Consider the following 139,869-nt stretch of genomic DNA (forward strand, 5'->3'; position numbering starts at 1 on the left):
CGCCCCACTGCCTCACCGCCGCCTCCTGCGGGGAGCACCGTCCCCGCTGGCGCCCCGCGCCCCCGTCGCTTGTCTCCCCCTTTCCCCTCCGTCCCCTCCCCGCCCCCGTCGCAGCCCGGCCCATGGTACGGCCCGCCGGGGCCGTGCCATCAGGGCAGTGTCGGGGCGCACGTAGGCGGTGCGGGGGGGACGGGCCGGGGAGGCCGGCGGGGGGGTCAGGGTGTCCCCGGCCGCCCCCTCCTCGCTGCCCCTTCTCCCTTTGCTGCATCAAATGTTACCGTGTCACATTATTTTTTTGTGTATTTCCGCCCCGGTTGTTCCTCTCTGGGCTGAGCGTGTGACGAACCCGAGCACCCCTCGCAGTGCCGGGGAGTGGATCTGGTTCCTCGCACCAAAGGGTGTTGCATGGGGTCCCTTGGCCCCGGGAGCCTGCTCCCATCAACTTCCCCAAAAAAAGGGTAAGGGCAGTTGGAGGCTTTCTGGGTACCCTCAGTGTAACCACTCTCACCTTCTCACGCGGAGGGCTCGCTCCTGCCCATCACCCTACAAGCCACAGCCAAGCAAACGGCTGGAACGCTGAAAAATTTAGTGCACCTCAAGGAGGATTTGCCAAGCACCAGAGACAGAGCTTTATGGAGGGGTGCAGCACTATTCTGCAGTGGGAAAATCCTTGTTTGGAGCCCCAGAGACCTAGGCGTCGAGCCTGCAGGCTGGGTGCCATCTGCCCGAAGTCACACACGTCCCCTCCTCAGACATCTGGGGGAGTGGGCCCTTTTGGTGGGACCCGCTTCAATCATACTGCTGATCGTCAGGAAAAAACACTTCAGGTTTTGTGGCCACTGACCAAACAACAGCCATGAGGCTCATCCTTGGTGAATTTATAACGCATGCTGTCCGACAAAAGGCAAGAGCTCTGCATCCCTTGTGAAAACTTCCTTGGCATCAGCTGTCCCGGCTCCAATGGGTGTTTTGCAATCTGGAGTAAGATCTGAAAGCAAAACTCATCGCGGGCTCCCCGATAGCTGGTGGGGATTCCCCGCCAAAGGGACTTCCTTATGAGTGTTGCTGAAGCACTTTACCAGCCATCCATGGCTCTGCTCTCCTGTTGCCGGTAGGGAGGGGGGGTGAGGGGACAGCCCCTCTTCTGCGTGACAGCCCACACAATGACAGGCTGTCTCTGTTGTCATTTTGTGTGCGTGCTATGTGAGGGGTTTTGTTTTCACCCAGTAGCCGTAGGGAAAAAGTCACGTATTTTACATCTTTCCCAGCACAGGGCTGGTGCCCGAGTTGGAGAGAAATCGTCCTTGGAGCACACCAGCCCTTCTGCCCTCCAGGGGTGAGCCAACAACAAAAGAAAGGCATAGCCATGGAAAATACTCTGTTTTGAAATAGGTATTTTTGTGGGGAGTAACATAGCTGGATACTGCCCCAACACCTCCCTACTAGCACTGCTGCTTCTGCCAGCTGCTCTGCAGGGCACGGGACACATGTGCTGATGGCTGCTGTGCTCTGCCAAGTCCCTCGTCTCTTCTTCCAGGCAGTGCCGAACATTTCAGGTTTTATTTAAAAAAAAAGTCCTTCCCCTGGCTGTAGGCACACAGGGAAGGAGTGTGTTTTGAAGCGATGCTTGCACAGCTGGCTGCCTGCACAGCCAAGCCGTGGACGTTGCTCGGACCTCCCGGAGTGCCGTGTTAAGCCATCCAGCGTGGAGCGGGGCCAGCGTGGAGCCAGCCGAGAGCATGGCAGGCGGGAGGATGCGGGATGCGGCGGACGAAGCGCTCGCTTGCAGTCCAAGAGACTGGCGCATCGGGCCCTCGCTCTAGATGTGCCATCGTCCGAGTCTTTAAAAGGAACAGTGAGAACCCCTGGGCTCAGAGGATGATCTGCCATTGCCCTGGCAAGGCCCCGGGCCTGAGAGCTTTGCCACAGTGCTGGTGGGTGCTGTTTGCCCTCAGCCCCCACTCCCCCTCCAGCTCCAAACAAGTTCGTGGCTCAGCCCTTAATCTCTGGGATGAAATGTCCTGCTGACACGGCCGGTGCTGCCCCGGGGAGAGCCCCTGCTTAGCCCAACCGTGCAGCTCTTCCCTTTGTTCCCAGCTGGCTTTCAGTCCCCGCGGCAGTGCCAGAGCCACGATGCGTGCGGTGACAGGGACCTGCATCCGCGGACGGCAGGAGAGCGTCACGGGATGCCCTGGGCACCGGCCTTTTGTGCCCGCCTTGGTGCGGTGCCGGTGCCGTTGTGCTGTCCCACGGGCTCGGGGAGCAAGCCTAAAGGGGGAACATTCCCCCATCCTATCCTTGGAGCTGGCAAACACCGCATCAATTAACACCCAAATAAAAAGTTGCCTCTTCGCAGCGCAGCTCTTGCCTTTTCTAACACGAAGGCTGTGCGTGTTCTCCGGCTGTGGCATCACCAGCGTTTTCACCCCGACCCGTCCCGCTTCGCCCCTCTCACAGGCCCCGAGCGGGCAGGCAGCAGCAGGGCTGGCGCAGGTTTTGCTTCGCTCTGTGTTCTCTGGAAAAGGACCTCGTTTTCTCCCCCGGCCCCCGTCTCATTCCTGACAATGACCCGAGTGTCTGCGAGGACATGCACGTTAGCGCTGGGTCACGTCCGCCTGCGAGCAGAGCCTGGGCTGCGCTCCCCTTGCCGGCTGACAGCCGAGTTCAGCCCGGCGGAGACCCACGGCTGATGGGAACAGGGCGAAACCAGCCCCTCTCCTCTACGTGCGTGCGCTCACCCAGTGCCACGGGAACATTTGGGTCGGGCCCAGCCACGCGTAGTTAGAGGGGGAAAAAAAAACCACCCGCGGTCTGCGCTGTCTTCGAGAGGTATTTAGAACTGATCCGTGTCCTCCCGCACAGCACGGGCCAGACCGGGCAGTGCAAGGATGCTCCCAACCCCGAGAGACGGCCCCAGTCGGAGCGGAGCGGAGCATCCCGCGGGCGCAGCCCCGCCGGCCCCCCGCACGCCTCGCAGCACGGTGGCGTTTGCACCCCGCTTCCCCTCCAAAGCTTGGGGACACTGGGCAGGGACGCCAGGGGAGTCACCTCTGCCAGCCCTCCTTCCATGGGGCAACGGGGAGCGGCCGGAGTGGGACCCGCACTACCCGCGGGGATCAACCAGTGCGGCCCCCCTCGCAGCTCCGCAGTGGTACAGCCCAGTGCGCCCCCCCCTCCCTCGCAATGGTTCAGCCCCGTGGCCGCTCTCCCCCCATCACCAGATGGTTCGGCCCACCCCCCCCCCGCCGCCGCGCGGTGGTTCCGCCCGCTGGCGCCCCGTGACCCGCCAGTGTTTCCACAGCGCTTCCGGGGGAGAGGCGGCCGCGGGGTCCCGGGATGTGACCGAGCGCCGGGGTTGCTGCTTTCGGGAATGTGAGCGCCGGACTGCTCCTCGGTGAGTGCCCGGGGGCGGGCAGGGCGGCTGCCGGGGCCTGCGCGGCCTGCGGCGGGGGCTGGGCCGCGGGAGTTGCGCGGAGTGGCCGCCCCTCCGCTCCTGCGGGGAATTGCCCCGCCACGCTCGGGATCCCTTGTTTGGTGTCGCTCCGATAAACAGCAGCGACAACACAATGTTTATTGGGTTGTTTTCGGGCGGGAGGCGCCGCCGCGGGAGGGCAGCTCCGGGTCAGGCTCTCCCCGGCTGCTCCCGGGATTCCCACGGGAGTCCCCCGCGGGTTGCGGAGGGGCCGGGCGGGCTCGGGGGCGCCTCGGCCCGGGAGCCATCCAGCTGCCTTTGCTGCGCCAGAGGTCTAAATAAATACGCTAAATACATGTGTAAGTGTACTAAAGATAGTAAACAAACCCCCAGATGTTTCCGGTTGTCGTGTCTGCACCTCCCCCAGCCCCCCTTTCCCTTTCCACCCATTCCCGCTGTTTTCAGTGCGCCCATGGGTGTTGGAGAAGTTATCAGCTCTTTCAGCCAGCGGCTGGCAAATAGAAATTATGTTTTTCTTGCAAAAAAAAAATTATCATTTTATCGTGTATTAGCTTATTGCAAGGTTGTGGTTGGTCGTAAAAACTTTGCCCCGAGGGACCTGTGCTTACTGAGAGGTTTCTAAGCTGTGCCACTGGTGTCTCCCTTTGTCTGCCCCACACTCCGTGACAGTGGGGTAGGTGTGATTTTTGTAGTTTTAGCTGCTTGCTTTCCTGTAGGTTTGTTGCCATGTACACGTTCCTGATGTTTTGCAGAGGTGTCTGCTGTGTTATTTCCTTTCTTCTAGGTCAGTGGGTCTTGTTTGTTATGGCCATGCAAAATAAATAATAAAAGTGTGTGAGGTTTTTGTTTGGGTTTTTTGTTTGTTTGGGTTTGTTTTGTTTTGTTTTCCTACAGTCATGCCCATAAATAGTAGGGGAAGCTGTAGTTAAAGATGAGATTGGTGTGAAAGACTGATACTGAAAGGGAATTCACCAGTAAGAGTGACTATTCCTAAGAAAAGAAGCCTGTTAAGAAAGAGGAGGATGTGTGAAGTTGGAGACTGTTTAATTCACAGCTGGAAGCAGAGCCAATGGCTGCAGGGAATTGTAGACTGGGAATTCCATAAACCTTGGCTGCTGCTTTGAATACAGAAATACAAAATGCCTGGCTGCTCCTCTGGGTAAGATGCTGAACTTCAAAAGTGCTTTTGCAAAGCCTGTGTGTTGCTTTGTTTGCATTACAAACTCCCGAAAGAGCTCCTGGTAAAGCTCTGGTGGACAGTTTTCCTCCTGGAATTCAAGGTGGCTAAATTTAGGGCAGGGCTAGAATGGGTGGCAGATAGGCACTTCCTTGCCTACCCCGGGATTATTTGTGCCTTATCTCTTAGGTTCTTAGGTGCTTCAGTCGTTTAAATTGTTGCATGGGCAGTTCTGATTTAAGAGTTAGGGGTTTTTTTTTGTAATTTAAACAGGGATCTAAATTTAGATTTAGAGGACTTTCTTAAAGCTCCCCGTGCATGCTAGATTGGTAGTGTACAGCTCTAGGCTATAGAAGTCTCTTGTTATTCTGAATAATTTTCCTGCCAAGTTGTCTTTATCTTTGGAATGTGGTGGTGGCAGATAGTATTCACACCATATCCAGATGTTTTCCGACTGTGTACAATAATGATTTTTATAACTCTTGTTTTATTTTCTTCAAATGTAGCATATGAAATTGAAAACACACCCAAAGTGCTCTGATGTGAGACATCGGTTTTCCAGAGACAACCAAATTATTTGGTTGAAAAACAAAACCAAGAAAAAACACAACCAAAACCCACCCCCACCCCCACAACAAACCAACAAATAAAGCAGATGTCTCAAAGAGAACTGAAACCTCATAAATTTGAATATTTAGTGGACTAAAGTTTAGTAATAGGTGGTCTCTGGTATATGATGGCTCAGTAACAGCCCATGAAATTAGATCAGCATTCAAAACTGCCCTGTGAGAAAATCCTGTGAGAAACTTTTCTTTGCCTGTGTATAATCCTGAATATTACCCAAGCAGATTAAAGTAAATGCCTTGTTTAGTAGCTCTTCTGTTTCTAAAAACCCAAGAAACTACTGTGAGAAGTTGGTGGAGGAGGAAATCGGTTGGTGCTAGAAGGGAAGGCGCGCGTGGCTGGAAGAGCCACTCGCTGCTGTAGGCAGCTCTGTTGGCTTCATGTCAGATGGGATGGAGCTGGAGTGTCTTTTGCAAGCTGTGTCTCGTCCTGTTGGTTGGAAACCTGCACTTGCCTTCTAGCCAGAACATACCCAAAGTACGTTAAATTACTGATTTGAAATTTATAATTACAATGTAATGCATAAGGATTTTAGTTCAAAAACCTAAATGTTTACTGAAGTGCTTGCTTGATAAACACTTCTTCTGGAGGGAACACTTAATCTTCTCTGTTCTTAAAGCCAACAGAAAGCCCTGTTGCTAATACGGCTTGAAGAAAGCATTTGTAATTGCTCTTTGATTGTACAATTAAACTTACTTAAGGCATCTCTGTGTAAAAACGTAATCTGTTTTAATAGCAAAGCCAGGCTTACTACATATACTGTGGAAGGGACACAGCACTCAGAGCAAACCCGACTTGGTCCTAGTGAGGTTGTGTCTTGGTGAAGGAAAGTTGGGGAAGGAAACCTATGGCTGGGGAAAGCACTGGTGAGGGTGAAGTGATTGAACACCTGCTGTGCACTCATCACTTCTGTTGCTTATTGGTTTATTAAGGTATTCTGAGGTTCTTCTGAATGAGAATTTGAAAGCAGAGGGATGTTAGGGAGGAGGATGGTGTCTGCCTTCAGCCAACCTGGTGTGCAACCTGCAATCCAGATACTGGATATGCTGTGCAAATGGATAATGCACCTGCCTAGGGAGCTGAGGTGGGGTTTGCTATAAGTGTTAGTGGTATTGAAGACAAGGGATCTCTGGCCAGGTTACCCTGCATCTGTGTTCCTGGGTTGCATTCTAAATTCCTTTGAATAGACTTACAAAGTGGGATGCAGAAGAGAGGATCAGTGCATGTGAGAGCTGTTTATAGCTGAAGGCTTGTATGCAGAGTACTGCACACAGGATTTTCCAAGGGACCAAGCAGCTGGGGGTTGGGTACAGCAGTGAGGGCAGGGCTTTGGCACCCCCAAAACTAAAAGCAGCTGTAGTTGCCTGAGCCCAATGGCCTTCAGGGATAACCAGTTGCATTTTAGCAGTCTGGGTTTTTATGTCATAGGAGGACATAATCAAGGTTTGCCTTGGAGGAAAGACTACAGTTTGCTCCTTAACCAAACATCTTGCTTTGCATAATAATAAAAATGCTTCCCATCTATTTTGTATTTGCCAATTCTAGCTCGGGGCTGGGTCGGGGAGGGGGATGTGTAAGAAAAATTCTGATGTGGTAAGTGCTGGAGAAAACTGGGCTTTTGTACAGGTGGTGAGCTCTCTGAAGTGTATCATGAATGTTTTTGTGTTTCACAGTGGTAATTTGTTTGAAATGTCTTCCATAAAAAAAAGAAACAGCTTAGAAATGCTGCTTATTGTTCTTAAAACACAGAAGAAGGAGCTCTCATGTTAGGTGTACAGTCAACTTTGGTTTCCTACTTTTTTTCTTAAGAGCAGCTGCCCAGTTTGGAAAAGTAATATTTGTGATGTGCTTAAAATCTCAAATTCACTTCATCTTGCTTGGTTTCTCCTTGTCTATTTTCAACTACCCACAAACCAGACTTTTTTTACTGACAGGATTTGAAGATGCAATTGTTTGCTGCGATACCAGATTTTCCTTAACTCAGAGTTTTGCCTCTGAGCAAAGTACAAGCTTGCATTTGCAACATAAATATGTCAGTTTAGATTGTCAAGTCACAAGTGCTGATTTGTTTGCCTCTGTGCTTAAAGGATATCTTTCTGGGTTGTAGCAAGGCAAAAATAACATGGGTAGTTGTTTTACCCCACTACAGTGAAGAAATGCAGGCTGTTTGGAAATGTAGATAAGTGTGTGTTGGTCAGAACTGTGGCTTGTAGGAGTTGCTTTTCGAAATATAAAGATCTTCTCCCTGTGCTTACCTGCTTTGCTTTAAGGAAAACTAGAGAGCAGGGAAATGAAGGTCATGGTTGTAGTGAAGTGGAGGCTTATCCACAGTTTTACTCCCGCGGGCCCTGGTTTTGTTTGGCCTTCATGGTCCTCAGTGGCTCAGGAGTGCCATGGCTGGCTGGATGTGGCAGTGACAAGTCAGCAGGAACCCGTTCTATTCCCACAACCTGCCGACGGAGAAGTGGTAAAGGCAGAGGTTCAAAATACACTGCCCTGCCACTGTGCCTGCCACTGCCCTGCTGTGGGGCTGGTGCTGCCAGCCCTCACACCCTTATGTGTCCTGGCTGTCATGTCACCACAGATTTTGCACTGCTGTAGCTAACTGAGCTTTCGAGAGGATGTTACATAACTGAGTTTCAGTTTGAATAATTCATGCATACACACTGCCGAAACTTGAAAAATTCCTAGTGTTTCTTCCTATTTTTTAAGTTGCATGATGAAGTGACTGGATTTTGATGAGTCGGCATGTTTTCAGCTAACATTAATTGTTTTTAAACAGTTTTTTAAACACTCCTGTTACCAGCCACGAATTAAGCTAAAAGTTCAAACCACTATTTAGGCAAGAATCTTACTGAAGTTAGGAGAAATCTTTAAAAGAGCTTGGTTGTGCTAAAACTCGATCTTTTTTCTGTTTTAGTTTTTTTTTGCCCTCTGCGTTGAAGACTCCATTTGTAGTTTAGTCTGGTTTAGCAAAACCTACATTTTTGAGGCTCTTTAATGCAGAGCTGTGCCACGTGGCTCAAAAAGGGAGCGTGCAAGCAAAGGTACGGATCAAGAGCACTTGAATAAAACATAATGTTTTGTTCCAAAAAATCTTTTAATATGCAAGATATGTAGTACGGAGCAGGGAGAGTGGGAGAAGAGCACCTGATTGAAACTTTGTCACACATACAGAAGAATCCATTTTTTTCGTATTGAGATATGATATTTAGCTTTGAGTGTCAATTAATTATATATTTCCGTGACTTGCTTATAGAAGTTTGCAAGAGGTCTGTCTGTCTTAATGCTTTGTAGCATTGTATATTAAAAGCTCTGATTTGATTGTCATTGTGAGTTTGGATCATGCGACATCTCGCAGTATCTGTCAGTTTTACTGCCAGCCTGTGCTGATGCACAGCAATTAATGTGATTGTATTAATATGCGCTAAATCAGGTCTTATCCTTTCCATGGAATAATGGTTGTGAGGTCTGAGGCTTCCCTATTTCATGACAGACCTGTGCAAAGGCCTTTTTTTTTTAAGGACCTAAGCCACATGATCTTCTTTTCAATTGGACAAGATAGAGTATTTTGATTTGAAACACATATTGCCATCCTGTTAGGCCTGGTTCACATGGCCTCTGGTCCATTTCAGTTTTGCATTTTATTTCTAGTCTACAGGATGGTTTTGGAGTTGCGGTTTTTCTATTGCTGTTTTCAGCGAGGAATTCTCATTATACCTTTTTCTGTCATCCAAGAGCCCAAGATAAAGCTGAATCTTTCACCTAAGTTGATTTTCTCAAGCAGCTGGTTTCATCTGCTCCAGTAAGGCTGTGAAACCTCACATAACAATAGCTGCTTACCTGTAGCCACCTCTGAATTGAATCTGGGGAAGCTAATCAATGGTGTGGGGAGGGCAGTGTCCCTTCTGCCATTCACATCTCCACAGATGTGTTGGATGCTCTTTGACAGACTGACGCCTGCCCTGCTTTTGTAGGTGGTGCACTGCCTCACTGAAGTCTGCCTTCTTGCAGGGAGTGGATTTCCAATGTCCTGCCATGGATGATGACAGCCAGGATGAACTGATAAACAAGAATGCTGCTCTAGGAAAGGGCAAAAGGCAGTGTCTTGCACTCCTCAGTGAAACAGGTAAATGTGACTTCTCTGCGTGTGTTTCTGCATAGGTTGGGGAACCTATTGATTTACCCCCAAAAGGGTGGTAAAGTTGTATTTCTGACCATTTATCTCCTTTTTTCCCTGAAAATTTTTTTGTTTTGCTTTGCTTCATAGCTTGTGTGTATCAGACTGCTGACATGCTTCCCTTGAGTTTCTCAAAATGGGCAGCTTTGATACCAATGCAGAAATCTAGGGTCTCACTTCATATGTAATGTCCTGAGCAGGAGTTCTGCTGTGTCCTCCGTTGTTCTGCCTGCCTGCATCAAATAGGTATTTCCTCTCTTCTCTTTTTTTCTTTTTAAGAAAGCAATGGTGGAAATAGCTGTGATTCAGATGATGATACTGGAAGTGAAGAGGAAGATAATGACACTGAGGAAGAAGGAGGTGAGGAGGACAAGGAAGAAAGTGAAGATGAAGAATTAGAAGGTAGGTCTGTTAATGTGTGTTAACAGGCATCTTTTTCATAACTGAGGAAGAGTGAGATAAAAGCTTTTCCTCCAGAAATGAACAATGAAATGTAGATCCACAGATAACAGCTGTGTCAGGCCACATCACAGATGTGATGCAACTGTGTCAGGCCATCCTCCATTAATAAACAAACAAGTAATATTCCCCAATATTCTAAGCTTTTAAAGCATTTGTATATTTGAAGACTATGCACTAAAGTGATGTAGTTGCAGTCATCAGGAGTGAACTCTGCCCGAGCATGAGTTGGGAAAAAAATGTCAAAATTGCAGCAATGGCTCATGCTATTTTTTCACTTATGAAAGCATGTTTGTTAGTTTACTTTGGGCCTCTAAAGTGAATGTTGTGTTGGAGAGTTCTGAAAATAAATTACTGTTGCTCTTATGCCTGGGGAGGAGGGAAGAAGACTTGACTATTTTTTCTTTGAAAAAACAATGTGGATGTTACTCGGATTTGTTAATTTTACTGAAAACATAGTCTGTAGATACATGTACTTCTGACACTGCTGTGCTCAAATTAATATTAGGATAGACAGAAATGGAGGGTTTTTATCAGATCTTAAGCTTGTTGAGAAGTAAGAAGTGCAATTTTCCAAATTACCAGTTAGCCTGATGTGAACACAGATGAAAAAATTGATGCCAGGTGCCAGAAAGCTTTATTAATTCATTTTTCAGAGTATTTTCTGTTATGTCCAAACAGGAAAATTCAGTGGGAAATGCAAAAGACAAGAGCCATATTTTCATTTAAAAAAAAAAAAAAAAAAATCAACAACCCAGCAATAGCCACTTCCCTTCCCCCTCCCCCCCAAAGTGAGTATGGTTTTTTTAGGTAACTTTTTGCTGTTTCTTGAAAATGTCAACTTAATTCACAGGTTTTAGGGAAAGACTAACACAGGTCTTTATATTTTGTACTTAAAACAAAAATACCTTTCAACAATGTGTGCTGAGTGTTTAATTTTACTCAAAACCAGGCTTCTTTAAGTGGTCTCCAAGAGTCGATCCCTTGACTCTCAAAATGGTGATATAGTGGGGAAATCTTGAATTTGTTGTTCTGCAGATCAGTGTATTGCTGGTGCTTGCCCTCTGAAGTTGGGTACATTATAACTTTATTATAAATTTGTTTTAACTTCATTGTTCAGTGGTAGTCTAACATAGCTTACTGTCTTGTTGTTTTGATAATCTGTTGTTTTTCTGCTGTCTGTCCTTTTAATCTCTTGGAAGACTACTCACATTATCAGGCTTTATTTTTCACCAGAGTAATCCATTGTTTTATAGTGAAGGGATTTAGGAAGAAATAAACCAGCAAAAATTATTACCTTAAACTGGGAGGGCTGTGCTTTGCTCTTCCAGCCTCATAAAATAAGCTTACTTGGAATTCTGAGAACTAGTACCTTGTCTTGCCTGCCCTCTCTGCCCTCGTTGCTGAAGCCCTGCAGCACATGCTAGTTGGTTTTTATCTCTCCCATCTTAAGATTGTGAAGATGATGATGAAGAAGAGGAAGAGGAGGAGGAAACTGAGGCCACTGTGGAGGGAATGACTGATTCTTTGAAATTAGAGCCACACTTAAACGGAGCGAACATCTCCTCTGATGAGGATGGTGAAAACTGCCCCATTTGCCTCAACACGTTTAGGGATCAGGCTGTTGGGACTCCTGAGAACTGTTCCCATTACTTCTGCTTGGACTGCATCGTGGAGTGGTCTAAGGTGAGCTGTTCTGTCTGTGATGTCCTGTGGCTTTCTGGAGTGCTCTGCTCTCTCTCTTCTGATCATGTTGTTCTACTGTAATGAGAGCAAAAAAATGTAATATTCATATTTGCTTTAAGCTTTTCTAAACAGACTTGTTCTCTTCTCTGAAGCTGTAATGTCGTAAGCAAGTGTGTTTCTAGGCATTTACAATTCTTTTGCTTTTTCAAGTCAAGACACCAGCAATACTGATTTTCTCTATGCTTTTTTTTTAAATATATATATATTTGTATATATATTTCTCTGTATATCTGTCTTTATCTCTTCTTAAATTCTGTATTGTGACCATTGGATGGGGATCTGTTTTAAACATCTAAACATAAAGAAGATATAATAGAGTATGACAAGCAGCAGCTTGCTCTGAATTCAGTTTTCAGTCTGAGTTCCTTGCCACCTGTGTGGTTCCCACAGTCATAATTCAGGGTGAGAATTACAACAAGACTTACTGTGTGTGCAGCAGTAACAGTGTTAATTAAATAAAAAAAAAAATTCACTCTTATTGAATATATTTGTAAGCCATTTCTACTTGCTCATTTGTCCAAAAGAAAGAAAATGCCTTAAAGCGCAAGTGCTGCTTCAAGCCAATGTTTGGAAGAACTTTGATGTTGCTTTGCAATTGATTAATAATTAAATTGCTTCGGTATAATAAATGCTTCTCTAAAAATGTATGTTTTCTCTGATCCAACAGGCTGTTTGCAAATCAGATAAGTCAGATTTAAGTACTTAATATGTCAAGATCATAGCTGTTAAAATGACTACTACATTAATTTAATGCTTATTTCATTAATAATTTAAGACTTCCTTTTTAGAAATTGAATAAAGAGACGCACTTATTAACTGTATTGGGAATTGTTTGGGTTTTTTTCCTAGAATGCAAACTCCTGTCCAGTGGATCGAATCCTCTTTAAGTACATTAGCATCCGGGCACGTTTTGGTGGTAAAATCTTAAAAAAGGTAAGCTTTCTACTGTGGCAAACAACAAAGCCAATTGCCACAAAATAGTTATTCAGAGGTTTACACCTCTAGCATGTTTATCTGATACTTGGTATCCGGATGAATTATTTCTTTTCTATTTTGCATTTGCCTTTTAAGGAACTGTAAGAATTTTTTTTCCCACTTAACCATGTTTCCTGCAATATCGCGTTGTGGTAGAAAAGGTGTTTCTCACAGCTGCCTCTTTTTCATAATGGACATCTGACTGAAAACTGTCCATGTGTGGACAGGCACGACGGATAAGCCTGCCCACACATGGAAAGTGCCCTGTGTACTGCAAGTGCTATACACGGGGAATAGGAATAATCTGGGTTATACATGATCTCTTCCCTGTGTCTTGCTACCCGCAATGCTGTGTAGCAGTGGGGTTTATAAGGGGGTAGAGGTGCAAGGTAATTGTAGAGCTCCTAAAGGCACTGTTTGGAGAGAGGCACAAGGCAATAGCAGAGCTCTGAGAGGCACTGGTTCTGTGTGCTGGTAGTTGCTCACAAAAGAATATTGAAGAGCTGTCATTGCTCTTTATTGATATCAGAAAGATGTTGGTTTCCAGGGGACTTTTAGGAGTTTCATGCTCTGTTTTCATAAGCTGATGGTTTCTTACATTTTGCATTTTAACAGAAGTGTGCATTTAACATTTAAGTAATATAGAGGTAGCGGTTTGTTCTCTTCTTTTGTCTTGTTTTTGGGTCTTTTGGGGGTTTTTGACTACTTTTGATCTTATTTGTGAATTTTTGTCTTGGCTGTTCTTAAAGTGCAGTTTTCTGTATTTGTTGGTGTCTGACAGTAGACAAGTTAAGGAGATGTTTTCAGGCATTTCATCAGGTCTTAGATGTGTTGAATGAACTAAATGAAGGTTCTGGTATGTAACAGCTCTTTTGTTCTCTTCACTGTTAGATTTTGCTGCAGGTACTCTTAATGTGGTGATGGATTTTTAAAAGTGCCACGTTCTGCATAAAATGTGAATCCCTCTTTTGTTTAGATTCCTGTTGAGAACACGAAAACTCAGGGTAGCGATGGGGAGGATGACCCAACCTTCTGTGAGGTGTGTGGCAGAAGTGACCGCGAGGATCGCCTGCTGCTCTGTGATGGCTGTGATGCAGGGTAAGAAAGGCTGAAGTGAATGGAGCACCTGCAGAGTTGACCAGTGTTTGGTCCACAGACACTATCTGGTCTGTAGGCTGCCCCTTGCTGCTCTCTTCAGGCTCATCTTGCAGCCAGCTGTGCATCCATGTGCTTACGGTGCAGACATCCATCCCCATGATGTGATGGATCCTTTTCTGGTCATGTAGCAACATGTGTGTGGAGAGTCCTGTGCACATCAGTGCAGCAGACCATAGAAACAGGTGACCATACCTTCAAGTGATGAAGGTGTTTGTGCTCATCCCTGCAACATCTGAGTGCATGAAGGGTAAAAAATATACATCCTTTTATGTCTCTGGGAGAGGATGCATGACTGGTCCCAACTGATTGGGCACTAGGGCTGTGCAGGAAAAATGCTTAAGATTCGCAGTTTTTTAAAATGTTTTTCCTTTAGAGCCATAACTCTTAAATTGATTCTCTTACTCTTGCATACTTCTGTCTCTGCCAACATATTTTTTCTCCCTCCTTGATTAATAAAATAAATGTTTAAGTACAGTCATCAAGATATTTGAACACAAGTTTGGACCTACAGTTTTCTGCTAAAATTTAAAGCCCTTGTGATGTTTAATCAGTCTTCCAGCATCGTCAGTTTGCTGTCAAAAGTTACCCATTGAACAAAGAGAGATGCTTGCAATGAATATGTAGAATAATCTTGCAGAAATTTCCTCTAGCGAGCTAACTGGATACCTGATAAGTCTAATTTTGTCTTTATGTTCTGTAGTGTCCATGTACAATGATTCATCTTCTGGAAAATAGACAAAATCAGGAACACTAAATATTGTTAAGAGTGTCATCAGAACACTGAATTTAAAATACTTAATCAAAACCAGTGTTTCATAGGTCTGACCTGAAGCCATGTCTTTAAGTTCTTTCTGAACTTTCATAAGACAATCTCAGCTCAGGGTATTGCTTCAGATTTTCCTTTCTGATCTCTCAACAGTTACTCCAATTTTTTTTATGCATTTTTATTTCTAGTTTGATACAGTTTTTTAATTTTTGTCATATTTTCCTAAAAGTAGTTCTCTATATATGCTTGATTTCTAGAGTTAGCACTTCCAGAGGCACTTCTGGAAAAAGAACTTGCAGTCATTACTGATGCCTTAAATGGCCAGAAAGAACCCTCTAAGACTCTTTTTGAGTATGAGAAAGCAAAAAGCACTCATTTATTTATAGCATGCCGGCTGCATAGGAATCATTTCTGAAGTATGCAGTTACAGAGGTGCTACAGTTTTAGACTATAGTATCTAACATTGCATCATCTGTTACACCTACTTCCCAAAACCGTTTATCCCGTCGTACCACCCTTGTCATACCTCCCAAATTTGAGTTGGTGATCCCAAAGACCCCTTATCTTCATCTTCCTCATCCTGCTCCTTGGTCTTCGGCACAGTAGCACGCCTTCTGGAACAGTTTTAAGGTTTCTGAGTCACTTTGACTCAGTTATATCAAGCAATGTGCCTGTTATGTCTTATTCTAAGAACATTTTATACAGATAAATTATTCTTTACCTTGCTGCAATCTTTGTCTATTGGAATTCTTGACAAGAAATGTTAAACAGCATTTTTAGAATTCTTGTACGAAGGTACTAACAGGCTAAAGGCACTAGCTAGCTATACCAAAAGTGCTAAAAAGCTATACTAAATCTATATAATGTGGATTTTAAGGCATCATTACTAGCTCTTTGTGGCTGAGGTTAAATCTAGAAAAATGGAGAATAGCTTGTTTCAAATCCTGGTTTTGTTCATCTAGATTCTCTGTCTGACCTGACACTGGATTGAAAAGTTCCTCAGTTATTTTTGCCAGCAATTCTAAAGCAAATGGAGTTACTACTTTTAGCTAGACATGGCTTTCTACAGTGTTCAAAGTGTGTGGTATAATGCTGTTACCTTACAAATGTAAGTTATCAAATCTTTTTCCATTGAAACCATTTTCAGATGTCTTGTAACAGCCTAATTTTCTGAACTGTGTAACAACAGCATTAGGATTGGTATGAATACAGAAGTGTGGATGTCTAGTAATTTGAACAAACAGTAGAAAAAGGGTTAGTTGCATTATGGTGTGACACATTAATGTATGACTACATTGAGGTTACCAAGTAGCAAGAAGCGAGTAACAGTGATACAGAGATTGGTGTCAAGAAGTTGAGGAACAGGGCTGCATCCACGACCAAAATTCTTTAATTTCGTAGACCTGTTTTTTCTTAGTTTGTGAAGACTGAGACAGAATGATGAGGCAAAAGTTCCCCAGAAGCATCCATTTCTTCCTGAAAGGTACAAAACGTCCTTTTTGTATCTCAGTTCTTCACTGCTGGTCACAGAGCTCGAGAGATGTGTTGAGGACTTGATGGCCAATATCTCTTGCTTTCTGCATTGCACACAAATAATCCTGGTCAGACCACTTGGACACACAGTGTCTTTGTGTTTGTGGGGGGTGGGTGCAAGACTGCAGTTAAAGGAACCTGAGGGAGTGAGCGTGAGGTGACTTTGCTTCAAGGCTGTTTTTTCAGGTTTTGTTGGGGTTTTTTTTGAAAAACAAGTATCATCCTTCTCCAAGATTTAGCATTGAGTGTGGTTATGATGATTTTCTTTCCCTTATGATGAGGTTCTTTCCCTTTCCAAGGGGCTCTAGATAGCTGTTGCAATAGGTTCTTCAGTGTCCAAAGTTTTAGGGCTGAAAGTCTTTGCTTGTCAAGTGGGTCATAAGTTGACTTCAGAACTCCCAGACATAATTTGAAAAGTATGTAGTGAAGTTCTTGCTACAAGTACTTTTGCTATGACTTTGGCCTGAACATAACAGTATTACTTGTCAGAATACTACTTTGGGGAAGTGATCTCATTCCTGGTAGCTGGCAGTTGGAGAATGAGCTCTCCTTTCCCACAGAAGGAATATACTTTGCTAGTCTAATTTTAAAGTAATGATTTTTTGTGAGCAGCATTTTTCAATTTCATCTTCTTCAATCTCTGAAAGAGTGTAAAATCTCATCTGCTGAAGTATACTCTTTCATGCAAGGAGGACATAGTATTCCATTTTGTATTGACAATTAATATATATATTTTAGTATAAACATAATATTGGCAATTCTGACAGTACAGCTGCAAATTGAGCTTATTGCAACATAGTTGGGAACAGGTTCGAAAGGCATAATCTGAAGTTGGAGTCATGGAAGGAAGGTCGATTAAGGGCTGTAGTCTCATTGCTTCTTTTGTATTGCTGTAAACTGGCATTAGAGGATTAGATAGTTGCTCCTTCCCTTTCCTTACCCTGTGGTCAGACACGGTGTTATCAGGCAGTGAATTTTTCTAAGAGAAGGTGAAACAGAGAGCTTCCCTCTTTTTTCTTTAATTATTTCAGAGTGAAAAACTCTACTACACCAGAAATAACAGTAGTCTTTTCTCTTATAGAACAAGAACAAAGTTGGTCATAAAATTGCTGATTTGAAGCTGAAACTTACTTGAAAGCTGTGGTCTCCCTGTGTTCCTTGCCTAGGGAACTTGGTCTAAGCATTTAGTTTTCATGGGAAGCATCTCATTTACTTGGAAAATCTGTTTTAATTCTTTTTAGCAGTGTAACTTGAACATGAGTTGCTTTAAAAATTCTATACTACTGACACACGTTGCTTTCTCTGAGTTTAAACTGCTGGATTGAAGAAATTGCAGAGCTTCTCTTTAAGTGGTTGGTGTTCAGTCTGACTGCTCAACCTCTTGGGTAGAGAACATTTCAAAGGCCTACCTAGGGGAGTATCATGCTTTCCTCTTTCCCCTTGAGGTTTGGTAAGGACAGTTCCTAGCTGGATGGTGACTGGAAGTCAGTGTGCTTAGTCTGCAGTCCTGGAAGCAGCTTTATGGAGCCAGTGACTGACCAATGTTCTGCCACCTAACCTGTGCAATAACAGAGAAATCCTAATCACCGCTTGTCTTAATCATGTACATGTGGGATGCAGTGCCTTTATTCAGCATAACAGGGCATTGCACTTGACCTGTGCCTTGTCATGCAAAATAAAATGTTCATAAGTACCAGTAATGTGAATGCTGTGTTGGTTCACAGGAAACTGATGTTGTTTCCTGATTGCCTGTTTCCCCAGCACCTCAGTGCTTCTCTTGCCACCATCAGTTTTGGCTCTGCACATTTCTTGCAGCTTGGGTTCAAATGGCAAGCGATTCACCACACAGTGAGGGGAAAATGTTCACTTTTCTAAGATTTTCTAAAGTGATGAAAATACCATCTAGAATTGAAGACCCTTATATAACCAGCAAGTAGCATCTTTTCTCTGGAGGCTGGTGGAAGCAGATGCATAGACTATAGTTTCAAGCTTAAGAAAATGAGTCTGCCTTACGTAGCACATGGATAGAGGTGAAAGGCTCTCTTCTCTTGTTAAGGACCACCTTGTTTGATTTTTTTTTTTTTTCCCCAAGGTATCACATGGAATGCCTTAATCCTCCTCTGAGTGAAGTCCCTGTAGATGAATGGTTCTGTCCAGCCTGTGCCCCCATGGGTGCCAGTGCTGCTGCAGGTAAGGGTTTTGTAGTATCCACTCAAAGTAAATATTTTTCTCCTGAGTTAGAAAATGGGAAGCATGTGCTGTTCTGAAGAGGTGTTTAATGTCCTGGGTTTATCTGTTTTAAACAACTGTTTTGATAAGTGTTCTCTCTTGAACCATAAGAGTTGACCTGAACTCTTGACTGATTAGAGGATCTTGTTTATGAAGATTTTCATCTGCGTTTACAATTTGTGGAGCTGCTTCTTGTAAGCATTCAGAGGCAAGCCCAGCACCTTAATGCAACTGCTTTGTATTACATTGGAAAGAGTTTATCAGTATACTGACCTCAGTTTGCCAAGGTAACGGCAATTTCTGTTACCTAGAAAAGCATCTTACTGTGTAACAGTCTGTACCTGTCTGCTCATTTCGTTTTGAGAGGGTAGTGTCTTCCTTTGGAGGTGATTGGTTTAAGAAAGGGAATAAGGGACAATTCTTTTTTTTTTTTTTGGTCTGAAATTCTTTAAATGTTTTCACATCTAGAAAGACAAGTGACCTCAGCATCTTTTCTTTCAAGATACAGATCATGTCAGTGAAGAAGAGGTGGCTGCTCTCATGGCAGACGTTGTTCCCACCACCAGTCGGCTACGCCCTCATGTCCGGACCCGAGCTATAGCCAGGACTCGGCAGAGCGAGCGTGTCCGGGCAACAGTGAACCGGAACCGGATAACAACGGCACAGCGGATTCAGGTAATCAGGGGTGTTTGCTAGTGAGCATCTGGAAGAACCTTGTGGGAGAGCTGAGATAAATCCCCACCTAAGTAGCTCAGCTGTCTATGTTGACTGTCCGTAGCACAATGGGTAGTAGTTATGGAGTTCTTTTAAACTGAGATGTAGAACATGTGCAAATGGAGTGCAGCACATGGCCAAGACTCTCTATTTTAAATGCTGCGGTAGCTTCCTTTCTTAATCTGTGTTTTTATCACCTCTGGTGTGAGCAAAATTGTATTTTTTTTCCCCAGTGGCTATTAATACCCAGTTTGTGCATCAAATCTGTTTCTTTAGCATGTTTATTTGACAGTTGTGTATTTCTTTATTTGTCCTTCTACTTCTTTTCCCATAGCAGTAGAACTTGTTGACCATCCCTCAGCCCAACGGAAGAGAAAAATTTAGTATTTTCAAGGCTTCTATGAGCTGAAATTCAGCCTCTTGTTGAAGAAAAAAAACCCAGGTGCTAGTGTCCTCAGTAATGGGGCAGCGTGACTTCAGCCACCTTAACAGTACCAGAGAATCTGTGCAAGAAAATATCCCAAATACCTGAGATCCCTCCTTACAGTATTAAGTACAGGTTGAAATAAATGCCATGAACGAAGATCAAACTTGCCTTAAGTTTTTATCATGTTTTTCCCCTGGATTTAAGGAGTTCCCTGAGTGCTCTAGCTGTCATTAAATTCATTATGTCCTGTGTAACGGAGTGATCTTATTTGACTGCCAACTCCCACTGTCTCAAAACCCAGGCCTTTTAATTTTAGCTTTAGAAGAATTAATAAAGTAGAAAATGTCGAGGAATCATGTGATGCATTGTTGTTAAGTAATTATATCTGAGTAATCGGGGCTATATTTTGAAAAAAAATAATGGGAGCAGAGTGTTGTTTGAAGTGAAAGACTATGCAAGGGAACTGCTGGTACTTTTCTTTCTTTCTCTACCTGTTGTTTTAGAAATAGTGTGCAACTGTTTCCTGCAGGTGAGAGAGGTGGTGCCCGGGGACTTTACCATTGCGTAGTAGTGTAAGCCTGGGAACCCAGGACTTAAGAGGCTGTTCCTAGCTCTGCTTCTCAATGTGCAGGGATGATTACAAACAAGAAAGGCACTGTTATTTATTGCCTTTGTCTCTGAATAAAAGTGCATCTTATTTTGGCTCATACCTTGAGTTGACTGAAGCTTAATTCCACTGGGTGAGGGTGTGTAAGCTGTTGTCCTCAAAGCACAGTGAGAAGCCGAGAGCGTGCATCCTTGAGTGTAGAGAGGAAGAGGAATCTGAAACTTGTTGGAGAAACCCCTGCTACTGACAATGAAGTGATATTTTGGCAGGGTGACTCGCCTCTGGACATGTTTCACAAGTCAGTTTGACCTAAAGAATGAGATGTTTAAGACAGTGGATCTGTACTTTGTTGGCTTTTCAGTCTTTGCTCCCCACAGTCTGTGTGACGAGGCAGAGGTTGGTTAGGTGAATCCGAGAAAGTTCTTAGGTGAACTCTTTCACTGAGGAAATGTCAGTCTTGGGGATTGTTCTCATTTAAAGAGTTAGACTAGCCATGACTTGTAATTCTGAAAGAGGCCAAAGAGCAAGGTCATTAATATGTCAGTCAATAGATGAGAAAAGTGACATAATTGCTTAACTGTCAGCTTGGTGATAAGGTAGGGGTTTCCTTATTCGAATCTCAAATCCATTTTTCATCAAATGCTTTTATAAGTAACTTGTTGCTGACCTTTGTATCATGTAACTTCTAATCCCCCACGCAGCACGTGCCAAGGTACCTCATGTCATCTCTTCTGGATGAAACAATTGAGGCAGTTGTAGCAGGCCTAAACACAGCTGTCTACCAGCGTCCTCTTACACCACGGGCTCCGGCTAGGCAGAAAAGAAAAACAGGTAAGGACATTAGGCACCTCAGGAAAGCCCAAATCATACAAAGTACTGTGCATCTGCTGTATGCTGCCACACCTGTGCAGCTAGGGAAGCATCCCACATGCATTTTTGTCTTTTCCTATACCACCACTGCCCAAAAGTGTCTTGTCCTAGTTACAGGGGCTGGGAGCAGTTTGTCGCTATGTGGGTATAACCAAAATTGTGTATTCTACACCCTCTATGTCATTTCTGATGGACTGTTAATAATGAATTATTTGCAGCAGCTGCCCAGGGCACACCTGGCACCTAATGACTCAGCTGTGATAACTCTTCTCCGGGGAGGCATTAGCAGCTTCACACGCAGCCTGAGGGGTTGTCTCTGCTAATGGGCCACAATGGACTGGCATAATAGGCACCTGCAGCGACCTAGACCATCAAAGATTCCAAAACTATCCCATGACTGACAGAGTTAAATCACCCATTGTGAAACTCTCCACCCTGGGGAGGTACTGGACATTCCCACCTAAATTTGAGCATATGTAATCTTGGGGTTTTGGGACTTCTGGTACCACTCGTTGGATCCAGAGAAGGACCAGAACTTTGGCAGGACTGGGACTGCCACTCTTGACAAGACTGCAGTCATTACTTCAACGGAACTGTGACCATTATGCCAACCAACAGGTTTTCCTTTCCTTTTATTTTGCACCCAGGGGGGCCACGTGGTGCTCAGCACAGGGGTTAACGAACACTGTTCTGTTCTTGTCCCAGAATGCTGAGTTATACATCTGTTTTGTGGGTTAAAACCCGGGTTTCTCTGTGTCATTGTATTTATTGTAATCTTTTTAGTAAATTGTAACTCTGACTTGTAACCTCTCTTGAGATGGATTCATTTCTTCAGACGGTTTAGTTTTAAACCAGCACATGTCTTGAAGGTTGTTTTTAAATAAATCCTAATTATGTCACTTAGTCTGCTCTGCTGTTCGTGGTACACTGTATTCTCTTTGAGCTGCTTTGTGTGTCATGGGGGTACGAGAAGGAAAGTACAGGGTAAAATGCAGTGCTAGCACTTAGCCAGATCCTTGGTTTTTGTCCCATCAGGTAGACGGAAGAAAGTAGGAGGCAGAAAAAGAACTCAGACAAAATCTGCTGGAAAGAAGAGTTCGGGGACACAGCTGAAGAGACGCAAGCGTCTGACAAAGAAGAGAAGGGGGAAAAAGACAAGAGTAAGATCACATGTGAGTTTCTGCCAGTCAGTATCACCATAACATGGGATTCAGCTGGAAAAAATGCCATCTTACCATCATAGAAGGCACCTTTCTGTGAGGTGGGAGTACGTGCAGGATGTGTCCAGTGTACTCCAGAAAGATGCTGTACATGGAAATTAATTGCAACTTCCAGGCAGGCCTGCTGGGTTTGCTGACAAATCCTGTTACCTGAGCTGTTGGGATCAGACTGTAAAGCATGTCCTGCAGGCTTTGTGTTCTGCCTTGTCATTCAGATGTGGTGTCTGCTTGGTACTGATGCAAGCTCAGTTAAAATTACCATTACCTACTCTTTTTAATAGGCTATGGATGTTTGTGTCTGTGTTGCTGCAAACCCAGTTAATCAACCATAAGGGCTTTCAAAATTCCTTTCAGTTCTGGGTAATGTTCTCATGTGAATTATACCGAATACTCTGCACCAGCTTGACTTTTGTTATCAGCTACCTTAACTAGAGTTTACCTTCTACAGACACAACTGTCCTCCTTTAATAAGGAACCAGCAGTTTTGAATTGACATTATTAAAGATTTTTAGAAGCTTAATATATCTTGTCACTTAAATCTGATACGTGCAGATCTGTTTGAAGGGACATACAGGCCATAGTTAGAAGTTTAATAAATGCTTTAAAACAAATATAAATAATAAATGCACACCACTTCTCCATCAGTAACCTGATGACTCAGCCTATGAAGAATTTGGGGCTTTAAATGCAAGGTACATACCTGCCCTAACATACAAATAACCCAATCTCTTTATCTGTGCAGGCGAAAAATGAGGTTACTACTCGCTCCCGTATTGCAAGAACTCTTGGTCTTAGTAAACCTGTGCGTGGGGCCTCAATTCCTTCCATGTACAAACCCATGGAGCCCTCACTTGGTCTGATGAGAGCAGATATTGGAGCAGCTTCTCTGTCTGTGTTTGGGGATCCATATGAGTTGGATCCTTATGAAGGGTAAGATATCTCTGGATTATGGTAAGGGACCTGATAATTTCACCAAGTGTTATGTTGTTTGTACGTGTGACTTCATGCAGAGTGTAGATCTCACATCTGAAGGCAGCTTTGGATACACAACTCATCATAACATGTTGGCCTGTTCTTTCTTTCCTTCTGGGTAGAGTTACTGAGCTTTTAAAGAATCAGGTTTCTCTAAAGAGTTCTGCTGAAATAATCAGCCTCATGGAAACCTTTAATAAGATCTTTGGGGTTATTGAAAGGCTAGAATCTGAAAGAGTCTGATCCTGATCCATCACTTTCTATTTATTTATTATAAATGAAGATAGCTAGCATATATGATTCACAATGAAAACTGACTTAATATAGAATTAAATGGACCTGTGAAATCTTCCATGTTTCTCCTTCATCTTCACTCTTCTAGACACTTTAAAATGAGGAGATATCCTACTATGCCATAGTTTGTGTCACTCTTAAACTTTGAATTTTAGGGAGGGGACAGTGAAATTATTGTTGGTGAAATTTAATTTTCCACTGAACAAGTCTTTTTGAACCTTTCATAAAAGGAAATTGTCCATTTAATATTTTAGAAATAAAAATCTACATTTGAGTCTCTGCTGGCTAAATTATGCTATTCTATTTATATAGCCACAGAAAATAAGTACATTGCACAGATATTTTTTCAATGTACCATAATACAACAAGCGATGCTCTCTAACTGTGTCTGTCCTAGTAGTATTATCTACTTCATCAATTTGATGTGAAAAACATTTCCAACAATTTCAGGGTTTGTGTGTGTGTGTTTTACCACAGTAATGAAGAGGTTCCAGCAAATCCAGATTCACCAGTGAGTGCCAAAAGGAGAGTTCTCTCCCAGTCGGCACTGAGGTCTCACCGTCCTGTAGCTAGACCCATTTCTGTGGGACTTCCCAGGTAAAAATCCATTATTATTTTATTCACTTCTATTTTTCTTAGTTGTCTAATGACCCTAATGAAAGACTAAACTGAGTGATCATCCTGATTTAACCCTTTTCTTACCTTTCCTTATCTTTCAAAAAGAGTGTGTGTGTGTGTGTGTACATGCATGCCTGCACAAGTGTAGATAAATAACCACATCAATTTGTGCAAAAATTCTTTTTTTATGTTGAAGGGGACACATTCTTTCATCCTACCTTTAACATTTACACTGAAATTTAAAGTTGGTATTTCCACCCTAATCTGACTCTTCTTGCTTTCTGTTTTGTGTTTGTTTGGTAACTCCATTACTATGTTTTAAATCCCAGTCTCATTAACCTTTAAAAAGCCACTTGCTTCTTTGAGAGGGCCAAGGAATCTAATTGCACATCCAAAGAAGCTGAGGGCTGTACCCACCTCACCCAGTTCCTTTGCCATTTGTTGGAGCTCAGAAAATTGAGAAAAAACTCTTTGTTTGATCCTGCGGTTTACCAGTAGCATTGCTGTCTGACAGATGTCTGTGTGTTACGCACCTGCTGAGGCCAGGGAGCCCTGGGTGCCCCCCACTGGCAGCCACAGGGAATTTTCAGAACTGAGGGGTAAGACAAAGGGAGCCAGGAGCATGACAAGAAGAAAACAAATGAGGAAAATCACTGAGACAGGTACCAACTGCAAAGCTTAGAGAGCTGAAAAGAAATGAAGGGAGCTCAGCTTAAGTGATTAGTGGCATGAGAGGTTTACATGGCTGTCCTCTAGTGCATGTGACTTACAGTGAAGATTGGTTTCTCAGGATTAAGGCAGTGTATTTCTATGATAACTTAGATTTTCTCTACCTTTCCTATCTCAATTCTGAAGGAGGCCTTTCACGACGCTTTCCATGTCCTACGAGTTATTTGAGTAGCATATTGTTTAGAAGGTAGAACTGTTTAGCTGACATTCAGCTTTTCTGAAGGCTTGATTTGCCAGGACTACACTGAATTTCCTGGTCTGGCCTTAGCAGCCAATTCTTGTAGCATTCCCATTTTGTCTTTCTGTTGTATGTTATTACTGGGGTTTTGGTGTACATTACGTTAATAAAGCTTGCTTTGTTGTCATACAGAAATGAAATATAGATCCCTGAAAGAGCTGGGCCTATTGACCCCTTCGGAAGTTTGTTTTTTAGAAAACTCGAACAAAACAAACCCCCAAGTCCCATCAACACAAATGCAAAGAAAGAAAAGCAAAAAAGCCAAATACCAACATCAGAAACACCCAAACTTTTTCAGTCCATATTTCAAGAACCAAGAACTTAGACCGTCTTCATAAGATTGAGTAAAGCATGAAGGGAAGTGTTTGTGCTTTCACATGTGTGGCACCATTGCTGTTGTTTTTCAGTGTAATTTCTTCTATGCCATGCTCTTAGGTACCCTACCTGTGGCACCTTGTGTAGCTTTACTGGTGCTGAACACTGGTTCAAGCTGTGTAATTTTTTTTTTAGATAGGAATGTAGACCTGAGGAATACACTTGTGTTTGTGATTTTGTAGGGGCGAGAGAAGCAGCTAGGATGGAGATACCTCTGAAGTGATGAACAATGGTTTATCCTTCAAAGATGCATACTAAATGCACGGGAAAGTTAATCTTGATACACAGTACAGTGAGCACCATTCTTAAATAAGATTTAAAGCATTTGTTAACAAAAGGTCTCGGGTATGATTACAGGCTTTCGTATCTTGTGGTGGTCTTGTGTGAATTCAATAAAAGCTTCACCTTCTGTTTGTCAGAGAGAGAGATGGGGACTGAATGTGTCTAGTGAAGCCAAAACTAGTAGTGGACTTCCCTGGCTGACCTCTGTTTATGCCCTTGGCTTTGGTTTCTTTTTAATGTAACGTGTGTGTATAGAACAAGTGCTGTAAGAGTAAAGGAAATATAACCCCTCTGAAACATGCAGAAGCAGTGTACCTGCCTTGAGTCCTGATCAAGAAGCAGAAGCTGCTCCTGTGCCTGATCTGTTGGGAAGTATCCTGTCTGGACAGAGCTTTCTCATGATGAGTAGTTCAGATGTGGTCATCAACAGAGATGGTTCACTGACAGCGAAGAAGGCAGGTAAGGACTTGGCACTTCATAGTGCAGTTAGCATCTTTGTTTCATCCACATCTGCCCTGATCCTAGAGGCTGCAATAGCTTCAAACACAGGGATACACTTACTGAGCATTTGAATACATAGGATAGATTCAGTGACTACCAACAGTAATCTGTCTTATAAGGCAGATGCTCTGAAATATTGTTACTTGTCTCTGTTTTAGTTGCAGAGCTGAGATGTTACTGGAGGATTTTGGTTTTAGTACATAGTTTTCTTCTTTTAAAAGAACTGAAAGAACTGGTTTCATGCTTTGTTATAAAAATGTAGGACTGGATAGTCTAGAATTATCTTAGTACCCAGTTTTTCTGGCATGTGTTATGCATTGCTGCCATGCCTGTGATCTGCACTTCAGTTTGAAAAGCAACATGGAGGACCTTGGCAAGAAGTTTCTTTGCAGAAGTAGAACTCTAAATATGTGCTAGGATCTCCAGTTGTGTATTCCCTTGGCGTGGTATTATTTGAAAAGAATCCCTTCAAATTGAAACTTAGAGCTTTGTTTTTAAAATAAGTACCCCATGCGTCCCCTGTTATAGTCAGTTTTTGTCAATCACCAGCTGCAAGATAATAAGCGTTTATCTGGTGATATCTACAAAACAGAATAATTTCTTTTGTAAACATTAGTGTTTACCTCAAAGATGTGGTTGTCTGGCACTATACCATGAGTACCTGAATGAAAGAACTATCGGACTGCCTTATTACTGTGGGGTATGTTAGCAAATCAAAGTGGAACTTAAAATAATGAGCTTAGTATTTCTTTTAACGTTGGCAGAAAATGTCCAGATATCTACTGAAAAGCTTAATTGTCTGTTTGTGTGCTGTAGTTCCGCTTCACAGAAAATCAGCAAGTGACTCGAGAGTGGATGATGGTTCAGGGCATAACACCCACCCAAGTACAGTGCACTCAGGGACCACAGCAAGTAGCTCCATTGCTGGACCTTCCGTTTCCTCGGGGCTGAGTACTCACACCAGACCCTTCTCCTCAAGCTTGTTTTCGTTGCCTTCACCCTCACTGAGCAGGACTGAGTCTGCAGCAAACCCTGCACAGACTGCGTCGGAAAAGGCAACTGTAAAATCAGAATATTCAATGACACCCAGGTCTGTTCAGTCTCAGAATATAGCTACTTTGAGCAGGCATGGCTCCAAGTTAGGTGAAGTGCCCAGATTTAATGGAAGATCTAAAAACTTTTCACCCACTGACTCATCTTCAAAGCCCCTGAGCTGTAACTTGAATTCTGACTCGAAAGCTGTAACTGTGAGGCAGCCATTAAAACCACCTTCCAAGAGAATTGACATCTTTGAGCTTCCCAGGATACCAAAGATTAAAAAAGAAACCAGCAACAAGCAGGTGGAGCCAGAACCCACAGGAAGCCAAAGCTGTGACATCCCCAGCTCCTGTATAACTCAGCTGACTGGTAAAGAGAGCACTAATCAGCCGGGAAAGGGTAGCAAGGTGGAAAGTCAGAAGTCGAATTCCAAGGAACGTCAGCAGCAGACACGTACAAGCGGGGTGTCTTTTTCTGCCAATACTGGTGTGTATAGCAGTTCGTCACTACTGGGCACTTCCAGGGGCAAAGGCCCAGGCTCTTTTGAGAGTTTTAAAATCAATATTCCTGGAAATGCAGGACATCCAAGCAGGCTGTCTAACCCAGGATTTTGTAACACCTTCCGCCCTGTGGATGATGAAGCGCAACAGAAAGAAAGTCCTTCACCTCTTTTCTCAGTTAAGAAAAAGCAGGTCAAAAGTGAAATATATGATCCCTTTGAGCCAACAGGATCAGACTCAAGTTCAGCAAACAGCAGTCCTGAAAGGCTTGGCTCCGGGATCCCACTGACTAATATTACCAGGACTATTTCCATTGACAATCCAAAAGTTCAAACATTTCAAACTGTCCGTCGTTTCACCCCTTACAGGGTAGAAAATATATTTGGATCTGAGGCTGACTCTGATGCACCATCTGGTAATACAGAGTCTCGTGATGATGTGACAGTAGAAAGCAGGATTGTAGAACAGATCTCTGATGCAGAGGAACGAGACAATATGGATGAGGAAGATTTTCTAAGAAGTCCTTGCACTTCATCTGCTGTTAAGCAAATTTCTACTACAGAGTGTCTAAAGGAGGAAAGCAGAGAGGGGCCTAACGTGTTCTTTAATGCTGAAGAATTGATGAGACCTAATATTAACGTGAAACTAGAACCAGATAGTCCCTCAAAGAGTGATGGGCAGCAGAAAGTCCAAAAGGTAGAACAAGCAGAGAGGCGATCACGTTCCAGATCCTGCTCAAACTCCAGCTCCCGAAGCAAGAAGAAGATGAAAAGGAAAAAAGCACTTGTCAAAGAGCGCAAAAGATCGCGTTCAGGGTCTAGGGATAGAGCACACTCAAGGGACCGAAGCTCCAGATCTACCTCTTGGTCAGGTGGAGAAGAGCACGGCAAAACACACACGTTGAAATCCAAGAGGAAGAGGTCTTCTACTGACCGTTCTAGCAGTCGTGAACGATCTAAAAAAAAGAAAATGAAGGATAAAACGAAGGATAAAAAAGCAAAAACTTCTTGGTCTAGGGAGAGAAGGAAATCTAGGTCACGTTCAGGTAGTCCTGGAAGTACTTCTGAGTTTTATGAAAATAGAAAAAAGAAAAGACGGTCTCGATCAAGATCAAGGCGGAGGGACCGTTCCCGGTCAAACAGCACTGAAAGGACTAAAAGGCGGAAGCACAGGAGAGACAAAAGCTATGAGAGGTATGATAAAGACAGTAGTTTGAGGTCAAGGGACAGAAAGAGATCGAGATCCAGATCTCGGGAGAGGAGAAAGTGGAGGTCTCGGTCTCGTTCTGCATCTCGATCTTGGGAGCACAAAAGCAGCAAATCAAAGGAAAAAAGACCACGATCGCGATCACGTTCCAAAGAGAGAAAACACAGATCAAAGGAGACCTCGCTTCCTCCTCCACCAGAAAAAGATCAAAAGCCTCCAGTTGAAAATTTGACCAGGTGTCTGGAGCAACCCCATTCTCTCAAACAAGAGCCAAAGGAGGAGTTAGTGCTAGAAGAGCTTTCCATAACCATCGAACCAAATGTCCAACTTGAGGAAATACAGGCTGAGACTCCAGTTCAGCTGAGAGAGGTCCAAGAAACTATAAAGGTGGAGCCCATCTGTCAGGAAGTGACCAGTGAAACTGCATTCCCTGTGCCAGAGATCACAAACATTTGTGTTCCAATTGGCAACGTGGATTCTTTTGCTGAAACAGAATTATTGAGTAGTACTGATCAAGCAGTGCTCGGTAGCTGTAGCAATACAAACCTAGAGATTACAGTTAAAATTGAAAATACTGCATTATGTCCATCTCTGATGGAACAACCCCCAAAGAAGGAAGTTATCATGCATGTTCCAAATGAGGTTGCACAAATTCAAAGCTCGTCCAAAAGCAAAATTACAGATGGTGTGAGGGAGGTTAAAGAGGAGTGCCTTGTGTTAGATGAGAAAATGAGTAATTTCACTAAGCCTGAACTGGAAGTGGTACCTCAGGGTCCTGTCTTGAAATCAAAAGCACCAGTGAAAAGAGTTACGTGGAATCTTCAAGAGGAAGAAAGCGGCACACTGTCTACTGGAAAAGCTCCAAGTAAGTCTCTTTTGGAAAACAAACAGCAGTTGAAGCAGACTGTTGAAGCAACCCAGGGTTGTAGTGTAACAGCTCTGTCATCTGAGCTGGGGTGATCCTGTGGTTTCCAATCCTGAGAGCTGGCGTTTTGTGCTTGTTGAAATCATGAGGTGAGTTGTGTTAATGAATTGGAGAGGACGTGCTGTCAGCACAGCTCAACCAGCCAGAGGCAGCTTGTTCGGCCATGAAGCGCGTATTGCAGCCCGATCTCTGAACTGGCAGCCCATGTCCCACCTTTTCTGCAGTTAACTAGAATGGCTGTTTTGCCTTCAGAAGTTATAAGTGTGTCTCAGAACCAAGGAGCATGACAAATCTCTGTAGCTCACTCCTGTGAGTACTGCTAAACCAAAGTTGCTAGAAACAGTTTGGCTTGGGACCCTGTGCTATTTGTGTTGACAGAGTTGCCTGTGTGGTTCCCTGGGAGAATGAGAAGTTCTCTATTATCAGAAGCTTTAAAATGTGGATGACTGCTAAACAGAATACTTTTAGAGCGAGTTTTGTTGTTAGATCTTTTTTATTTAAACAATATAATTGGTTTTAAATTCTTTGACACATTATTTTTATTTTGTTCTTAAATATTTCCTTTTTCTTCTCTTGGGGAACCTAGGGATACCATTTTACAAACTTCAGCGAGCAAAAGAAGGGGCCTGGAAAGCAGAGGACTTGAACCAAACGTTAAATCAGGTGCAGTTAAATGAGCCTCCTCCAACCAATTATATGATTCCTGAGCCTATGTTTCCTGATCTAGGTTCCTCTCAGGTTGGTTCCTATTCCAGCACCTAAGTGTCATGGAAGGCATCTCATCTCATCTGTGCCTTCGTTGTGCAACACCCTCCTCTCATGGCAGAGTTTGCCTTCCTCTGCGCGTGGTACATTTCATATAGCCCATACACCTCAGCAATCCTCTAATCATTTAATCTCTCAGGTGGTCCTTACAGTTGAAGAAATGTATTTTCTTTTAATTCTGCTCTATACATGCAGCTTCTGCGTGTAACTTTCAGCAGTAACTTGCAGAAAGATGGTGCTGTTTGAGCAGCTGTGAGTTTCTCCCTGACTGTGATCAGGCTGTAAATATTGGCTTGGTGGCCTTGGTCTGAGCCATCAGTTTGTTCTGTCCACCAGTTAAAAGGTGAAGAGAGGCTGGTGGTAGCTCCTGGTGCTCTGAAAATCCTGATCTGATGTTCTGTCTTGTAAGCACAAGCATTTACAGAGTGGTATCTGTTTCACAGGTGTACTGTCAAAATATCCCTTTGACGCCACCTCTGCCCTCCAGCCTTCCCCCCTACGCCCCGGTCAGCCAGCCCACGGTCCAGTTTATCATGCAGGGAAGTCTTCCAGCGCTTGGCTGCGTGGCAGGACAGAGCCTCACTCCAGAACCAGGCAGCTTGGCTACTGCATCCGAGCCAGGAGTCCAAGCTGCTTCTGTTGGAAATGCAGAAGAAAAGATCAAAGCACCCAAACCTCCAGTGGATAAAATGAAAAATGAGGAAGTGAGTGAATGCCACCAAGTAGCAAATGTGTAACATTAATGAGGTGTTTATTTGAACTTTTTAATTTGGGGGATTTTAAAGCTTTCTCTACTGTAATTTCCCAGCCCTGTTGTCACTGTTGGTTTTGGTGCCTGATGATGCTAACCCAGGAGCAGCAGGCAATCCTTTCCTTGAATTCTTTTGGGATTTATTCCATTTGAGGATTCTTCTTTCTACTGCTTCATCACAAGAAGTTAGAGGGATTAAAGCATCTAAAATACATTCTTAAAGTTCTGAAACCTTCTTGTGTGAGTGCTTGGAAGGTACTTTCCAGAAACCAGAATGTCCAGATGTCTCTAAACACCTGGTTTTTCCTTTCCCCTCCAGCTTTGAAATCAATGTCAGTCCTCATAACAATCTTATAGAGGTAGGACTGTATCTTTTTGTTTATTAGCACTGAAAATGCAGAAATAGTAATATACTTTGGAGATTTTGCAGTGCTAGTCCCTTGCTGCTGAGTTTTGGGTTTGCTGTATGGACAATCTGCTCTAAGCATAGTGGATGCTAACATGAGAACAAAAACTTCTTAGCCCATTATTTTACTTTCTAGTACAAAACCAAACAGTAAGATGCTTTTTCCACTAAGCCTCCATTTATGAGCAGCAGTTTTTATGAACTTGTTTTGATGGCATTTGTAATCATTAATTTATAGGCAACTCTGCAATTTTCAGATTGACTTTAGAGCTGTCTGAAGCTTTATATTCGCAGTCATGATTTGCTGCTTTTATAATCTGATGTCTTTTCATGAACGTATGTTTACTTCAGACCTGTTGCAAGGCAAGGACGAGACCAAAATTAATAAGTAGACATTGTAGTCACCTGCTTAAAACACATTCTTTAAGACGCGGAATAAATGCCACATAAAACAAGGGTTCCTCATAGTGCAAAGTGGTATTTGTTTCAAGACTGCAACTGACAGTAAAGGAAAGCACTTTGAGGTGATTACTTGGATTGTTGAAATTGTGAAATGAGAATTTTCATTGTTAGAGCATTTCTGAGAAAAATACAGTCAGAAGCCATTGCCAAGATAGCACAAAGTAATGAACTTCTCTTTGCTCCGCAGTACATGAAGAAACTTCACATGCAGGAAAGGGCTGTGGAAGAAGTGAAACTTGCCATCAAACCGTTTTACCAGAAGAGGGAGATTACAAAGGAGGAATACAAGAGCATCCTTCGAAAAGCAGTGCAAAAGGTAAGGGCACAAGGGAAAGAAAGTCAAGAGGAGGAGCTGGGCAGGTCATGAAATAAGTGGCAGTACTTTGGATTGCACGTGCCGGTTTTGGCAGTTACATGCCATAACTGAGTAGCAGATTTTTGGACCCTGACTCATACCCTACTGCCCTGTGGTGAAACAAGAACATTGCTAAGCTTGAGCTGCCTGAGGTGAAATATTACATGGTACATGCCTTGGGTGAGAATGGTTGAATCTCTCTCACTAGCAACTTCAGCTAGAATTGTCAACTGTTTCTGATAAAGTGAGAAAATACTTTGTGCATTAGTTCCTTGAGCGTCTGTGGTGTCCCTGAACCTTAAAAGAGGGCTTGGCAGTTTTACTGATACTGACTTCTGTCCCAAATCTTAGTGCTGACCAGATTGTGGCTAAAAAAGACCTGATCAGCAGGTAAATGTTGTCTTGTAAGGGGAAGTAATGCTCTTGCAGTCAAGGCAATTAACTGATACCTTAGCAGACTGTCCTTGCTCTGCATTCTTGCCATCACTGGGAAATTCCATCATAAATCAAAATTCCTGAGATAATGGCTGCAATTTCATATCTTCTACGTGACCCATATGAACCTCATGTTGTTTGTAGGAGAGCTGAGCAACACCCATCGCTGCTGAAGTCACTGTGAACTCCTCTCTGAACATGGATAAAGTTCTTTTTAGGGTTTGTTCTTTCTCCTGTATTTCAAGATAGGCCCTCAAAACTGCCAAATTCTTTCAGTCTGAGCATTGCTTCCTCAAAATTATCAGAAATACGGGATATCAGCACTTCCTTGGTTACCACCTATGGTGTAAAACTGGGTGGATGGGTGGAAAAGCCTGTAGTAAAAATGAATAATTCTGTTTTCAGAGATGCCTCTGTATTCAGTTGGTGCTCAGAAGATAAGCACTGGGCCATTTCTGGAATGCTTGAAGTAAAATATTCCTCTTACCTTTGTTTTCTTAATGTACACTGCTATGAGACTTGAGGGCCTGTGCAGGAATTGGTTCCCTTGGACAGCATCTCAGGTCCTGTCTGTCACTTGCTTCTTGCCTGCCTGAACTGCTGTAATTGACTGAATGCCCTTTAATCCCCTGCAGATCTGCCACAGCAAAAGTGGAGAGATCAACCCTATGAAGGTGGCTAATCTGGTGAAGGCATATGTGGAAAAATACAAACATATGAGGAAACATAAGAAAACTGATAGTGAAGATACACGTGAAGTGGAAAACTGAGAGCAAGCCACAGCCAGCATGATTTGGACTGAACTTATCGTAGCTGTGGACACTAAGGGAATAACAGACTTGCAATTGCATCTCATTGTAAACAAAGTGCAGAGAAACAAGATTATAACAGGACTTACCTATGGAACCTTCTCTTGGATTGTTTCCATATGGGAATGAACTTAGGATTTTTTTTTGATTACCTACAGATGTAGAACTACATAACAATCAAATGCCTCAGACCAGCAGAGTAATTCGAGGGGAAACACAGAAGAGATTAATGTTTGGGACTCCCGGATTGCTACAGTTTTCAGGGTTACTTTGATCACATTTTTGGGCTGTGCACTTGTCTTGCTAAAGTTTGAAACTGGACACCACTTTTCTTACAGTATATTGAAAGCTGTATACTGTTTCCCTTGTGTTTATTTATCAATGGATTGTCTTTAGAAATTTCTGATTTAATACTTGAAATATTGTATTTTTAGCCTGTTGGATGGTGAGCGAAGCTTTAGTCGCTCTGGCAGGTGGGGATTGCAGAAATGACCTAACCTTTATAAACTGACTTCAGAAACACTGCTCAAGCTGTGGTGTTTATTTACGTTGGAAGTATCTTGTTAGTGAAAAAAATTAATTTCGGGGTGGGAGATTGTGTTGCACTTGTGTAAATAATGCACTGATGGCTGGTTTCATGTCTGCCTTTCAGGAAACAGTGAAACAAAAAGCAAGCGTCGTGAATTTTCAGTAACAAGCCGGAGGGATAAGGTTGAACTGATGTACAAAGCAGAAATGTGACAGAGTTTATAAAGTTATTTTGAATGGTTTTAGTCCTATAGCAGGTGTCTTTTGTTTGTCTTGCATCTGCCTTTTGCCCTGGCTGATCTGTATAAACCTGCATGCTTGGCTCTTTCATAAGGAATATGGTGTTTCTAGAAGAGAATTGGAGTTGGATTAGTAATTGTCCCTCCTCCTCTGTAGGAGGACTCATTTTCCTATCAAGAACCAAAGAAGTCCAGCAGACATACTGACTTCATCTTGATTTCTTTAACAACGCTCCTTGCCCGCATGTACTGCAGAGCAACAGATCTTTTAAGGGACCATCTGAAAAACGGTCACTTAAAAATATATTCAGCACCTTTAAACCTGACTTGAATCATTCCCCATTTAACCATGTTAGGGAGGAGATGTTTCACAGGGAGGCTGAAGGGAAAACCCGTAAGATACAACTCAGAAACTGGCTTTCCCTTCACAGGAACAGAATGCACGTGGCCTGTTGGACCAGATGGCAACAGCACTTCTTACCTGAGGGCTTTCCTAACCTCTTGGAAACTGCCCTCTTTGAGGACAGTCTTGCTGCTTGTCTTCCATGAGAAGACATTTAGGCTCTCTTGGATGAGTTTTATAAAGCAAATAACGGCAGCTCTTTCCTCCCCCATAGTGAGTTAGGAAAACTCACAAATAGCAAGACCTTTGGTTCCTTGCTGGTGTTCCTGGCGTTTCAGTTACTCTGATTTTGATCGTAAGATTTTTGTCTGCATACTGTAATTTTGTCTGTGGTTCCAAGTAGCTTGTTTGGGGAGTTTATTATTTCAGCAGAACAAGCCTATATACCAGTAGTGTTTGGACTGGCACAATGCTTCACTCCCATCATTCACCATCCTAGAGAAGTGTTTATGGATGAGCCCTGAGCAATTTGGAGTTAATCTTCCTTGGCTCTGTGTGCTTCCTGTGTGGAAGTGCAGCCTGGATGGAATATAAGGAGGTGATAACTTTGGAGTTGCTTTGAAGATTTTTTTGAAAAAGATTCAGTACTGACTGCAGAACAGCTGAAAGAGAAGCTGTAGTTCCCAAGCTAAACTTGTAGCCAGAATACATACCTGGCATATGGGCGTGGGGTTGTAAATACAAACACTGTTGATAGATTTCTTGACAAAATAAAAGTTCAGACACTTCTATGGCACTGTTGGCACAAGAATGAGGGAATGTGATCTAGTTGTGCATACACTTAGGCAGGAAATTGGGCACCTCCCAGTGTATCAGAGGAACAATTCAGGAATAACCTGTCTGCATGAGTGAAAAAGGGTAGGTGGTGTGAAAAAACAAGCCTTGACCAAATAATTGAAACAACTCTACTGTTTACCAGGAAGACAATGTCAGTCTGTTTTGTTCCTCAGACTGTTTCACTTCTTGTTTAATGTTAGCCTTGAATTGGCAGTAAAGATAACAGCCTGTTGCAGGGTGTATTGGGAGTGCCTGTGCTGTAAGACCTCTTAAATTTGTTACCTCTGCATCTGCCACTGCCTTGGAGGAGCACTGAAGCTGAAAACTATACCTTCTGCATGTGCTTTCCACTGAAGTTATATCCACAAGAATACTGGTTCTTTCTGTCTGCCATTAAAAATAAATCCATCAAATTGTAAGCTGCCCCATGGGACAGGCAATGAGAAATATACCTAAAAATGCCTTTTCTGACATGTTCTAGAGAACAGTTTTTCTAGTATAATGCGTATGCTACTTCCTGGCCCTCTTGGATCAGATGCTGCCACCTGTTTAAGGGAAGAAATCTTACTGAACACATGCAGTAATTTGGTAACAGGATAACTTCTTGTTTAGTGTCCCTTCGCTCCTCTGCAACAGGGGTAATGCCAAAAGTTCCTTAAGCAAAGGCAGGGAGGGATGCTGCACTAGGAATTTGACTCGGGAGCTGCTCTGCCACTGTGTTTGTCTTACAGGAGGCCTCCAGAACTGCTTTTGGGACACAGCCCTGGCCCTGCCATCTGGCCAGAGTGTTCAGGTTGTTGAGAGCTGCTCTGAGGTTAGATGGAGAAAGGGAGGGTGGGGTTCCCAGACGGAGCCTGAGGAGGCGGGGAGTGAAACAAAGGGAGTGAAACAAGGGGAGGAAACGAAAGGGGGAACGCCCTGGAGGATCCAGCTGGTGCTGCTGCCGGGCCATGGCCCAGCCCGGAGCCTGTGAGTAGCTGCTTCGGCTCTTCACTGCTCTGGTTCAGAGTGGGGGGAGAGTCCTTTGGCTTGTCCCTGGTGGAGAGACCGGGTGTTTGGGAGAGGGTGAAAGCTTGCCTTCTTGCTGGGCTTGTAGCAGGTTGCGTGTTCAAGTGGATGCTGAGAAATGACGATGAGTCAGTCCTGAGCAGGGTGCATTGCACAAGGGGGTGCCATGTTTGGTGTCACGTGGTGAGGAAGTGAAACAAGGGAGAGGAAAGCAAATATAGCCATGCTTTGTTCTGGTATCGCGTGATCCCCATCCTGCATCCTGCTGGCGTTCTCCTTGCCTGCAAATCTCTCCGCTCTAAACATGCTCTGTTTGGGGATGTTCTCAGCCATCACTGAGTCCCTGCCTGTGTGCCTTGTCCTTTGGGGAATCCTATTGTCACCTGCATTATTCCCCCAGTCTCCCGGGGCTGGAAGCACCTCTGCAGGGAATCACAGCATCATCTGCATCTGGAGTGGGGCAAGGGGAGAGGATGAGATAGAGGAAGTGCCTGAACTCACTAGCCCTGGCTTCAGCACTTCTCCCTAGCTGTGGTCAAGAGCTGAGGGTAGGCTGGGTGAGTTACTTGGAGAGCAGCTGTCCTCCTGACGTCAGCTCTGCCCTGCCAACCTGCTACTGGGATAAGCAAACTGCCAGTTTTGGGGTAGATGCATCTGTGGCTGGAGCTCTTCCAGTGCTCAAAGCATGAGAGCAGATCTGTTAAGGTGATGCTTGGTGTACAGGTCAACATCTGATGGGAACTTTCTTGTTGTGTCTTAGCCCCAACCAAGATCCTTGTACCTCGGCTGCAGTTCCTCTCTTCAGGAGCTGTTCATGCAGCAACTGTGGTTGCACTGTTAAACCAGCTCCGCTGCTTTTCCTTGCTGGCTAAAATGATCCCAAAGTTGTGCAGAGCTCAAGGGAAAAAGTGGTCTGCAATCCAAAGGGTCAAAGTGTCTCTTAACCACCTTCCCTGTCCCCTGTGTCCAGGTCAGGAGCAGGAGGATGGATTGCGTGAAGTGTCTCTCTCCACCCAGAGGCTGCGTGTGCTGCCTTCAGCAGTCCTGAGCAACCCCATGCTGGAGAGCCTTGACGTCGACAGGAACAAGCTCAGGACAGTCACCGGCATTTCTAAGCTTTGCAATCTGAAGAAGCTGATACTGTCCAAAAATGAGATTGTGGACTTTCCCAATGAAATCCAGAGCCTCGTCTGTTTAGAGAGGCTTGAGCTGAATCAGAACCAAATCAGGGTCATCCCAGAGGGGATTTTCTCCCATCTCCCCAGGCTTAAACACTTGCGGCTGAACAACAACCGTCTCTGTGCCCTCCCCAGGGACCTGGCAGCTTGTCAAGGCAGCCTCCAATACCTCAACATCTCCAACAACCATTTCCGGACTTTCCCACTGCCTGTCCTGCAGTTGGCACATTTACAGGAGCTCCATGTGCAGAATAATGCCCTTCGCCAGCTCCCCAAGGAGCTCTTTCAGAGGCAATCCCTGAAAATGTTTAAGGCCAATGGGAACCCCCTCCGGGAGCCACCCAGTGAAGTGTGCGCTGGTGGCATTCAGCAGATACGGAATTACTTCATCCAGCTTCAACACGGTTTGGGGCAGGAGGACAAAAGGGTCAAGACCATGTTCCTGGGGGCTTCACTGGCGGGGAAGTCCACCATCTGCAAAAGCCTGAAGCAAGGGCAATCCAAACTGGTGCCCAAGGAAGAGCGAACAGTTGGGATAGAGATCAGTGAGTTCCAGATCGAGGACTTCACATTTCTCTTCTGGGACTTTGCTGGCCAGCTGGAGTACTACATGACTCACCACGTGTTCATCACCCCACAGGCGCTTGTCATCCTCGTCATTAATCTTCACATGTAAGTGCTCAACTGGTTTGGATTCCAGGTGAGGCAGGGGAGAAAAAAAGGAACTAGGGAAACTTTCTCCTGCACAAATTCACACCATTTCCATTGGACCTTGAGGCCTGGTCTTCTCACCATTGGAGTAGCTAGTTCTCCTCCCTCCCCCTTTTTGCAGATCAGTCTTTTAATTAAGCCACTAGGTCTGTCATCGCCTTGCCAAAAGCCTCTGTTTAGAGGGATTGAATAAGCACTAATTTCATCTGTGACAATTGAATCCTGTCTATATGAATTTGCTCTCTGCCTTGGAAATACCTTTACAATGCCTCTATATCCTGCAGTGTTCCCTGAATGTGAAGGAAGCATCACCGCTTGGGTTTTGTCCCTGTATAGCACAAAAATTTCCCATCCACAGCAGGGGTGGACTCTACACCCCATAGCTTTAACTGGCTTAGCTTAAGGATGGAAAACTGAAGGATGAGCTTGGATACAGCCCATGTCAGCTTCTGAAGTCTGATCTCTTCTCTGGTGAACTCCTGGGACAGCACAGGGTGCATGGTCAGACCTGCACTGGTGAAGTTGTCTGGAGATCCAGAGAGTGAGACGTGAATTTGTGATTTTCTTTCTCTCCCTCCCCAGGTACCAAACTAATGACAACACTTTCAAGGAGCTCGTTGGTTTCTGGATCAACAACCTGTCCATGCGAGTCCCAAACTCAGTGGTGCTTCCTGTGGGAACCCATGTGGACTGCTGCCAGGAGGAGGAGATTGAGGAGAAGAGGCAGGACATCATGGCCAAGATCACAGCCATGCTGGCAGAGAGAAAAAGCAACCTCACTCACTGCATCAACAACCTGGAGGGCAGCGAGGAACCCAAGCTTTACGTAGACCAGTGGGAGAGGCTGAAAGAGATGGAGAGCTGCACATTAACCGTAGGGCTGAGATTATCCTGGTTTCTGGCTGTCTGTGGTCACCTATTGTCTCTGGCAGCCCAGTGTGCTACTGGCAATAGTGACCTGGTGCTAATGCATCAAGCCCCTACTGCAGCTGCTCCCCGGGCTGGGGTGGATGTGGTAACCCCTGGCTGTGACCTGCTGGGTCCTTGTCCCTGCTAGGTGATGGGCATCTCCTCCTGTGGCTTGTAGCAAATGCCTGAGGAGGAGTGTGAGGGGTCATTTACCATCACCAGGTGATTTTCCAGGAACTGCTGCAGAACAAAGGTGTGACCTCCTTGGCATTTGGTCCCTCCTTTACCTCACAAGCTAAAAGACTCCTCTGGATGTGCTTTTGGCAGGTATGTGCTTTCTCTTTTCCAGATCTTAAGCTTAGTTGCTGTCAACTGCACGGATCACTGTGATATCAAAAAGCTCGAGGCCACTATTTTGGAGCACGTGAAGAACGAGGAGCTCTTCCCCGAGGTGGTCCGAGTGCTGCCACCTGTTTACAGGCAGGTGGAAGCTGCCATTGTGGATATCGCACAGAGCGAGGAGATGGCAGATCATGGTGAGTGCCACGTCTTCCTGGGAGGACCTGCTGTCCTGTGCCTGGGACAGGCTCTCTCCAGAGCTTTCCTGAATCTGGAATGGGGTCTCCGGTGCTTGCTGCACCTTCTGGCCCTGCTTGTGTGGCAGTGGGACCGCTGCAGAAGACCTTGCAGCGTTATTGCTGAGCATTAGTTGCTGCTGCCCAGCTCTGTCACTACAAGCATCTGCCCCACCCCCCTCACCCCAGGCAGGTGCCTAGGGAAAAGCATAGGAGAAAGCCAGTTGTGTCTTCACCAGGAGGCTCTGCTAGCTGGCCGTGTTGTCCAGTTTGTTTCTTTCCAGTAACATTGTTCTTTCTCCCCTTTTCACTGTATAAGCAATTAAAAAATCTTGCGGGAACTCCATAGCTTTAATGTTTCTATGTAGTTTCCAAATCTACATCCTGCTAACTTTATTTAATGGCCCCTGCCCCTCCCTAGACGCTTCTCTATGTCTCTTGTCACTTAGCAGGACTAGCAGGCAGTCCCAGCTCCTTGCTTATGTACCTAAAGCAGGTATAAACAGCACCAGCACCCTGTGTCATCTCTGGCTCCCCTGGCCACTGTAGGATTAGAGAATGAGGAGCAAATGCTTTTCTTTTGTGGAGATAAGCCAGGTTTTGTTGCCTGTCTCTGCATGACTGGATGACAATCTGAGGTTTAACTGGCAATCTGAGGTTTTCTGGCTGGAAACAAACCTGCTTTCTCAAACAATGACAGAAATCAGTATTAGCCTCATTTTTCAGATGTGCCAGTAAATCCTGGCTGTTGCCACCGCTGAGTCAAGGCAAGACCATGGTAGCTGCAGGGTGGCAGTGGGACAGCTGAGGATAGGCAAAGCATTTTGGGCCACAGCCACTGAGTGTTGCTCCAATCCCAGCTGCTTCCTCAGGAATGGCATGGGTGATATGGGGTGCTGCTGGCGCTTGTTGGCTCTCTAAAGCATCTGCCTTGGAATGCTGTGTCTGATAGATGCATGCTGAACTCCTGCATCTCTCTTTAGGCATGATGGACCTCCAGTACCTGCTCAGCAAACTCTCCCAGCACAAGCACCTGGCCAACCTGGGCAGAGAGCTTCTCCAGGACATACTGCGGTACCTCCACCGCATCGGGCTTGTCGTGTGGTACGAGGAAATCAAGCAACTGGAAAGCACTGTTTTTCTCCAGCCTACCTTCCTAATAACTATGTTCAAGGTGAGCATGGGCATCAGGACCATCTACTCTGCAGGGCTCAAGCTCTGCAGCTTTGCTGGGCTGCTCTCATTGCCACCTCGTCACTTCTTCTCTTCCCATCCAGCTCCTTGTGAGGTATCGCCTAGTCCAGCAGCTCGAGAGCATCTCTGTGGAGACACTGATTGGGGAACACGCCACCATCAGAGACAGGGCCAACTGGGTGTGGACCTTCAAGTCAAAGGCAATGCTGTGCCACCAGGCTGTGCGTGCTTTGGTGAAGCACCAGCTCTGTTCGGAAGGGATGTGGGATGTCTTTGAGGAAATCATGGGAAACGGGCCTCAGACAGGGAGAGGGAAGCTCTTCAGCCTTCTGGAGCACTTTGAGCTCTGCCTGGAGGTGAGGCATATGGAAGCACTCAACCCACAGGCCAGTGAGTTTGTGCCTGGGAAGCCATGGGAGACAACACGGAGCCAAGGCGAGTCCTGGTACTTGTTCCCAACCTATCTGAACCAAACAGAAGAAGTCTCTGAGGTGTGGGGAGGAGATCACCCCGAGGACCTCCACATCCGTGCCTACTTCTCACCTGAAATACCTGAGAGCTTCTTCCAGAGGTAAGCAGCGGTTTCCAGCCCTTGATGAGGTTGTGTGATTCGGGGTTTGCTCGGTGCAGTGCCAGTATGACTGTCAGCAAGCCCTTGGCTGTTGAGACTTATATCTGCTGAGCCATGAGGCTGGGAGTCAAGATATCAGGGTGGCTTCTCAGCTCTGCCACGCACATGTGGAGTCCTGGATGAGCCATTGCAATGTTCACTGTCTGGATGTGAGCAAGGGCCACGTTCCTGGTTCACCCTTCATCTGGAGTGGTGTTTGGCTAGTCTGTGCCTGTCCAGGTATTCAGAGGTCTCCCAGTCCCACCTAAGGATGTTCCAGTTTCTACATGTCATGGGACTGTACCAATTTTGGGAACATCTCCTGGCCTTGTGGACTTGTTTCCAGAGTTTTACCTGATGGTGGTGTGGTTTAACCCCAACTGGAAACCAAGCACCACAGAGCAACTCGTTCACTTCCCCCTGGTGGGATGGGGGAGAGAATCGAAAGAGTAAACATGAGAAAACTCATGGGTTGAGATAAAGACAGTTTAATAGTTGAAAAAAAATTATAATAGTAACAGTAATAACTATAATAATATTGTAATTAAAAGGAAACCAAAAAACAGAGAAGTAAAACCCAAGAAGAACAAGGGATGCAAAAGAAAAACAATTGCTCAGCACCAACCAAACAATGCCCAGCCTATTCCAAGCAATGGTTTCCCAGCCAGTTTTCCCCCACGTTTATATGAGCATGATGCCATATGGTATGGGATATCCCTTTGGACATTTGGAGTCAGCTGTCCTGGCTGTGTCCCCTCCCAGCTTCTTGTGCACCCCCAGCCTCCTTTCTGGCAGGGCCGCATGAGAACCTGGAAAGTCCTTGACTTGCTGTAAGCCCTGCTCAGCAGCAACTAAAGCATTGGTGTGTTACCCCCATCATTCTCATCCTAAATCCAAAGGACAGCACTGCACCAGCTACTAGAAAGAAAATTAACTTCATCCCAGACAAAACCAGGGCAGATGGCCAACTCTGGAATCATCTCTTGGCTTAAGAAGCTGCTACTGCTGCTTGAGCTTTTGGTAGGGGAGGGTCTTCATTTGGTGTCTGCCTCTGTTTTTACTGAAATTGGGTTCATATTTTCAAGTTCACCTGGTGCCATGCTTTCTCCTGGTGCAACGGATAAGCTAGGAGGAGGCTGGTGAAAGCCATGGGGAATTTCCTCACAGGTTCCTGGTGAAAGCTTGCTCCTTCTACTCCACACACTGGGTGGCCAAGGTGACCTGCCTGCTTGTATGCAATGGCAAACCTCTGCTGATCAAAGAGAATAACCAGAGGGCCTACAGCTACCTGGAGCTCCGGTGCAGAAAGCCAGCAGGAAGGACAGGTAAGATTCCTGATTCATATTTCATGACTCCCAACCTTATGTTTCTCCTTAGCTCCCCCTCTGCCACCTCCAGCCCTCTGGCCAGTGTCCCAAGAAGCCTCTGCCACATGTCCTAGTCCGGCCAGGGCCCACCAGCAGTTCAGTTAAAAATTTCCCCTTTCTCCATCCAATTCTGTTCAGGACTCCTCTGAAGTATCACATGGAAGTGGAAAGTCAAGTTTTCAGTCTTCTCATGGAGCAAATGTGTTATCCTTCCCCATAAAGGCCCCAGCAGAGTACAGTCTCAGGCTGAGTCTTCAAGTGACAAGCAAAAGGGCCATCCGAGTAGGGGAACTCTTCTAACATATCGTTAGAAGGCTATTGTATGAAGGCTATGGGTCTTGGTTAATTTGGGATATGGAGCTGGTCCAACTGTTCTGGCTGTGGTGTGGCGGGCTGGAAGCGATGGGTGCATCACCACAGCATCTCCTGGGGTTGGGGACTGTAAGCAAGTGAGACATTGTCCTTTTGCCTGGAAGGTTTTCAGTTTGCCTGGGACTTCCTTGTGGCAGTTGTGCTCATCATCCAGAAGCTTGCTGAGGAGTGGCCAGGGCTGCACATGTGTGTGAAGACTCCCTGCCGAACAGTGGGCTGTCCCGCGGAGTTCATCTGGCCAGACATGGATGGCACAAGTGCCATGTACGTACACGCTGTGCCACTCCAAGCCAAGGGCAGGACCTGGGTGACCGCTACTGCAATGCTGGTGGGGCTGGTCAGCTGCTAGAGGCCACATGAAATTAGTCGTGAAACTTGACGGGCACTACTTTGCCCTCTTCCTGACGGCAGCAGCTCATGCCCCACATGTTGTTAGCACTTACTGGTGTGGGAAAGTCGATCATGGAAAGAAGGGTGAAGAAGCTGAGACTCTGGGCTTAGGCACATAATATTGACTCTGAACACATGCCCACATGTCCCGTTTCATGAAGAGCTGAAGGTGCTCAGGCCCCCGGGAGGGCAGCAGGTATCCCAGGTCCAATGGTGGGACCTCAGGTCAGGGTGGGAAAAGCAAGCCTCTTCCATTGTCTTGGCATCATCTTCCATGGGGACTGCTGAGGCAGCTCCTGCTCCTTCTTTTTGTGGCTTTTCCCTCCGCAGGACAAGGGAAGATGTTAAAACGTGTGGGACGTGTGGACACCGTTTTGGCACAGAGCTGCTTCTCCCCAAAGGTGAGCCCAAAGGTCCCAAGTTTGTGCTGCAACAGCTCTCAGGGGAAAGAGGGCTGATGGTTTCATGGAGCTGAGGTGCTGAGGGTGTCCTATTCCCACAGTGCCCAGTCAGCTGGAGAAGCCCCCAGCACAACCTCCTGCTCACTATTACGTGACAAGCTATGGGACCACCACCTTTGGGCCCAGCAGCATCCAGGTCACTAGGCAGGTAAGGACACTGCCACCTCCCCTTGCCCAGGGACCAACGGTGATAGCCAGGTTGGTTCTCTCCCCTCGCTCCTGAAATGAGGGGGGTGTGGTTCCTTGGGGCCTGGGGAGGGGACACCCCATCTTCAGGCAGCGCTCTGGTTTCCACACTCCTCCCTGAGATAGCACCACCTCTGTGCCTCAGAGCTCAGGTCTGAGTGCTTCATGTTGCAGTTACTGCCTTATTTTTCCAGAACATCTCCAGGGAATAATTCTAGCCAGTGGGGAGGCACTTGCTGAAGAATTACTTTTGTTTAGCCAAAGCCAAGCTGTCCTCAACATTCTCTGCTTGCAAGTCAAAGTCATGTTTGCAGTCTTAACGCGCGGAAATAAATGAATCGATAAATGCATCCCTTCATGTGTGGGAAGTCACCTCACTCACTAAAAGTTTAGAGGAAGAAGGTGCTGACAAAGGCTCTGATATCAGCCCGCTGCTGCCAGCAGGGACTTTGCTGAGACAAGGCCAGACCCCCGTGGTTTTGGGGTGTACAGGAGGTGTTTCAGACCTATAGTAGGGGCAGACATCCAGGTAACACCAGCAAGAGGGAACTACTTTTCTGTACATATATTTAAACTTGGAAAAATTAAGAAAATAAATCTGTAAATGATCACAACCCACAAAAACATGTTAGCAGCTGACCGAGGAGAAAAGAAACATGTGAGTTCGGGGATTGGCCAGTGAAGCTGTCCCTGAGCTGGGGGTGCCGGTTTGCACAGTGCCCAGTGGTCCTGCTGCCTGTCCCAGGGACCATGTGGTGGTTGGGGGTCAGTCCAGCTGCATGGTGTACTGCTCAATGAGATCGTAGAGACTGAAGGAGTCCGAGAGCTGCAGGCTGATGGTGTGGCTGTCGAGGGATGAGGCTCCCTCCTGCAGCACCTTCTCATAGCAGTACTCACAGAACTTGGGCACCAACTGCAGAAGAAAAATGTCAGGGTTATGGGCAGCTGCCTGATGTGTCTGCAACAGCCTGATGTGGCTGCAGCACCCTGCATAGCCCTGTCTTCCTGGAGCGGAGGGAGGAGGTGTCTGGGGCATTCTTTGTCTCCCCCACCCCAAGGTTCCCATCCCTGGGCTGCCTTCCACAGCATCCCACCCAGACCCCGAGTGTCTTCTGACTCAGGTCCACCGCTGCCCCATGTTTCCCCTGGTCCACAAGGGTTCCCTCCCTGGTCACCCTGCCCCCCCAGTCTCCAAGGGTCCCCCTTCCCTGTCACTCAGTTCCCCTATCTCTCTCAGCCCCACAAGGAGTATCGAGATATCCATCTGCCTCAAATGCAAAGGGCTCCCAGATCCCCATCTCCACTGCCCACAGAGGGTCTCCCTCCTTGGGCACCCAGGCACTCACCTCCCCTGGCCCCTGAGGGTCGCCCTCCCCAGAACCTGAGGAACCTCCATCCCCCGTCCATCATGTAAGAGTCCCCATCCATGAGCACCCAGAAACCCATCTGCCCCAGTCCCCAAGGGTCCCTCCTCAGGCACCCAGATCCTCCTTCTCCCACAGACCTCGAGGGTCCCCCTCCTCAGACACTCAGAGTCCCAGCTCCCCTGGCCCTCATGAGTCTCTCCCCTTCCCTGGGCAGCAGTGGTTGTTGGCTCCTTCACCTTGACCAGGATGAGCTTGGTCTCCTTAGGCTTGGCCTTGGAGAAGGCCTGACCAAAGCAGAGGTAGATGGTGAAGTCAGGGGACCGCTGCCTTTGGCCGTTGCGGAAGTCCCTTAGCTCTGCAAGAGAAGACAGGGATCAGTTTTGGGGTGAGCCTGGGGAACAGAAGGACTGGGAAGATTTGGATGCTTGTAACATCCTGTTTCCCGTGAGCCCCCATCCCCTGGTTCCCGTGAGCCCCAAAACCAGGATGAAGATGAAACAACACATGGGGAACAATGTGACACCCCTACCCACCTGTGCTAAACTCACTGAAGTCAAAAATAGGGGTTTCCTGATCCCGGCAGAGAAGGTTGAATGGGGGGTCCTCGACACCTTCGAGCTGTTGGGACAGGGCCCAGAATACCTTGCACTTCTCCCGGCGGGTGGCAAAGACCTTGTAGGCACGTTGCTCCAGCTGCAGCCCCACCTTGCCCAGCAGCTCCTCGGTGATACGCCACTGCTTTCTATCGGCCATGTTGGCGGGGCTGGGGAAGTGCACCACGTGCCAGGGACCCTGAGCCACCGCTGGGGAGCCACCGAGGGGCTGGTACGTCAGCAGGCAGTGGCTGCCCTGCACGATCTCCCGATGGAACTCCTTTCCCCGGTAGTAGATGGTGACGTCCAGGTTAGAGACGAAGGCATCTGCACCAGGCAGTGATCAGTGGCCGCATCCTCCAAACAGAAATGTTCTCCCTCTCCAAAGTGACCCCCCCCGGCATTATTTACTATTAATAAGTATAATAATTTATAACTACTAATAATTAATAACCCTCACCTGTGTCACCCACCAGCTGCTGTGGCTGTGGCACAGGGCTGGCGGTGGGGACCAAAAACATTGCCTCCCCCGGTGACTGCATGGGGACCACGCCCTCTGTCAGGTGACATGGCAGTGGCACGGCTCCTGCAGCGGGACATGAGCAGCATCGGCATGGGGATTCAGGATGCAGCCGGATGGGGGTTGCTTTGACATGGGGTGCAAGTGGCAGCACCCTGGCCTCTTCCCACCCCATTATGGCATTCCCATGCCCAGGGCTGGATCCTGCCCCACAGCACCCACCTAGCTCCTCTGGTGGCATGAAGTCCAGGGGGCTGTAGGTGCCCAAAGCGGGCTGCTCCACTGTGGGCACCCACTGCTGAAATGGCGTGAGAGGGAAGCAGTTGTTCTGGCTGGGGTCGGCAGGAAGCTGGAGCAGGCTGTCCTGGGGAGGCTGGAGCAGGATGTCCGGGTTGAGGGTGTCCCCTGCAGGGAAATCACCAATGGGGAGGTGCTGGCATCACCTACCCATGGAGCCACCCGCTCTGCATCCTGTGAGCAGGGCTGGTCTCACCTGCGGGCACCCAGGACGGGGTCATGCAGACAGCATCACGGGGGGAGATGTCACACAGCTGCAGCAGCTTCTCCAGTGACATGGGCTGTGTGGGGTCGGTGCTGCCTAGGGGGGAGCACAGCAGGTGGGATGTTTCACAACCGCAAAATGAGCCCCAACTGAGCCTAGCGGGGTGCCCCCTCAAAAAAAAAAATGATTGTGGGACTAACATTTACCTGGGAGAGCAATTTCTGGGGCCATGTCTTGGGGGTGAAGCTCCACCTGTGAAGGGAAGCAGGATGGGATCTTTTTGCTGTGGTTGAGGAGCTCACAGCCTCCCCGTGACCTGCATTTTGGCCAGAAGCTGGGCTGCAGCTTGAGAGCAGCCCAAGGCCATAGAGGTGCAATGCCTGAGCAGTGGCAGTGGGGACCCCACTAGCCTGCTGTGCCCACCCAGCTACCTGCAGCTGCCGTTGTGCTGGCTGCTTGTCCACCGCAGGATCAGGGCTGCTGAAATCTCCCTCCGTACTGTGCTGAAGGGTGGCTGAAAGGAGATCATCAGGAATGGGGCGTCCTGAGATCGCCCACCCCACCCAACATAGCCCCCTCTGGGGGCAGACTCACCTTGGTTAATGGTGAAGACCATGTGTGGGTCTTCGCCACACTTGGAATTGTCCTTCAGCCGTTTGAACATGCCGGTGGTGCTCAGGGCACAGCGGAAGTTGGTCTTCCACTTGACCGGGTCCTCAGACGACTCCTCATACCGCCCACCCACCTTTGCCCAGGCCTGTGGGTGCAAGGAGGTGAGCATGGGGCCTCTGTCTCCATGAGCATGGAGGTTTCAGGGATGACTGGTCTTCCCCTGCCTTCCCAGTTCCCACATCCCACCCACCTTGAAGACATCAACTCGCTGCTGGTCACCACCCTATCCCACCCACCTTGACGGCGTGGTCACTCCAACCCTCCCACCCTGAAGACCTGGAAAGAGCACTGCATATCAGCCCCATCCCGCTCACCTTGAAGACCGTGAGGTTCCTGCTGGTGACCTCAATCCCACCTACCTTGAAGACCTCCAGGTCGCTGCTGGTGATGTCCTTCCTGGCGTTGTGCTTCCAGGGGACGCGGAAGGTGGTGCGCTCGCTGTCGAGCCAGCGCAGCCCGCGGTAGTTCCCGCTGTTGATGGCGTTCAGGAGCCACGGGACGAAACGCAGCCTCTGGGCCTCCCTGCGGGCAGGAGGCCGTCACCGGGGGAATCAGAGCCACCCGGGGACGGCGGCCCGGGGGTCCTGGGGCGCCGCTTACCTCTCGTTCTCCAGCGCTGCCATAGTGCGGGCTCCGCCGAGCTGCTGCGACGGGACGGGCGGCGACCTCGGTGCGGGGGGCGGGCGCTTCCCTCCCGGTCCTTTATCCGCCTACTCCCGTTTTCCTGGAAATCACGTGTCCCTTCCGAAAGTGAAAGTGCCGCCGCTCCCGAGGAGAGGGTATGTGGGGGTGTGCGCGTGTGTGTCCCGCCGCTCCCAGGGGTGCCCGGGAGATGCTCCAGCCCGGCCCCGCCCCCGGAGATGCTGCTGCGCAGCCCCGCGCAACCCCCTCCCCAAACTAATCATATTTAAAATAAATAAACCGGACTTAAAACGTGAGCTTGGGGCAAACAGAGCCCTGGGGCTCAGCCGCACCCGCTCCCGCCGGGGCTTCCCGGGGCGCGCCTGGGCACAGGGCTGGGAATCCCCGGGCGATTTTCCGTTATTTTAACCCTTCTTCTCCCGGGCTGCCTCGGCTGCAGCTAAGGCTGTCAAGAAATAAAACGCAATTAAAGGCCAAGGCCCGGAGGGCAACGCTCGACACTGAAGGAGAGGCGAAACAGCTCATCCATAGCCATGACAGGAGGCAGGTCAGGGGCAGCCCCACCGCCCTCCCGGCTCTTCCCTGACCCCCCTGGAGCTCTGCGGGAAGCAGCAAAAACCACTCAAATCCCCTGAGATGTTTTTCGAGTTCATTACCCAAGGATCAGAGTGGGGGTCAGTGGGGCTGAAACACAGAGTTGCTGCTGCCTCTTTTCCCACTGTGCTGCTTTTGAGGAAATTTCCTCTTCTTTCCAGGAACTTCTCCCTGCTGCTTACAAGGCATTCCTAAATGTTTTTCCAGAACACTGCCTTTTGTTTTCCAGGAAATCTTCAGCTTCCTTCCTAAAAAAACCCCCACTGTTTCCCATGAAATTTCCCAGTCACTTTGAAGGCTATTTCTTCCTTGTTTCCTGGGAAATGTCCTTGTTGCTCTTTAGAGTCCTCCATTGCTTTCCAGGATTTTCCCCTCTGCTTAGAGGATCTCCAGTGCTTTCCTAGGAAATTCCCCCATGAGACTTACTCCCTGGGAAGCAAGAAATTATTTCTGAAGTAATATCATTCTTCCTCTCCCCGGAATTTCCCTTTTGCTTTCCACCAATTTCTCCTTCACTTTCTCAGAAATTTACCCTCTAGGAAATATTAGTTACTTTTCAGGAATTTCCTAGGTATTTGAGGAAATTTCCTCCTTGCTTTCTAGAATTTCTCTCCCTGTCTCTCTATGCTATCCTCCCTATAGAAAGTCCCCCCACTGCTTTCTACAAATTCCTACTTCCCCCTACTGCTCTCAAGAAAATTCCTACATTGTCTTGCAGAAAATTTGCCATTTGTTTTCCAGAATATTTAACTTTCTAGGATGGTTTCCCTTTGCTTTCCAGGAATTCTCCTATCAGTTGCCAGAATTTTCCATTCGCTTCGTAGGAACGTCTCCCCAGGGTTTTAGGAAATTTCCTTGTTGCGTTCCAGGGAATTCCACCAGCCAAAACTGACTCACTCACCTGAACCCAAGACAGGGTTCAAGTACAGCAGCTCCAGCAAAATGTATTTAAGGGCAGTGAACACCATGAAACCCAAACAAACAGGAGCCATGGCAGCCAGGGGCAGGGTGGGAGCAAGGGACAGGGCTGACATGGACAAGGTATGACTGGGAAGGGCCTGGGATGGGTGGAGAGATGCCAGAGGGACCAGCAAGGGCGCACAAGGAGTTGACCCCTCGCTGGCTGACAGCTGCTGCCCCAGGGACAAGTGGCACCTGCAGGGAAGGGAGCAGAGATGTGTTTATTTACTTTTATTCCTCATTATTGCAATCAATACCAACAGGTTTCAGTTAATAGATGATTAATCAGGTTGATGAGAATTCTCCCATTTTAAACTCTATTTTTTTTTGCAAGCAGGACCCTGCCTGCCTGGGGAGCTCCTGTGCAGCCACGGTCACTATCCCCTGCTGCCTCCCCAGTTCCTGCTGACTCAGGGACATGTCCAAGAAGCTAAAAATCAGCCCCATTAGGGTCACTAGCTCCAACATAGGGGAAGAAGAGCTGGTGATTTGAGAAGGAAGAGTCAGTTTTACAAAGAGGTTTTCAAAAGAATCCCAAAGGACAAGGAGAGCTTTCCCTGAACCTCAGCCCTTCACTGCACCAAATTTTCCTCCAAACTTAACCCCACAATCCAAACCTGCACCCCATACACACTCCTGCAGCCACAAGTCACCCTGCTTCAGAGGACAATCCTTGCAGGCAGGAGGGCAGGCTGAAACCCCACTAATTTTATTGGCAAAGTCTCTTTTGAGGACCTTCCTTGTAAATCACAAAGCAGCAAGGAATGGGGCACCTTAAAAAAAAAAAAAAAAATAAATCTTTCTCTTTTAATTCCACCCAAGGAAAATCCAGAGCAAGAGCAGCATCACAGCACCACACACAGAACAGACAACTATCATCATCTTTGCACAGATTCCTTCCCAGATACATGGAGAAGTCATTAAGAAAAATAAAGAAAATTATTCATATATGCATAGTGACAAGTAACAAATCAGCCACAGAACAACTTTCTTGAAGAGAAAAAGGATTCATCACGGAAGAAGGCCCTCAACATACAGGTTTTACAAAAACCTAACCCAAGAACATTGAAACAGAGGTGGTTTCCTTTTAAACATTAAAAACAGGGATTTTTTTTAATTAATTTAAAACACATTTGAAACACAAACACCAAGCAAGCGCCTGGAGAACAAAGCAAAAAGAAGGAATGAAAAGTGAATTCAACCAGTTTAATTTCAACACCAAAGTTGGGTGGATTGCACCAAATGGAATAAATAACGGAGAAGATCACACTGGGTTGGAAGGTCTCACACTTAAGGTCATTTAAACTAGAATTAATTACATAGCCCAAAAGAGTACTGAACGAGGAAGTCCTCTGGCAAGTGATATTAGCTGGGGCAGTGTCCCTTTGATAGAGTGAGCTGTAGGTGTGGATTTGGCCTCTGGCACCCAACAGTGATCACCACCCCAGAAGCCAATGGCATGACGAGTTTTTTGTGATGCAGAGGACTCACCCTGCAGGTAATGCACCTGCAAACAGCTCCTGGATCAGGGTGCGGGAACCTTCCGCCTCCTCTACACTGGCTGACTCCAAACACACCCAAGTTAAACATCAAAACACAACCAGGCTTTGTGTTTTCACCTTGCAAGGTGAGCACACAGGAGCAGCATTTCTAGTGCGGCTCCCTGAGTTTGGGCACCACAGAAATGGAGTAAGTGCCTCCCTTCCCACACCTGGGGTCAGGCTGGAAAAAAATTAGATCAGCTACTCTACACCTGCAGCCACCACTTTATCACCCTGGAGGTGGGCAGGTTGAAGGAATGTAAGTGGTTTCTTGTTTGGTTTTCCCTCCCCACAACCCCACATTAAGAAAAAAAACAAAACAAACCAAGAACAAACAAATAAAAGCCCCCTCCAAAAAACCAAAACCAAACACACCCCACCCCCCCAAAAAAACCCACCCAGAAAACACCCCCAAATGAAAATAACTTGATCCCAAATTCCTCTCCCTTCCCTGCCTGTAGCCAAGCAGGGAAGCACCTTTGGACATTCATGTGATCCCACAGACATGTTCCCTACAGAGCAGACATCTTATCTCTGCACCTCACCAGAATGTGCCTGTGACACCTGGTTAGGAGGGATATCCCTTTTGCTTTAAAACAAAAATAATTACAAAATCAATATTAACAATCAGCATTCATTTAAGTCCAACTCGTTTTTAAAAAGGGAGAAGGGAGGAGTGAAGGTTTCCAGGCCAAGGAATTTGCCAGATCCAGCATCCCCCACACTGTGCCTCCAGCAGCAATAAGATAAGCCCCCTTTGTGCAGTGCCCACTCTTGACCCAAGGTCAGCAGAGCCAAGGAGGTGCTGAGGGGACACAGCTGCCCCTCCAGCTCCTCCTCAGATAGCTGGCAGCTCCAGGAAGAAAGAGGGAATCGGTGGTGGATGAGGGTTCAAGTTATTTCTTTCCCCTCTCTCTTTCTCCCCAGGGCTGAGAGGAGACTTCTGGGTCTGCAAGCCCAGTCTGTGCTTACCAGTGTCCTTAAGAATGACAATTAAAAAAAAAAGAAAGGGAAATTAAAAAAAAAAAGAGAGATGAATAATTAACTATTGTCCGTGGAAGGAGCAGGAGGGAGCAGGTTCCAGACCAAGACAGAGAAGGGACTCTCTCCCTCCCCATGTTTGCTCATCTGGAGACCACATCCCTTCGGCATCCCTGCGCGAACCCTTTGTGCTGTTGCTCTGATATCAGTGGACATGGATGGTGAACACGGGGATGAATTCAGCGCTGCAGAGGGCGGGAGGGCACACCAGCACGCCAGGGCTAGGCCCGGGGCTTGGGGAGCATGTCCAACAGGAACTCCGCGATGCCAATGAAGTAGACAACTTGTGCAATGCCGAAGAGAGGAGCAATGACCAGGGCTCGGCAGTATGCCCCTTTGAAGAAGGCTGTGGGCCCTTCCTTCTGCCAGATCTTCCTGGGGAGAAACAGCAGAGACAGGTAAGTGTCCACCTCACTCCTCCACCATGTCAGGAGAGCTTGTGGCCATGCCCTGGCTTTCTGCCTCCCTCCAGAGGCTAAATCCAGGCAAGAGCTGTCACCTGGCACCGCCCCCACAGCAGATCATCCCCCACATGCTCTGCAAATGGCCATGCAGAAACATGCCCCATCCCTACATCTGACCCAGAAGCAGGAGCATCTGCCTGTGTCTGGAAGTACAGCTAAGATGACCCACTCCAAGCTTACATCAAGAGGTCCCCCCGTACCAAAGTGGGGCCAGCTCCACCCTCAGCATGGGACACAGCCAGATGGCAAGGGATTCTGGCCATGACAGAAATACAGAAGCAGAAAAAGTCCTTTCATGTTTTGAAGCAGCCAGACCACAGTTTAGCACAGGATGCAGCTGGGGACAGCCCACTCTGGCAGTGCTCCTGCAGACACTGTGCAGAGCAGTCCCAGGAGGAATACAAGACTTAATACTGTAGGATTCTCACACAGCGGGGCCTCGGGAGAGACAACCACAGCATTGCCTTCCCTTGCAGAAATAAAATCTCACTGTTATGACTACTGGGGTTTGGACATAAGTATTTAAATATAAATGCTATATTTATCTTGCTCAATATGGGGAGAAGTTCTCTTTTACATAACTATATATATATATGGATATAGATCTATATCTATCTATGCATAGAGATAGATAGATTAATAAAAGCACAGCTTCAGAGGGAACCTGGAACAGAAGCTGCTGGTTGGGTCTAAAAGCTGCACTGCCTGCCTGGCAGCAGGCAGCAGCAGATACCATACACCTGATGTGGTGCCCTCCTTCACAAGGAGTCTTACTTGGTGCAGTCCAGGATTCCCGAGTAGGTGTCTTCATTCACTCCCCTCTGCAAGGACTGCAGCCGCGTTTTGATCACTGGGGAGAAGAAGAGAAGAGACACTGGTGAGCACTGGGAGCGTAGCAGGCAAGGGCCAGCCCAAGAGTAATGTCTTTGAAACACTGTCAAAATGAGATTACCAAGAACACAGACCGCTTTCGTATATTTATCAGCAAGAACGGGGAAAACCCATCCCTTCATAAACAGATAAAAAACCCACACAGCCACCCAAAACCCAACCTCTCCCCTCACTGTGATCCAGGTTTCAAAGGCTGACTTAAGCTTTAAACACTTCCAAATTCAGATATCTTTCTGCAAAGTGGGAACTCCTTTTCAAATGTTCAGCTCCTTCTGGAAGAAGTATCTAAAATATACAATTCTGTTTTTACATTCTTTCACACCTTGGAGCGTGTGCAATGTTGGAGAGAGAGGAGTTACTTCCTGGTGTTCTTCACAGGAGAGAAACCAAGGTGGTATTTAAGGCAGATGCTGTGAGGCAGGAGAAAAGGCCATAGATTTGAGGCTTTCTGTCTTTCTCCATGACCATATGTATGTAAGTGGTCTGCATATTAAAAGCCACATGGAAATGTGGCTTTTCAGGGGCTTGTCTGCAGCCATTCCTGTGAAGAATGACTGAAATGAATGACACCCTCTTTCTGGCATACTTATTGAGTACTGCAAACCTCTGTGCAAGCTGTGGCCAAAACTGTAGCTCAGCTGAAGTCACACCATTTGAGCTGGTGGCAGCTCAGACAGCAGAGGTCCCCTCCTGTGCCTCCCTGTGCCCTCATACTGTGAAGAGGCTGGCAGTCATCCTCCTCCTCACCTAGTCCACTCTGGGCCTCTTACTCCTGTCACTTGGCACCAGGCCACCACCACAGGCTGCTCAGGACTCACCATCACAAGGATTGACAGCCACTGCAGCCGTACTCCCAGCCACACATCCAGAGAGGAAGGACACGTAGAATGGAGCCTTGACATTGGGGTCTTTCTGGCCCAGCTTGTTCAGGTTTGCAAACAGCGGGAAGTAAACAATGGAGAATGGGACATCCCTGCAGTGGGGTGGGAGAAAAGGGAAGAAAGAAGTACAAGGATGAGCCAACTCAGAGAAGGACACCAAGAAAGTGAGCAATGGAGGGGCTGCAAGCATCACACATTGGCAGCACAGCCCTGAGTGCAATGCAGACATCCCAACTCTGCGACTGCAACGCAGACAGGAGGGGAAACTCAGAGGGGTAAAACTGACTGCACAAAGGACAACAGGCCCACGGGAGGCATGCAGCCCTGCAGAATCAATGGGCTCCCCCTTTTTTTCAGCACTCAAACTGAAGACCCCAGCACATGCGGAGGACCATAGTTTTGTCCACCCTACCTTAGCAGTGTGGCTCCCAGGCCCTTGTAGAGTCCCGCGATGCCCTTGCTCCGCAGCAGCTCCCTCGTTATCTGTGTCGCTGTGGTGCGCGTCTCCACCACCGGCTCGGCCGCCCCCGCCGCAGGGGAAGAGGAGAGTTGGGCCTGTGCTGCCATCAGCTTCTTCTGTGCCGCTGGGGAGAAGAGCACAACCACAGGTCTGCAAGTTGCTCAGCAGCATCTCTTGCTGCCTGGTGCCACGGGACAAGGAGGAAAAGGCAGATCTCCAGGTGTGACAAAATATGCATGAAGGCCATAGAAGGCCAGCCAGGTGCCCTGCAAGCTTTTGCTCCCAGACTGCCCATCTCCCTCAGCCTGTCCCAGTATGGCATCTGGTGCTGCCACACCACAGCAATGCTCACCGCACTTTCCCACCAAATGGTTTGCCTGAGCAGGAGCAGCCTGTCACACACATTCCCTGCAGTGCAGAGAACAGAAGCTGCTATGAGTAGGCAGGTGCCAGTCCCTGCTTCCAGCTGTGTCCCTGAGCTGCCTGTACGACAAAGCAAAGATGTTCATAAATTAGAGTAGTTCAACAGCTCTGTTCTTTGTCTCCTTCCCTTGAAAGCAATCATTAACCCGGGGAGTTTCTCAGCCAGATTTATAAACACAACCTGGTTTCTCCCACTTTCCCAACCGATGCAATTCTGCCCTTTGGCCAGAAGATGGAGAACACATCAACCTGTAGGCAATCCTCTGGCTGCCACCGGGACACCACAGCTCTCCTGCCACACAGAGAACAGGCTGTTCACAGCAGCAAAAACCTCTCCTGAACCCTCAAACCATGGCTTAATTCCTTCAAACATTTTAAAATAATACGCACAAAGAGGATAAGGTCTGCATTAAAAACAGTGAAGAGAGGAAAGAAAAAGTAAATCCGCGATTATTCAGGAACGCCACATCCAATGAGAGATTAAAGGGCAAATTGGCCCATTTTCCAGGAAGAGCCACAAACACGGATTCTAACAGTGTCATGCAGGGCTCCTGGGGAGTGAGGCCATCGCCCAGGCTGACCTCTGGAAGAAACTAAGGCAAAAGCAATCAACTCTTTCCCCTAGAGTCTCCGTGCCAGACTGGTCTGCATTCTCACCAGAAACACTCCACATTGTTTCAGCCAAGAGGCTCACACTCCCTCCTGCCTCTGTCTGCCAGCTCCTGCCCACAGTCCCGAGAGCCTGACCCCAAACCTCGTTCAAATCCAGTGCTCTGGGAGAATTTTATTTACTGTTTCAACCGAGACAACTGCTGTTTTTGTCAGGAAGAAAAGAAGACACTCCCAGAGTACAAGGGGAGACAATTCATTTGGAAAGAGCACATCCCCTTGGGAAGCTGTTAGGGAGGTGCTACAGGGGGGTAGAAGGGAGAAAGAACAGACATCAGAAAACATGGAGATGGAGGAAGCACCACAAGGGAAAGGCACTGGAAGATGCTAATCCCTTCTTGGTTGCACAGTATCTAATGAGTTTTAATCACTCACAAGATGACCACCCAGTCATCTCTCCTGTCTCTCTCCATCCACCAGCAGCATTTGCTGTTTCAATTGCCAAGCCTATTGCTTTGAGCAAAAAAACCATCACCTTTTGTAACTGCAAGGGCCTCTGCAAAGCCAGCTGAGAGAAGTGTGGGGGGAAAGGAAGCTGGGAAGAAGAGGAGAAACTTCTGCTACAGTCTGAGATATCTCTGACATGGGAGAGCAGGGGGAAGGAAAAAGGTTTTCTCCAGTCATTCTCTCACCTCCACCTTGACAACCCAGTCCCAGCCCTTTCTCCCCTCCCTGCTCAGTGCACAGGGAAGAAAAGTCCACATACCAATACGTCCTGCATCCTGCAGCTGGATTTTGAGCATCTCCATGGGAGTGGTGACAATCACCTGGCAGGTACCTGCGCCGCAGCCTGCCAGCATCTCCTTCATCAGTGTCAGTTTTTTCCTGCTCAAAGAAAAGAGTGGTCAGAGGAGGTGGCCTGGAGTAACACTGGGGCAGCTGGTACAAGGCTCAGGGCACATCTCTGACCCTGGAGGTTACAGGAAAGGCAGCCCAGGAGACAGGGCTTGGCTTGACAATTCAGCACAGCCCAGGCTTGGCATCTCTGCTGGCATCACCAGACCTGGAGAATAGACTCCTTTGGTCCCAGAAATAGACCATTCAGAGGAAGCCACAAGCCCAGTCAGAACAGCCCCAGATGGGAGCACACAACCCTCTCCATCCACAGACAGAGTGCTTCAGCTCCCTTACAACACGATGTTGCCCCTGGGCGGGGCACAGCTTTCAGAAAGGGTATCAACTTCAGGGGGCACCAGAGGACCCGAGCATTAAGGCTGATAAGTGGCTTTCCTTCTGCCAGCCTAGTCCTTTAAACACTGTCAACAAACAGAGACCACAGAGCAAGGAGCAAGGGGGGAAAACAACACTTACTGCTTTCAAGTTCTCCAAGAAAAGCAAAATAAGTAAACAGCAAACATGAATCAGGGAGGCAGCTCCTCTGTGGTTATGAGCTGCTTCATCTCACTAGCCTTTTCAAAACTGTAAAAGTAGCCTTTGCACTAAACTTCCTGAGAGACAAGGGGGTGGGATGGACCCCCATCACTTTGTACGTCCTCTGCACTAGAGAGTAGGGATTATCAGTGGCATATTCTTGCCTAACAAAATGCAGCATTTCATTGTTCCCTGCGTTCCAAAGCCATGAAATAGCCCAGCTAAGACTAAAAAGAGGAACTCAGGATGCAAAAGCTCATGAAGCCTCAATTTTCAGAAACTGATGTGGTTTTGCCCTGTAAAAAACCTCACGCCTTGGCACCAGAAAACACTGACTTGATTAAAAAGTACATCTGACATTCTCTTCTCTAAAAAGGGGGAAAAAGAGGCATATATGAATCACACAGCCAAAGGGAAACAGCCTCATCTTTTTTCTGTTTTAAATGCAAGTACTATTTTTGCCTCCCACAGCCCTGCTCCTGCACCAATACCTCATCTTAACCTGCTCAGGGCGAGTCCCCACACAATGGCAAAAGCAGTCCCACAATGATATGCCCTATTCCCTTGCAAAACCAAGGCACACTCCCGTGCCAGGGGTTTCACATGCACACACACTGAGCACAACATGGTGCAGTGGGCCAGCAAAGCAGCTTCAGTGCCAACCCTTCAGGAAAGGGAGGGCAGATGTGCTGTAATCCTGCTGAGCCACCACGTCAACTGGGCCAGTTTCTCCACCTCTCATCTTCTCCAGGGAGGATATCAGAGCAGGGGATTAGAGGCACAGAGCCACAACAGAGATTACCAGCAACTAAATATAGAGCTCTCCTATGAGGCTGAACGGAGAAATATTTCGCAGTCTCTCCTTTCCAAATTCCCCCATAGATGAGAAGCTGCAAAGAACAATCCCTCCCACCGAGTTACCCACATGGGTGCTGAAGTGTGCACAGCAAGCTTTCCTGGAGGCACAGAGGTACCAGGGTGTGCCAATCCAGGGGTCCCCACTGCTACTGCCACCTGGAGGTGGCCAACTTGTGCCTTTTGGTCAGCCTGAAGCACAGAAGCAGTCTCTGCATGGCTCAATGCAGTTGGCAGCAAGGCTGCACAGTCCCTAGCATGGCCATGGGAGGAAGCAAACCACTGGCTGTCAGTCTCCCTCTACAGCACAGCAGAGGATCTCCCACTTTAGCAAGAGCCCTGGAGCATCCTTGGAGTACATTTCTTCTGGCTTTCATCCAGGGTGACTGCTTTGATACCCAGTTCAAAAGATTGGGAAGACTTGGCCTGCTTGTTCATCTGTGGACCATTATCCCAGCCAAGAAAAGTCAGCCTGGCTTGATTGAACTCCATGGAGCTATGCCAGTGTGACCCAGAGAAGGATCATACATGTGGGTTTATTTTAGAGATGTCAAACAGGTATATCAAAAGCACCTAGAACAATGCCTTTCAGCTTTTGGTTGGCATATTCTGGGAACTGGGGAGAGTCCAAGAAAAATATAGCCTAAGATAAGCAAATCTTTTGACGGGAGGTTTAAAATTTGCCATACAGGGGGTCAAATTCCCTTTGCAAAACCTCACCAGTCTGCACATAAAAGGAGTTTGAAAATGGTTCATGTCTAGACAACAAAGGGGTTTAAATATTTAAGGCACCACAGGCCTTATCCTCAGTGGTTTAAAAAACTGGCACACCTCGACTAACTTCAAAAGTTGCAACATCAGCAAGGATCTGGCCCTACAAATGCAGAAATCATCTTTTATCACAGCAAGAGGGTGTTAAATATAAAATACACATAATAGCCCCAAACTCTGCACTGGCAGAAATCAGTCATTCCACTTTTTTAACTGAAATACAAGTAATTTGTGACAAATCAACAATGACAAATGGGAAGGGGAGGGGATTCATGCTTGATCCAAATTAAGAGTTTCAAACTAGAGCTGAAAAATAAAGTCAAAACCAGGAACTAGAGGTTTATGGAGGACTTTTCCAGAGCAACACATCAGTCCAAAGTTAGGATCTCTGACAGCACTGGTATATTGATGTCACATGGGAGCAGAGTAGTATTTTTTTCAAGTTTCTGAAAAATCTTGACCATATGCAAAGTTTACTCTGCTTGGGCAGGGACCAAAAAGAGTCATTCTGGAATAAGGACGATAAAATTTCCGGACACAAAATCTCTGACCTAAGGAAACATCCATACAAAGCCATCCATTTTCATTTCCTACCCCTGTGTCCCCTGGTTGGAAATCACTTCCCTCACTCATGAAATAACTTCTGCTTCTGGTCTGCCAGCCCAACAGACTGTAGAATGTTCCCAAAGAGTTTCAAACCAGACAGAGTCAGTTTCTTTCAAACAATTTAAATAGTGGGTATTTCATATGGATTAGGGGACCAACACACAGGAGGCATCCTTCAAAGGGAGGGCACCCTGTCTGCCACAGCCCCTTGGGGACACGCTCACAAAATACCAGTCATTCCCTTTAAGCCACCCCCGATCTTCCAAGGGGGAACAACAAGCCGCTGCAACCACACTTCAGAAAGCTGGAGCTATGATGCTGGGAAATGTAAAAGCAAGGAAGTTTCCATTACAAGCTCCCTCTCACTTCTGATGCCAGCTCAAAAATACCTCAGACAAGCAAAATGAAGCACTGATGTGGGGCAGATACACCTCAAAGTAGCATTGCCAGATAAAATGTTGCTGTGGTAGTCATTATTCCAGATATGTGCAGGAGCTCTGGGTTGTGTGTTTGAACTAAGTCAAGAGAAGGCTGACTCTCTGCCTGCATCAGGTTTGCCCTGGCAGGAGATCCCAAGTGGTTTTTTCCAATATGAATGTCTGTGGAAGTGAACAATGGAACATGACTGGGCATGTTGAACACAGCCCTCATTTTGTCCCAAGACGTGCTTGGAATGGTGACAACGGCAGTGCTCCTCTCCTGGGTGCATTCTGTGATGAAACAGCCCATGTCTAGTTCCCTCCAGATTAACAGTTAAAAGTGCATTTACTTTTTGGCTGACCTTTGATGTCAACAGCTTCAACCCACTGTAATTCCCCAAGTCTCTGTATGCTAAATAAAAGAGCCCTCCCCAAACAGCTATCCCTGAATAGGCACAGGGAGATTATCAGTTCTTAACTGTCTCTTTCTCCCTCACCTACAAGTCTCAGTGAGTTGGATGAGGGTTACCTACATTAAAGAAGTGTCTGAGCATCCAATGGATAACTGCAGGAGAGGCTGCCTTGGCCCACAAGGGTAGAGAAAGACCAAAGCACAGTGTGTGCAGGGTGATTCAGCAGCTCAGCAGCAGGACTAGCAGCAGCATCCCTCCTTTCTAAATCAAGAGCCCCACTTTACAGCCTGTCTGTGAGTATTCTACAGCTCATGAATCAACCAGGTCATGCAATGGATACTTAAACAGGCGCCACAGAAGAGATGGTCTGAGTATTTTAGAAGACCCTGAAAGAAGAGCAGATGAAGGAAAGAGTCCTGGGAAGACATATCAGCTGGGAAGGCAATGGAAAACAAGCTTTGGTCTCCACACCCGCATAGGACTGAAGGAAAAGCACCTTGCTCGTCTCAGAATTACAGCTGGCTATTTCTCGTCCCTGAGCAAAGACACAAGGCAAGGGGAAGCAAAAAGGAAGACAATTTGCTGGCATCAGCAAAGGCAGAATTAATTTAGTCGTGATGGTCTTCCGAGGGATCCGAGCTGCTAAGACAGCAGATTGCCAGCTTTTGCTTCAGAACTGCAAACAAAATAAAGGTCAAGACTAAAGAGGACAGGAGAAGTAAGGGAATCTTGGAGAAGAGCAACAGGAAACTCATCCAGGGACACTAAAGAGTTTTTATGAGCAACAAATTGCTTATGTAAGAAGGCATGAAACACTTCTTACTGTAACCAAGTCAGAATATTTCACCAAGAACCTGAAAAATGAACAAAACTTGGCAAACACATGCCAAACAAAACAGCTGTCTGGCACTCAACACTTTGGAGATAAACATGAAACCTTGTAGGACACTTTAAAGAGACTGATTTTTATTAAGTGTTTAACACCCAGATTCAAAGAGGACATAAAACATAGGCACTACTTACATCAGTCAAAGAGGCCTCGCACACTGGCCACCCAAAAATCAGTGATGTACTTCAAAAGCTGGTGTACTACCGATCTAAATTGCTTCCTCAGCTTCATACCCAAGAGTTTCACACTCGAGTGCTTCACTTAGCCCCTTCTCATGTCCTGTGCTCAAGACAGTGAAGCCACTACTATTTTAACAGTAGCTGTGAGATTATGAGTCTCTCAACACATCCAGCTTCAGAGAGCCACAGGAAAAAAAAATCCCACCTGTTTCCAGCAGGCTGAAGACTAGAAGTTTCCCCTCTCTCACACATCCTGCCTTCCTCAGCCACAGGGGGACTCTTCCCTACAGAGTGCCACAAGGACCTGCCTGAAGACTCTCCTGTGGGTCACCTTTTCTTCTTCTTCCCCTGGGAACTGTTGAGGATCTTAGGTCAAAATTATCATAGAAAAATGTTTGACCCTTATTGCCTCTCTCAGTCATAGTTATGGGGTGCCCTTCAGGTTTTTCAGTATCTTTGTTTCCCTCCTTTCCTCCCTGGCATAGCAAGTGTGTTCTAGGCACCCACACAACTCACTCTGGCCTCCCTTGCTCCTAAATGACCAGGACATCTTGGGAGGACCAATTTGGTTTTGTTTCCTCATGAAACAAGAAGCTGTAGCTGTAGGTTCTCATAATGAGATCAAAATAGAAACTGGGAAAGAAGGGGAAAACAAGTCCCTCAGCCTGTGAGCACACAACCTTTCTGCACCAAAGGGAGGGGAAAAGCACTGAGCTAGTCCTAGGGTGGAGAGAGCTGCAGGAACAGACATCTCCAGACACAAGGAGATAGATGCACCAACAAGGGCAGGAGGTCCCACAAGAGGATCTGCTGTCCCAATACTCTATGTCCAGCAGCATCCAAGAACACAGCTAGGGAAAAGGGAGTCTAGCACAAACCCGCAATAACAACATCCCCAAAATATTCTTCCAGCAATTTGTAGCCAGGAGCTTCCTACATCACAGGTGCTGTTTTCAGTCTGGCCTTTCAAAAATAGGCTTTATGCCACTTTTTTATCCTAGCAGTTTAAAAGCAATTTCAACACTAAGTTTTTCAAAGGATAAAAATAAATAAATCCATATACATTGGAAGTCATTTTGTAACTTGAGAGTACTTAGAGTCATGTTGGACTTGCCACACTGTATCTGGTCCACACATGCTTCTTCCACTTGCACATGGAGGTGTATTTTAATAGCACATATTTTAATTAGCAAATACTGATAGAACATGCACATTTAAAGGATCACCAACTCACACAACATACTTCAAGCAATACAAGTGCTAGATACTTAGCAACAAAAGCATTCAGTATCAAATTAGAAGTCTAGAAGACTTTTGCAGCTTTGAGTCAGAAAAGCACTAGAGCATCCTTTGGGACAGAAACATCCAAAGGGAGAAACCTGCAGACTGCAAACAGCTTGCAAGAGCAAGGAAAGCCCTTGGGGTCACATAGCTTTGTGACTCAATAAAACAGCCCCTTGCAATCACTCCTATTTGCTGCATGTGCTACACATGGGAAAAGACCTCGTGAACTGCCAAAGGCAAAGTACATGCACTGCCTGCAGCATGGTCAGGCACAACTCCTCCAGCAGGTTACATACTCCATCCCCAGGCCTTGGATTTCCTTAACACAGAGGAAAGGGACCCCATGGTAAGCAGCTGCTCTGCAATTTCTAAGGGCCCTCAGCATCACTGGTAATGTCATGGCCTTATCCATCACCCTCTACCCCCTGTGCACTAAGATGACAATGCACTGGAACTTCCATGTTCATAGCCTATACCAGCCACAGACAAAAACTACTCTTGTCCCCTAACTGTGGCCCAACCTCTGTTTTCTCTAAAGGAAGTAAAAACACTCTGTGTTGAGACAAAAGCCTCGCCACTCCCCAAGTAGTGCCCCAGGTCATGGTAGTACCAGTCCCAGCCATACATATGATTTAGGAGAACAGGGTGTCTTACTCTTGGAAAAACTCTCTAGCTCCTTTATTCTGAATCAAGTGCAGCCCATCATCCACATCATGTGTGGACCAGCCAAGAACCCAAAAGTGAAACTGAAAGAGGTCTGCTTGTGGAAACAGCTGCATCCCATTTAACCAAAGTCCTGCTCTAAGCTAGACCCATCACTGAGGCAGACACACACACTTGTCCTCTGAGGAAGTCTTTACCTCTCACGGGGCAGGACATCGACTGACAGGCATGTCACATTTTAATGGCTGAAACATCACAGCAGTGATGGCTCTCACAGAATGCCAAATATGTTGCAATGCCAATCTGATTTCTTCCATGGGCCATTCTCTTAGTGGTAGTACAAGACGTGGTAGCTTGGCACCCCTTGTCCTGCCTGTACAACCCACTAAGCTCCCTCTTGGTAGGTGGTGGTAGAGCTGTGCTGCTGTCTACTGCAGTACACCAAGGTGCCCCCTGCTGTCTGCTGCACGGATCAGACCCACCGCTTGGCAGGGGTGAGGAGCCATGAGGACATCATCACCTCCCACTGTCTGAGCACAGCACAGAAGAGACACTATTTGAAGAGACAGAAAATCACAAAGAGCTGCGAGCCGATGAGTCATATAGACATATGTTAGCTGATACTTTAAAAGACTCCAGAACAAAAAAAAACAGGCACATGAAAAAAACAGATCTTCAACCTGTGTCAGTCCACGATCTCCACTGAAGCTGTTGAGCCACTGATCTGCAGCAGCCAAGACTGATGTGGTATGTTTTGGGAAGTTGTTAAGCCAAGTAATCATGCCAGAGCTTTGCATTTTCAGTGAGGCTCCACCTCATAACTGCTAATGGGAAAAGTTGGGATCATATCCCAAGCAGGCTGTTTTCCAGCTACTGTCACTTGAGGACTGGAGGTAGTGTTCTTCTCTGTCTCTGGAGAAAGGTCTCTGTCTGAAGTGAGATACAAGTGTTCTCCAAATTGCAAGGGAAATATCTTGGTGAAAATGGCATTAAATATTCAGGGCCCAGCCCCTCTCAACTGCTCAGCTTGCATCTTTTACTCATATTCAATTCACATCAACCACCCTTCACTTGCAAGCTGAACAGATAATTTTATTTCTTCAGCATTTATATGCAGGTCAGCGGCTGGGTAATGCTGCAAGTGCCCTTTGTCAATTCAGATTCGCCATCTCTCTAAAACTGTTTTCAAGATAAAAAAGGAGAAAAGGGGGGCTAAGTTTGGGGTCTACAGAACTTGACTTGCCATCTATTTGAGCAAGGAGGAGCATCAAGCATCAGAGCATCCAATAGGATGCTGAGGACAAGGGTCCTCCCAGCAGCTGTTTGAGCAATGATCAGTGCCACTGGGTTCCTCTCAAATATTTACTCTACAAATTCTGGATCTACTAACCTTGGCTTAAGTCTTGGACTATTTTTAGAAGCTTGAATAAAGAGCAGTCATCCAGTGGAGTGCTTTACGGTTCCCATTTTAGACATTACATCCTTAGCCTGAATGTAATCACCAGCTGAGCTGTTCAAGGTCAACTCATATTTCAGCCATTGCACTACCCCATTCCACCTTTGCCCTGATTTCTCAACAGACGTGTTCCAAGAGCCGGTGTCTTTTAAGTTGACTGCAAAAGGTCAACTCCCTACTCACCCGTCTTTGGAGAGGTGATGACGGAAGAAGTCATTGGCTGCCAGTTTGATAGCCTTTTCTGGGGTCACCAGAGTCAGGTTCACTGCAGCCCCTGAGCAAGAAAAAAAGGCCATTGGAGAATGAGAATAAAGAAATTGTTAACTGGGTTTTTCAGGAATGTGTCGTAACTTCTGCTCAAAACCAATGACAGATGAAAGAGAGCTCCCAGTGCACCAAATGGATTAAGAAATAAGAAACAACTCTGAAAATTAATAGGATTTCTGCCTCCCAACACCTTGGCTTTGTGAAAATATCCCCAGATGTATTTCTACTCCATTTGCAATATGTATTTTGTAATTTCTTTAGCTTCACTACTGCCTCCCACCACGCATACATGCATCCTCTTCTCTCATCCAAGGGTGCATTCCTAGAAATTCAGAAGGATACAGATCAATCCTTCAAAGAACGAGTACAAGTTGGATTAATAACTTGTCCCAATTCCTTCGCAAATATTTTGTGATGCTGAGAGGCAAAAGCCTCCCTGCCCTCCCTTCTCACTAGTATCCCTGCTCCCTGCCTCCCCAGAAAACACCAGAGCAGCTTGCTTACCAGGCAGCCCAGAAAAGGCAGAGCCACTAAAAGACCTGGAAGCTGGTTGAAGTCATCTGGTTCATCTGCACTGAAGTCAGCCAGCTCTAGACCCTTAGAATAAAGTGGCTTCCCTTGTGTATCACCACTTGGTGTCACTCCCAGAACAGCCACCGTTTAAGCGGCTTTTGTCCACCACAAACTGCAGCCTGCAGAAATTCCCCTTTGACCTCCATGGCAAGGCTTGCTGGGGGACCTGGGGTGTAAACAAGCCTTGGCTCCCCCCCTGCCCCCCCGTAACCACCCCTTTTGTCAGGAGCAACAAACAGCAAATCCCCGTATTGTGCCTGCCACAATGAAACGTCTGCGTGGCCTGGCCGGCTGCTCTGGGCCATGAACACTGGCATTAGTGCAACACAGTGGCTGGGAGGCAGCTTCCAAGCTGCCCTGGGGAAAATAGGGTGAGGGAAGGGCCAGTCCCTTCCCAGTATACTGGGTTTTGCACTATTACATTAGCACTCCAGAATATTCTCCTCCATTTAAATCTTACGGCTCAAAAAGTCCTCCAGTGGATAACCTCAAGGTCTCCCTGCCTGCACTGAAGCATACGGAGCTCCAAGCCCTTCAATGGAGTTACAGTTGAGACTTGCTAATGGCCTATGAACACCTTTGCAAGAATGAACACAAATATAGGCATTTATGCTTGCAGTTGAGATTTAAACAACTTGTCCCAAAGATTCATTTTTCAAAGAGAACCAGCCAGAGAGTCCTGCACCCCCACCAGGCTCCAAAGAGCTAATGTGGTTCATTTTCAGGACCTTTAAATACAAGTTGACAAGAGCTGTAAGGGCTCAACACACCTGAAGAAAGGCAACTCAATCGGTTCCTCAGGATGGACTCTCCTCTCTCCAAAAATGGAGAGACAAAGGTTTAGGGGGACTTTCCTAAGATTAGGAAGCTAAATCGCAACTGAGACTCCTGGGACCACTACAACTGGGACCAGAACACAAGAATCCTTGGCTCTGCATCCTCTGTTCAGAAGACATATCTCCACCATGCAGGAAATTGCAGCATGAAAAGAGAGAGATTTTGCTGCACGGGGCTGGGCAGCCCAACACATCTTCCCCCTTTCAACTCCCATGTTCAGATTTTGCAGAAAACACAGCATAACGCTACCTTGTAGCAAGCTAAGCCAATGCATTCATTCCACACTGGCCATGACATCCAACAAATGCCATTCTCTTTTACACGAGACTAACTAGCAGGGAGCAGGGCAGCACTCTCACACTCCTGGGTTTTTGCAAACTTTTTAGTGCACCAGTGATTGCACTGCTTCAGCTCGATGTTCTTCCTATACCATCATGTCCCCCCCACCATGGCTCTTGCATGTGAAAAGAAGCCTCACAGACATGACCCTCATGCTCTACCTCCATCTTTTAATGTCAATCATATCAGAATCTACAAAGCAAATCTACAGAGCCTAATTTTTAAGTGGAAGTGGCTATCCATGAAGCGTTTCCTCAAATGCCAAGTTGGAGATAACTTCAGCCCCACTCTCAGTGGCTAGAAAGTACAACACCTGTACACATGCAGCATGAACAACTATTTCCTTGGAAAAACAAGGAGAGAAAGGAAAAAGCATAAACCAGCTACTCTAACACCAGTGCAAAGGGTTCACTGAAAGAAAGAAAAACTCCAAACCATCAAGCAAGAAAGGCACTCAAGAAGTACACTTCCATATGCTGACATCCTCCAGCAACCAGGAGGCTTTCACAGAAATTTCTCCTTCAATTGCAAATAAAGCAGAGGGTAAAAACATGCAATATACAGAAAAAAAAGTTAATGAACCTGGGTTTTCTACTACATCTTTGATATTTTCAGTAAAGCTGCTTAGCAGAGAATGCATAATCCCTGTCCTCAATAATCCATAACAGCTTCAATTCACTGAGGAGGAGAAATTAGATACTTCAGCTGCTGGCTGTATACTTTCCACAGCATTTTCTATCTTTTTACAAAATCTCAAAGCTCTTCAATTATACCCACGCCAATGAGTATTTCCCTAATTAAAGCCAACCTTGGCCTATAGGCAACGCTACATGTACCAGAAGCAAAGACAGACAAACAGCATGGAAAAATAAACAGCAATCATTAAAAACCATTTTGAAAACAAGTAACAAAGAACGAAATCAACTAGGGGCAAAACCAGTTGTTTGCCAACTGAACTTCTAAGTGCTGCCTTCTCACTGAGCTTTGGGTTTTGTTATTAAAACACATTTCTACAGAAGCCCTTACACACCACCAGCAACCTACATAACAGGGGGACTGAGTCATCCCCAGTGCAGCACTGGGACACGTGGGAGATATTATTAGCAGAGGCCAGGGAAGGCTGCCACACGACTGCAGCTAAACTGCAGCTACCCTCCAAATGTCATCAACAGCAGAGGGCACTTCCCCAGCCTGATCTAGGCCTTCAGCTCCTGCCAGCACGGCTAAACAGTTGGTCTTCAAACACCAGTGGGATTACCCAGTGGGACATGTGCTGGGATTTTTAGATGGCTTCTGGATGGACTATAGCAGGGAGCTGAGAGAGCATCTCTCCAAGGTCCCCTACCACTGATGCCCATGGGGTCCAGGAGCCCACAGGCACTATGGATTCATTTGCTCGGCATCACGTCTGAAGGCAGCACACCGTCATTCCCTGAGCACAGACAGGGCTAGACAGCTTTAAGGCACTGCTGCTACCTAGATGTTATGGGAAAAAAACATAAGGGAAAAAACCTCTTCTTCCTACCCCAAACAAATCCAAGAACTTGAGAGAAATGTTGGGATTGTCTTGTACATCACACAGTTTGCTATGGACTACTCATTCAAAGCAAGGACTATCTGCCCACACAAACCCCTTAAGAGGTGTTCTGCAGAAAAGCATCCTGCAAGCTCAAGCCTTTTTCCTGTCCACACTGTGGAGTTTTGAATCGCATATGAAGGAGCCCTGAAGTCACACAGTGGGAATGGCTGTACCCAAACAGACCCCTTCTGTCCTCCAACTGAGGCCAAGTGATCTGCAGGGACAACCGATGTGCTTGTGACTTCTCCATGGGGAACAGCAGCTGCCACTTTAGCATATTAACATATAATCCTCCCAATTTCAGCTTAAAGGCTACAAATAAGAGCTCATGAGTCATTCAGCAAATTCTGCTGGGGAACTGGGACAGATGGAGGGAGCAGGAACCAATCCCACCATCTGATTTCCATATTTCCCTGTCCACAAGGCTGAGACATCTCTTTATCTTCTTTCCAGAAAAGCACTCACACATTCTTCATGAATCTGGGATGTATTTTACCCACCAACCCTCTCCCTGAGAGTGAGGGAAGGGCTGCTAATGTCAGCTCACAGAACTGAGGCACAGGACTCACCTTTGCACCTTGACCATGCCAAAATACTATGAATTTCTGGAAGGAACAGGAGTCATTCAAAAAAGCCCTCTCCAACCAGCTCCCCATTTAATAGTCAGAGGTGAAAAGTAAATTCAAGCCACTATCCAGTCCAGGGAACAGACATAGGGACATGGACCAAGCTGACCAGACTCGTCATAGCTGGACAAAGCAAGAGGTACACAAAATCCTCTGCACCCTTTGAGATTTCTGCTTGGGAGTGACAAGTGGCCTGGTGATGCACATCCCCTCCACCACCCTATGCCTTACAGAACTCAGCTGTCTCTCCCAAAAGCCCTGATGGGTCCTACAGTCTCTCATGTAGGTTCTTCCCTCTGCTGAAGGAAGAACCTACAGCTTCTTCCTTCTGCTCCCCACCAAGCAGCCTGCCACTGCATATTTACAGCCAAAGTTAATGCAGGTTCCATTCCTGGCTAGGAACACAGAAGCAGCCAGCTTCTGGAAAAAGTCAAAGGGGAAGGCATCACTGCTAGCACTGAAGATAGAGCTTGCCAGGGTTCCTCAGGGTTATTTGTCTTGTTGCCTGATCCCAGGAAAGCTCAGGCAAAGCAGCCAATCCATCCTCATCATCCACCACACTCCCCTGAAACGCCCACCAGCAAGCTTGGCAAGAGGTGCTGCCTGAGCAGCCAGTGCCTGCTCCCAGGCCGGCCAGCCACAGTGTCTGTGTTTCCTTAGGAGCTTTGGAAGAAGCAGCAAGAGACGCTACACATGCCAACAGCAAGGCGCCAGCACCTCCGGACTTCCGCTTGGAAAGACAAAGAGCAAGGACTCAATTATAGTAGTACTTTAATCAGGCTTTATCAGTGAATGAGTGCCACAAAGAATGCTATCTGAGCACCTCAGATAAAAACTGCATATGAAGGCAATTGACTATCAGTATATAAAATGAACCAGACCTCAGTGCCAACTAAGCCAGTTGGATTGTGCTGAGAGTCAAGAAGGTACTCCATATTTTCCAAATAAAAGCCAGAATTTGGCCTGCTCTCCTCAAAATCTCCTCAAAAGCTTTAAAAACTTCCACAGATTATGTGTTTAAACTATAAAAGGCATAATATCAGCGAGGAACTCGCTGCTGCAACAGACAGCCTAAGTCAAGGAGACAGGAAATTTCCAGCAGGTCAACTGTCGTGGGGTATCTGTCGTTAGGTTTTGGTCCGTGAAGAAAGAAGACACACACACACACACACACGAAGAAAGATGAGACAAGGGGTGTCTGCTGCCTCAGAGCAGCAGGTAGGTTTTATTGAGCTAGCTGGCCCCTACTTTCTCACACACATAATGTAAATATATTTTTGCAAAAACACTTAGGAATTTAACACTTGCACACAGTCAACAGCTTCGTCCTTGCACTGTTATCCTTTTCTAGCTAACTCCCTAAAACTCAAGGCCGTGTCCATGGGAACATTTAATTAGCCTCACTGTTCTAATGGGAAAGGCCTAACACTATCCAATATTTCAAACTTCTCAAGCTCCAGGGGCTCCAGTCTCTCCAGGGGCTTCGTGGACCTGCCACTTCCCCCCACAGTCAACACACAATGACCTAACAGCTGAAGCTCCACTGTGAGCCAACCTCTGATTTTCTTACCACCTCAAGCTAGTTCTTTTCTGGGGGCAGGTTATTTTTGTTTTAATTGCTGCTTGTCTTAATACTTGAACAAAGCACTTTAGCATGCTTGAGAGACATCAGGCCTGACCATGTTGGTGGTGGGCTTTGACATAAACTCAATCATCAACCGCAAAATAAGATACTTCAAGAGTTGATTTGCTACTGCTCCTCTGGCAAAAGTTACCATGCCCAAGCTGTGAAACAAACACATAGAGTCCTGAAACGAAGTCCAGCAGCTTCACTTAAACTGCTAGTACAGATGACCATCAGTAAATGGTAAGGTTTAACAACACGGGGAGGGCTCAAGCCCTCAATGATGGATAGCTTAGCAGACAACTGCACAGAGTAGGTTATTTTCAGAAACAGCTGCAATGTTCAACCTCTTAGGATACTGCTAGGTTATTGCTTCATATGCCAGAGAACAGAGCTTTTCCTCCCACTTACGCACCAGTGCTTCCAACGCAAAAGCTCTGCTGTGCCTGACTCAGCTTTACTTACCTCTGTACATGCCAAAGTAGCCTTCCGACCGAATTGTTTTAATGAGGCAGTCAGACCTGCAAACAAAACAGAGAGATGAACCGCAGGAGCTCAAAGGTGGGTGAGAACAGAGAAAAACAAAGCAAATTTCTTGGAGTGGTTTCCATTTGCATTCTGTCAGCAAAACCCTGAGCTGAGACGGGAACTGCGTCAGCCTCTGAATGTGCCATTGTTGAGGCCTGAGTCCAATTTCAACCCCTAATTCACAGGGGCTTTGAAACCCCCGGCTCACCCTGCACACGCTGTCTGCTTTCTAGAAACACAAAAGGGAAGAGTGTCACTGCGAGGGCTGTTTATCCAGGGTCCCCTGTGGCAAACGCGCATGAGATACTCTAACAAGCAGATCCCCATGTATGCATTTTTAAATCCAGCTCTGGAAGGGAAATAAGGGGGGCCAAAACCCTCCATGCTGGCTTGTTTGACTTAGTCCATGAAATTTGACACAAGGCACACACACAAACACTAGATGACCTGAGCACTCAGTCATCTGTGGCCTCCCACACAGATTAAAGCATTTACTTTTAACACATCAGGTCCCAGAGCAGGCAGCCAGCACTCAGGCTCTTGCCCTGGGAAGAGCGTGGCAGGGTGCCGTGCTCCAAGGGGAAAACTGGCACCTTCCTTCTTGCAAATATATTTACTGCAAATGGGAAATCTATGCAGAGTGCTGGAATGGCACAAAGGCTTTTGAAGGCACAGACACACACCTAGCAAATCCAAAGGCGCAGTTCAAGAAGGCAGCACAGATCCCCTGGCAGAGTTTCCCTCTCCGAACCACAGATGCACAAAGCCTGGATGTTGGCTGAAGGTGGCTTTAGGGTGTTTGGGAAGGGACAGGTACTTCTATGGCCATAGGGGAAGAGAGAGGTACAAATGCATGCATGTATACATAATTTAAGAACCAAAAGGCTCTTTTAAGCAGTAATAAGGGAAGTGTGGCTGATGAAAACAAGAATTCATTTTTAAGAGATCTGGCAACACAAGGAGTAAACTTCATCTCTGCTCTGTAGTAGTGCTGAGGTGGAAAAGGAGGAAATACACAGTTCCCTTGAGAGTGTTATGTCCCTACCTGGGTCAAGACTGCTCTAGGGTACCCCACATTATTTGTGAAGAGCCCATCCTGCATTGCTACCAGTCACAGCAATGCGTTGCCCCTCTCTGCTGGGACTCTCCACATCCTTTGGGATCCCATCTTTCACACACTCCACCCCAGCTCCTGCAGCTTGCACACACCCATCTCCTTCTTTGGAGCAGCTCCTTCAACACATTTGCAAGCCCCAGAAATCTCAGTGCACCTTTCCATCAAGTTCCATCAAGTTCCATCAAGTTTCCATCAAGTTTCCATCCCTCCCATCAAGTTCTTCCACTGCAGTGCTGGAGACAAGGCATTTTTCCTTGAGCCAGTGGTGCTGCTTTGAACAAGCCGCGGCTGGGAGGGGATTGGGAAGAGCTGTTTCCCATCACACTCATGAAGCCCTGCTGCCTCACCATGTCACTTGCATGTCACTTCCAGCCCCTCGAGCTGCAGCAGAACAAGATGCAGCCAAGGCCATGCCCAGCTCTTTTCTCTTCCTGGAAAAGGGAGCCAATAGCCAACTAAAATGATACATAACATACCTGGGGCAGGACAGCCCAAAATCCCAGCTATCTCCAGCCCTCAGAACTGCTCCAAAGCGTCTTTGGCTCTTTCAAGTGAAAGGTTCCCCTGATGCTAAAGGTCTCCTGAGCTGAGCAGAAGCAAGGCATGCTATCTTAAAGTAAGACAGCAAAATTCTTAATGAACTAGCTGCCGTCCTGGTGTTCAGCAGACACCTTTGAGATCTGGTATTGATGGGTACACAGTACTTTCAGAAAAATAAGCCCCTGTAACTGGGCAGCCTTTGTTAGGAAAGCTCATCCTTTCCCCTTCTTAGAAGGAGCCAGCTCAAATATACGGGGTAAATCCTATGTATTCCTTAACAGCACCTCATCCCACAGCAATTCCTGGCTATGGAGCAGATCTGTGCTCAATTGCTGGAGAATAAAAGCCTCTCTCCTACTGAGCTTCCCTCCAGGGACAAGGCATCCTGGCACGCAGTCCCAAGGGGAGCCTACAAGTTCTCCATCCTGCCCATACTCCTCTTGCTGCCACCTGTAAGATCAGGGGGATAAGTGATCCTCAGGGAGGAGATGCAATCTGCAGCAGGAGCAGAACACAACCAAAAGGAGAGGCAAGGCAAGATGGGAAGTTGCATCCTGCCAACAAGCCTGGGCACACAAACAATGCAGGGAGCAGAGAGCATGGCAACTATCAAGGGAAGCACCAGAGCCTACAGCCTAAGCTCATGCATCATTAAATGTCATCAGTTAGAGCAAGGAGGCACAGAGACTAAAACCATCAACATACAGAGCATTTTCTTCCTATCCCCACTCTGCCTCAAATTCTAAACAAAGTGGAAGGGAGACAGGACAGACCTCATCAGTCCCATCCCAGTCCCTTCTTCCCCCTCAATGACAGCAGTACTTTTGGAAAACTAAGGCCTGTGTCTGGTTCCTAGGATGAAGCATCTTGTGCTGTGTGGTGTGCATTCCCACAGCAGACACACAGCCCTATGAGTCCAACACAAACTCCAGGGGAATTTGGTGGGCTGGATATACTCATGCCTTCTTTTCCTACAGCCTGCAGCACTTGGGTTTTTTTTGGACACAGGACTGCTGGGGTAACCACAGCATGTGTCAACCTGTGATCCTTCAAAAGGTCCGCACACAGCAGTCTAGACTGGGAATGGAAGACTGCTTTGTCTTTTCAAAACTGACACAGCAAAGGAAGGATCTCCAATACCAGAGTGATGGAAATACAAGACAGGCAGAAATTCCCTCATGCGCCTGACTGCGGCTCAGCAGAGAACTGAACGGGACCCCCTGTGGTTTGGTCCTGAGCTCTGACAGCAGTGAACACTCTGCTCCCAAGCAAGGAATTCAAGCAGGTGTGCCCTCTGCAGAGATCTCATCTGCTCAGCTCAGCAGCCTCAATAGCTGCTCTATTTGGATTATCTCCTCAAGCACAGCTTGCTTCAGGATTGTCCCCTGGCTTTCCTGAGGACAGTCCAGTTCCTAGAAATGCTGAACTCACCTGAAAGAGGTAACAAAGAGGAAGGATTCCCTGCCAAAAGCCCCAAGGGATGTTGCCCATGCAGGTGGTACTCACAAGCTGGTGTACATCCGCTGGCCATTCTGCTGGTTCTGCAGGCGAGTTTTTGCCAGGTCAATGGGAAATACACAGGTGACCCCAATCAGCCCAGCTATCCCTCCATTGATCAGCTTGGCAGGTAGACTGTAAGAGGATGAGATAGACAGAAACAGATGTCTTAGCACTGGGTAACACCAGGGAAGGGAAAGAGGAAAGAACTGAGCTCTTTTGCATGACCAGAGTTAATACATCACTGTGAGAAAAGGCTGTCCCTCCCCGGCACGAAGGGAGCTCTGCCCCAAGGCAAAGCTTGGCTCCCGCTGTATAAACAGGGCAGGTGGGGAAAGCAGCACATACCATCAGGAACAACCACTGCTGAGTGGAGTGGAGCCAAACAGCTAGCCCACACACTGCTAAGAGCAAGGAAAAACCCCATTCCCCAGGACCCAAGGGTTTCTGTTGTCCCAACAGGAGAAAAGACAGAGTGTTGGACCATCTACCATGTGGACAGCCTTTAGTTAGGGCCGGATGGCATCTGAGCCAGCAGGTTTACTGACAAATGCTTTCCTGCACCACAATCAGATACGAAGCTAATGAGAGGTTCGTGACATGTCAGCTGCTACCATCATGTGGGAACGAGCCCGGCAGAAGCACCCAGCTGGCAGCCAAGGAGCAGACGGCTGCAACCACGGGAAACTGTTTCCAGACCCACCGCCCAGGGCGAGGGGAACACACACAAAGCAGTAGCCTCGCAAAACCGCTGGACTGGCAGCCTGCACGGCCGCAGATGTGGAGACGTGAGCTCATACCTCTTGGGGAAATCAAAACCTGGCTGGCTGCATGTGCTTCCAAAATGCATGGCTTTTTCCACTCGCCCTTGTGCTCCCACGGGGAATTCTTGCAAGTGGCACTGAGTGAAAGCCAGATCAGCTAAACACGAGTTCCCAGCAAATTCAATTAAGAAAAATGTCCTGCACTTATATGCTCAATAAACCACTGCACGCAGAGACAAAGGAAGCGTGTTTGAGTCAGCTCCCTCCAATAAAGCATAAGATATGGCTCCCTGAACACAGGATGTGTTGGATATTAAACTGAGGGGGCTGACAGCAGTCCTAGGTTGCAGATGACTGAGCCAGCAAGGCCTAGTCCTCCCACAGGGGGAACAGGCATGCTGCCTTTCATGACAGTGATGTGCTGCTCTGGATGGGGGACAGACTGCATTACCCTTTGGAAGCAGCAGTGGTGAAGCTGGCCATGGCATGGTGGGGTGAAGCCTTGCAAACAAGTTACCCCCCAACAGCACTGCAGAGCACTCTGCATCAAGGGGCAATTGCACAGTGGCCATGCTTGAGGAAAAGGCAGGATATGGAGCCTCAAGCTTTCAACTTGAGGTCTCCCTGAGGAAAGCAGACAAAAGAGGGGTGGAAAAAAAAATATAAGTCTTTGTCCACTAGTGCTAAGCTTGACCTTGACACCCCATGAATTTTCTTTCAGCCTCTGCTGTCCTGCAGCCAAAGCTCTTTCCTCCTCAACACCTGCACCAATATAACGCACACTGAGCCCCAGGGCTGGCACAGCTGGAAGAAGAGGTGCCAAGGACAGGCAGACAGATCTGAGCTCAGCCCACAACTCAAAACAAGACAGTGCTGAGATTAAATCAAGCACAGTGTGTTAGGAAAGCAGGCCCAAATCAGTGGATGAGCTCAGTGCAGGGCCAGGTTGCAAGATCTCACCATCTTGAGATTCTGTTGCCTCAGGGATCTTTGCGCCACACTCTGAGAAGGGAATAGATTTGCCTGCAAACTCCTACGCTCAACTTGTTCTCAGGACATGGGACAATTTCAAACAGTAAGCTTCACATCATGGAGCCCTCCTTATTTAACCCACAGTCACCCTGAAAAAGGAGGTTAGAGACCAGATAAAAGCATGTCAGGATAGAGGCACCATTGGGAAGGAAGGTATTTCAAGACAGGATCACCTCAGTCTCCCCAGATTCAGCTCTGAAGTCACTGCTGGCAGGTCACAGAGTGTGAGGCACAACGAGTGCCCCTTTCCATCCTCAGCACTGTCATCACTTCTCTCAGTGTCCCTGAAACACCCAGGGCAGGCCTCTCTCAACCTGTTCTAACAGTGAAATCATCACAGGCTTTATATCAGGTGGGAGTGAGACACAGACACAAAGATCTTACCTGCTGCTACTATAAGTGCAAGAGACTGCCCAGTTTCAGCATAGACCACAGCAATAAAGGGGAATAGTCTGATGCCTGAACAAGCCAAAAATTTAGGCAACGTGCACTGCAGAGGGCCTCTCCCTGTGTCTGTGCAGGAGAAACCCTTGCTCAACAACACTATCACACCTGAATCCAGCTATCCAGGTTCCCCCATGCACACTGCAGAGGAAGACTAGTACGGATGGACTATGGGGCAGTATCTGGTGAGACAATGAGATTACGTTCCACATGCACTGAAATACGATGCCCTTGATCTCACCTTGTACCAAACCTCTGCTGTTGATATTAGTCTTTTGCTATCAATCTTGTTCTACTAAGGAGTGAGAGATGCATGCTGCAAGGAGAGAGGTGTTTGGTAGACACTCTAAGCTTAAACAGATTTCCTTGGCTTGGCTCCCTGTGACTGCCGCAGACATGTGGTCACCTAGACTGGAGATGATCAAATCAGGAGAGATGAGGGATTTGAGGCACAGAGAATAACATGAGAGAAAGGCCACTGCACCTGAATAAAAAGCTTTCTCCCTTGTGACTAAGTCGTCTCACTTTTCACGTCAGCGCTCTCTGCTCTCTCATGGGATAAGAATACACTGTGCTTGGTCTCTCTGTCCTATTTAGCTTCTGAACAGCTACTGCCTCTCACTACCTACGTGTGCAGGGCTTAGTGAAACAGGGACAACACAGGCTAGCATGCAAATAAAGCCATTTGCTCGGTTTAACACAAGAAGGGATAGAAGGGCATCCCAGTTCTCCTCTCCTAGTGCTCCTCCTCAGCCCTTTTAACTAGTCCCAGTAGTTAACAAGCTGCTGTTCACACTGCCAAGAGCACATCGGAGGGGCCAAGAAACATCCGATAGGACGTGTCTCCTCTTCATTTAAAATACCAAGCTTCAAATGGCCACAGACATCTGGTCCTTTTGCTCTGCTGAGGCTATCAGGAACACACACCTGTCAGGCTCCATGGAGGTGAATCTCAGCGTGCCCTTCATGGTGTGCAAGAACATTACCAAGTGCACTCCAAAGGCAGTAGCCAATGACAGGCATACCTAGGCACATGAACACTTCACAATGCTGTCTTACTGTCAGCACAGCTCAGGACTGTTCACATTTGCAGCAGACAGGCATACAGGAAGATATCCTCACCATGGTAAGCATTAAGAAGGGCCAGCCCTCTTGCCTGCAGCATTCAGGCACTGCCAAGTCCTGGCCCTCTGTCACCAGGTTTCATTCACCCACTGACTCTGCCTGCCCTGAGTTGGTAACCTGGAAAAGCAGATGCTAGAAAAGCATCACAAAAAACCCCACAGGAATCCCACAGCATGTAGGAGTCACTTATCCAGGCAAGCACTTATCATAAGCAACAGAAAGTTAAAACTACATGCAAGATTGTGCAGATCCATCTGACACAGCTCTTAGGAAGCTAGAGGGCAAAACTGTCTTTCCCAAAAACACATCCCAATTCATTTCCAGGAAGGACTCAAATCAATCCTTTCCATATGCCAGGACTAATGCTCTAAAGTTCCTGCTGTGCACTTAAGTGTCACTAATCATTGTTGGTTCTTCATGTTCCTGCAATCACTCAAAGCACTGACTGGCTTTAAAAGGGTACAAGGCTGCACAAGGCTACGTGGACTTTGTAATTACAAGTGCTGCATCCTTGGGTGGTCAAGGAGCTGGCTTTGCTCCTTTGATGCCAGCAGCTGAAGTCAGCAGGTCAAGGTGACCTTTGAAAGAGGAAGCAAAAAGGAACACACTTGTGCAGAATATAAAGCAGAGGGCAGAAAGAAAAAGGCAATGAGAAAAAAGAACTGAAGAAAGCAGAGATGTGACATCATGGCAGAGAGAGAAAATAAGAGAAGGCTGAAAAAAAACAGATAAAGAAAGGAGCAGAGAAGAAATCAAAACTGTTTAAAGCTGGAAGAGATGATCAGGTGATTACCTCCAACCTCCTGTGTCAAAAACAGAAATAAGTTTGAAAGACAACCAACAACTCAAAAAATTTTTTAAAAGTTACCTGATCTGTTTATCAGCCATTTAATTCAAACTTGTTCTTGTTAAGAAATGAATCCGTTCCTTCAAATTGTTCTTTTCCAGTCACGTCTTTTTCACTTCAGTTTCTTCCTGGGAAAGGACAGAAAGACACCAAGGACACAAAGTTGAGACATTTACACTCTTCCTGAAGCTCAGGTGCTACTGGGCAGGCTGTAGGGTCAGGCCAGCTGAGGAACAAGTGACTTAAGGGAGCATCTGATCTCCTCAGAGAGGAGACTGAGCTCTAGAGGAAGCCTTACAAATGTGTGTGTGTATATAAATATACAGGGACATATGGAGGGAAGAGATGCCAGAATCATCAGGCTCTAGCAGCACGTGAGGAAGGGCAGCAGCCAGGCAGGGCACAAGCTCTGCCCAGCATCCAGGACAGCAGTGTCTGTCACTTCTCTCAAACTCTAAGGAGCGTTTCGCGCCATACCATATGGATCCCCAAACCACTGCAGGTCCAGCTACCCCAAAACAATCACATGTCATTACAAGACTTGTTCAGCACTTCCCTCCAACACATATGTGCTGTTTCTAATGGACAGTCTTCAAAAAGCTGCACTTCCAGAGGTTACTATCCTTCCTCTACTCCCGAGCCCAAACAGAGAGCCCCTGTTGAGTCTTGTGCCCACATTGTCTTTTAAGAGTGTCTGTCCCTCCTCAAGCTATTGATGTGACTTTGCCCTTTGGCCCACTCCTTTCAGCTCAGCTGTGTTGGCACAGCACTGAAGCTTCAAGACTGCAGGAACCAGCTTTCTCTAAGACTCCTAACTGCTCCTGTTTAATGAGAGCTGGTAGAAGTTGCCACACAAAGAAATCTGGGCACCGGAGAAAATTTCAGAAGCAGCCACAGCTTTCAGCTTTCTGGAGACATCCTTGCCTCCTCACCTCCAGCCTGGGAATCAGATGCCCTATGCTTTCAGCGGGTATATCAGCAGCACTCAGCCAATTTCTTCCCTCTTGCCTTCTACCTGTCACCTCAATGGTGAGCCAGAAGCAGAGGACATACCTTTGCCCATTGCCTCTGGAATGAAATTTGCCCCTTAACTGCAAACTTCCTAAGCCATGCAGAATCTCACATCCAACAAGGTGACACAGGCTGACGTTTCTGCTCTGAAGATACAGCTTGAGTCCCAGAGCATTCCTGAGAATAAGAGGCCTCTGAAAGTGTAAAGAGCTAGTGATTGTGCAAACAAGTACGGGAAGGAGTTCAGCACTGACCTGCTCCCCCTCCCTATGACATCAAATGCCAAGGATAGGACAGTATGAAACCATTTGTACACTCTCACTCTTGGACAACATGAGACTGAAACTGCCTTTTCTGAAGTCCCACGTTCAACTAAAGCTGTGAGAGACCAGCATACGGAGCTCACTAAGGAAATGAGCTCCTCTTCAAAACACTGCACACAAACCTCACCCTCTGCACTACAGTGTTAAATCTTCTGTGACCCCTCTTCAGAGAATTTACCTGATCTCAACTTATCTATGGACACAGACCTTAAAAATCTCCAGATCAGCTAAGTCTGTGCTTTCCGAGTGAAAATCACTTACATCTTTCATGTGCTTTCATATGCACATCCACGAGAGCAGTTTGGTTTAGGTTAATCTAATTTTCTATCAGTTTAACCAGAATAAGATCAAAATATAAAAATATAGGCAGATCAGTTGTTGAAAGCCTGTAACCCTGGCATAAACAAGCCCTGAGCCACAAAAACTCATGACACATGGTAATGTCTACACCCTCAATAGGATATTTGTGTTTATTGAGGCAGCTCTGACAAAATATATGTACTGAGTGGTACTGATAGCCTGCACCAAACTGGGAAAACTTCCCCCTTGTTGCCCCTGCTGCACCCTTTCCTGTAGAGAGGCATTCAGGAAGCCAGGCACCCATCACAAAGGGCATCACTAAGAAAAGACAGCAAGGCTGACAATATTCACCACTGCCAGGTAGCCAAAGAGTGAGAGACCAATATGGACACACAAATGTATCACAGGGCTGTTTCTTACCTGATGACACAAGTAGGGCGATGGAGTCCCTCTGAACCAAGAGGGACTTGGGAGAGCTGAGTTTAGCTCTCTCTTCCCTTTTTTGTCTTGACTTTTGGCTTCAGCTGTCTACCTGCCTAGGAACTACAGAGCCCTTCCCAGCTGTCTGATCCAGCCGGAAAACTGCTCCTGCTTCCCACCAGGGAACAGACACTCCTGCTGCAGCTGCACAGCAAGACAGGGTAAAAACAACCTTCCTGGGTTTAAAACTGGGCAAAGTTACAAGTTTCCTCGGTGCTGGCTGTACAGCCAGCAAATACCAGGACTAGTATCATCTCCCCTAACAAAAGCCACTCAACTCGTGGATGACCAACTGGAAGTGAACAATGTGATCATTTTACAGCAGACACCAGCACTTGATAATTGTTTAAACAGCACCTGGCACAGCAGAGGTCTTTACGTCTGTGGAGAGGGGATTTTAATGAATTAAGGGATTTTAATGCACTGAAGTGGAAAGCTTATTTGAACTCTGTTTGTTTAAACAGAGCTCAAACGAATGACCATTTGCAAAACAAACCCAAAGTCACTGCAAACTTTTATCTGAGCACTTTGCTGTAATCTACAGAACTCCCTAAGTCCTTTAAAAGCTGGTGAATGATGAAGCCCCCAGCACCTTGTCCAGGGAGTTTCTGTAGAGAGCCAGACCCCAGTCGCTTCCAGGGCAAGAAAATAGCTGCTACAGTCCTGCAGTCTAAGAGGTGGAAAACCAGATTGGAAGAGAATGCCAGTGATTTTATAGGACATTTAAAAAACAAATTCAGAACAACTTTATACATTTAACCTAGAAAGAAAAGAGATTAAATAACAACCCAAGTATATCTCCCCAAAACCACAGTGCTTTAAGGAGCCAAAAGCTGCAAATAAAAGCAGGCAAGCATCTGCAGCCAAGCAAGGATGTAGCTCCAAGGCTTCCTATAGGAGCAGCCAAGCAAGGATGTAGCTCCAAGGCTTCCTATAATAGGAGCAGGGTCAGGGAGCAAGGCTTGCATCTTCCTAGGAAATCTCCCACCAGCACCTGCACTGGGGCAGCAGACAAGCCAGCAACACCAAAAAGCTGCTGATGCCTCAGAAAGGCTTTATATGGTTAAACTTCATGGCCAGGTGGACAATGGCACTCACAGTTGGAACTGGGAATCTGCATGGCACAAGGAGCTGAGGAGCTGTGAGGAAAATGGTAGGGGTGGGCAGGGCAAACGAAAGCCACCAGAGTCTCACCTAAAAGCCAAAAAGGCTGAGCAGCCATCACAGAAGGGGGATCCTAAGTTAAACATCCCATAATTAACAGTGAGAACTGCATGGGCGTATTTCCTTCCTAGAGTGCTGTTAACACAGCTAGGCATGGATTAATGCCCCATTACTTGCACACCAGGACATCCCTTTTACATTTATTAAAATGATAGAGCAAATTAGTTTCAGAGCCACACACACACCGCAGCAGAGGGAATCATCTCCGTGCTAGGCAGAGAAGCGGTGCAAACAGCCCAAAGCTCACACTGACACATGTAAATAGCCCAGGAGCCTCCTCAACCCTGCCTCTCCCTTTTCTCACCTCCCAAAAGCCAGCTCCAGACAGTGACAGAGCAGCCAGAGTGGGATACCACAAGGCAACCCTGGCAAACTCTGGATGTATCTGGTCCTCACAGTCTAAGCCACTGGCAAAGCAGTGCTGTTTTTTGCCCCTGCCTTGCCAAACACCACATACACTACTCACACAGTAAGGGTTTCTTGAGGCCAACCTTTGCATCTGCTCTCCTGACCAGCCTGGGACATGGGGTTTAACTCTGAATCTTTGGTTCTCGCCTTATCATGTGAGGGAAAAGTGCTTACCAGAGAATCATAGCCCAGCGTGGGGCATGGAGGGGAACACACAGACCTCATCTTGTCTCGTACCATGTGTCACACTAGTAAGCTTGGACTGGAGATACAGGCACCCAACATCTCCTCAAGCCAAGACATCACAGGAGAAGGAACAGGGTAAGCCTACTCAAACCTCTTTGACCATGTTCACTGCATTTAGTGCCACCACACTGCCCTGTGGATGTGGGTTGCCACCTCTACCCCCAGATGCCACTGCTCTACCCACTCTGACCTGAGTACAGCACTTTCCTTCTCCTACTCTTCCCCTGACAGGCTGCCAGAGCCACTGCTGGCATCCTCCAAGATAGCTACAGACTCCCAGTCCACCAGCTACCCCAGTCCTGCCAGCAGCACCCTGCAGCCCTCCCAGAAGCCAGCTCTTTGCTTCTGCCCTCTGCCAGCCCTCCCATTTCCAAGCTTTCTGCTCCCCAGCAGCTCCACTGCAGGTGAGCACATCCTCTCAGGCGCAGAATGCTGGACACGCCGATTTGTCTGAGCACACACAGGCTGACGTCTTGACAGAACACCTTTAGCAAACGTCAGCGGGTGCTGTGGCTGAAGAAAGCAAACCAGTCTTCTCCCTACACTTAAACGTGTTCCCATCCCTGATTTCATGCCAGCACAAACATTTGTGCAGAGCAGTCAGGCAAGAATGAGATAGAACTGGAGGCCAGCACACACTGGGAGCTGTCACTGAAAGCAAATGTCCAAACTACAACCTTGACTTGAGAATAAATAGCAAAAGGGGAAGCCAGGACTCCCTTCCACATACTTTGATTTGTCTGGAGAGCAGGAAAACTCAGGGACCAGTGAGAGAAGCTGATGTCAAGAAACAGGGCTCAGAGGGTGAGAGGAGGGAGCAAAGCCATGCCAGCATCCACTGTGTCAAGAGGACATAGCCACGCAACTGCTCATAGTCAGAGAAGGTGGGGGAAGCAATCAGCAACAAATACCCACTGGGAGAGGAGAAACTCTCTGGAATCAGCACAACACTTTCCTTCTCAGAGCAAAGGTGCGGACACTCTGCCCAATTTTGCTAATGACTGAAGCAAAGCGGCCATCGCAATGATTAAGGTTTAAAGAGTGCAAAATGAAGCTGCAAATATTTCCTGAGAGAAGCTGCTTTCTAGATGTGTGACAGGAACAGAGCGCACGGAGGAGTCGGTACCAGGAAATCTCACCTGGGGAGAAGCTGTCAACTTGGCTCTATGCTGCTCAGAACATTTTGGGATAAAGAGGTTGGAGGGAATTGGTGTCAGTTCTCTGCAGTTCACTTGCCTTTAGGCACTTGAAAGCAGGCATAAATTTCCTTGCAGGATCAGGCAAGGCATTAGTCCTCAAGAAAACAAAGCAGCTCTCGAACACGAACACGCTGGTGGATGCTCCCCACCCTCACAGCCTGTCCCCTCTCCAGCTGTGCAGGGGCACAGTGCAGCCCCTTTGTACCATTCTGCCACCAGACACAAGCCCTGGGGCTGCAGACGCAAACTCACCTGCCTCACAAACTCACCTGCCTTGTGGTCAGCGCTCAACTGTCCCCATACCACCCTGAGCTTTGAAAGCACCAAGTCCAGCCAGTGGAGTTTTCCCCCTTGCCTCAGATGATAAAAGGCCAAAGTCCCCATGGGGAGGTGCCATGCCAGCCGCCTGCACCATTGGCTGTTCACACCTCTCCCTTCCATGGGAACAGGCTCAGTGGCACAGTGCCCACGCAGCTTGCAAGAAACAGGGATGCCAAGCCCCAGCATGGAGGAAACTCCTTCCTGACAGCCCCCCACAAGAACCCTCAGCTCCCACAGTCCCTTCCATCCTCCACAACCTGTCTTGTGTGGCTTCCCTCCAGTTGTTCAGGATGGGTGTCCCCCCTCCACCCCCTCCTATCGCCATGAAAACAGTCAGGCTGGCACTCTTGCAAAACCGCAGGCAAACTCTGCCCCCATATCCAGCCTCCACTCTCCTTGCATGCTGGGCTCAGTCTGGGGAGCCTTACCTTCTTCATACTGTGAGACCCTGTGAGGAGAGAATACCTCAAACCATCTCCCCCGTGCCACAAAGAAACAGACAAGTTCCCTGGCTGAGGGCATGTTATAGAGATGTTTGGCTTTGCAAACACAGGCGGTGGCAGTACAGATTTACCTGGATGCCCACAGAGGGGAAAAAGAGGAACAAAACTCCTGATCAGCAGTAAAGGCTCCTGAGCCCTCTCTCATCCCAGCTCCATCACTGACTTGCTCTTCACCTTCAGACAGGATTTCCAACCACAGTTGGTAGCCTGAGAAACACCCTGTGCCTATGACTACATTCTGGCTTAGGAAAAAAAACAAGCCTTGAACAAAAATAGTCCAGTGTCTTAGCATACATATTTACCCACCACATCTTTTACCCATGCAAACCAATGTAGTCACCCATAAAGTTGCAAGGAGAGGAGTCACAACAGGACCATGCTAGAATGTCACAGGGGACAATCCTGCAAGCCCCTCAGACTACGGCAATGTCCTGTATTCTGATACTGCAAGAGATCCACACAACAGCAGTCAAGAAGACAAAACTGGCTTTGAAAATGCAGCCACCTTCCTCACTCTCCAAAGAGGGAGAGGGCTCAGCACTCAAGAGCTTCTTTTGAGCTGGCAGAACCAACCCTCCTATCTCAGGGACAAAAGTCCCACTGTGTGCCAGAGGCAGCTCTCTCTCTCTCCAGATTTACCTGCTGCCATCAGTCACCAGATCACCTCAATGCAAAGCAAAAGAGTTACCAAAAACATCAGGCAGACACTCAGTTGCTTCTAGCAACTGTCCCTCTGTCTGCCTGGGCTCAGCCACACTAGGAAAAGCCAACATAGCTGCTGACTCCAAAGCAAGGATTGAAGTGAGTGGAGTGGCAGGTATTACTGGAAAGCAAGAGGACAAAAGAGCAGGGAAGTAGGTGGGGATGCTCTTGCCTCCAGGCAGTAGGAGCAGAAGAAACACACCCAGTTTTCCTACTCCCCTTTTCCTTTGGGCTCTCCATACCGCTGGAAGAATTGCCTGGTCCCCCACTCCCAGTAGAGCATCGTGCAACTTTGGCCTGCTTTGCCGAGAAATGTTTTACAGTAAGTCAAGACAACAAGCACCTGCTGTTGCCTCTGTGAGAGCAAAGACTTGGAGAAAGGCCTCCAAAAAGCACTGTGGGCAGCAAGAGAAGTGCCTTCCTGATCTGGAGAGCTTCTCCAGGCCAAAAAACAGCAACTTGCTTAGATTAGAGCAGAAGCCATTTGCCCTATTACTTCACAAGGGGAGTCCCATGGAGGCCTCTTCTTGCACCAGCATGATCTCTCTCCTAAACGAGTTTCCTACCCCTCAGATCTACTCCAGGACAGCTCAGGAAACAGATACTAGTTTCATAGGTGCTAGCACCAGCTCACACTCCAGTTACCAGGTCACATCCCACTTTGGCTGGGCAGAAAAGTTTGCAAAGGGCAACTGCTCAATGTGAAGCCATCTGCCAAGACAGAAAGACTTGAGAAGCAGGCCTGTGCTGATCTGGAACAAACACCAGGTATACCCTTTGACTTTGTGTGTCTTGAGAAACTGCCCTGGATGGAGAGATGGAAAGCTGACCTCATCTTGAAGCTGAGCTTGGTATCAGTACTGCAGCACACCAAAAGGCCCCGGTGCGTATCTGGGACCTGTTATTTTAGTGGCTGCACTGACCTTCAGTCCTGGATGCAAGGACTGAACTGCAAGATGTGATGAGTAAGAACAGCTGTTAGGTGAAGTGACTCACCCAGGGTTCACGTGAGAAGTCTTGCTATCCAAGATATTGGAGCTGCCAAGTTGAAGGAACTGGAGGGAAGGTTTCAGCAGGACAAATAAGCTTGCAGTCATCTTACTAAGAACACATGGAGTCATTAAAACACTCTCTGAAGGCAGTGCAAGAGAGAGACAAGAGGTCTAAAAGTCATCAAAGAACCCCTGGCAACACTCAGGGGGAGGCAAAGGAAACCCATGGGAGATGTTGGTGCTCTTCCCATTTCAACCTGCCTCCTCTCCAAGTTCTCAAAAAGGCAATTGGGTCTAGTGGATGAGTCTCAAGAGACCTGGCTCCTCTGCGCCACACAAATGCCACATCAAGTATGCTACAGCCCTGCTGCCCTGTCATTCCTCTGAACATTTACAACACAAGTAAATAGCCTCTAAATTTAGGACAACTATTCATGCTCAAAGGCAAACTCAGTCTTGGAGTAGGTGCCAGAAGGCCAAAAACCCTTTCCATTCCTGTTATCATAAAATCTTCAGTGATGCAGTGATAAGAATTCAGGGCATGGCCACAGCAAAAATTCAGGCTCAGCACGTTGCTTGAAAATAGTGGTGAGTTCCAATCTTTGGTCTGTAGAGACCTGCAAGTCCCTCCACCAGTTCAAAGGGATCCGTAAAAAGTACCTACACAAGTAATACATAAAATGATTATTTAAATTAAGATTATAATGAGTGAAGTTATTTTGCATCTGAAGAGCCAACAAGTGGAAGCACAAGATAACTGAGAGATAGGAAAATTGCCTGCACATGATCATGCTGGTGTACAAGCAAGTGCAGCTTGAACATTACTGGACAACATAAGTGGGTTTATTGCCAGCAATGCCCCTTTACAAGTGCCATGTAAAGACACTACATGATTGAGAAATCATGTAGTCACATGTTGAACTGGTGTGATTCTAAATATTTTTAAATCCACCTTCCTCTGGATCTGTTCTCTGTACCAGTTTTTAAGAAATTACAGCTTCAGAGAAATGCAGCATTAGCTGAAGAAAAAGGACAGCTTCACTGAGCACTTGGGAGTCTGGCAGATGGGAGATAGAGCTGGGAGAACAACTAAGAGCTTATATATGGCATTCCTCTTCAATAATCTGTGGTGGTCAAGGCAGAGCCAGCTGACGGTGACAGACAGACCAACCCTTTGATCTGGAAGGACATACCATGGAGAAACTAAATGGTGCAAATCCCTCACTTGGGTGCTCTGCCAAGAGACCAATAGAGTAGAAAAAAGTTCCCTCCTCCCAATTTAAAATTATCACCATGTACAAAACAGTAATTAAAAACAATCAACCAAGAAGCCCAAGGGAAAGCAAGGGTCGGGTTCTAGCTCACTCAGTAGGAATGAGGTAGAGCACTGAGCTGAGGTCCTGAGGCATGAAAGGGACCATTCATTCCCCATCAGCAGCAAAACCAGGGCTCTTGGCTCTCAACTTTCTCCTCTGAAAGAAAGGGGTGCGAGTGGTCTTGTTGGGAGAAATAAGCATCTTTTCAGGCCAAATTGCATCAGTACCTCACCAGAGCAACACAACCAACCATAGAGTTGTTCCTGCTAGATGCCTTGAGGTGTGTAGTCCTGGGATGGTGCCGGCTCACTGTGGCCAAACCCAAGGCTGCCAGAGGGGAAGGACTGACAGCTCAGGTCAGTGTTGTGCCCACTGTGGACTCTGTGCTGAGACCTGGCAGCCCTGCCCTGGGAATCACATGGGGTGTGTAGGATGCATGTGATGCTATTCTAGGCCTTCAAGACACTGATGATGGCCCTAAGTCGAGGAGCTTGGTGGCAGCTGTGTCAACGACCGACATCTATGGATGACCATCACCTTCATGTCACAAGATGAGTATGTTTTTTCTCAGAACACTGCATGCAGCTCTAGAAGACTTTTCTTCTTGAAAGTCCATTGCCCTTCTCTGGACACCAGCACTTCAATGTCCTTCTTTCAGCAAGGGGCCCAAAATTGAACATGGGATTCAAGGTGTGAGCTTAACAGTGCCTAATATAGAGGGAAAATCACTGCCCTGGTCCTGCTGGCCACATATTCCTGATACAGGTCAGGATGCCATTGGCCTTCTTGGCCACCTGTGCACACTGCTGGCTCGTTCAGTCAGCTGTCAACCAGATCCTTTTCCACCAGGCAGCTTTCCAGCCACTCTGCCCCAAGCACTGCATGAGGTTGTTGTGACACAAGTGCAAGACCCAGCACCTTGCCTTGTTGAACCTCATACGGTTGGCATCAGCCCATCAATCCAGCCTGTCCAGATCCCTCTGTAAAGTCTCCAGCAGAACAACACTTCCACCTCTGTCACCTCACAGAGCTGGTTACCCTGAGAATCACCAATCTTTCTGTTAAAGACTGAGACAAAGAAGGCATTAAGTACCTTGGGTTTTTCCTCAGCCTTTGTCACTGTTTCCCCCAGCAAGCAATAAAGGATGGGGATTCTCCTTGGTCTTCTCTTGTTGTTAGTATATTTATAAAAACACTTTTTATTACCTTTCACAGCAATGGCCAGATTGAGTTCTAGCTGAGCTTTTGCCTTTCTAATTTTCTCTCTACATGACCTATTGACACCCTTGTACTCTTCCTGAGTCATCTGTCCCTTCTTCCTGTTGCCGTGGGAGTTAGGTGCTGAAAAAATCTCCCAGAGCAGTTAATTAGGGCTGAGATAAGAAAGGGTTTATTATGCCAAGGCAAAGATGTTACAAGACCCGCGCAGGCCGTGCCTGAGATGTTACATTTTATAACACCATCCATCCAATCCCAGATGTGTCCACCCTGTGGCCTTTACTCTGGACCGCCCCAGGTCCACCCCCTGAAAATGGGTCTGGGGTGCATTTCAGGACCCTCTGTTCATCCCATCTTCATCTTCATCAGAGCACAAAGGGTACATAGTTACCTAATTCTTGACCGTATTCTGTGGTTTAGGCCCTGATATGCTGTTCTGCCAACAATCTAGGCCTTGCCTTGACAAAAGACTAAACATTTCTACTGGGTTCGGGGGTAGGAGTGATATAGGGAGCATAGAATGGGGTGAGAAGGTTAAGCAATGTGTAAACAAGGGTGCTACAGGGAAAGGGATGCTGCTTTTAGAGTCTACTTCCACTACTTATAAAACTTACAAGTATTAGAAAAATAAAAACCATTAGGGGCTTAAGGCATCATTCCAAATGTCATAAACCCTCCTTTTCTTCCTCTGAGTTCCTGCAAAAGCTCCCTGTACAGCCAGGCTGGCTTTCTCCCCTGACAACTTGTCTTTTGACACACAGGGACAGCCTGCTCCTGTGCCTCTAAGATTTCCTTCTTAAAGGATGCTCAGCCTTTCTGGATCCATTTGTTGACCTCCTTTCTTACTTCACCAAGAATTGAAAACACTGTACTTTCATGGTTGCTGTGCCCAAAACAGCCTCTGACCACCACATCTCCCACCAGCCCTTCTCTGTTTGTAAACTGCAGGTCTAGTGGAGCACTACCCCTCACTTACCAGCTGTGTCAGGAAGTTATTTTCCACATACTCCAGGAACTTCCTAGAGTGCCTCCTCTCCACTTGTTGAGCTTCCAGCAGACATCTGGAAAGTTAAAGTCTCCCAGAAGAACAAGGGCTGGCAATTGTGAAACATCAGCCAGCTGCTTATAGAATATTTCATCTGCCTCTTCATCCTGGTTGAGTGGTCTGTAACAGACTCCCACCAGGATGTTGGCCTTGTTAACCTTCCCACGGCACTCAACCTGATCATCACTATCCTTGACCTCTAGACAGTCAAAACACTCCCCAATGTACAGAGCCACTGCCTCTCCTTCCTTGCCTATTCCTTCTGAAGAGCTTATAGCCATCCAATGCAGCACTCCAGTCATGTGAGGCATCCCAAAATGTTTCCATGATGGCAACTACGTCAGAGTTTTCCTGATGCCATACTCCCTCCCAGTTTCTCGTGCACCTCCTCACTGGCAGAGAGTGGGAAATGGAAAAGTCCTCGATTTAGAGTGAGCAGTACTTAGCAGCAACTAAAATATCAGCATGTTATCAACATTATTCTCATACTAAATCCAAACACAGCACTGTACCAGCTACTAGGAAGACAATTAAATCTATGCCAGCTAAAACCAGGACACTGGCTACAAAGCTGCCCTGGAAAAACGCCTCCTATCTTGGTGTGTGCCAAGCAGTTCACAGTTCTGAGTCAGCTACTCTGATCCTTCTTGGAAAGACTCCTTTCCACCAAGCTGAGCAGTTTTCCTTCCTGCCCCTGAAACAAAGGACAAAAAGAGGAGGAAGGGGGAAAAAAATCACCACCTCTGGGTAGCATCTGAGGTACCCCAGAAGCTGTTTATCTTCCCACAGACTTTTTCATGGACACCTCTGCAGATCTTCACCCATCGCAGCTCCTCATCCCACTAAGCACTCACAGAACCTTCACTCAAAAATTGGGCTGTCCTGAGAATGGGCTCTAAGGAAGGACAAATAAATTTATCTGTTTCAACCTGCTGCATACGGACTCATGTGCATCCCCTGTCATCCCACAGTTTCACAGACTTTTATTTTCCCAACAAAAACAAAAAACCTAAACAAACAAAAATTTAAAAATAAAAACAAAAACCCAACCAAACAAACAAAACCCCACAAACCCCCCAAAAACAAACCAAACAAAAAAACCCAAACAAAACCCCAAACCAACCAAGCAAACAAACAACAAAAAAAACATTCAAACCCACAAAACACCTGGTGGCAAGCATTCTGGCAGCTTTCCACTGGACCTAGCCAAGCGCTGTGTGTGGCAAGACCCAGGCCAGTAAAAGGAACAGAGGACCACAGTGCTGCAGAGAATGAAATTGCTTGCAACTATTTTTGTTCTTTCACAAGAACCTTGTTCTTTCACAGTTTCAGATATGAGCAGCGCCAGAATACACTAGCTACTTCCTTGCCCCAGGACTCACTGGGGGGGGAAAAGGGTAGACAATGAAGTAAAATAGTACATAACCTGATTGGAGCAGAGTTCCAAGCACGGGTTGCTGAAGTTTATTTCTGCATATTTCCGCCTCCCAGTCAGTGTTATATTTCGCTGATTCATTCTACAGATCCTTTTCTACAGACAGCACAGAGCATAGGGAACATCCAGGGCTGGCTGTTTAGTAAACCCGCACTGAAAGCTCCCTTCCATCTACTGCTAATTCCCTTCACAGCTCTGCTCGTTAATAAAAATACAACACAATAAAAGAGAACCGCACACATATACACCTTGCCCAGATTTCCTCCATACTGGCTGGTCCTGAGTCACCACCGGTGATTAACTGTTGCTGTGCACTGAGGAGGACACGGTTATTAAATTAATAGGGGCTGCTTAAGCTGGCTACAAATATACATGAGTTCTTTGTGCCTTAGTGAGCTAATAAGGCATGTGCTAATTACATTAATTCAAACAAGCCCAGCATGCCCTGAGGGCAAGTGAGAGAAGGGTGCAGCAAACCCAGGCTCTTTCATAATAGCTGAGAGAGAGTAGAAAGTACTTGCCTTGACACGGCTTTTGGAGAAGCAGCATCAGAGTGCTGTGGCTGGCACCCTATGGGCACGCTCAGCCCAGCTGCTGCCTGGCTAAGGTGCAAAAAGCCCTGCTCGTTCACCCAGCCCTCGGTACAGTGATGGACACAGGATCCTCTCTCCAAAGGTCCAGCCAGCTTTTCTCTTCCTACCTCTGTGGCCCAGAGCACGTCACAAGTCTTGAGATGACACCCTGCTGACACACTGTGAGGCAGAGACCCTGTAGGGAGCCCCTTTCCCACAGGGACCACATGGTACCAGCAGCCACAAGCCACAGAGCAGCACCAAGGGCTCCAAGTCACCCAGCATTCAGCCATGTGCTGCTCCTCACCCAGACTTGTCTCCTCCATGTCCCTGAAGTCAGCCAGGACAGCTCAGCCAGACAGGCAGCATGCAGAGCCTGCAGTGTGAGCTTAACCAAGTTAAGCAACCCCAATATGCTCCCTTAACCTATCTGGCAATGGAGGCAGGCAGGCAGGCCGGCAGGCCAGTGCGTACCTCCCATGTCAAAATAGGAACAGAACCTTCAGAAACAGGACGCTGCAGCAGGGAGAAGCAAAAGAACATCAGGAAAGAGAGACACAATCCCAGCAAGGTTCAGATGCACTCAGAGAGGAGCCTCCCACCTTTCCAGCCCAAGGTTAACCAGATCACTCACTTCTGCCACGCTTGGCGAGGAAGGCTCAGTATCAGCTATGTTCACACTAAGGGTGTCTGCTAGACACTGCCACCACTTCTTACCATGCAAGGGAGGGAGAGGAAGAGGAGAGGAAGTGGGTCATACTTTTTTGCATCTCCAAGGACAGGTGCTCACCGAGTGCTTTCTGAAGCACGTGCTTTTCCTGTGCACGCTAGGGGATTGTGCTGGCGCAAAGAAAAGGCATTGGGGTGTTTTTACCCTCTGTTCTCTTCTTCCTATACCACTTGAGTCTGGCAGTACACAGGGCCATCCCTAGGAGACCTGAAAAGCAACAGTCTTCTCTGGCAGTAAGGACACGATGCTGTATCTCCCCCTCAAAGAGAGAATCTACAATCAGGCACCAGGTGAGACCCAATGCTGTGGAAAGGTAGCACAACACAGTTTGTCCTGCACAAAGAGGCACTGCTACAGGCTCAGTGCAGTCTTGGCAGTGTGTTGGCAGAGAAGGTGCAAATATTCTCATGAAGGGAACAGTACCAGGGAATTTTAGCCCCTGGCAATTGCATCTCTCTTATGACATGTGATTTTCTTTCCCAGAAGAGGCTGTGGTTACTCAACCACTAGCCCAGCATAACATCAGGTTCCCGCCAAAAAAGAAGGGAGCTCTCCCCTCCCTCAGCAAATTGAAGAATTCATTTTGGACCAGGCCCATTCCCAGGTCAATACGTAGCTGCAAACACACAAATGCTTTTGCTGGCACAAGCAGAGAGAAGCAGGAGTGGAAGCAGGGCTGCCCCTCTTGGCAGCAGCCTGTAGCCTGCCTGCTGTGCACATCAGAAAAAAAAAAATCCAAAACAATGAAATAGAAAAAGAATCCTTCCAGGGAAGCCTGGGAGATAAGAGCTTCTGGGCCCTCAACAGAATTTTTTAAAAGACCTAGAAATCCAGAGCCCTGTGGGTCTATGTGTCAACTGATAGCTGTCATTTGGAGTCCCAAAGAGGGACAGCTTGAGCTTGACTGGAACTGGAAAGCATCCATCAAACCCCACATCCTGTCCCTGTAGCAAAGCCACAGTGCCCCAAGAGCCGCCAACATGGGAACCAATGCTAAAATATCTCAGGTTAATCAAAGAGGACCCCAGGGTGTGAAAGGACATAGTCCCTCCTGTGTCACCTTTTAGAGTCAGAAGATGGGCTCCACCTAAAGCAAGGTGACTGAGAAGCATGGAGCAGGAGCCACCACGTAAGCATGTAAGCCTGTACTGGTGTACAGGCTGCTTGCCAGAGCCAAAGGTGTACTTCAGGTGCCTTTTGTACAAGGGACCAGACATAGAGAATTGACAGGATAACAAAAGGACATCTCCCAGCCTGCCAAACACTTTGCAGCAGTAGGCAGAGACCTCTCTGAGGAAGGAAGCTTATCTCATTACTTCTCAGAGCTGAAGGCAGACTTTGACTAATGCTCCCAGTACACTAGAAGAAATGCCACTTAAATGTCATGTTAATCAATATTCCTTGTCTCTCAGCCACAGGATACTGCTGCTGCCAGTCCCTTTGCTGTGGGGGTACGTGAACACAACTGCTCTTTTCCTGCATCACAAACAGCATTTCCCTCCTCCCCACCTCAGCTGTTTGCTTATGCCAAAGCTGTTCAGATCATAGCAAAATGGTTCCTAGCTAAACACACAGCAGCAGCCCCACATGGGTCATGCTGCTCCTAATGAGGTTAGCAGCTCCTCCAGGGAAACTTGTACGAACTCTGTGACAAGTGGAGGAATTGTCAAGGGGACTGCAACCACCGCCTGATGGCTCCAGAGTCTATGGCATAGTCCATTCACTGGCTCCCTGCTCACCCAGAGTGCTCTGAATCAGCAGATTGCAAGGCAGGCAAGGCATTCCCAGCAGGAAGATAACATATTTCAGAGGCTACAGACAAATGAAAACACATGCAGTCCTGCTCACCTAAACAGAGTGCAAGGGGATGGGTAACACAAGAAAGGAAAAAGAGTGAGAGGAAAAGAAATCCTTCTCTAGACATTAAATGTCTTACCTGGCTACTCCGCATGTGCAGTGCAATGCCGCTACCTGCCAGATGTATCCACAAGAATTTACCTGACACATCCTCAGTGAAGCAATTCATCTTGCATTGCTTAAGAATTAGACCTGTCTTCAGAAAGTTTCCAAACAAAAATCATCCCTGAAGGACACCTCACAACTCTGCTCTAACTACCAACCAACATCAAACAGTGAGTGGCAGGAACAGCAGGCAGCAGTAGACACAAGGAGTTGTCGTGCCAGTGAGAAGTGTAGCAGGCACGTTGCCTTGGGAGACTAACAATGGTTTGGCAATGCAGGAATCAGACACACGGTTCTGCTCAAGAGGTCCTTGGACAAGGACTTCTGGGCTTCATTGCACCACCCCTTCAGAGTCAGCTGTGGCTACTGACACGGGAACCTGCCTGCCTCACAGCAGAGCCACTCACAAGGTGAGGCACCACTCTGCTGCTGCCATGGTTGGTGTCAGGACCACAGGTCTAGTCCCATCTGGGGAACCCATGTTCTCCTTCCCCTGCAAGAGCAGTAACCTCATCAGGGGAGAGGAAGAGGGAAGGCTGGCCACAGCAGCCAGCTCTACGGGAGTTCATCAGAGTCCCCAGCCATGACATGGAAACCCTCTCCTATCGCACGTCCTTTCAAGCTGCCAGCCAGCTTGCCAGCTCACATATATGCAGAGATGTGTCCAAACAGCACGTGACCTTTAGCACAGCTGATCCATTTGTTTCCAGCTCCAGACCAGCTCAATTTCCACTGACACAGGTCCCGGTAACTGCACCCTGTGACCTCCCTACAATCTCACCCGTGTGCCAAGCAACACCTCAGAAGCTGCACAGCAGCTCCGCAGCCTCTCTCCGTGAGCTGACCCCATGCCTCTGCAAACTGGCCATCGCCCATCTTCACCAGAGCAGCCTGACAAGCGGGCACAGCTGAACCTCACCACACCAGAGACCTGGCAGAGCCACAGAAACTGAGTCAGCAGTGCGCAGGTGCCTCCCGAGCACATGGATGCTGCGGGAGCAGCCTGCTCAGCTTCCCCAGGAGCGTGCTGGCAGGCTGCACGCTGCACGGCGCACTTGGGCACGCGCCCACACACAGCTCAGCAGCGGCCTGGCATTTCTTCCCCCCTTTCCAAAGTCAAATTCAGACCATCTGTTGAAGTATTTCTGCAACTCATCCCTCTTTCAGGAAGGGCCAGGGGCTGATTTTAGTTGTTTATATAGCGTCTGGCATTTCTGTTGTGCTTATCACTTCAGTATCCAAGCTATTTCCTTCAAGCTCTCCATTAGTTGTGAAGAACCAGAGTGGGGCACTGGTGATTCTACATTGTAAGTTTCTGCAAGAAATAAAAAAACAGCATTAAAAAGACAACAGCTGCTCAGGTCATGCACACATTTAGTTGCTAACAAGACGAGTGGGACAGTTCAGGGGAAGGGGGTCTGGCCATCACAATGAGTTTTATGTCCATTAAAAAAACTACTACCCCTAGAAAACAGCCTTCATAAACAACAGCTACTCCCGAAGGATAAGATGAAACAAGTGCACCTGTTGCCTTACAGAGAAGAGCTCAGCTTACCCAGGGCATGGAAAAGGAAGCTACTACCCCTGTCTTGAAAAAGCCAACACAAATTAAAAAAGGAAATTTAACACCTAGAAGAAGAGGCCATTTACTACATCAGATCATACCTTCTGCAACAGCTGCCATTGCCATTGTGTACAAGTGGCAAAACCCTGGAAGCACTTCTGTCCCCATTTGATTCTAGGGAACAGAGTCAGAGACAGACATTTTATTGCTTATCCCAGGTCAAGCTCTAAATCTGTAGCAAAGGAGAAAGCAATACCCAAATTCACAATTAGCCCCTGACACAGCCTGTCCCTAAAACACAATTACTTCTTTTTTATAAATCCCTACTGCAGAGCAAAGAGTGCAGCACTGAACAGGGCACCAAACATGCTCCCAGCCTGCACATGGCCTTGAAGAAGGTATTTCCAACCCACCACACCTGTCAGGCAACAGGGAACTGCCCTCTGCCAAAGAGAAGATGCGCTGCCCCAGACTAAGCACATCACAAGCTACTGCTTCCTTCCATGTGCTTATCCACACAAAGCCAGCACTCCTCCTGGGTAGGAGCTTCCACACCACACAGTATAGCCCTTGTCAAAGCAAAAGGGCTTCACTGGAAGTTGAATTCAGAAATGTAGGATCAAGCTACTGGACTTCCTTCTGGCTTGATCCAAACCAACTGCTCACTTGCACAGCATCTCTTTCCTACTAAAATAATTTGCTGAAAGTCCCCTATCTTTGTTCTTTAATTAAAATAGAAAAACACATACCTTCTCTCTTCCCAAACACCTCCTCCAAGCCAGTTAGTCACTCAGCGCAGAAGCACCAGTGACCTGTATAAGAGAGGAAGATTTTCTTCTCCTTCCCTCTCCCCACCTTGTCCACAAAGCTCCTCATAGCTGGGACAGCCTTTAAATTGAAAGTATGAGCCCCAGCCATGGAGTCAAACTCCAGGTGGGGCAGGCACAGTCTTCCATGTGACTACAGTCATGTCCAGCTCCTCGAATGCATGCTATTCTGGGAAACTCACAGCTTGGTTAAAACCAGCCTCTCTCCTCCTGCCTCTGGAAAAATGCCTCTGACAGAGGAAAGAAAAAAAATCCAGACAGCTGTCCTGATACATCATACACCAGCATCAGTGCCAAAGGAAGGAGCAGGGCACAGGGAGTTTTGACAAGACATACCCACAAGAGCACTACCAAAATGAGAACAAGAAACAGTGACAAAAAAAAAAAAAAAATAAAATAAGATTGCATTCCTGTGAGCAGCTTACCACAGGCTGCACTAAGTTAAGATCAGTCGAGACCCCACAAATTAAATAAACAGTATCCCATTGCATTTCTTCTGATACAGAACAAGCAGCACTGCCTGGGTGCCTCTCCCTTCCCCAAGGATATAATCTCCATGTAGACAGCCCTCCTAAGACAGCAAGTGTTCAAAGCTTTTATATTTGCAGATGCGTAAGAGGAAACTGCCAGACACAAATCCAAACCACCTAGAGTGACAAGGTCTTTTCACTGGGTTTGTCTGGGGTTTTGCCTTGTTTTCTAGAGCTTTTGTACCTCCTGTTACTTTATTTTCCCAATAACTTGAACTACTAGGCAATCAATACTGCAAGGTTAAAGCAACATCCAAGTTTGGCATTGGACAGCTCAATCCACCTCCTTCTTCCTGCTATCTTTGTGCTGGAAAACAAACAGAAGGGGACAGGAAAAAAAATATTTATCTGCTGTTAGGATTAGCTGGAGCAACACAGCATTAGCTCTAGCAACCCGCCACACTGTTAGCTGGATGTGGCCAAATGACAGTCCCCAGTCCAGTCAGGCACAGCCAGAGCACTCAGCCTTGCCAAAGGAGAATGGCTTCATCAAATCACAGGTACCAGAGAAGCTGAAACACTCTGCCCTGTCAGATCTCAGACACCTCTTTGGCAGAGGAGAAGAGGAGCTTGCAGTCACGTCCTGATGTCTCACTGCAGACACACAAGGCAACCGGCTCCAGCTGGAGTCCACGAAGCCATTTGTGAGGAATGCCACGGTGTTCAACATGTTCAAGAGTAAAAAATAAAAACAATGCACTGCTTTCAATAGGTAGCATCCCTAGCTCCTTTGCCATGATAAGCAATTGACAATTCCAACTCTCCCAGCTTCTAATTGTGCAGATGTTTGGCCACTTCTAAGAAAGCCCAAATATGCAAACACAGGCATCAAAGCAGGCTTTTGCATTTCCTGAAAGCACCATTAAGGATTTAGGTGAATGCATACACAGATGTAAAAGGAATAATTACCAGTCCTTATGTACCTGCAGTAGCAGAAGGCAGGATGCTGTGACCAGGCAACTTCTTCCCCACACGTCCTGTTGCTATCGAAGGAGCAGTGCAGGCATTTGTCCTTACACAGTGTTGCAGAATTAAACACGGGAGTAGAGGCAGCTGGGAGAAAAGCGTGTCCAACTGGAAGCCTAACAGGACATTAACAAACTTGTACATGACAGGCTAAAAAGGCTTTGAGCCCAGGCTCTTCCTGTTGCTCAAGGGCTCCCACATGATGGCTCAAACTCCGCTGGTGCAAACCAAATTTGCTCCACTGCCTCTGCCAGAGCTACATCAAGGGTGAAGGAGCACAGCTCTGAGACACCACTGACCTGCCATAGCTGCATAGAAATTTCATTCTGGGGAAAAACAAAGCAAATAAAAAATAAAAACACCCCATCAACAAAACAACAGGGGAAAAAATCCTGAAAAACGAAGGCCAGGAAGAAGGTAGGCTTAGGAAGAAATGCTTCTCTGTTCTGGAACAGCCTATAAAAGGGGAAACTGCAGAAAAACCCTTCCCAGGACATTAGCACCCTACCATAATACACATGAATTGCAGCACTCAGGATCACAAAGAAATTCATTTGTCCCAGACATTCCAAATCCGGTTTGGTTACACATCGTCTCCCCATCACAGGCTTTCCTAAACACCGGAACAAAAATATTTTGCATTTTTACTCCTCTTTTCCTTTTCCCTTGAGGTCTAGTTCAAAGCTCTTCTGTGTCATTCTGACAGCACAAAGTGATTTTAGGCAGATAAACCCAGCCCATTAAGAGATACACTCTGTGTAGGGCATCTTGCTGGCACTGGAAAGTTGGCAGCGCAGAAGATTTGCAGTTCCCTACCCCCAAGTGAGCCCAAGGATCAAGTGACAAAAGCAAGAACAAGGCAGACCTGCTGCCAGCCAGCACCAGGGGACCTGAGTCCCTCCACAGTTATGTTCAACACTGATAAACTTTTCTTCCCAACACACAAGCCTTGCATCCCCTGGATTTCACAAGGACGTACCATCTTCCAGTAAGTGTGGTGAATCTGGCAATTACCCTCCAAGAGCGCTTTATTTCCACAGTGGGGTGAAAGAGAGTCCAGAGGTTTGCCAACATCTGTAAAACATGTAACCAGCAGCCCAGCAGCAAACCCAAAGCCTGGCCCCTTGGAGAACCGGAGATGGAGACCATGCAGCCTTACACCACACCAAGGCACTCCCTGCTGAAGGAGCAACTCATCAGTCACTCTTACAGCCTCCTGTCTGCAGATTATTCAGATAAAATCAAGAGCGTATTAAGGAAATTTCCATGTCTGACTATCCAGGAGCCACTCCAGGAGTCACACTCCCACCACTCCAGATGGGCCCCAGCAAGGGGCTGCTGGGACTGAAGCCCTTTCACATCTCACGGCTCCAGCGACCTGACAGGTGTCCCACTTGTCTCCCTGCACACTCCCCACTCACACAGTCAGACAAGGTTTCCTTATCAGCTAAGCCCTGGGTTTACCATAGCAGAGTCTCAGATGTCTGGATCCTTAGAGGAATTAAATTGTGGTGCAGCAACACAAAAAAACAGCTCGAGATGGTGCCTCCTGGGAGAGACCCCCAGCAAAGGTTTTTATACTCTTACAGCTCAGACACCCAAACAGTCTGGGGTCTTCCTGCTGTGTCATCAGCTCCTGCTGTGTCTGAATGCCTGGTCACCTGGCCAATGCCAAAGGTCCCTATGCCCTTTGCTGTGCAAAGGGTTGGTATCTGGTTATAGTTCCTTGCCTGGGGCTCCCATCATTTCCCCCCACCATGGGCACAACCTGCAGCTGCACACCCAGCTATCAGCACTAAACATATTCCTCAAGAAGTGCCTAAGACAATTAACTGTTTCCACACCATTGCACACTCTGCAATGAGGGTGTTCCCTAGACTGGGCTTTAGCCGTCGTGGAAAAGCTGTTCTTAGGGGAATCTGTGGAAGTGGACCCCTGGTCAGGGATGCTGGCTCTATACGTACGTTTTACTGTAGCTAAACACAGCACATTTTCCCACCTAAAAACGCTGCTGCCCTTCTCCAGAAAATCACGCCCTCCTACTATTTCACAATTCTCAGAATGACAACAATTATGCAACAACAACTGTATAGGCACATGAAATGTTTACAGCTTCTAAGCAAAACTTTCCCCATTATAACACCCTCATCAGAGCACAGCTCCAAATCCTCATTGCACCCCAGCTTCAAGGCACACCAAACACCAGTTGCTGCATCACAGTGCCTTCACTCCATCACACCTTTGCCCTGCCAGAGACCTACAACACAAAACATGACACACAAGTGAGCAGGGGGCTGTTTCCACATGCACATGCTGCTGTCACCTTGGCCAGCCAGGTTGATATTTCTACCATCTTGCCCACTAACTTAAATACTGGCAGGAAAGGAGGAGTAAATGGCCTTGACAAGCTGTCAGTGATTTCTACTTTTTAGTAACCTAATACAGCACACTACCCCTTCTTAAAATGGCAGCAGGAGGATCTTCTAGGGTTCTGGCATCTTAGTAAGACATTAACAAGATTGCTGGACATCAAACAAGACTGCAGACTTTCCTTCAGAACAGAGCAGGGCTCCAATTTATGACACAGATTTGTTCCCTATTCCAATTCAGCCAGCCATCCTTGTCAACGTTTGCCACCACCCTCAAAATATAACACTCCTTACTATGACAGGCACTCAGGGAACAGATGAGCCCAAGGGCACAGCACCAGAAAAAAACTGCACCTGTGTGAACAAGAAGTAGTAGCACGCAGTTAAAAAATCCTACAGGCAAGACACTCAAAGGGGTAACTCCTCATTATATCCTGGCGTTTATTTTCTGGGGAAGAGGTTAGAGTAACTCCTCCTATTAAAACTAGTCTACATTTTCGTCGTAACAGCCTGCAAAACAAAACACAAGCAGCGGACAAGAAGACAACCACCACCCAGTCCCACAGGATACACTGTTATCAGCCGAGTACCACTATAGTTCAATCGCCTTTTGCGTGCATTTGCCAGAAGCGAGTTCGGAGAGGCAAAGCCACAGTTACTTGCAGTGATCAAAAATCACTGCAGATATCATCCCAACTGCAGCAGCAACGCTACCGAGGTCAGATCCTAACAGCAGCGAGACTCTCAGAGATGAACATACTATGGTAAAAACACTTAGTATTTAACTGTAAATACTTAACAGCTACACGATATTAGGCCCAACAAATATAGCTGGAATCCTGCTCTGACACCTGGCAAAGTGTAGAAACTAAAAGCTGAGAGGCTCTGCAGGAGAGAGGCCTGGGGCATTGGAAAATCCGATTTCCACAACTTTGCCTTCACCCAGCAGGAGCACAGCAGCTGCAGAGGGTGCAGCAAGAGAGGAGAGGATGCTTGGGGTCCAATTCCCGGGGTGACCTTGAGGAAATCCCACAGTCTGTCCGTGTTTCCACTTTCCCCATCCACTGAATGAAGAGCACAATAACCTTGACCTACCTCAAAGAGGCACAGATCTGGCTTAGGAGAGTCTGGAAGGAGCTCAGAGGGGCTTAGATGCAGGACCCTGCCCCGCGACCAGGGCGGCCAGAGAATCCTACGAATCGCCCCAGAAACCAGAAGCCCCGGAGAAATTCTGAAGCCGCTTGCAACACAAAAAGCACTAAAAGCTCCGCGGCACTAAAGGGCTCAGTGGCACCGCACACGTGTCACCCGCAATTTCCCCGGCGCGGGCAGGGAGAGGAAGGCGCGCCGAGGCTGCAGCCCCCGCGCCCCGCAAGGGCAACCCCCGCACCACGGAAAGCGGGGGGCGACCAGCGCCGGGCCCCCAGGGCCGGCAGAGGGACCCCGGCCCCAGGGAGGAGGGGAAGGGCTGGGAAGCCTTAAAACCCCCAGGGTGAGGAGGGGAGGTGGGAGATCGGGGGAGCTCGGAGCTCCCGGAGGAACACAGCGGGCCAGGGCAGCCCGCAGCCCCCGGGGCGAGATGACGGCCCCGCAGGGAGCGGGGGTGCAGGAAGGGCGCCCGGCACAGCCCTGAGGTGAGGGGCCGGGGTGAGCGGCGACGGGGCCAGTACAGCAGGGGCCAGGCCGGGGGGGCAGATTGGCACCCCGGCGGCAGGAGGGGTGCCGGGACGCCCGGCGGCGCTTCCGGAGGGCCGGGGAAAGGCCGTACCCGCACTTACCGGGGCGGCGGCGGCTCCCGCCGGGGCCGGGGACGGTGCGGCGCGGGGTGCGGAGCTCCTGGCGCGGCGCGGCCCGGCCCGGCTCAGCTCTGCCCCCTCCGGCCGCGCTCGGCGCAGGAACAGCCGCCGCCGCCGCCGGTCCCTCCCCGCCGGGGCGGCCGCCGCGTCCCCATGGCAACGCGGCCGGGGCCCGCCGCCGCCTCCCCCGGCCCGGGCCCGGCCTGCCGGGCGTGCCCCGCCGTGCCCGCAGCCCGCACTGCCCTCCGAGCGCCCCCTGCCCACAGGCATCTGGCGAGGCGGCACACGGCGGGACACGGGGCGAGCGACGGTGCGGCGGGGAGAATAAATCTGCCATCTGTACCCGAGGGAATGGCCTGAAGCTGTGTCAGGGGAGGTTTGGGTTAGATATTAGAAAAAAGTTCTTCAGCCGAACAGGCTTCCCAGGGAAGTGGTCACAGCGCCAAGCCTGGATGAGTTCAAGGAGTGTTTGGACAATGCTTTTAGGCACATGGGATTCTTGGGGATGTCCTGTGCAGGGCTAAGAGGTGGACTCAGTGATCCTTGTGGGTCCCTTCCAACTCAGAATATTTTATGATTCTGTCATTCCCTTCAGGATAGCGACCTGGCAGTTGGGTCACCGTGCTGTGCTGCCTGCTGCCCCACAGGACAGCTGACAGGCTAAAGGTGGACATCACTTTTGGGGTTAGCAGGCTCCATCACGGCTTCAGGAGGTTATGGGGCCTGAGTCCTTGCTGGGACAAAACACTCATGGGGACTGTTTCAGCACACCTTGGAAACTAATCACAAAGGCAAGGAAGACAGCAGCTGCCAGACAGATCTCTGTGCCTCTTGGGATGACCAAGTTCTTTGCTGTGAGAGTGGTGAGGTTGCCCAGAAAAGCTGTGGATGTCTCATCCCTGGAAATGTTCCAAGGCCAGGCTGGATGGGGCTCTGAGAAACCTGGTCTGGGGTAAGGTGTCCCTGCATTTGGCAGTGGGGTTGGAGCTAGATGACCTTTAATGTCCCTTCCAACCCAAACCATTCTATGATTCTATGACATCCACAGGTGCAACACCACCAAGGAAAGAGGAAAAGATCTCCAGGGGAATATATTTGTATTATATTACTTACTGCTCACAGACACCCAGCACTTGCCAATAAGAGACACAGTGAGTGTGAAGTTACCGGCTCCGCACCAAGGGCTCACAGGAGCTGGCAGAGCACAAATTCACAGTTATCAGAGATGATCAGAGTGCCTACAAGGATGCTACCAGGAGCATGTAGGGCTAATGAGGACATTGTGTACATAGAGGAAGCGACAATTATGTGGAGTCGTGATGAACAGCCCAGAAACATCACAGTTGTTCACGCACCTGAAAACAAGAGGAGCTTATTATCACAGTCAGGGACCTGGATCCCAAGGTGAGAAAAAGATGTAAACCAGAGGCCAGCAAAGCATGAGAAGCCAAGGCTAATGAATTGGATGTAGCTGAAAAGGGGAGCGGCTTGTGTGCTTTTCAACCTGGACCGGTCAAAGCATGAGAAGGTACAGCACAGGAGGTGGAAAGCTCACTGCATAAGGGTGGTGCCTGACCAAGGAAGGAGACCTGTGCACTGTGGCCATTTTATGGGCATATATTGGATGAGCATCCAGCACAGAAGGAAAATGCAAGTGCTGTGGGCAGAGAGCTGCCAGCATAGTCTGTCCAGCCCACAGTCTTGTCTCCACCATGACCTTGGAAAAGCAAGCAGGGAGGCAAGGGTTGCAGGCAGGCTGCTGTGACAGGCACTGATATGGGGCTCCCCCAGTTTGGGGAAGAGCAAAACAATGTGGGGGAGCTGTGGTCACTCCTTCTCACTCCCCAGCTGCAAAACTCCTTCCCACTCCTTTCCTTGGTGGTGGCACATCCCTGCTCTGCCCTGTTTTGTAAAGGCATCAGTGGGTTTCACTGTGGTATACCAGCTCAGACAAAAGCTGAACTGACCTCAGCAATTTGACTCAGATTTTACTCAGATTTTACTCTTTATCACAGCATGCCATGCCATAGATGTACTGGTAGTACCATCCCCTGGCAAAGAAGAGGTTAACACTGTCCATCTTTGTGCGGTGTCTTAGGAGGACTGCAATCACACGTTTTTATTTTTGGTTCTGCTGCATAAAAACAACTGCTCTTTGTAACCTGCATGGCGCAAAGGACCCATTTCTTCCGGCAGCATTTAAGAGAGGGTATAAAAAAAGGAAGCAGAGGAAGAAAGTTCACATTCAGTGAGTGCCAGGTTGTCAAGGTTTCCTCTGCTTTCAGACACAAATTTTTTCTTCTGACAGACACAAGAGAGATTTAAAACTGTTCGGCACAGAGTGGAGCTTCAAAATCAGCAGTGTCTGTGTCTGATACAAGATGAAGAGCAGAGCTCAGGACCTCCTGTACAAGGCAATTTTGTTGTCATCATGGCATACATGGGGGCATTATATCAAATTTGTGTTTGGCTCATCACAAAGCTCACTCTGTGTGAGTCTCAAAATCCTGTGCTGCTTTCAGTCTGGCTGCCAGAGTGCCCATGGGTTGGTTCAGCCCTGCAAGGACATGGGTCAAGTTCAGTCTGCTGCAAAGAAAGAGGCTTTCATGAGGTTGCATTTTTCAGCTTCCTTCCCCATTTGTATTGTTTTCTGTTTCAATAAATCATGGAGTGCCGGTGAAATCCCCAAGCACCTGATGGGTGCGGTTATTAAACCAACACTTAAAAAAGCCAGATTAGGCAAGCTTGGGCACTGCTCCCTTGGCCTGGTGGCCATATATGTTGTGCCTCTTGGGCCATACATGAGTATCAGAACATTGGTAGACAATTTAGCTGATAAATATTGAAGAGGCAGTAACATAATTAGCACTGGTCAACACTGTTTTCTGGAAAAATCAATCTCAACTGAACCTGATCTCATTCTCCATTGGGACCACAGGATGTGTTGCCAAAGGTAGCGACACAGAGGCACTAGGGGAGACATTCAGCATCTGACTGCTGAGAGTACAGCCAAACAGTATGAATAAAATGAACAGATTAACAGCTAGCCATTGGTTTGGATGCTGGGAATCACCCAGAAACCACTGACCCAGCAGGTCTGGTTTCATTTTCTGTGCAGATACTTGATACTACAGAAGTGAGAGGGGATGTAGATGCATCTGAGGACTGAATGGGATGTGAGAAAAGGACAGCTTTAACCCCATCCTCAGCTCTGTTGCCCCTGAAAGTTCAAGGCTGCAAGACCACGCAGGTGAACCAGCATACATAGTCTGTCCCCTCTGGCCGTTGCTCCTTGGAAACAGCCTGTTCTTCTTAGTAGCTATTTGATTCAAATGCCTTAACAAATAGTAGGAGGAAAGTCCTTGATGCTCAAGGCACACAGGTGTGTGTTAAAAAAAAAAACAAACTAGAATTTTCCTCCCTTTATAGGGGACTTCTAGAGCTGCAGGGTTGACCCTGGAGTGCTAATGGGTAACATGGCATGAACTGGCTTACAAAATGGCCCAGCTCCTGCAACACATCCTGCAGGACTGGCAACCTCCAGTAAACCCCAGCATCTCACCAGTGCCTAGCACTCATGAAGCTCCAGCCTCAGGGCTGCCTGACACCCAGCAGCCCCCGTTCCGCCCACCTGTCCGCAGTGTGTCCCACAGCAGCAGTGCCTCGGCTCCTTTGGCAGCCAACGCAGGCTCCCACACTCAGCACAGAGAGCACAAGGGAAAGCAATGTTATGCCTTGCACGCTTATCTCCTGCAGAAAACAGCAAGGCACTTTTGTTTATTGAGTGCCGATGAATGGTGCTGTCTTGGCTGTGAGATCGGTCTCCAGATCTCACTCTGAGCACAGCTGCTGGCAGGGAGCCCACAGCTGCAGCCACTTATTGGCCCAGGAGCCTTTCAGCAGGGCTTTCCCCCTCTTCCCAGGGAGAAAATGGCCCACAGCATCCCACAATATGCATCTCTCCCTGTGCAGAGGTGGCATTGGATTTATGGGCCACTGCAGGATAGGGAACATCACTCTTTCCCCCTGTGGTGTGTGGCCACATAATGCCAAACAGTGCAGTTTGCTCCAGGACCTTTCAGCGTTCCTCACCCTCCACAGCTCATTCGTTCTTCTGCCCTTTCAGCAGATAACTATGGGAAACCTGGAGCCACATTAGGCTGCTTTGCTGTTTGTTTCTTGGTGGCAGAAAGATGGGATGGGTCCATCCTGCCAGGATGGAGGGGGAAGTGGACACTAAGGACATTGCTATCCTGCCATGGGTGAAACAGCTTGACGTCAGGGAGAGTCAAAGTTTTCCAGGCTTGCCACCTCACAAAGAGCTGCTGCCACCTCCTTCAGAGCCATGTTATTTTGAGACTCCAAAAAGCTGATGGATCCATCTGTGACTGCCTGTGCCCTCCAGCCATCACTGATGCACAGCAGTTGACACAAAATAGTCTGTCTTTGTAGCAAGATTTTCTTTTCCCTGCCCTGACTGCAACCCAGTCATCTGTTGTAAGGGATTTTTGAGAGGGAGACACTGTTTTCTTGCTCCTCTCAATGCACCAGCTTGAAAGCTTTGCCGGGATTGTCACTCAGCCTGATGCTCCTGCAACATATGAAGGATGTGTCAGACCCCAGGAGACAGAAACTTGCAGAGTTGAGAGGGAGCAGCTACAACCAGTGTCACAACCCATGCTTGTTCTCAGCTCTGGCCTTGGGAAGATGCTAAAGAATTATAAGGATTTCCATTTTTCTCCAACCTGGAGGTAAGAAAACAAAAAACATTTTTCCCAAACAACTGCTGCTTCCAGAAGGAATGAAGTCTTCCAAGGACTTGGCTGAAGAAGCAGCAAGGTGAAGATTTATACTTAAACTTAGGTCCTCACCCAGCTAACCTGTTACTACCTCCCTCATCCAGCTTTCCTACTTCTCACTGTAATCTAAAGCTTCTGTCCATTATCTCAACAAGTCATAGTTAGAAGCCTAACCACTCAGTCCCATCAGCCTTCTTCCCACAGTGGGGAGAGATGAGTGCCTCCACAGGGGCTGCAGCGACTGCCTGCATAAGCCTCACTCTCCCCTGAGATTTGCTTTTTCTAAACCTAGTGATGCTAAACACCTCCAGAAGACCAGGTCTGGCCAAACCTGCTCTGGCAGAAGCCTGGCAGAGACAGCGTGGCTGGGACACATCTGGGGTTACTCAGATGTGATCCTGTTCATACCCAAAGTTTTGAGCTCTTGCTGCTGCCTTGGAACTGTCCCACAGCTGCAGCTCTCTGCTGAGACGCAGTGAAAGCAAGACAGAACAGATGTTTTCAAGCTTAGCTTGTACAAGACAGAAATCCTGTCTCTCCCATTGGGCAGTGCTGCCTGGTTTGTTATGGGTCACCGCTGAAATTCTCAATCCAGGAGTGAAGCTCAGCCACAGGGCTCTGAGGAAAGGTTCAAGCAACAGCCACCTCCTCCAACCCTTGCAAGTGTGGTCTTCTCTTATCCACAGGGCTTTGGCAGAAGCAAAATCTGCAGCCATCTTGGTTTTCTAGGGAAAGCAAGTAGATATGTCTGATCTGCCTCCTCTGCCTTTCCTTGTTTCTCCACATGCTCTGTTGCTGCTGTTATTCAGTTGTTATTCAACTTTGGCCTGAGGAAAGCATCCCCAGATCTCTCGCTCCTTCCATGTGGGAATACATTCAGCTTTCCGTATTCATTTGCCTTTTAGAGGATCTTTTTCCCATCAGTTTAATCAATAGGTTTCTGAACACAACATTTATGTTTTGGCCTCAAATATCTCACAGCAAAGAGTTAGCATTTGAATTAGGCACAGTGGGGAAAAAAGTACCCACTTTGACTTATTTGCAGATGATATTGGATTATTTCATTTGGTGCCACCTAGTTGAGAAACAGTGGATGGCATCATCTTTTCACAGTCTTCATCATTTCCCATGAGGTGTAATAGTTTTGCTGTAGAAAATATAAAAAATACTCTGTAGTACTCATCTCTGAGCATCTTTCCTGCCACTTGCACATTTTCCACTTCCACTGTCTCCTGTTTGGAAAAGACAAGGACTGCACCGATGTTCGATGAGCAAACCAAACAGAAGGATCTTAGCCCCAGTCTCCCAAAGCAAACTTCTGCACGGATAGACCTACAGTGAGGTAGGAAGAGTAGAGGCTAAATTTTCCATGGCCACGGTGCCTACCTGGTTTCTATATTTCCCAGTCACCAAGTTCCTTCAGTGTAGCTGAAAACTGGAACAAGTGTCAAATTCTCCTTGTGGATTTTCAAGACACACAGATTTACAGAAAAATGGTACTTTAAGAATCATAGAATCATACAATCGACCGGGTTGGAAAAGACCTCCGAGATCATCAAGTCCAACCCTTGATCCAACACCACTGTGGTTACTAGACCATTGCACTAAGTGCCACATCCAGTCTCATCTTAACAACCTCCAGGGATGGAGAATCCACCACTTCCCTGGGCAGCCCATTCCAATGTCTCATTACTTTCTCTGTAAAAAACATTTTCCTAATATTCAGCCTAAACCTCCCCTGCCAGAGCTTAAGGCCATGCCCTCTTGTCTTGGTGCTGGTTGCCTGGGAGAAGAGACTGATGCCCACCTGGCTACAACCTCCTGTCAGGTAGTTGTAGAGAGTGATGAGGTCTCCCCTGAGCCTCCTCTTCTCCAGGCTAAACAACTCCAGCTCCGTCAGCCTCTCCTCATAGGACTTGTGCTCAAGTCCCTTCACCAGCCTTGTTGCTCTTCTCTGGACCTGCTCCAGCACCTCAATATCCTTCCTGAACTGAGGGGCCCAGAAATGGACACAGTACTCCAAGTGTGGCCTCACTAGCACTGAGTACAGGGGAAGAATCAATTCCCTGGTCCTGCTGACCACACAGTTCCTGGTACAGGCCAGGATGCCATTGGCCTTCTTGGCCAATGTAACATACAGTAAACATACAGTTTATTTCTGTGGGGTTCAGGAAATGGACACACACTTAATTGCAGCGAATGCTGTTTTCTTCATTTTAACAATACCAACTGATAACCACGGTGGGCTCACTTTGAGGCAGCCCTGGGCTGGGGCTCTGATGTACCAGTGTCTGAAAATCAGCCCCATTGCTTTCTCAGTGAAAGCTACTCTTGCTTTAAAGGCTGAAAACATGCAGTGATCCTCCTCTGGAAGGAAAACAGTGAATTTAAGGACCATCAGATTTCCTTTCCCTTTTGCAAAGCAACAGCAGTATGACATTGTCAAGTATGGACACGAGCGTATACTAAATAGCAGAACCTGGAAGTGGAGAGTGGTACATTGGAAACACACTGTTCACCTCCCAGGGCCACTTGGTCAATCTGCTGGAGATCTGCAAGTTTATGAAGTAGAAAAGGGTTTAATTATGAGAGTTGAAGAGCTATAGAAGTTACAGCCAAAAAGAAGAATCCTATCTTAGATGTTCCTCTCCCCAAGCAATTTTTTTGCCTTTTTTTTAAATTTTTTGTAAGTAGGCTTTTCCTGGTAGAAATTTATTTGCCAGAATTTTGGATGCATCAGGATCATGCACATTAAAAACCACAAAATCTGACAGATCATCTGTAGGACACTATAAGGCGTATAATAGGCACCAGGAAAAGCCTACTTACAAACAACTACTCCAGTGTGTGATGAATTCATGAAAGAAGCCAGAAAGGAACACTAGCTTTTGATTTAAAAGATAAGTGCAAGGTTAGTTTTGGGGGTTTTTTGCTACTTCATCTATTGCAACTGTTATCAGCATTTCCTGGCCATAGCAGCTACAGGCTTATGAAGGAGTTACTGTGCCTCAAAGAGATTACTGACAAAGATAACACACCTCAAAATAACATTGACTCTCATCCAGCTCAAATATTTGCTTCCAGGTCAGCTAAAGGAAAGAGCATTGGACAATTGCTCTGATTTCCTGCCAGCACCTCCAGATCCTCAGCTGGGCGCTTGGTGTCACTTCAAGGAGAAAACCAGATGCCAGTAAGGTGGCCAGGCCCAGCGGCTGCCACTCAGCAATGAAAGACTGGAAATAGAAGTACTTGTCTGGGGTAGTTCCTTAACTTTCCTTAAGTTATCAGCTTTTCAAATCCTGAAGAGCCATTTTACTGACGATACTGTTTGATATCTCCTGTTGCCTGGCCTAGTTGCAGCCCATACCACGTGCAACCTAAACACCTGGCAGTAATCTCCCTCTCTCCTGGAACCAATCTATCTGTTACCTGGAAGAGCTGTAGCTCTGCTGATGCCTGGATGAGCCCTTCATAAGAGTCCAGCCTACCCTATCCCTTATTCCAGCATTGCCTAACAAAGCTGTGGCCTGGCCATCACAAATGGAAAGCTAAGTGTAGCCTAGCTTCATCCCGTTGTAGCTGTGGATGCTGCCTTATGCCACCTGTAGACTTCCTTAGCCTATTTTGCCTAGACAAAAGCCTTCTGCACTTTCACCACAGGCCGGGCTCCACCCGAGCCCCAGATATATGCTCAGCTCATGTCCTGAACATTGTGTTTCCCAGCTTAGCCCCGCTGCAGCAAAGCCAAGCTCCAGGGACACCATTAACTCGGCTGCAGTCTGTCCTGCACTTTGCAGCCAGCAGTATCCAAACAGGGGCTCTTCTCCCATTTCTGCACAGCACAGCCAAGCTCACCAGTATCTTTCTGCCAGCAGGATTAAAGGGACCTGTCTCTGTCTAACTTCCTGAGGCATTTATGGATTAGTAGACTGTGATGTGGAACAGTTGAGTGCTTATTTTATTCCCAGTGAGAGCAATACGCCCAAATGCATCTCTCCAAAACTGGAGGAAAGAACAAATAACTCATTGTAATACATCGAAATTACAGACAAGAACATATGACACAGAATACAAGAGAAAAGGTACATTCAAAAGAGAACTGATGACTTGAACCCAACATAAGACTTGAGGGCAGCACCTAAGAAATCAAATCTGAGGAAGTCCCTAGGCCCAAGGTGGCAAATCAAGTCTGTAAGTCATTGTCCAGTGCTCTGGACTGGACACTAAGCACTCTGTGGACTGAGATGTTAGAATGGCCTTAAATTAAAAAAAAAAGCAGAATGATTTTATGCCTCTCTTTAAATAATAGTGACAGCAGGTCTGAAACAGCATCAGGGAAGCCACCAATGATACTTCACAAGGGGAAGAAAACACCAGGATTTCTCCAACCTGCAAGTGCAGGTTGACTTTGGGTGTTGCAACCTGGCATTTTTATATACATTTCTTTTTTCAGACTGCGAACAGCCCTTTAAGTAATGCTTAGAGAGTTATGCTGAATTCAAATCTGTCTTGAAAGAGTTGAATTTACTTAGATGACAGTCGTCTTTCAAAAAGCTTGCATGAAATTTTCCACTGTCATTACTGGGTCACTAACTGAGGGCCATCATGAGACAGGGAACAGGAAGAGAAGGGCACCTCAGTAGTCAACAACCGAGCAGTTAAAAAGCAGTAAATGCTTCCAGCCTTATACAAGATACTCAGACAGAAAAACTGGGAAGTTAGCTCAGCACAATTCATGCCAATTCCACAACAGTGCCTATTTCACAGCTGGTCAGACCAGTTTTTAAAATGCAAATTTAAGTCATGCTTTTCACCAAACTTCAGGAGGGGTCACATCTTCACTACTACACAGTCATATTTCACTGGGAGGATGTGAGGACTATCCCTTTGAAACTGCAAGGGAAATTTTACTTTCACTTATATTAGAGCCTCTCCCAGAACAGGTTACGGATTTTTACCTTTTTTTGGTAAAATGAAACTGGAATTTTGTCAAAGATCAGCACCATGTAAGTCTCATCTAAAAAGCCTGGCAGGTGCAGCAGCCTATTTGTTTCAAAATAGCTTTTGGAGCAAAACTAAAAAACAAGAGCAATTTTCCTAAAAATTTTTATCAAATTGGTCTTTCCCTCTTCCACTTAGGTTTTGTTTTGGACCTAAGGGAACTAGAAGAGATTTGACAGAAAACGGGAAACATTTTCATGGAGAATAGAATTCACATTTTCATGTGAGCAAAACACACCATTAACAGAAATAGCTGAACAGTTCCCAGCACATCACAGGCCTTCATGACTGCACCTCCACTCTCCCAACAAGCACTGGAGCACAAATGGACCCAAATGCTCACATCCAGTGTTTCCAGCAGAACACAGTTACAGGAATAAGTTACAAATAAATACATGTAACATGAATATTAATTAATTAAATACTACACTAGCCAGTACTCAACTGACAGACACTTTAGTCTCTAAATTTCTCCACGTTTCTGAAAGCTAAAGCTCAAGGTCGAGCAGTGGAAGCAGAGAAAACACTCATAAATGTACTCAAAACTTCCCGGGATTGGCAGAAGTGGCATGTGAGTACAGACCCAAGAGAGCTCAGCAGTCTGCTCACGAGTAAATCAATGCCCAGCTCCTGAGGAAGACACTGGCCCTTGAGGTGGGAGCATCCCCAAACACTGTCACTCTGGGTTTGCAGAGGAACCCTGTACGAAACTCATTTTTTCTGCTAGGTGCTACAGCATAGCTATTGCTGAGTCCTCCGTGCTGCTCTCCTGCTCCAAGCCCACGCGGCGGATGGACTCGCTGTATTTCTGTCGTCCCAGATCAATGATGGTTTCAACCTCATCAGCGATGTCCTGGCGGCCGCTCTCTTTCATGGCTGTAATCAGCTTGCTCACACAGTCAGGATCCTCTGAGTTTTGCTGAGCCCATGAGAAAAGCATGCCCAGGATCTGCTTATCAAGGTCGTCTCTGAAGAAAGGAGGAAACACAGAAGTAACCAACACACTCTCCTGATTGGCAACCCAAAGAGACCTGACCTAAGTCCCAGTCCATGACTAGAGCCCCAAAGAAGACATCCAGACGCACAAAACGCTCAGTGGGCCTGCCTCTTCCCCACCCATCTTACAGGAGTTGCAGCTCCTACAACAGCATTTCTCTAAAAAATATTTTCCTAACAAAAATAACAAATTAAGGCATTCTCCTTTTGAATGTAATTTCCCCACATGAATAGTAGAACAAATCTAATTCTCTCCTACTGCTCTGGCTTTTTGGTCAGACTGCATGCCCCATGAGGTAGCACAAGCTCTTTTTGCATACAGATGATATTCACAATTAAAGCCATAGATCATTGCTCATTGTAAGAGATGGAGTCTGGCCAGGAATTCAGATCACAGAACAAAACAGGAATGCAACTCAGCTGAACTACAGAGCTCATCAGGTTTGTTATTTCCCAATTTTGTTTTTCAAACAAAAAGCTTTGTTTTATAATGGCAAGAGACAATAATCAGTTCTCCATTATATAAGGCATTATTTTGAGAAGAACCATTAGTCAACTTGTCTTTTATTCAGTGAAACAATTACAGTGTAAAACCTTTCAACCAGCCAAGCATTAATTTATACTATTACACTGCAGAGAGACAGATACATAGATAGACTGAATGCATCACTGTTGATCACTGTTGTCCTATCTTACCTGTTATTGTGTCCTATGCGCTCAATCTCCTGATAGGTCAAGCCCAGGTTGAGGCCAATGGTCTGCCAGTCAGATCCCACACGCCTGGCAATGCTCAGCAGGTTTGCCTGTGTCAGGTAGCCAGTCTCAGCATTGCCCAGGTTCAAGGGAGGGAAGGAGAAGCCACACAGGGGACCAGGATTCTCATCGCAGCGGCGTTTCAATTGCTGTGTCACAGAGAAGAGAGAGAAAGAACATACTTTCTTCTACAAATTGTTTTCATAGAGGACAGTGTCTGGCCACTCAGTCTCCATACAGAAATTTCCTTCCTCCTACTGGGGAGAAAGGACATTCTCAGGGCTGAAGAGTCAGGCTATAAGAAGTAAGGAGCACTCACACTGGCAATGACCAGCTATGCTCACTACCTCAGAAAAATATCAAATCATAGTTTTCACATAGCTCACACTGGAAATTTCCTTTCCTGTCTTTAAAGAGCAGTTTAAAATGAGCCATGTCTCAAAAGTGTGTTTGCCTCAGCAGTAAGAGGGCACTTAGTCTAGATTTGTAGTTGAGGTTGCATGAGACAGAAACGGATGTGAGATCATGGCACATGATCTGAAGGGAAGCATTCAGCCTACCAAAGTATATATTGTTTTAAGCTTCTCAAAAATCAATTAAATTCCATAAGGAAAAGTTGCCTTTCTCACAATAACACACAGCCTAGACTTTAAAGCTCACACCAGAATACTTACACTTCATGTCTGTATTCAAATCCAGCATAATTACCTCATCCTAATCCTTTCTTTTTTTCCTGCTGCATGAGCTGTGTGACTAAGAAATTTACAGACAAAACAGACACTTCCCTTAATTACAGTGAGCTTCCTTGTGTACTACATCCCTCATTCATTCAAAGGATCCGCCCTCTCTGACCACCCATCCAACAAGCCTGTGCTTGGCAGGCAAGATGACAGGAGAGATGGAGACTACTCCTAGCTATTCGTGTTTCTCGTTTCAGAAGAGCTCACTCACAAGGAGTGGGAAATCACCACGACCTATTTGGGCAGCTATTTCTTGTAGTCACTCATTGCATCCCTTCTCACAGAGGAAAACAAAATTAGCTGAGCGGGAAGGCCATGTTCCTATCCCATCTAGATTGATTTTTCTGTAGAAGACAACTTACAGGTAGTTTGATGGGCAAAGTAGCAAGCCAGAGGGAGTCTGCTCCTTTCCTCCTCCTGCTGGCATCTTCAGGGACGTTCTCTGGAACTGCCCCTCGGTAGAAGGAGACCTTTGCAAACAGAAAGCATGCAGTGAGGCTCTGATTAAAGCACAGTGGCCAAGCCTGTTGGCACCGTGTTTTTTTCTGTTGGAATTCAACATTCTCACCTATCCCTAGCCCACAAATTACGTGCAACTGGGAGGAGCACTGAGGTTCTGCTGTAAAGGCTGGACTTACTGCCAACACCCCAAGAATTAACAGCAGGAATGTAAGTCCTAAGTGATGAGTGATCCTTCCAGACTACACTTCTTGATTATTCAGGGTTTAGTCAGTGAAATCCAAAACCAGAGAAAGAGGGGAGGAAAAGAGTCATGCACAGCACTCAGATTACTGTGAGGAGTATTGTAAAAGCAATGCTGATGAAAGAGGAAACAAAAAGTCCGTGTAACTCATTGCTCACCTGGCCTTTTACAGCTTGGCCTTTCCTGTCCACAGGGGAGGTCACATATACTTCCTTCATGTTCTTCAAGTGGGAATAAAAAATAAATGACAGACATCCATCCACACAGTCAGGGCGATCTGTGCAGAGAAGCAGCAAACAGTCAACTTGTGGAGAAAAGTGTGCAGCTTTTCGAGCCTGGCCAACAGCCCATCCTAAACTAGCAGCCTCCATGCTACTAACTACTCCTTCTGCTCATGGCTGAAAGAATTGCAGCCTTCCCTTCCTCACTGAGTGACAAAGGAAACCAGAAAACACTGACTGTAGAGAAAGCAGGTCCTACAAGTGAAAAAGGAGAATGGACACAAGGCAGAGATAAAGTTCAAGAACGGAAGGCAAAGCAGGATGACACATGGAGTTAAGTCCATCCTTTGTGCTTCCTTCCCATCTCAGTCCATACTATCCCTTGGAGGGCAGAATCAGCTGCAATAGCACCCTTTAATGCACAAAAAAAGGTCACCCATCTCATCACCATTTATACAAGGGTGCAGAGTAGAGCTAAAGGAAAAAAATATAATGAGGTACAACATTCATATATGTAATTAGCTGGAAATTAAGAGTCCAGCCTAAATCAAGATAGAGGGACAGACTCTGGCCTCATGAACTCAACTGAAAGTCCAGTGCACTTTTAAGTTGTGTTTACTTTACACCAATGAAACTGAGCTCCGTGTTCCAGTTTTGCAGAAAATGGCTCATTTTGCAGCTGGAACAGGTCCAGCCACATTGGGACATAAAACACTGTCTTGAGTTTTTGTCCTGCTCCCTCTTTCCTTCTCTTCTAGTGGCTCCAACAGCAGGAATTATCTGTTCTGGATTATTTCAGAAATATCTTCTCAAAAAAACCCCCCAACTTTATATGTGTTCTCAGAAATGGGCAACATTAATTAGATCACCATGGGCATCCCAGTTTGGTGTCTAAGATGCCAGGAAAAGGCCATAGCTGGCTGCAGAAGCAGATCAGTCATAAAATAAACACATTTAGCTATTGCCCTCTGCAGGTTTACAAGAGCATGAGAGGAAATGAAAGTCTCCAAACAGTATTTTCATAGGGAAAAGTAGACACAAAAGATGGGTGACCAGAGAATGTGACAAAATCATGGGTTGGCTGCTGTGAGTAGTGGTCCAACTGGAGACAGAGAGGAATGTCATGGATGAGTACAACCCCCAGCAGAAACATGCCTGGGGCCAGAGAAGCACAAGAGGTAGGGAGCAGCAGAATGAGCCCAGTACTGCCATACCCATATCAATGCTGATGCCTCGCTCAAAAGCTGCGAAAAATTGCTCTCCCTCAAACATCTCCACCATGTCAGATGGCTCCGGTCCTTGATAGCGGTTCTGCAGCCTCTCCAGCACTGGGTCAACCTGACAAGGATGACAACACAGGACACTGTGTTTGGTCTGAAGCACGTCTGTTCCCTGGCCCACGTCCCTACACTCTTGATGTTCCTCTCACTCACCTTTAAGTAGAAAAGACCATTTCACATGAGAAGGATGTAAACAAATGAACAAACACCCTCCCCCTGCTATCCCCGGTACATTCACTACAGACAAAGAAGTGGTGCTCTGAGTTTTGTGCCTTTTGTGCCTCCTCTCAAATAAAAACTGGACAAGTCTATGTGGACTAACAAAGATAGGCAATTCCAAAGATGCCTTTAAAATAAGCATTTTCAGCAATATATCTTTTTTAATGGTCAGTAACCTTCAAAGACAGGGAAGGATTTACTTGCTACCATGTCCCCCTCACAGTATACCATTAAAAGACATTTTCTCTGCAAAAAGACACAGCTCATACAATACACCAGAGCTCATTTTGGCTTTGCAGTCTGTGATCACAGTGGCAGACTTGGGGTGTCGGAGGCAGTGCAAGAGTTAGCTTGGGCCCAAAGTGTCTAGTCTTCCTTCTATTTTTAAAAGTAAACCTCTCTAACCCCATGACCACCCCTAGCAGGAATACAGACACACCCAAAACAGGATCTCACTGTCAGTGTCACTGCTGCCCCCTGTGGAGATAATTTTAGGTCAGAACCCAAGATATAAAGAATCCTTGCATATGCTTGTGCCCATGGGTCATTTCAATATAAAACAAATTAAGAGAAGAAGCAACCAGATCAGCTGGCAGCCTGATAACACAACCCCCACCTCACCGAGCGGCAGTGCCTGTCAAGGTACACGCTCCACAAACACATGCACACTCTTTGCTAACATCTGAAGCAACATTGCTCAGGGCTGATACCCCTAGAGCAGAGGCAGCAGAAGAGAATGCATGAGTGCTTCCCATCTACTTCCCTACAAAGTCAGCCTGATTAGCTCAAACTCATAGCATAAACTAACCTGATGTTGCACTGAAGTAGGTTAAGGAGGGGTCATATGTTCTGTCCACTGCTTGAACTGTAAACAGCAAGGAACATTGGGAAGAGTACCATTTCTAACCACTCCAGATGAAATCAAAGCACTGCTGCTGCCCACACCACTAGCCCAGACAAGTGACGTGTAAGCTTTAACTTTGACTTAAGTTTAAGCCAACATATTTTGCCTCATGTTTGCTGGATGCTAACAGCATATACATGGCCAGTAACTTTGGCTCAGTGGATTTTAGCAGCCCAATCCTCAGGGTAGGAAATCAATGCATGGCATGTGCCACTGCACAGAATGAGGTTTCCTTCTTCCCCCAGCTCCCTGTGAGTCAGTATCACACCAACTGTGTGGTGACAGCACACTCCAGCCATGACTCTGGAGCAGTAAACAGGACCATTTGGTGCCCTGCTGCCCTTATATCCTATAAACAGAGGCCCAGGAAGCTCAGGAGCAAGGCGATGGAATGCCGATCAGACCTTGTGCTTGGGGACACACTGTAGCAGGACTTGCTCGGGGTCCCTCTTCCTCTGCAGCGCAATGAAGTTCACCTGGTACAGACGCAGCCGCTCATAGACCTTCTTGGCAATGCCTTCAATGTAGGTCTTGGTGGTGTACCACAGCCAGTACCTGGCAGACAAGGAATTAAGAAACAGGAGAGATTCTGTCCAGATAGAAACACCAGTGTCATACCCACAAGATTTTAAAATATGATGGGTAGAGACAAAGTGCTAAACTGGGCCTGACTTGCAAAGAGAAAAAGGAACAGATAGGGTTAATGGCATGACTTCTGGTCAGAGTGTGGGAAAAGCAAGGCAGATGAACATCCCATCTTTTCCTCAGGACTAATCCTGCACTTACCAGGAGAAGTGAGTGACTTCAAACATCACATAAATATGAGTGAATTTCAGCACCACCTTACTGGTAATGTCATCCCAGGTTTGGCCCTCCAGGTCACCATGGAGAAGATGCAGCCTTAACTGATCCAAATTTAGCCCTAAAGACAACAACGATCAGGAGATGCTATAAGCAGTAGAAGCCTTTATTCATTGCTTTACAAATCCAGCCATGGGTTTGGGTGATTTACTTTTTAAAAGCATCAAATTAAGGCTCATGACCTTCAACATCCAGGACTTAACTTTGCTCAAAGAAAAGCAGCAATAAAAGGACTATGCTATCCCAATGCTTCAAGGATATTCTGGCAAAATAGGCAGACTTAAAACAGTAGTGTGCCAATTTCCACCAACAGATTCATTTGACAATTCTCAACACCAAAATCTAATTAAGTTCCATCTCTTTCTAATGTACATCCCACAGACTTTCCAATCCTGATGCACTTCAGACATACAAATACCAAGTAGTGTTATAACAAAGACCGTATCACACCCAAAAAAATGTTACTTCTTCAGAAGAAAGCCAGGAAAGATCAAAGAAAGAAGGAATTAGGAGACACATGGTACTTAGCAAACAGAAGAATTCCTGGCACAACTGAGGCTTTTTTACTTCTTTAGCAGTATTGAGAGTGGGATATGGCTTAGCATATCTTCATACAGCTTTAACTGCAGTGGCTCAGCACCTGAGTCATAAGCAAGGAAAAGAGAAGGCAGACCCCTGGAGGCAGCATCTTCATTTCCTGTTTCAAGCTATTCCCAATCATGATTCAAAGCCCTTTCACCAAGCATCTCCTCGGTTGGCAGGAGTGACTCTCTAATCCACCATACTGAAATCAGCAGTCTAAATACACATGCGTTTTGACAGAGAAATCCATTTGCCAAGGCCATTCTCCCAGCTTGTCTCGTCTGTGAAGCCCAGCACTGATCTGATGGATCTGAACTACCTTCAGCTCCCACCACCCTTTATGACCACTCACTCAGCAGATAGACTTTGCTGTTCCTGCAGGAAAAGCAAGCTTTATTATCAACAGGAGAGGCAAACAAAATTCTCAGCTTGCCATTTGTGGTTTTCCACATATGGCATTTCTCTTTGCCAGTTTTAGGAATGAACCAACCTGTGATTCCAGGCGGGAGGGGCAGCTGAATTGTCACTGGATTGAGAAAATCCACCAGGGAGTCCTGGGAGAGGCAGAGCAGGGGACTGGCTCTGCACCCTGCATTGGCTGTGATTTCGTCTATCGCTTCCGCAGGGACATGCAGCACCTGGACACAGCAGACAGCACAGTGAGCAGAGCAGTCAGACACCAAATTCCCACATTGCTCACGCAGCTCCCCCAGCACCCAGCAGGCAAATGCAGCTCTTGCCTCAGGACCCAGTGAGAAGTAGAAGCACAGTGAACTTTGGCTGAAGTCTGGCAACCTGCAAGCTGGGACAGACCAAGATATTACAATAGCATTTAGCACTATCTGGTAACTATAGAGAACAATTAATGTTAGCGGGGTGGCTTCAGAATTAGATCCACATTAGATTTCCCCCCACCCAAGTCTCACTGAGCTGTTTTGCCAAGCTCAGTTTTGCAAGGGAAAAAGAGGCAAAATCTCCTTGTGTTCCCTTTATAGCAGCTACCTGCTGGTCTGCTGGAGACCGCACAGGGCAGCTTGCAGTATGGCCCATTTTGCAGGCAGGGAAGTTAAGAAAGAAGATGATCTGAGATGGGTCAGCCCACGAAGCACCCATGTCAGATAGGAACTACCCTAGGGCAGACATCTCGAGTTCAGTTCCTGTACTTGGCATGGGACAACAGCTGCACCACAGCTTACCAAAGGTTGTTTTTTAAAGCATGCATACCTGCATCTTGACCCTGCGAGGCTCTTCGGTGACTCCAGGAGGAAAGATCACTTTGATGGCTGGTTCCACACTGGAAAAGAGCAATGTCCCCTCTGCTGGCACTTCGCATTCATCTTGCACAGGTCGACCCACAACAAGGAACCAAGAGAAGTGAAGGACACTACAGTGAGCCATCTGTAACAGATGGCAGGGAAGAAAATATATAGGCATATAATTTAATACAATAAAGGCAGGAAAATAAGGACCAGTAACAGCCGAGCAGATGAAAGCACTAGAAGAGGGATGAAGCACGGCAGGCTGCAACTCACCACCTTCAGCAGATACACCTCCATGAGAGAGGAAACCTGGAGCTGAAATCCACTACATTTTATAGCAGCTGGTCAAAATGCAGCTCACGAGATGTTTCAAATGGGCTCACTCTTGGCTGGGCAAAACCAAAGAGCAACAATGTGTGTCACTGGTCATTTCAATCTGCTCACCGTTAATCCTCTCTTCCCCTTCACTCTTGTTCTCAGATCACTCCAGCTCTGCCCACTGAAGGTCCGAACTACCACCTCATGCTCGTGAAGCATTCGAGGCTGGACAAATGGCATCCAGATCTGCACCTCCTGGCAAAAAAGCATTGCTGTGAGACACCAGTAGAAAGGATAAAACCAAGCCCAGCTCTGCTTCCTGTGCAAACAAGAAGGGGGAAGGTGACACACAACCTGTATGCAGGGAGTGCAGGAATCTGCTCTACCATGCAGTCTCTGGGGAGGTGACAGATGTCGGATTTGCTATGGAGTGGGACAGCAGGAAAAGTTCAGCAGCTGCTGGGCAGAAAGGGCAAAGCAACTTCTCCAGTGAGCTGCTTGTTAGCCATGATTGGGCTGGGGGTGTAACTACCTGCCAGCTTGAATGAAAACCACACAATCAGACTTTTATAGAAGGATGCAAACCATTCTCTTTGCAAGCTAAGGCCAGATGCTGGAACAGCACTTATCCTCTGGCACAGCAGGAGGGTTGTGAGCGAGAGGTTACAGCTCAGCTGAATTAAGAGCAGTGGGGAAGGCAAAGGCACCAGGCCAGCACAGCTCCAGAGAAGCCGGCTGTGTCCTTTCTGAGTCTTTGCGGTGGGGCTTCTTTGAAAGGCAGTCCTGCAGATATTTAAAAGCAGCAGTTATGGGGGTAGCTGTCTCAAAAGTCCCAAAAGGCTCTCTCAGAAGACTCTGATGAGCTACTGCAAAGGCAGATTTATCAGGAGGTGACCTAGATGTGTCCTCACCTGCTGGAATTTGACTCCATGAGGCTGTAGCTCCAGGACCCTACTCAGCAAGACATCATGGTGTCTAAGCTTTACCCACTGAGGGTCCGGTTCGAGGACTCGGAAGTAGATCCGGAGAGGATCAGAGACAGCCCCCGCTGGAAAGCAGAAATGGATGTCACAGGGCAGGACCACTTTGCAGCCTTCAGAGGTGACAGGAAAGCTTCTGGAAGAAATGCATGAATGTATGACACTGTGCAATTACTTCAGTCCTCCAAAAATCAACAGAAGAATCCCATACTTGTGTTTGACTGGCCTGCTGAGGCTATAAGCCTATCCATTCCTGCAGTGCAATCCCCACCTTGCACCAATCTTGTCTGGGACCTTGTAACACCGCAGTAATATAAATTCTTCATAACAGAGGCTTACCTGTGCTTTCTTAATCTACAGGAGAGTTTTCTTAGCCCTCTAGCACTGGATTCACCTGAGGCAATAAGAAGGTTTGGGTAGGAGGAGAAGACAGAGGTTACTTGAACCAGGGTAGACAAAAAAGGCTGAACAGTTTTGGCTTAATCCTAATCTGACAGAAGCCACTATGGAACCCTGCTCACACTGCAGCGGGCTCCAGATCAAGCGGCAGCAACAGGATGGCAAGAGGTCTAGAGGTCCCAAGACAAGGAAATGCTGACTCTCCCCCGGTAAACTCAAAAGCAGAGGGAATCATAAAATATTTCAATCTACCAGCCCTGTAGCTCTCAGGGCCATGTTTGATTGCCTCGGGCCACCTCTGGGAATCAGTGATTGCTCTTGTGAACATGAGCACCATTGGGAAACCCTGCTCAGATTCCTGCTTATTCATCACCTTCATCTTGAACAAAGAGCTGCTCCCCTGCAGCCTGTGAACCCCAGGAAAGCAGGAGGTAACTGCATAGCAGAATGACCTCTTACTGCTCTTTGAGCTTCCAGCATAAGCCACCACAGCCTTAGGGCTGTGCAGCAAGCCCAAGAACTGGTGCTCACCTCTGCTAAAAAGGCTAGACCTCTTTAGGGACCTCTCCTGATTCATTTCCTGTGAATCCTATTTTCACTTCCACAATTAAACCTTATTGAGAAAGCCCAATTCCAGGGATAACTGAGCCCTTCGGACCAGGCTTGGGCTCATAAAAACATAAATAGTACTGTCTGTATCCTTACAACCTAATAATTATTCCAGACAAATAAAGGCTGATCTGATTCCCCCTTGCTTGCCTTCTCTAATCCAAACCCATCTACACCATGCTGGGCTGAGTGAGGGAACAGCTGGGCTGAACACACAGCAGCAGAAGCCTTGCAATTACCAGCCTGCAGAGATGGTTCAGTTTCTCCTAAGGGATTGCCATGGAGGTCCACAAATGGCAAGGCCTGGATCTCAGCAGGGACGGCACGGAGGCAGTTGTTCTGCAGATCAAGTCTGGACAAGTTGGGCAGACTGGCAAGCGAGGCAGGGACCGTCACCAGGAAATTGCTGTGGAGATGCAGCTCACGCAGAGACTTCAAATTGGCTGCAGGTTAGAACAAGAACAAGAAGTTGTTAATTGTGTCACACATCAGCTCTAACCCCTCCTTCTTCATCCCATGTAAACACACATATAATGAGGGAAAAGTACAAAAGCCCAATATCTCTATAGCTCACATAATAAAGGGATGCAGGGAATTAGCTGAGAGGCAACACAACCTCCTCTGTCCTCTGCTTTTCAGCACCTAGCTATGAGTGTGGATGTAAGACACTTCTGTGACAGCATCAATAACAACCTCAGGCACAAAGTAATAGAGGATCCAAGAACCAGGAGGCTGGTTCTGCTGGCAGCAGAAGTCAGAGCCCAGTTCCATGGACTTGTCCACATTGTACACTGTGATTTCAAGCCCAGACTTGTATCCCATCAAACCCCAGTTCTTCTGTTTCCAGTCCTGGGTGCTACCCAAAACCAGCCAGGCCAGATTGTAAATTGTATTGAGACCTTAGCCATGTTTCTGATCCACAGGAACAGAAAGTGTGATCCAGAGAGCCATTAATGCTCAAAGGGACTGACTGAACCAAGTATGTTTCTTCCAGATATCCCTTTCATTTGGCTCCAGCAGGCTAACAGCTCTGGGGACAGAGACCAAGGACCTCAGAAAGTCCTAGGCTGTACCAAAAGCTTGGCAAGCCCATGTCTTCTTTTCCCCTATAAAATACATACCTAAGGAGTCTGGGATGCTTGATAAACAATTCCCAGAGAGAACCAGCTCTTTGCAGTTGTGTAGATTCCCAATTTCTTCGGGGAGCAATTGCAAAACATTTTCTGAAAGATCCAGGGTCTGCAGCATTGACAGCTCCCCAATGCTCTGAGGTAAGTCAGTCAGCTGATTTTTCATAGCAGAGAAGAAAGTCAGCTTGCTAAGACAGCCAAAGTCCTCAGGAAGTGCCATCAGGCTGTTGTGGCTCACCAAGAGCACACGGAGGCTGGGGAGGCAGAGAATGCAGCTTGGCAAGGTGGAGAGTCTGTTGAAGCTGAGATCCAGGTGGGTGAGACACTTCAGCTTCCCAAAGTCTTGTGGTAAGCTTGTCAGGGAGCCACGCTGACAGGAACCAAACTTATCTCTAGCATGGCCCCCTGGGTGTGGAGGGAAGTAGAAGAGGTCAGTATGCTACAGGGACACCACAGCAGCCTCACATGAGACTCCTTAGCGCAGAGACTCATGAGATGGGGAGTTACTGATCACAGTGAGCAGCACTGATTACAAAGTACTCAGAGAAGTGAGTCTTCTGCTTCATGCCTCAGTTTTCTGATCAGTGAAAGGGGTGCAATGGTAAAAATCTCTTATGAAATCTAGATGCCACAGTGAACCAGTACAGCTCTGCTAAACACATCTGGAGTCAAAGCTCAGAACTAGCCAGGACACCCCACACATCTACCGCCCTTCAGCAAGGTGGCCCATATACCTCCAAGCCTCCTACTCTCCTTCCCCACCTCTTCCTCATCAGCATCAGCAGCTGACACACAACACTTTATGGATTAAGGAGATAGTCCTTCCCCTCAAGGCTTTGTCGAGAAACAAACAGCCCTGAGGATCGAAATCTGCCCTTGCAAAACTGGAGGGCAGACATGGCAAAAGCAGTGAAAATGGGGGGGGAAGTAGGTAATTCAGTTTTGTGTAGGCCAGACAGCACAGAGAAAGAAGGATACAAGTTCCCCACCCCAGCTTGTGACACTCAAATTGGAGAAGGGCTGCACCCATGGAAAATAAGTTGAGCAAACAAAAGGAAACTTCTCTGTTTGTTCATTGTTTCCTACTCCCCGTCTCCTGTTCTCTATTTGTATCCACATACAGCAGAGGGCACCAAACACTTTTTATGCTGCATAATGGTGCAAAATTAAACAACCAAACTATCAGACACGTTTCACTTTGTACATATGAAAATCTTAGTGAATTATTTTATTGCACTTCAGGATGCTCAGGATGTGCGTACATCTCACTAAACAGGACTAATATCATCACCTTACTAAAGATGGAAAAGAATTTCAAATTATTCACATGAGAAATCTGTGGCAGATATAGAAACGAACCTCAATCTTTTCAGTTTTCAGCTAGAACCCTGAATTCTGGCCACAAACTCCCTCTTTTTTCTCTCATTTATTTTTAAAATTCCACCTCCCAAAGAGCAAATGATTCAGTCTGATAAAGAAATTATAACACTTGTATTGAGATCCTCCCACAATAAAGAGATGAGAAAGTTCAAATAATGATCTAATACTTATAGCTCTAACAGTTATTACACTTTGCCAAATTACATGCATGCCCTGAGTCATACTTTAGATAAAATGTTGATCAACCTCTTCTGGTCTGTCTTGAACTCTGCTAAACGTACAGTTATTGGCAGTAAGCAAAGATTTAAGCATGGATTGATTCAGATGGAAATGCAGAAAAGACAGTTTATTATACGTCCAAAAATTAAAGAGGGGCTGAACATCCAACACCTTTCAATCCCCCTCTACTTGAATAACTGCAAAAAATGCTCTTAAAGAGAGTGATTAGAGAAAATTCTGCAGCATCAACTCAACCAGACTCCAAAAACTGATCCCCAGGCAGCTGTAGAAACAAAGTAAGGAAATAAGAGTCTAGAAGCTGTATCTTGTTGAAATCTGCATGCAGCTCTGAGTAAGGCTAAGAGCGAAAGCTGAGGTAAGGGACACTGGAACAAAACACTTCCAAGGGCAGTTCATCCTGCAGATGTAGAGAGGAGGATTAACAGAAAATCCGAGCCTAGAAAAGTTGGGTGGTGACGAGCCAACTTACCTTTCAGCACCAGGGATTTCAGGTGCTGCAGATGAGGAAGGCTGTCCAGCGTGGTGCCAATGAGGCAATCGTTGCTGCTGAGACGAAGGAACTCGACCTGGACCACCTCTTCCCGTTGCTCCTTCAACAGCCGGAGGAAATGGCAGCAGCCATCAGGATAAACATCCAGGTTCAGTCTGTTGCCTGCAAGGCAGGGGCCAGCAAGCGCAGGAGCCCCCGAAGCCCCCTCCATGCACTTGTCCCAGAGGCTCAGCATCTCTACCGTTTTCTGTATCTCCTCCATGGGGTCTGGACATGCTCTGACTTGCCAGGCAGGCAGGAACCAGCGGCACCACAAGGCAGCTGGGACAAGGAGGAGGAGGAAAGATGGCGCTGAAAGAGAACACAAGTGCACCGTGAATGCCTCCTGCCCCAGCCCAGAGTGGCTGGAAACAGTTTATAATCACAGCAAAAGGGCAAGAAGGATTACATGCATGTTACCGAAAGCTTTGCAGGTAGAGAGCACAGAAATTCAGGGTGACAGATGCCACAGAGGCTTCTCCTCCTAGGGAAACCTCAGATGTTTCCAGCCAACATCTCAGCAAGGAATGGAGCAATTACTCACCATCAGAATAAATAGTAATATTAACTTTAAAAGATATAAATGTAAATGCCTATTCCTTATGCAGATTTCGAAGTGCCTTAGTGGGAAGCTTTACAAGTGGAGAAGAAAACTGGGACAGGGAGAGCTGAGCCAGAAGCAAAGCCCAGGGGCAGCTCACAGACCGTGATGGGTCCTCATTGAACCCGGTTGTGAAACCGAGTGCCAATGGGATAGAAGTGAGAGGGCAAAGGGGAGCAGAGCAAACATGTCAGGGCCAGGGATGGGGTTAGAAAAGGCACACCCGTGACACAGGAGCACTGGACTGTGCAGTCAGAGTGGGCTCTTGTGGAAGTGCAAACCAGGCACAGAGCTGTGGCCAGCTAGTTACCAGATAGACCCTGTTTCTTCCCCTCAGCATCCTCCACAAAAGGGAAAGGGAAAAAGTAGACATCACATAGTGCATGCTGAGAAGGATTCGAACCTAAAGGAGCAGAGGTACAAAATTTGAACAAATTAATTATTCCTCTGCTTTCTTAGTGTGAAGAACCCTTCATCCATCTAGGACTTTTAAAAGAAGACACTATCACCATAGCACACAGGTAGTTAAAAGATGAGCAGAGGCACTACACTTGCTTTTACACCAGTAGTCACATACTTCCAAGGACCTTGTTTCCTGCTCTTTCCACTTCCTTTATCTTTTGCAACTCTTCCTGAGCCTGGAAATTAAACTAGCTTATGATGTGAATATCGAGAGCTCTTTGTAAACTCTATCATGGATCAAATAGGTGAATAAAAGTTTGAGTGAGTGATGCAGAACTAGAACAAACTTGGCTCTTACTTTCGAGGCCAGCAGAAACAAGCTAATGCCCCGGCAACACCCTGAGGAGCAGTGCTTTTACTGTTAACCTGTGGGACATGGCAGGACTGATGTTCCCAAGGCACAGTTTGGTGGAGACGTCACACCGATCACACCCATCTCCCTGAAAGGGCAGGAATGTAATGACAAGAACAGGAAGCAGAGCCCAGAGGCAGGTCAAAAACTGCAATAGAACCCCGTCGTGAAACCAAGTGTCAGTGGGATAAAAGTGAAACTGCTGCTTTAGTATAAAGGTGAGCATTTCTTACAAAAAAGGCTGTATACAACACAACCGTAAGAAAAAAGATCATCTGCTATAGCTTTGTAAAGATGTTGATGGTGAAGGAACCGAAAGGGAGCTCCACACTGCCCAGGCTGGAAAGGCTTGGAGGCCACAGAGGCAGCTCAGGGTGTGCCACCTTACGCGGGTCTGTACATCCTGTGCACAGGCAGGCACAGACACACCGACACACAAACCTGCACAGGGACACACATCCCCGCACACGGACACACACACACACGGGTCTCGGACTGTCCACACATGCCCTGCCCCTGGCCCCACGCCACCCCACATCCCGCCGTCCCGACCCGCGGCAGCAGCTCCAGCCGGGCCCCGCGCACCGTGTCCCGCCGAGCACGGCCCCACTTGTCTCACCCCTCCGGCCCCCGGCCCTCAACAAGCGCGTCTGGGCAGGGCTCGGCTGGGCTGGGCTGGGCTCTGCCCGGCACTTCCTGCAAAGTTCTCGGGAGCCGCGCTGCCGGGGTGGGACGGGGCGGGGAGGTGCCAAAGGCGGCGGGACGTAGGGCTGCTGGCCCTGGGCATCCTCAGGGCCAGCCGTTCCGCCGCCACGGCAGTATCACGAAAGGAGATTTTCCTGACACGGCCACGGCACCGCGGCCGGTCCCGGTGCGGCTCCCCTGGGCTCCAAGGGAGCGGGAGGCACGGGCAGCTCCGGGTGTTGTGCTCACTCGCTGCAAATCCAGGGAGAGAAACGGAGCGGGGGCTGCGAGCCCAGGAGGGCGCAGGGCTGGGGGCTGCCGAGCCAGCCCTCATCCCACCCGGAGGGCACCTGCCTCCAGCCGCTGTGTCGCTGCGTTCGGTCTGTCGAGGCCCCTCGGCGTGTGTGCCGCTCCCCGTGTCGCCCCGAGGGGCGAGTCCCGGCTGGTGCCCCGGTGCTGCTGCCCTGCGAGAAGCACCCCTTGCTCAAAGCTCTCCCTACAGCGCCCTGAAAGGAGGTTGTGGCCAGAAAGCCTGCTCTTCTCCCAGGCAACCAGTGACAGGACAAGAGGACATAGTCTCCAGCTGTGCCAGAGGAGGTTTAGGCTGGACATTAGGAAGAATTTCTTCACTTGAAAGGGTGGTTAAGCATTGGAATGGGCTGCCCACGGAGGTGGTGGAGTCACCGTCTCCAGAAGTGTTTAAGGAGAGAGTGAACATGGCACTTAGTGCCATGGTCTAGTTGACAAGGTTGTGTTTGCTCATAGGTTGGACTTGATGATCTCAGAGGTCTTTTCCAGCCTAATTGATTTGGTGATGTCAGGACTCTTGTCCTATCAACTAGTTGCCTGGGAGAAGAGGCCGACCCCCACCAGGCAGTTGTAGAGAGTGATAAGGTCTCCCGTGACCCTCCTTTTCTCCAGGTTAAACAACTGTAGCTCCCTCAGCCGCTCCTCATAGGACTTGTGCTCCAAGCCCTTCACCAGCTCCATTGCCCTTCTCTGGACTCGCTCCAGCACCTCAATGCCCTTATGGAAGTGAGAGGCCCAGAACTGGGCACAGCACTTGAGGTGTGGCCTCACCAGTGCTGAGTACAGGGGAACAATTACTTCCCTTGTCCTGCTGGCTGCTCCAAGATCATCGAGTCCAACCATTGACCAAACACCAGCACGACAATTAAACCACAGCACTAAGTGCCACATCCAGTTGTTCCTTCAACACCTCCAGAGACTGAGACCCCACCACCTCCATGGGCAGCCCACTACAATGCCTGACCACCCTTTCCATGAAGAAACATTTGTTTCATGTCTGTACAGAGATGCACTCTGGCTTTGTGGATTCACCACAAAAATATGCCCCTCTCCGCGCAGATGCAAAATTAACAAATACCGGGACACAGTGTGTGGATCAGCTGGGCTTGTGCCCACCCCAGGGCAGGGCAAGGTGCTGCAGTTGGAGGACATAGTCTTAAGCTGTGCCAGGGGAAGTTTAGGTTGGCCATTAGAGGAATTTCTTCAGAGAAAGGATGGTTGGGTATTGGAATGGGCTACCCGGGGAGGTGGAGTCACTGTCTGTGGAGGTGTTAAAGGAAAGACTGGACTTCAAGGAAAGACTGGCACTTAAGGCCATGGTCTAGTTGACGTGGCAGGGTTAGGTCATAGGTTGGGCTCCGTGATCTTGGAGGTCTTTTCCCGCCTAGCAGATCCTGTGACTGTGCGTTTTGGGAATCACACCCATCGCAATACGAGAGACGACTCTCCCCAGCAACCCCGTGACGGGACAGACGGCCGCGCTTTGCGCATGCGCCATCGGCCGCGCTCCCCGCGGCCGCGCTCGCTGCTCCCCATTGGTCCGCCCGCGCGCCGCGGGCGCGGCCCAATGGCAGCGCTCGTTGTTGAGGAGTGTCGGGAAGAAGGCGTTGCCGAGGCTCCGCCCCTTCCCTTTCCTTGCCGCGCGGCCCTCGCGAGCGCACGCCCTAGGCCCGTGTCCCGCCGCCGCAGACAAAGTGAGTGCGCGGGGCTCCCCCCCCTACCCCCACCCGCGGGAATGGTCGCGCCCGGCCCACCCGCCTCAGCCCGCGGCCGCCGGCGGGGCTCGGGAACGAGCACTGCGGGCGGGGGGGAATGGCGGCCATGTGCTCTCGGGCCTGGGGCTGGGCCGGGGCTGACGGAGGAACGGGACGGGCTGAGCCGAACGCTGCAGTCCCTCGGCGCAGAGCGGGAGCGTTTGCCGGACCGCCGTGTGCGGGCTCCGTGTTGGCAGAGGGCGGGCAGAGTGCAGGGTGCGCGGGTGCTCCTGTGCAAGCGAAGCCAGAGCGCTGTAGCGGGCATGGGCTCCCCTGGGCCCGCCCTGGGCCGTGGGCTCTGAGGACGCCGCTCTCCTGTGTTGCAGGATGCGTTACGTCGCTGCTTATCTCCTCGCTGTGCTCGGGGGCAACGAGTCCCCTACGTCCAAGGACTTGAAGAAGATCCTCGACAGCGTCGGCATCGAGACGGACGATGAACGCATGAACAAGGTGGCGTTGCCTCTTAATTCCAGGTGGTCGAGTCCCAGCCAGCGCCAGACATTGGAGTTGATCCTTTGGCTTCAGTGTTCCGGTTGCCTCGCTGTTGATCTGCCCTTACTTTGTGCCGATGTGATGTTCGGTGGCCCTTACGTGTGTGATTTCTAAAACGCTACTGAGCCAATCACAGCTGTTTTTACAACTTTAGTTAGAAGTCTGGTTTTCTTATTCAACACCTGTCCTCCACAAAGGCCTCTTGTCAGTTGTTGCTGACTTTTGGTTGTTCAGTCTAATCGTTCTCAGTGAGATGGTGGCTACAAATGAGTACACATTGAAAATAAGTTCTGTTCTGACATCATGTGTAGTCTGCACTTCCTGTTTGATTTTAGTTTCTGGTCAGTATTGATTCTGAACTAACACTTCTGAAGGCCTGGTTTTCAGTCATACATTCTTAGTGTACTGCAAAGCACCATTTGTTTCTTCACCAAGAAACATAGGCAAATCCTAACGTGGACTTTAAAGGTATTTGATACTAAGATGTAGGAAGATTTGGAAAATAAATGCTGAAATGATTTTGTTGAAAGATAGACTTTTGAAGAAGAGAGTATTTTAACTGGAATTTTTCATGTAATAAAACAGATTTTCAGCATTGGGGACTTAAAAAATTAATGGCCTTGGGAAAAAGGAAAAAAAGAACCAATAAAATAATCTCATCACCTACCCCGTACTTGTATGTGGAGGTAGAGGTAAAAAGAAGTTATTTTCCCAGTTGGAAACAGTGTTTTACTAGAGGCTCAACCAGACAATGGGTTGGCTGAGCTGACAGCATCCTTTTCATGGTTTGGGATGTTGGTTTGAACTCATGATGCTCCTGTTTAAGTGCCAGGTCTTATGTTTTTGTCTTGTTTAGGTTTAATACCTTCATAAATTAATTGCTTTCTGTGATCCTCCAATATCTGGAATTTGTTTTGATCATAATTAATCCTTTTCTATTTGCATTGGCTGTATCTTAAGCCAGTGTAAATGTAGTGAAGTCTCAAGAGCACCTTCCTCCTGGATGGAGCAAGAACGCAGGCACAGAGTTTCACATGTCCCACGCTCCCTGTGAGCAGGAGGTGCCTGTTGGAAAACTCTTGGTTGAAGTCCTTTGGCTTTGGCTACTCAGCAGTGTTCAGCACTGACTCTTGATAGCCAGGACTCACCAGTAAGGTCTGGGGTATTATTTTAAAGTACTTGCTTGCTTTAGCAATGTTTGGGTTTGTGTTTTATACAATAGCCAGCTTGTTAACATTTGGTAAGGCTGGGAAAGGGACCTTGTGGTTTTGGTACAGGACCCAGTGCTCCAGAGCCTCCCAGGGGGCATTAAGCAAGAAATGTTAACAGTCCCTCAGTGACTTACACACCATTAGTGGGGTTTGCTAGTTGGCTCCACAACATCTGTGTATCCTCCTTTCTGCAAGATCCTTAGATTCATTATGAATTTACTGTAACAGATTTCTTGAAAAAGCTTTCACAGAAAAGTATAAAAGATTTGGTGGAAGTTTTCATTTCAATGTCCTGTTTCTTCCACTGAGAAATAAAGAACTTTGGGGCTGTGTAAACATCAGGATGTAGCCATTGTATGTGATGATTAATCAGAACTTAATTAAATGTAGTTTATTCTCATGCTGGTTTGAAAGTATTAACATTCTAAACTTTATTTACACAGGTTATTAGTGAGCTGAATGGAAAAAACATCGAAGATGTAATTGCTCAGGGTAAGTAGAGTCTCTGAATGTTACAGGTAATTGTCTCTGCAACTTCGATAACTTAGATCTGAGAATGTGGAACTGCTGCCAGCTCCTTGATTGTTCGTCCGTTTAGCTTTGCAATTGAGGACTTCCATGCTGGATTGCAGCTGAATTGGCTGAAATCCAGGTCCATTCTAATTCCCTGCAGGTCAGTGCCAGTACCTGCTGGGTTTCGCTTGTGGACCACATTAAACTGGAGAACTTAAGCATGTATGAGCTTACTGGTGGTCTGCTCATGATGTAGTTTTCTGGACATGTTGACTGGAGAAAGAGTCAGCTTTCCTTCAGGGTCTCTGGATTTTTTGTGTTTGCCCACTTGTGTGCACTAATGATGTAAAAGGTAAAGAACACAGTGTGAGTTGGTATGGGGGGCACAGTTACACCCTCTGTGAGGAGCACAAGCCTCTCCAGTGCACCTCTCTTCTAGAGCTCCTCAAGTCTGGCATTTCCTTTTTCCTGAGATAGGACTCTTGAGTGCTGATTTCCATAGAAACTTGTGCTCTTACCAAAGCTGGAACTTTTAACATGAATTGGTTAAAGATGGAACTTTTAGCATGAATTGACTGGGTCATAGGGCTGAAGTAAAGCAGAGCTGAGGTAGTGCAAAGGTTTCTGATTAATGAATTTTTATTTTTTTGCAAGTGTGTAGGCACAAGGGAACTTTTAGGCATATTTTTGCTTAAAGGTTGCCAGGACTTTGCCTGGCTTTGCTGTGAGGTCACGTGGACACTTCTGTCGACGTGATCTGAAGACCTAAGAGAGCTATTGTGCATGAGCTTACAACACACTTATGCTATCCCCTCCTATAATACTTTAAGTAAATTGTTTGTCAGAACATACTGACATGCATATGAAACATGTTTGTTTACTTTGCTATTTTATTAGAGCTTGAAGTAACACGGAATTATTTAGAAACTGATTCCCAGAAATTGGAATACAGGCAAACACGGTGTGTACATGACCTCTGAATGCCAAGGGAGCCTTGGTATGTGAAAGACAGATGCCAGAGAACTAGTAGGCTTTCCAAATAAGAGCATAAATCAGGAGTCTCAAAGGAGATGCAACAGTGTTCATAGCATGCTGGGGAATTTGTTTAAAATACTGTCCTCTTTGCCATAAATACGTCTTTCCCCTTCTCTCCTGTGTGATCCAGTCATGCCCTCAGGGTTCTCTATACCCTTAAAAAAAAAAGGTGAGGGGGGAAAGCCAGTGCTGCCAATATGGTACTTCAGGGGTATATTATCAATTTCTGGGCTACTGTGCTGTATTCAGAGAACAGTCTTCATGGGTGTGCAAAATTGGATGTTTGCTACTATTTTTATATGCCAGGTTCTGGAGGAAAAATAGGGCACTTTGTGTACAGAAGAAAACTTACCAATAATGTGCTGTCTGTGTTCTTGGCATAAGCCTTTGTGAAGTTTAAAACTGCTGAGTGTTTCTCAGAGAATATATTTATCAGGGTGCAGTCTCTTGTTCCTTTCAGCAAATAGTGACAGGTTCAGTCCATGAGACAGGATCTGTTTTTTCTGCACTGTCATTTCTCTTCCATTTCCCCCGACCTCCGTGCTTGGGATGAGCGTGTAAATACTTTCTCTTCTGTCCCTCTCAGGTAACGGAAAACTTGCCAGCATGCCGGCTGGGGGAGCAGTGGCAGTCTCTGCTGGAGGGGGCTCTGCTGCCCCTGCTGCAGCTGCTGCCCCTGCTGCTGGTGAGTATGAGTGGAGAGGCACGGACAGCTCCTTTAGTTCAAATTTCAAGGCTTGTTCACTTTGGCAGTTCAGTACGTGATGGACATGTAAACTGAACAGTTCCTTTTCCTTTGGGCAATCAGAAGCATTTGCTCTTTGTCTGGCTTAGAACCGAGAATCAAACAGACTTTGGTGGCATAAAGCACATCCCTGCAATAGTGTCTGTGTCCCCTCGGTGTTTGTATTTGGCTGTTGAAAGGGGTTGGGATGAACCATGGAGACTGAAGTGTCAATAATACAGGAGCTGAGGTCACCAAAACTTGTATCGTGAAAATCTGTGGTGCAAAAAGTGTTTATACTGACCATTTGCTTGGTCTTTTTTTCCTTCAGCTGAGGAGAAAAAGGAGGAGAAGAAAGAAGAATCTGAAGAATCTGATGATGACATGGGATTTGGCCTATTTGATTAATTATTTGTTATAGAGAAATTATTAAAATGCTTTGTTTTAAATGTTTTTGAGTTTATTATTATTACCATACAAGTGCTGTTGGATTCAGACAGCCGTTCTTAAAATAGCTCTGACAGGCTTTGATTTTTATCTGTCTGCAACAGGTGTGTGAATTTTCTGCCAAGCCATTGGACTCAGCTATTAGAGTACTGAGGAAATGGCAAAGCTTGTGTGAACCTGGATGCTTGTTTTGACACTAGTGTTTCTTAAACAGTATGTGGAAGTGGAATCTACCTGATGTTAACTTTCTCCCAGTAAAGAGTCCCATGTATTCATCAATAATAGGACTATTTTTGAGGATCTGTTTTTTCAATTCCAGAACATGAAACTGAACGTACATCAGGTCTGGATTAGTCAGAAACATAATTTCAGAGGTTTTTTTTTTTTTAATATTTTAAAAGGACCTATTTCATCACTGTGCTAGATTTCTAAGATCTAGGGACAGTACCAATAAAATGCTTGACTGCTTGAGTTTCATGTTATATCCATATGCTTAACACAATCTCTTAAGAAAAAAACCCCATACTGCACTGAGATGAGTGTAAAGATGCCCTTCCTGCTGTACGGCTGTTCTCGGGGTAGCTGAGCTATCAGGATATGAATCACCCTGATCTAAACAAAGAGAAACTTACATGTCAGTGGTGGTTTTGGAGAACTGAAGCTGATCTCTGGTGTGCCCAGAATTCATCAGGTTGGGAGGACAGTAAATTTTGCTTTATTTGTAAGTGTCTTCTGCTAGAAGACGGTTTTGGCAGGCAACTTACCCAGACTTCTTGTGGAAGTAATCTGTCAGTGTTAGAGAGTACAAACTACACCAGTGATGATCTTCCCATGCCAGGTTTGCACAGGTGGTGTCACAAAGGTGTCCTGGAGCAGTGTGTACTGTGGAGCTCTTCTAATGTTGTTTTGGGAGGAAAAAAAAAAGCACTAGCTGATACAGCTGTGTTCTTTATGACTCACTGGACTAAGCATGGCAAGTACTTCTGAGAGGAGAGATGGGTGAAATCCAAGTAGGAAAAAACTATTTTATCTCCCTGTGGTGCACTGAGAGGAAACGCCCAATACTTCACAGCAGCCAAGGAAGAGAGCAGTTGAAAGAGCCTCAAAATGGCCATGATTTAAGCAACTAACCCTTGCTGCCCTTCTGTGCCTGCTGCAAGAAAAAACTACAGGAGGTAACAGTGCCAATACCTTTCATCTACTTTGGCTCTTAAGTCCTATCATGGTGATCTGGTAGTAATGAAAAACACTCATGTTCGCTGTAGTTCTCTGTCAGACTTGTAATAATGGCAGTGGTTCAGCCCTGTGAGGGGTGCAGGTATACCTGTGTTTCTTTCTGTGGTGGTTTCTCCATTTCAGGTTACTGGAAAAGAGTGGTTCTTTGATATGACTTTACTGAGAGGTATCCTCCTTGCCCCATATTGCCTTGCTTGGCTGCTGCAATAGCAAAGTTGATGTTTTCTCAGGAAGGGATGGCCCTGTCACACCAGTCAGCAGGGTTTTTCCACATACAAAGGAATTTGTTTCAATGGCACTGAGCTATTCAATGAGTTTGCTGTGCCCAGGCCTGTGGGATGACACTGAAATCTGTGGTGCCAGCTGCTGGCTATTGAGATTGAGGGGAGGAGTACAACTACAGCTAGATAAATTGTTTCTTCACCCTATTTTTGTCTGTCTTCTCTGTGTGACCTGTTAAACCTTGAGTTATGGACCTGATTCTGTGCTGGTTGTCCTCGTAATACTTTTAAATTCCTTCCTGAAAGTGCATAATTTTAATGAAAACTACTGTAGCTCAATCTGCTATGAGAAAAAGGACAGCTCATTTGGTAAACTGCTTAGAGAAGAAATTTTGGGGGGCAGCTCTCAGAAAATACAGCACTTGCTACATTATCTCAGGGAACCAGAGTTTGTAACATAAGCACCTCCTAGGTGTTCCTCGAGAAGGTCAGGGCACAGCTCTGCTCCAAGATTTCATACGTTTTACAAAATTGGCTAAAACCTCTGCATGGTAAATGTTTCTTCCAAAAGCAAAATCAAAACCTATTAAGCCTTCTTTCCCCTTACCTCTTTGTGAAACAGTTGTCACCTGATGGTTTTGTATATGAGCAGTGATGTGCCTGAAAGTCTGTCGCAGACTTGTTAGGTGTGCTGGATGGAGTTAACCACTCCATTCTGCTGGTTTCAATGAGCTTCAGATATGAAGGAGCTGAGATTCCTACCTGCTCTGTAGTCACTGTTCTGAATTTTCAAGTGTCACTTATGCCTTTTCAGACTTAGCAATGATTTCCAAAGGCAAGGGTACTGATGGGGTGGATGTGTTTATTCCACAATGCTGTCAGAGAAAACTAGTGCCTGCAAACACTTCGACTTGTGGCCTAGTCCTTCCCCTTGAAGAATCAATTTTAGTTAGAACTAATTTGTCCTCAATTCTTCATAAAGAAAGGTTCAAGGGCATTGAAGAGAAGAGAAAGGGGAAGATAGTTTTGTGCCTGGAGATTACACTGGTAACTGATCATTACCAAAATGACAGCAGGAGAGAGTGATTTAGTCATAGGCTTGACGTTGAATTGTGTGAGCTTTCCTCAGTAGGACACAAATGCTGCATCTCAAATCAGCTCTGCCTGAAAATCATTGCTAACACCATGGGCCAGGGAGAGTAACGTGACATCTTCACTACTTGGAAGGCAGGGAGAACGTCCTGGACACTACTGTAAAGCAATAAGCAACGGCTCCCTGGGGCCACTCTCAAATTGTTTCACTTCTCAAAACGTTTCACTCTTACTACTAAGGCCCAATTTTGCAAGCTGCTACATGCGCACAGGCTCCTGAACTTGGTATGTGCGACTTACGTAGGGGAGAGATATCTGTTGTAGCTTTCCAAGAAGGAAAATTCAATCCCAAGGAGTAGGACAAGGGGACCAATCCTTTGCCTCAGGAGATGCTCCTATGAAGCAAGTGCCAAGCGTTTGTCATGGAATGGCCTGATACACACAAACATCACAGGTGAGAAAAAGACATCAGAGTCAGGCTTTCCAGTGATGCAAAGTCCAACTCAAGATGGGCTTCGTGACCACTACACTAGTCTTGCTGACTATGGGCAACAGTATTAAAGTAACATTCAGAAGTCTGTAGCAGACTGCCTGTCATCTTCCCTTGAATTCCCAATGGCTGGTATCAACCAGGGTCCTACCTGAAAAAAACAAATAGGGATTGTTTGCTTGTACATTCTTATCTCATATGTACTAACTGCTCACCATTCCTTAGGCTAGAAAATAAACCAACAACAAGAGATTGCACACAAAGCTGCCTCAGTGGCATCTCAACATGTAAGGGCATGAGTGAACTTGCAATGTTCCAATAGGAGTTTGATACACATGAAAAGCTGCCTTGTAAATCTCGCTGATCTGGCTTATTGCCTCATTGTGAGCAATAGCAGAACTATGGTACTTTCTTATTAAGGGGGATAAAGATTAGTTTAGGGAGTTAATTTATTTTTGAGAAAAACACAGTTGTTTGCCAGCCTACTCGTGCCAGTGCCCAGGCAGCACTTCACAAGAGATTAGTGTTCACATGGTTCATTTCATCAACCTGTTTCAGCAGGGCAGCATTAACCTACTCAAATAAGTAACCTTGAGGGCCAAGGCAGAGTGATGTAAACAACTCAGGATGAGATTGCTGTTGAGAAATCCAGTGAAACTAACCCCAGCATTGTCACAGCACTGTTGTTTCTGTTTTCCAGATATGCTAGGAACATTAAGGTTTGTGAAAGGCCAAAAAAAGGGAGCAGCATT

At 47.1% G+C, this 139,869-nt stretch overlaps 6 protein-coding genes across 20 annotated transcripts; 3 read left to right on the forward strand and 3 right to left on the reverse strand.

Moving 5' to 3' along the window:
- Window positions 1-3,282: 3,282 nt before the first annotated feature.
- On the forward strand, window positions 3,283-34,552 carry PHRF1 (PHD and ring finger domains 1). Of its 4 annotated transcripts, none has more exons than XM_017811869.1 (18): window positions 3,283-3,394; window positions 9,249-9,363; window positions 9,694-9,816; window positions 11,327-11,559; window positions 12,469-12,552; window positions 13,571-13,692; window positions 18,144-18,241; window positions 18,783-18,955; window positions 20,730-20,859; window positions 21,934-22,070; window positions 22,861-23,048; window positions 23,862-23,981; window positions 25,931-26,085; window positions 26,944-29,736; window positions 30,383-30,534; window positions 31,005-31,265; window positions 32,368-32,496; window positions 33,606-34,552. In XM_017811869.1, exons 2-18 carry the CDS (start codon window positions 9,273-9,275, stop codon window positions 33,738-33,740), a joined length of 5,124 nt encoding a protein of 1,707 aa, XP_017667358.1. In that variant the 5' UTR covers window positions 3,283-3,394; window positions 9,249-9,272; the 3' UTR covers window positions 33,741-34,552. The 4 variants fall into 4 exon arrangements, with proteins under 4 accessions (XP_017667358.1, XP_017667382.1, XP_017667373.1 ...); XM_017811893.1 differs by having other exon boundaries at window positions 30,383-30,459; window positions 33,606-34,022; XM_017811884.1 differs by having other exon boundaries at window positions 18,789-18,955; window positions 33,606-34,022.
- Window positions 34,553-37,480: 2,928 nt separating this feature from the next.
- LOC108496532 (malignant fibrous histiocytoma-amplified sequence 1 homolog) lies at window positions 37,481-44,992 on the forward strand. Of its 2 annotated transcripts, XM_017813327.1 has the most exons (10): window positions 37,481-38,584; window positions 39,206-39,497; window positions 39,882-40,068; window positions 41,091-41,281; window positions 41,385-41,872; window positions 43,079-43,236; window positions 43,755-43,914; window positions 44,371-44,441; window positions 44,543-44,649; window positions 44,882-44,992. In XM_017813327.1, exons 1-10 carry the CDS (start codon window positions 37,608-37,610, stop codon window positions 44,897-44,899), a joined length of 2,649 nt encoding a protein of 882 aa, XP_017668816.1. In that variant the 5' UTR covers window positions 37,481-37,607; the 3' UTR covers window positions 44,900-44,992. The 2 variants fall into 2 exon arrangements, with proteins under 2 accessions (XP_017668816.1, XP_017668809.1); XM_017813320.1 differs by lacking the exon at window positions 44,882-44,992 and having other exon boundaries at window positions 44,543-44,766.
- A 248-nt stretch (window positions 44,993-45,240) lies between these two features.
- On the reverse strand, window positions 45,241-49,108 carry IRF7 (interferon regulatory factor 7). 3 transcript variants are annotated; one of them, XM_017813348.1, is made up of 11 exons: window positions 48,942-49,108; window positions 48,701-48,863; window positions 48,264-48,426; window positions 48,101-48,183; window positions 47,876-47,921; window positions 47,661-47,765; window positions 47,390-47,572; window positions 47,108-47,233; window positions 46,588-46,974; window positions 46,291-46,409; window positions 45,241-45,600 (listed from the first exon to the last, which is right to left on the reverse strand). In XM_017813348.1, the coding sequence occupies exons 1-11, from the start codon at window positions 48,962-48,964 to the stop codon at window positions 45,454-45,456; spliced, it is 1,545 nt and encodes a 514-aa protein (XP_017668837.1). In that variant the 5' UTR covers window positions 48,965-49,108; the 3' UTR covers window positions 45,241-45,453. The 3 variants fall into 3 exon arrangements, with proteins under 3 accessions (XP_017668837.1, XP_017668827.1, XP_017668846.1); XM_017813338.1 differs by having other exon boundaries at window positions 46,192-46,409; XM_017813357.1 differs by lacking the exon at window positions 47,108-47,233 and having other exon boundaries at window positions 46,192-46,409.
- A 3,472-nt stretch (window positions 49,109-52,580) lies between these two features.
- On the reverse strand, window positions 52,581-103,642 carry SLC25A22 (solute carrier family 25 member 22). Of its 2 annotated transcripts, none has more exons than XM_017812437.1 (10): window positions 103,574-103,642; window positions 79,574-79,680; window positions 75,350-75,475; window positions 72,124-72,179; window positions 65,997-66,087; window positions 57,614-57,732; window positions 55,768-55,939; window positions 55,293-55,447; window positions 54,358-54,433; window positions 52,581-53,494 (listed from the first exon to the last, which is right to left on the reverse strand). In XM_017812437.1, the coding sequence occupies exons 2-10, from the start codon at window positions 79,591-79,593 to the stop codon at window positions 53,341-53,343; spliced, it is 969 nt and encodes a 322-aa protein (XP_017667926.1). In that variant the 5' UTR covers window positions 79,594-79,680; window positions 103,574-103,642; the 3' UTR covers window positions 52,581-53,340. The 2 variants fall into 2 exon arrangements, with proteins under 2 accessions (XP_017667926.1, XP_017667919.1); XM_017812430.1 differs by lacking the exon at window positions 103,574-103,642 and adding an exon at window positions 85,013-85,129.
- Window positions 103,643-112,251: 8,609 nt separating this feature from the next.
- On the reverse strand, window positions 112,252-131,228 carry PIDD1 (p53-induced death domain protein 1). Of its 8 annotated transcripts, none has more exons than XM_017813238.1 (17): window positions 129,529-129,580; window positions 128,917-128,997; window positions 127,435-127,806; window positions 125,337-125,750; window positions 124,455-124,658; window positions 123,547-123,601; window positions 123,139-123,343; window positions 122,354-122,482; window positions 121,875-122,048; window positions 121,141-121,288; window positions 119,994-120,129; window positions 119,612-119,762; window positions 118,019-118,142; window positions 116,742-116,860; window positions 116,243-116,350; window positions 115,084-115,289; window positions 112,253-114,359 (listed from the first exon to the last, which is right to left on the reverse strand). In XM_017813238.1, the coding sequence occupies exons 3-17, from the start codon at window positions 127,715-127,717 to the stop codon at window positions 114,122-114,124; spliced, it is 2,694 nt and encodes an 897-aa protein (XP_017668727.1). In that variant the 5' UTR covers window positions 127,718-127,806; window positions 128,917-128,997; window positions 129,529-129,580; the 3' UTR covers window positions 112,253-114,121. The 8 variants fall into 8 exon arrangements, with proteins under 8 accessions (XP_017668681.1, XP_017668670.1, XP_017668727.1 ...); XM_017813220.1 differs by having other exon boundaries at window positions 127,435-128,498; XM_017813211.1 differs by having other exon boundaries at window positions 128,406-128,997.
- Window positions 131,229-131,482: 254 nt separating this feature from the next.
- Window positions 131,483-136,084, forward strand: RPLP2 (ribosomal protein lateral stalk subunit P2). Its single transcript, XM_017812566.1, has 5 exons — window positions 131,483-131,596; window positions 131,983-132,106; window positions 133,803-133,851; window positions 135,494-135,592; window positions 135,963-136,084. The coding sequence occupies exons 2-5, from the start codon at window positions 131,984-131,986 to the stop codon at window positions 136,037-136,039; spliced, it is 348 nt and encodes a 115-aa protein (XP_017668055.1). The 5' UTR covers window positions 131,483-131,596; window position 131,983; the 3' UTR covers window positions 136,040-136,084.
- The last annotated feature ends 3,785 nt before the right edge of the window (window positions 136,085-139,869 follow it).

The sequence above is a fragment of the Lepidothrix coronata genome, unplaced genomic scaffold, assembly GCF_001604755.1.
Source record: "Lepidothrix coronata isolate B3197 unplaced genomic scaffold, Lepidothrix_coronata-1.0 Scaffold1, whole genome shotgun sequence".
Taxonomy (NCBI): domain Eukaryota; kingdom Metazoa; phylum Chordata; class Aves; order Passeriformes; family Pipridae; genus Lepidothrix; species Lepidothrix coronata.

Excerpts from the sequence above, each read along its gene's own strand:
- PIDD1 (XM_017813181.1), bottom strand. The coding sequence starts at position 131,092 with ATGGCCAACCTAAACTTCCCCTGGCACAGCTTAAGACTATGTCCTCCA. Across the intron at positions 119,763-119,993 it reads GAAGTCACTCACTTCTCCTG|GTACTGGCTGTGGTACACCA; the intron begins GTAAGTGCAGGA and ends CTTGTCTGCCAG. Across the intron at positions 118,143-119,611 it reads AGTGTGTCCCCAAGCACAAG|GTTGACCCAGTGCTGGAGAG; the intron begins GTCTGATCGGCA and ends CATCCTTGTCAG.
- LOC108496532 (XM_017813320.1), top strand. The coding sequence starts at position 37,608 with ATGATCCCAAAGTTGTGCAGAGCTCAAGGGAAAAAGTGGTCTGCAATC. Across the intron at positions 40,069-41,090 it reads CGAGGAGATGGCAGATCATG|GCATGATGGACCTCCAGTAC; the intron begins GTGAGTGCCACG and ends ATCTCTCTTTAG. Across the intron at positions 44,442-44,542 it reads AGAGCTGCTTCTCCCCAAAG|TGCCCAGTCAGCTGGAGAAG; the intron begins GTGAGCCCAAAG and ends CTATTCCCACAG.
- SLC25A22 (XM_017812437.1), bottom strand. The coding sequence starts at position 79,593 with ATGGCTGATAAACAGATCAG. Across the intron at positions 55,448-55,767 it reads CTGGGAGCCACACTGCTAAG|GGATGTCCCATTCTCCATTG; the intron begins GTAGGGTGGACA and ends ACCCCACTGCAG. Across the intron at positions 54,434-55,292 it reads GGCTGTCAATCCTTGTGATG|TGATCAAAACGCGGCTGCAG; the intron begins GTGAGTCCTGAG and ends TCTTCTCCCCAG.
- PHRF1 (XM_017811869.1), top strand. The coding sequence starts at position 9,273 with ATGGATGATGACAGCCAGGATGAACTGATAAACAAGAATGCTGCTCTA. Across the intron at positions 9,817-11,326 it reads TGAAGATGAAGAATTAGAAG|ATTGTGAAGATGATGATGAA; the intron begins GTAGGTCTGTTA and ends TCCCATCTTAAG. Across the intron at positions 32,497-33,605 it reads TTCGAAAAGCAGTGCAAAAG|ATCTGCCACAGCAAAAGTGG; the intron begins GTAAGGGCACAA and ends AATCCCCTGCAG.
- RPLP2 (XM_017812566.1), top strand. The coding sequence starts at position 131,984 with ATGCGTTACGTCGCTGCTTATCTCCTCGCTGTGCTCGGGGGCAACGAG. Across the intron at positions 132,107-133,802 it reads ACGATGAACGCATGAACAAG|GTTATTAGTGAGCTGAATGG; the intron begins GTGGCGTTGCCT and ends TTATTTACACAG. Across the intron at positions 133,852-135,493 it reads CGAAGATGTAATTGCTCAGG|GTAACGGAAAACTTGCCAGC; the intron begins GTAAGTAGAGTC and ends TGTCCCTCTCAG.
- IRF7 (XM_017813338.1), bottom strand. The coding sequence starts at position 48,964 with ATGGCAGCGCTGGAGAACGAGAG. Across the intron at positions 48,184-48,263 it reads GGTCTTCACCATTAACCAAG|CCACCCTTCAGCACAGTACG; the intron begins GTGAGTCTGCCC and ends ATCTCCTTTCAG. Across the intron at positions 45,601-46,191 it reads TGAGGAGGGGGACCCTCGAG|TTGGTGCCCAAGTTCTGTGA; the intron begins GTCTGTGGGAGA and ends TTTCTTCTGCAG.